The 144179-nt window shown below is 41.2% G+C and overlaps 4 protein-coding genes and 1 pseudogene across 10 annotated transcripts; 3 read left to right on the top strand and 2 right to left on the bottom strand.

Annotated features, from left to right (window-relative positions):
- Window positions 1-540: 540 nt before the first annotated feature.
- LOC109896097 (2-oxoglutarate and iron-dependent oxygenase domain-containing protein 2-like) lies at window positions 541-2523 on the bottom strand (annotated as a pseudogene).
- A 26346-nt stretch (window positions 2524-28869) lies between these two features.
- Window positions 28870-46937, top strand: LOC109896098 (ATP-binding cassette sub-family B member 9). The gene is made up of 11 exons (XM_020490336.2): window positions 28870-29951; window positions 33628-33742; window positions 33932-34062; window positions 35103-35308; window positions 35481-35678; window positions 35956-36084; window positions 36457-36645; window positions 44307-44480; window positions 44623-44782; window positions 45006-45142; window positions 45700-46937. Exons 1-11 carry the CDS (start codon window positions 29270-29272, stop codon window positions 46018-46020), a joined length of 2442 nt encoding a protein of 813 aa, XP_020345925.1. The 5' UTR covers window positions 28870-29269; the 3' UTR covers window positions 46021-46937.
- A 321-nt stretch (window positions 46938-47258) lies between these two features.
- Window positions 47259-67985, top strand: LOC109896099 (vacuolar protein sorting-associated protein 37B-like). Its single transcript, XM_020490337.2, has 4 exons — window positions 47259-47524; window positions 59563-59734; window positions 64523-64605; window positions 64947-67985. The coding sequence occupies exons 1-4, from the start codon at window positions 47420-47422 to the stop codon at window positions 65421-65423; spliced, it is 837 nt and encodes a 278-aa protein (XP_020345926.2). The 5' UTR covers window positions 47259-47419; the 3' UTR covers window positions 65424-67985.
- Window positions 67986-70137: 2152 nt separating this feature from the next.
- On the top strand, window positions 70138-113424 carry LOC109896100 (serine/threonine-protein phosphatase 2B catalytic subunit gamma isoform). 6 transcript variants are annotated; one of them, XM_031829764.1, is made up of 14 exons: window positions 70153-70831; window positions 80490-80687; window positions 83710-83834; window positions 88889-89000; window positions 94982-95127; window positions 95285-95424; window positions 97555-97632; window positions 97737-97831; window positions 98064-98189; window positions 98372-98449; window positions 100466-100553; window positions 101105-101202; window positions 102786-102812; window positions 110570-113424. In XM_031829764.1, the coding sequence occupies exons 1-14, from the start codon at window positions 70762-70764 to the stop codon at window positions 110701-110703; spliced, it is 1515 nt and encodes a 504-aa protein (XP_031685624.1). In that variant the 5' UTR covers window positions 70153-70761; the 3' UTR covers window positions 110704-113424. The 6 variants fall into 6 exon arrangements, with proteins under 6 accessions (XP_020345931.1, XP_031685624.1, XP_020345929.1 ...); XM_020490340.2 differs by having other exon boundaries at window positions 110561-113424; XM_020490341.2 differs by having other exon boundaries at window positions 100463-100553.
- Window positions 113425-113668: 244 nt separating this feature from the next.
- On the bottom strand, window positions 113669-133510 carry LOC109896102 (zinc metalloproteinase-disintegrin-like brevilysin H2a). Of its 2 annotated transcripts, none has more exons than XM_020490344.2 (22): window positions 133386-133510; window positions 131068-131153; window positions 128826-128902; window positions 128459-128537; window positions 128283-128359; window positions 126589-126772; window positions 126222-126284; window positions 124489-124560; window positions 123255-123424; window positions 122272-122353; window positions 120977-121110; window positions 120535-120712; window positions 119485-119574; window positions 118106-118301; window positions 117782-117887; window positions 117508-117664; window positions 117285-117371; window positions 116978-117071; window positions 116624-116732; window positions 116385-116475; window positions 116176-116265; window positions 113669-115832 (listed from the first exon to the last, which is right to left on the bottom strand). In XM_020490344.2, the coding sequence occupies exons 1-22, from the start codon at window positions 133441-133443 to the stop codon at window positions 115803-115805; spliced, it is 2310 nt and encodes a 769-aa protein (XP_020345933.2). In that variant the 5' UTR covers window positions 133444-133510; the 3' UTR covers window positions 113669-115802. The 2 variants fall into 2 exon arrangements, with proteins under 2 accessions (XP_020345933.2, XP_031685623.1); XM_031829763.1 differs by lacking the exon at window positions 133386-133510 and adding an exon at window positions 131285-131342.
- Between the last annotated feature and the right edge of the window lie 10669 nt (window positions 133511-144179).

The raw sequence follows: 144179 nt of genomic DNA, 5'->3' as shown, positions 1-144179 counted from the left end.
AAAGAGCAGGTGTTCCTAATGTTTTATACACACAGTGTATAGTAAGTATAACGTATAAGGTCCAGGATAACTTTAAGTGCAATCCAGAATTTCAATGTACTGTAGGTGATTGTTAACATGGCCTGCCTTTTCATGTGACAAATGAGTTTTTGAATATCCTTATTTAGCTAAATAAAATAAATGTTTTGGTGTGTGTGTGTATGTGTGTTGAGAGGTTATATGGTGCATCTCTTCTGCTAGCAAACTAGCTTTCCTATTCCCTGTTCCCTCTTGTGTTTTCAAGCCATTGGAAAAAAGAAACAACCAAAAAAATGGAATAGCCCACTGGACTGAATATTGTTTTTAGTGCTGAAAAGGATTGATTTGATAATAACATGGTTGAATAGTGTTTTGCAATCACGTTATTATTCCCTACTGTGTGTAAATGACTGTGTGCAATTACTGTGCAGACACTGAACAACAGGGTGTAATGGAGGACAATTAGGGAGGAGGGGTTACCATACTTGACAACAAAAGAGGCATGCACAGAGGGGCAATAAATTGATGATCAATTATGGTTTATTAAATGAAATATGATTTATACTATGTACGAGCTGTATTCTTCAGATATTTGGTGTGTAAATGTGTTGTTGATCCTTTCAATATTATTGATTTTTACCAATACAGAGAAATGCCTGTGCATTATTGTTTTCTAAAAATATATTACTGACATACTAAGATAACTACAGCTATGAATTTATTTATATTACTTACATTATGTATAAAGTTTACAGCATTTCAAATATTTCCCAATTTCTGTGAACAAGAAGCAAGCCCACTAAAAGTAAGGTACAAAGGTGAACGCTCAGGTTTTCTTCACTAGTGTCTATTGACTTTTGGATATATAATATCCCTACCGAGACAAAAGACCATTCAAATCACAGGCTACACATATTTTTTATGGATATGATAATTTAGAAAAGATTGGAATAAATGTGACACTGCGTAATGAAGTATGTAGTGCAGTATTATGTAGAAATAATGTTCCTAATGTCTACCACGTTTCCTCTCTATAACTCTTTTTTGGCACATGCGATAATGTCCACGATAAGCAGACATCCAGACACAAATCATACTAACATACACAAATACATATGGACCAGCAGCATTAAGTTAATGCGGAACGCATGATACATCCTGTAGAAGAGACATCCCTGAGTCACTGGTGAAGCCATCTGTGAAGCCCTGTCCCTCGACCAAGGTAGGCAACTTTTTGCACATGGGGCACAGTTTTTTCCTCTCCTGTGAGGCCCTCAGCCAGACAATGAGGTTCCAGCACTGGCCAGAGGAGATGGGCAGGGCACCGTGCATGTGTTGTCCTCTGTATAGGAGACCCTCTGTCATTCCCTGCTCTACCTCTGCAGACACTCTCACTCAGAGGCACCTGCAGGGTCAGGAAAACACTATCAACCAATGAGCCACACTAGACTAACAATGAGAATGTTTACTCATAGGGCTGTGGCGACTTTTGTTTGTGCAACTAATACTTCTGGGAGATTTCCCAACCCGAAATATAACAGTGTGTAACCTGTATGAACTGGCATGGTTTTAAAACCACAGTGCGTGGAATCAATGAGAGATAGTATGAACCTAAATCAAGATCACAGCTTCATTTGTTCTTTCATTCTACATAAGGTAAATTCAAATATTTCAATATCTATAATAAATTGGATATTGGGTTATTACACTTCCCAAATTGGCTCTGATTAGGCACCTGTTTCATGTCACCAAAGTAGAGGTTCCTTTCAGTGAACTTTTTCCCCAGAGACACATTGAGTGACCTCTGCGTTGTCGTAATGGTAGACGAGGTCCAGGTCTTCATGAATGTCATATTTCACCATGAAGGCCTTGTGGCTGTCTAGGCAGCGTCCGCAACAGTTAGGGTAGAGCAGAGATGTGAGAGGCTACAGATACTGCACACGGAGAGGGGTGGTAAAAGCCATTGTCAAATCCTAGCTCGTTCAGGAGGATCTGTGTGGACGAAAGAACATCGCAAACAAAAGGACCATGAGTTACCACAGGTAACACTTGATACATTGAATATTTTGCCTGAGGTCTCCATATCTAATAGCCTACAGATGTATTTTATATGAAAGAGGAAGCATACCCTGTAGTTCATTCTGTTGGGTCTGTAGACTGTTCAAAGTGTTCCAGCTCATCACAGAAGCTTTACATAAAAATAAAAAAAAACACAGGCAAGCGCAAGATCCTTGGGGCTTCAAAAGATTTAAAACAATGACATGCACCACCTATTTCAAATAGGAACTCTTTATGGAAAACGTATCTGCTTCTGTCTGCATTAAACTCAACGGTCCCTCTTCACTGGTCTCATCACTTCGACAATAATCCATCATCTGCTTAAACTCTGGAGCCAGATAGGATTCATGAAGAGTTAGTGTAAGTCAAATATTACACTTTACAATCTTAGTGTGTATGGAGACTAAAGTATTGTAGGCTTCCTTCCTACCTGTAGATGGTAGACATGGTCATGGAGGGGTTTATAAATCTCCCTTATGGCAGCAGCTCTCAGCTGACTTCACGCCAAGGCTCTGACGCCATTAAACTTATTTGGCAATCTATAAAGGAAACATTTAACCACACATCAAAATGGAAAGATCATTCAGTAGTGTCTAGACATCCGCATTGCCTCCCACAATTTTCAAACGCTCCGGTTTTCAAGACTAATCATTCAGTACAATTTTAATAAATACTCTAAATGCGTGGGCCTACTTGCCTTTGTCAGGATATGCTCGAACTGTGTGTCAGTGGAGCAGCCAAGCTTTCGTTATAACACCTGTTTGGCAAACAATTGCTGTTTTCTAGTTAACTAGCTAACGTTAGCTCGCAAACTAGTACATTTATCCAACAAGATGTTTTAACATGACAATTATTTGTAGATCTACTGTACTGGCTAGCTAGTAGATACCCACCGCTTGATAATAAGTTCTAACTGCTGCTGATCTGACATGACGTTGAAACTGAGGGAAAATATTTAGCGCTAAAACAACTAGTGTAAACATTTGCGTTACGATCCTTACGGTTTTTCATGATTATCCTATGAAGATAATACACATAAACGTATCAAAGTTATAGTAACATCCATAATAAAAAACTATTGTTAGTAGTTAAATGAGAGTGAACGAGGAGCTGTCAAAAGCAGTTATGGTATTGCTTCCGGATTTTGAGTTGTTTGTTGTGATCCAACGTTGTTATGTGTCCGGTGTGAACCGATACTCTTAGCATTTAGTTTCCAAGGTATGTAATCAACAAAACGGCTTTAATGGAGTCACATTGCTACATATAACATTTCAAAATATTAAACATTACTTAATTATTTAAATGTGTGGCAAATTTTCTTGGTGTAAAATGGATTCAAGCGGAACGGTAAAAATACAAATGTTAGAGATGTGTTTCCGCATGCGTCAACATAAATCGTCCGTTCTCTGAATACCAGGGCAACATGCGAATCTTTCCTCCGTTGATTAATTCTTTAGCTACTTCTTCTTTTGTCATATTTGTTTGCACGTAAGTCGGTTTCTCCTTCCATTATATAATTTGGCTTGCATATTTTACGTAGTTTGAGGTTCATTTCGCAGCAGAGATGTTGAGTGTGGACTCGTTGCAAGTGGTGGCTGAAGAGGAGGTGGTGGAGTCGAGCTCAAACCGCTTGGGTGACATCTACACGTTTGTGGCCGATGGCTGCTACCCCCAGACAATGAATCCCATACGAAAGAAGAATCTCAAAAGATATGCTCAGAAATTCATCATTGATGGTAAGAAAGAGAAAATGCTTGAGACGTAGAGCGATCTGAAATGTGTGCCGTTGAATGTAGCCTAGTGTCTCTTTCTAATGGCATGTTTCATTGATTGTTGTCTGTGTGGTTGTGTCGTCCTAGAAGGTCGACTGTACTATGTGGGGCCCAAGAAGGAGGAGAAGCGAGAGGTTGTGATAGAAGCTGAACGTAAGAGGCAGATATTCCTTGAGTGCCACTTTAATGACATTGGTCATCACCTGGGACAGAAGAAGACTGTTCACAGGATCCAGAGCAAGTATTACTGGCTGGGTATTGTAAAAGATGTCGTGGACTGGGTATGTTTGTCTATTTGGAGTTCAGTGTACAGCTTGGAGGCATACATTCATTCTTCTTACAAATTGTGCACTTGTCTGTCTCAGATAAAGGTATGTGAAACCTGTCAACACACAGAGAGGAACAAAAACATGACAAGGACTGTTCGGCCAATCAAAGTGGATGCTCCCTGGGAAATTCTAGGGATTGATATATTTGGTAGATAAACTCATATCTTATCAGAAAATGAAACTACTTGGCTAGTCTCGCAACAATAGATGAACTCAGAGTACAATTGTTTGTCTGACTTTGTTGAATTTGTTCATGTTTTCACCAGGGCCTTTCCAAAAAACACAGCAAGGTAATTCCAGCGTGGTAATCGTCACAGATTACTTCAGCAAGTGGGTGGAGGCGTTTCCCATTCAAAAAAGAGATGCCCTCTCTGTTGCCAGATGTATATCTACATCCATTTTCAGGTAATTCAACACACACACAATTTCATCTTGATTTGACAATTATTTGCAAGATACAACCATCATCACCAACATGAGTGGCAATGAGATGGAGCACCATATTTTTTTTCCTACCAGGTTTGGAGCAGCAAAAACAGTTATCTCCACACAAAGCGTTGACTTTTGTGACGAGGTAAGACATTATTTGCCTGTTTCTATTTACAAGCTCTTAAAGTAACTGTCCAGTGGAAATCTCACTTTTAAAAGTTCATATTCTATTAACTCGTACCTAAATAATGTTGACTCGTCATTCTATACTCGTATCTGAGGCCAAAGCATGAATTTGAGAAAAACAAATCCAGCTCAAACTTGTATCTCAAACAGACTGTTTAAATAATGCTTGCTATTTTCTCATAGAACATGCTGTCATGTTGGCTCATTGACTGAGCTGACCAATCAGTGGTCTACTTGCATGAATATTTTTAATGACCTGTTTACGCCCACACCATTCTGCTGTTGGGGATCACCCACACTATTCAAACACAGAAAAGCTGCTAGAATTGTTTTAATAAAAAATGTATTATAACCACATAGGTGCTAAGTTTGCATTAAAAAATCAAAGTCCAGGCACTCGTGTGGATTAGCAAGTTAAATAGCCTTTAATGTGTAAAAATACATTAATGCCTTCATCAGGGTGTCGGATACAATGTGTGACACACTTGTGTAAAGGTGATCACATGTACAGAAAATATGCTTTTTTTTTAAACATAAAATGAAAAAAGGAGAACCTTTTCACTCAAATTGTAATTAATTATAGGTCTATCAACATTGCCTCTGTATAATGTGTTGCTTCTAGGTGACAAAGCACCTCTGTAACAGATGGAACATAGTGCAGAGAGTGTCTGCTGTAGAGTTGAACCCGCTACACGACCACAGCAGTGGACTACTGAAGGAAGCCATCACACAGGTGGTGGCAGAGAAGCAGGCAGAGTGGGACGATTTCCTGGACCCTGTCTTATGTCTGTTTAGGACGACCATCAACCCCACAACAAAGTTCACTCCCTATTCACTCATGTTTAATAGGAAAACTATTTTACCTAGTGAGGTGAGATATTGTTTATTTTTTTAAAGACATTTAATTGTGCTAATACTATGTCTTAGTTGTTAATATTGAGTTATTAATTTAAAATGTATTTTGTCAAGACCGACCAAGAGACTGATTTGTATCACGCAAAGGAAGAGGCCTCTGCGTGTATGACAGTGATGCAAGAGCAGCAGAACTCTGTGAAGCAACTGGTGAGTTTGAATTGGAAATGGAATATCCTGCCGTTTGGGAGACGCTGTGCTACACTGCCAAAGAGAGCCTGATGAGCTTGTTTCATGGTTGCCACTTTTCATTTCTACTTCAATGCTAACTTACTTGACCTACAACCCTATTAAGCTCTGCGGAGCATAGGTCATCGTATGACATAGGTCATGTGTGTAATTCCCATGTGAGATTTCTCTGGATTCCACTGGAAATAGTCAATAATTGTTTGTGTTTACAGGTGATTGCCAACATGAATGCGGCGTACAAACAGGAGAAGAAGAATGCCAAGAGAAGAGCTCGGAACATGCCCTCCATTACCTTCAAAGTCACAGACCCATTGTTTGGCTCGGGTGAGTCGTCCTCCCAGAAGAAACTGAAACGGAGCATTTACCTGTCTTTCCCGGTGGAAACGGTCCTTGCCACTGAGCAATGCAGCTCTGATGACAAAAAGAGTGACTTGGAATACCCCCTGCCGATTTCTGATGCGCATTGAGGCCTACTATGCTGAGGGTTCTAGTATACAAGGAACATAATTGAGAAGCATACAGTGGCTGTATTAATGGATCAACAATACCTCTTGCTTCAGTGGTATGATGGAGACATGATGTCCTCATAAGATGCTTCATCTCAGAGAGAAGATTGGTGAACATGGAGGCACTGGAATCAAGAAGCCTGACCAAAAATATTGATAAGAAATTATATTGGGTTGGACATATGTCTAAATACATAGATTTTCCCAGTCAGTGCCTGGTGGATTTGTGGTCTAGTCATTGATATTGTGAGGCATGTAGGTGCTAAAGTACTTTTTTTTTGCAAAGATGTGAATGAAATGAGTATGTTCACTATCCTATCATGTAGGATACACCTTTCTCCAACTCTGTTAAAAATGTGATATGAAGTTGTATTGACATCATGGAGCAGGGTATGTGCACTTGGGGTCAGCATCAGTTTTTTTGTGGCCACACTTAGAATACTTTGTCTTCACAATCAGTCATTCATTCATAGTTCTTTGAATTTCGGGTCTGCTACATGCTTTAGGGAAGGACTTTAAATAACTGGTTAGGGTCCATATCAAATGATGGCATTTGGTTTATTGCTGTGCATGGATTCAATATTCCCGATAGCCACAACATTCTATTGACCAGTGCAACCTTGAAGAAATGTGGATGGAAAAGCACAATAGAGTTCTAAAGTAAAAACAATGTATTTTAAAATAAGCTAACACAAAACAAATCAACCTTTTAATCTATAAAGGTGCAATATCCAGAAATCGCTCCACCAATTCCTGGTTCCAAAAATTCTAATAGTTCACCTAATTTTAGTTTTTGACAAAACAAACAATGTGTAGTGTAGAGCAGGGTTCCCCCATTGATGGCCCCGGGGCCAAATCTGGCCCCCCAAATGAATTATGAATATTTTTTCCCCCATAAAAAAATACTTAATCTCAGACCCGAGATTCAAAAACTCTCAAATGTAATGTCCCAATAAGGAAGTTACCTTACCTCAGTAATGTAAAAGTTACATTTTACCTTCATTCATGAGGATAGAAATATACTAATTATGTTCTGGACAGCCGACTATTAGTTCAGAAACAAAATTGGCTTAGGGTCAAACCTAGTTGACGAACTCTGATGTTGAGAAACATTGTACCCTCTAAATCTCTGTGAAATAGATTTTCAATAACCAAAAATAATGTATTTTCAGCTGTTTGTAACTGGTGTACAAAAACCGATAGTAAAAAAAACAAAAATGTCACTAAAGCATAGATATAGTTCACATAGAACAGATCTACCGCTTAGCATAGACTGTAAAAGGTATTGGCAAAGCCATCGATTACATCACGGCATATTTTGTATGGGAATGCTCAGTGGCACATTTTGAAGACCAGAAAGCGTTGTTGATGCGTGTGCTATCTTGTTTCATGGAAGAGTTTTTGGAACATCTCATGTGCTGTTTGAGCTAGTCCAGGAAGTGACATCACAAGCTCCGACAGTCTGAAAGGACAACATTCCATCACGTAGAGTTTAGGCAAACTGCTGGTAGTTCAGATGTATGGTCATAGGCCACTGCATGCAAGAGCTGTCTATGTGCCAGAGGCAGCTTTTGTTTCTTTGTCAGTGAGAGCTACATAACTCTTCGATCTGCTTCGGTCTATGGCTCAAGCCAGCTCTATGTGCATGAGTAAAAAACTTGTAAGTTGGGGAGAGGATATCATGCACCACCACTTCTAGTGGTACAAAAGGCAATTGTTTAAATAAAATGTTATTGGTCACATACCCATGTTATTGCGGATGTAGCGAAATGCTTGTTTCTAGCTCCATCAGTGCAGTAATATCTAACAAGTAATATCGAACAATACACACATCTAAGTAAAGGATAAATATTTGGATGAGCAATGTCAGAGCGGCACAGACTAAGATACAGTAGAATAGGACAGAATACAGTATATGGGTCATTCTTTGGCTTGGGTAATATTTCAGTCCCTCTGACTTTTTATATTATATTTCAAATATTGGGTCACCAAAATGAAATGTTAAGATTTTGTATATACATTTAAATGTCCAGTATAAATGCATTTAAATAAAGAATTAATTTAAACTTTTTATTTAATAAATCTTATTTTTTTTAACTGACACTAATAATTGTGTCATGTCCCCCTGTCACACCCTGATCTGTTTAACCTGTCCTTGTGATTGTCCCCACCCCCTCCAGGTGTCACCCATCTTCCCTATAACCCTTAGTGTATTTATACCTGTATTCTCTGTTTGTCTGTTGCCAGTTTGTCCAGCCTTTTTCCAAGCTCCTGTTTTTTCTAGTCTCTTTTCTAGTTCTGACCTTTTGCCTGCCCTGACACTGAGCCCGCCTGCCTTACCATTCTGCCTGCCCCTGACCTCGAGCCTGCCTGCCGCCCTGTACCGTTTGGACTCTAACCTGGTTATGAACTCTTGCCTGTCCTCGACCTGCCCCTCGTTGCTCAATAAATAAACCATCTGCCTCCTGTGTTTGCATCTGGGTCTCGCCTTGTGTCGCTATACCCCCAGGCATTTCACTTAATTTTTTACTTGGGAAATTAATATCAAAATGTGCACAATGACTTTTGCCATTAATGCAAACATATATTTGTGTTATTTTGTTGAGAAAGTATATTTATCAAATAAATGTATGATTATTGATTAAAATCACACAATTTAGCTCAGTCCCTCAGTCTACAGTCAACCCTGTCACGCCAACCAAATAAAAATGGTCAGCCTTATGTGCCATCATTAACAGGAAGTGACATTAAACATTTTCAACTGCATGGTATAGAAACAGGCAAGCAATCACATTATTTTATAATTGTATTTTGTTGTTTTTTAAAGTCAGGTGGGGATTGTCGAGCTGACCAACTCAACCCTGTCACATGAAATAAAGATGGAAAACTAGTACTTATCAAAATTATACTTCAACTCATGAAAATATACAATCTATTCATTTCATGCACACCATGTGGTCTCCTGTCCTTCACCATTCTAGCAGTGGCCATTTTGAGCCAAAAAACTCAACCCCGTCACTTATTTCATTGTAACAGGGTTGTAAACCTGTGGCAGGGTTGAGTTATTTACTTTATTTATAAATATTGCATCTAAAAAATGAATTATTCAACATAATATACATTATGTATTGTTTATATTCACTTATGAAACATGCTGTGATGTGTTCCATGTGAACAAAAAATATATTTTAAAGCAGGGAGCCTAGTGGGCAAGGCTCTTAACTTCAATTGTTCCTTTAATTTGCTCTAGATCCTAAATTACTCAAGGATTATAGTGTATACATGTATATATACATGTATATATTCTAAGAACCTTTGATTTAACGTTATCCATTGAAAAATCTAGTAGCAGAAAGACAAAGATAGCGTTGAGCATGTCAAAATGCTGACAGAAAAAAGGGAACAATACCTTGAGAGAGAGCGTCAGCTGGAAAAGATAGGTTGAGGCAGGGGAAGAAAAAAAAATGGATTAAAGTGAGCGAGACCAGCGTCAGAAGCGTAAACAGTGGAGAACAGCATACAAAAGCAGCAAGGAGAAGAAAGGAGCACGTGAGATTGAGATGATGCCAAGCTTGATAAAAACGGTCATCACCCTTGCTCCTGGTGAGCTAATGTCTGGTGATGTCAGCTGCCTTTGTTCAACAAAAAAGGCCCTAAACTGTACATGCTTTAACACACAGCACTTCAGTTTCAGGCAGAAGGTCCTGGCTGCTCCAGAACAGCCAGCCAATGAGGAAGATCCACAAACTGGATGAAATCCAGTGGGGAAATCCAGGTCATCTTGGACAGTGGTGTGTAGTGGAATATGATGATGACCTTTATCCAGGCATCATCCTCCATACGGATGAAATGAGTTTACAAGTTAAATGTAAACTCGTGTAGGACCAAACTGACCAAACTGATTTTTCTGGCTTTCTCGAGACGACATCCACTGGTATCAGTTTGATGAAGTCCTTGAGATGATTCCACCCCCACATTGTGTGACATCCTGCCATGTAGAGGTTGAGAGAGATGTTTGGGCCAGACTCTCAGGAAGAAAACCATGAATGAATATGGTGCTCCTGAGAAGGATAGTCATGGTGACACTAGCGCTGTAGTTACAGCTGTTCTAGCATTCTAAATGCCCTCGGAAAATGTTTCTACAGTTTGATGACACATTGAACTTTTCTGATGAAACCTGTTGAATGTTATTAATTACCCAAACGCCTGATGTGTTTTTCTTTGTTTCGATATTTACTGCAGTTTGGTTAATAAAACCCAAGATTATTCTAAATATATCTAATGTCCTTATTACATGGTTACATACAATGAAATGCAATGTTTTCGGCTAAATCTTGGAGGGATTTATGTTAAAATTCTGAATTGAAAGCATTTTTTTTATTTAAATGATGAGCCCACTGACACATTTCAGGGTTTAATATAGCATATTTCTAAGATTTTACATACATTTTAATTGTATAAAATTTAATTGGTTTGGGGGACACATGAGCATTAGGTAAATGTTGATTTTATAACAAGTATATTTTATGATCATATTCAGACAACTGTCTATGTGGGTGGACCATTTCAGTTTTCCTACGCCGAGGAACTTGAAGCTTTCCACCTTCTCCACTGTGGTCCCGTCGATGTGGATAGGGAGTGCTCCCTCTGCTGTTTCCTGTAGTCCACAATCAGCTCCTTTGTTTTGTTGACATTGAGTGAGAGGTTATTGTCCATGCACCACAATCCCAGGGCCCTCACCTCCTCCCTGTAGGCTGTCTCGTCCTTGTTGGTAACCAGGATTACTACTGTTGTGTTGTCCTCAAACTTGATGATTGAGTTGGAGGCGTGCGTGGTCACGCAGTCATGGGTGAACAGGGAGTACAGGAGGGGCTGAGCACGCACCTTTGTGGGGCCCCAGTGTTGAGGATCAGCGAAGTGGAGGTGCGGCCCATCAGGAAGTCCAGGATCCAGTTGCAAAGGGCGGAGTTCAGACCCAGGTCCTCGAGCTTAATGATGAGTTTGAAGGTGTAATATTCATATGTGTAAACATACTGAATTGTAATTGGATGCATTTTTACCGCCATATCATACTGTGGCATATCATACTGTGCTATGACCACCCAAATGGTGGTTTAGAACGGAGACTCCTTGGTCCGTTTTAGAACGGAGAGACATAACTCCAAAACAGAGCGACACAGACTCAAAACGCCCCAAAACATGTGGATATTGTGGATACAAAGTGCATGGCGAACAAGGAAATTGCCCAGCTAAAGGCAAACAGTGTACTAAATATGGAAAATGGAATCACTTTGCAAAAGTATGCAGAGCTTACCGTGTAAAAACAGTAAACACAGTGAGTGAAGATGAAATGTCAATCAAAGAGTCAAACGCTAATGAACTGTTTATTGATTCAGTGACAGTCAAATATCAGAGACAGAGCAAGCCTTTGCTGACATTGAGATAGGAACAGAAGACACAGAGCTAAAGTTCAAACTAGACACTGGTGCACAAGTAAACATTATTCCTCTGAATAAGTACCGCAGCTTGACATCTGATTGCGAGCTACAGCCCACCATGCACAGACTGACTGGTTATGGTGGTGAACAGCTCCCAGTAAAAGGCACATGCACTTTCAAATGCAAATACACTTTCAAATGCAAATACAAGGAAAGTGACATGAAGTTGGACTTTTATTTTGTTGACACTAGAGCACCTGCAGTGCTAGGTCTTAAAGCATGTTTAGACATGGACCTCATCAAGCTAGTTTTATCAGTGACAGCACCAGTAGAGACAGACAATGTACTGGAGGATTTTGCTGATGTTTGTACAGGAATAGGATTATTCCCAGGAGAATGTACCATTCACCTTGACCCAGATGCAACCCCTGTGGTCTACCCACCGAGAAAGATTCCCCTTGCTCTCCGTGCCCGTCTGAAGAAAGAGTTGGAGAGCATGGAGCAATCTGACATTGTCACCAAGGTTACAGAACCGACTGACTGGAGAAACCACGCACAGGCAAGACTTGGAACAAGGCTATCAAACGCCCCCATTATCCTTTACCGACACTAGATGGCATCACACACAAGCTAGCGGGAGCACACTACTTCAGTGTCTTGGACGCTAGATCAGGCTACAGGGCTATCAAGCTCACAGAAGAGTCATCTAAGCTCACAACATTCAACACACCGTTTGGACGCTACAGGTTCCGTTGCCAGGCTTTTGGGATTATCTCAGCCCAAGACGAGTTTCAGCGAAAGATCGACGAAGTGTACGAAGGCCTCGATGGAGTTGTGGCAATTGTGGACGACATCCTTGTCTATGGTCGAACCAAAGAGGAGCACGACCGAAACCTCCGCACGATGCTGCAAAGGTCCCGCGAGAGAGGAGTCCGGCTCGACCCCGAGAAGAGCACAGTCGGTGCTACAGAGGTCAGCTACATTGGACATCTTCTCACAGCGAATGGAATCAAGCCAGATCCACAGAAGATCTCAGCAATAAAAGAAATGGAGCCACCAAAGAACCGTGCAGAGCTGGAAACAGTGCTTGGCATGGTCAACTACTTCGCCAAGTTCGCACCCTGCCTCTCCAATGCTAATGCACCCCTGCGTCAACTGCTAAAGCAGTCCAGTGAGTTTCTCTGGGACAAGCAACACGACATTGCTTTCCAGAATGTGAAAGACTTGATCACGAGAGAACCAGGACCAATCCTTGCCTACTACGACCCTAACAAAGAGCTCAGACTCCAAGAGGACGCGTCGAAGTATGGACTAGGTGCAGTGCTACTGCAAGAAGGAAAGCCCATCGGCTACGCTTCCAAATCTCTCACAGACTGTGAAATCAACTACGCTCAAATTGAAAAGGAGCTCTATGCCATTCTGTTCAGATGTAAACGTTTCCATCAGTACAGATATGGACGACAAGTCTTTGTGGAATCCGACCACAAGCCCCTTGAGTCAATCATGAGGAAACCGCTAGCCGCAGCCCCGCCAAGGCTACAGAGAATGATCCTTCAACTACAAAAATACGACTTCACAATCACTCACCGTCCAGACAAAGACATCCCTGTCGCAGACAAACTCTCCAGGAAGTTTCTTACCTATAAGATCAGCAGCCTCAGTGAATGCATGGACATGCAAGTGCACACTGTGTACAGCAACTTACCAGTTAGTGACACAAAACTGAATGAGATGCAAGCAGAAACAGAAAAGGACTCACAACTCACACAGCTGAGGAAAGTCATACAAGATGGATGGCCTGAGGAGAGGAGAAAATGCCCTCACAGCGTCTCAGAATTCTGGAACCATCGTGATGAACTATCACAGATCAACGGAATCATTTTCAAAGGAGAGAAAATCATTATTCCTACCAGTCTCAGAGAAGAGATTTTGACAAAGATCCATGCTGGTCACATGGGCATGGAAAAGTGCAAACAGAGAGCACGGGACATTTTGTTTTGGCCCGGAATGTGCAAACAAATAGAGGACATTGTTGGTAAATGCGCCATATGTCTTGAACGACGCCCTTCAAACACCGAAGAGCCAATGTTACCTCACTGTATCCCAGACCGACCCTGGCAGGTCGTGGCAACCAATCTGTTTACCTGGAACAATGAGGACTACATCGTAACAGTGGACTACTACAGCAGATACTTCGAACTCGACAAGCTTCACAGCACCACATCTGCAGCTGTGATACACAAGCTGAAAGCAGCCTTTGCCAAGCATGGCATTGTAGAGACTTTAATATCTGACAATGGGCAGTGTTACAAATCAAATGAGTTTGAATCCTTCAAAAAAGCATGGGAGTTCACACGTCACCACAAGCCCACATTACCTTCAAAGTAATGGCCTTACTGAAAAATCAGTGCAGATTGCTAAATCACTCATGGACAAAGCAAAAGCAGAAAAGAGAGACCCCTACCTCAGTCTCCTTGAATACCGCAACACTCCAGTTGACGACTTCAAATCACCAGCCCAGCTGTTGATGAGCCGCAGACTTCGCTCAATCCTTCCCAGCACCAACCAGCAGCTGCAACCTGAGGTCGTCAGCTACAAGGAAATGCATGGAAAACGTGCAGAGACAACAACAACAAAAGCGATACTACGACAGATCAGCTAGACCACTGCCATCACTGATTGACGAAGAGTCAGTTAGAATCCAGGAGTATGGACTCTGGAAGCCAGCAGTCGTCATCCAGCCAGCTGACACTGAATGTTCATATCACATCCACACCGCAGGAGTGGTGTACTGACGCAATCGTCGACACCTACTGAACACAAAAGAGCAACACACTGATGAGATTAACTGTTCCCCTGAAAGAGAACGTGATGGACTAAACACACACACAGCACAACATACACCATACTTACCTGCAACACCACAAGAACTGTTGACTGACACAGAAGCAGGCTCAGCATCATATCGCACAAGGTCAGGAAGAGAGGTCAAGCCCAGAGATGTCCTAGACCTGTGAAATGTCAAAGGGTGTAGGCAGATCGCTGACCTAAAAGAGTTCCAGACTGTAAACTTGTTATTGAAAGTTCACTTGAAATGCTTTGGTATTGTAGTTGTTTGAAATGTTAAGATGTCATTTCTACAGTGAAAGCTGAGTTGCTGAGAATCCCTTGTTTGAAAAGTAACAGTATGTTGGATTATTGTTTCAGAGTCTATGTTGATTCAGTTGGTGTAGTATGTAATATAAATGGTTACTTACCTTGAGTTCAAACTACAGAGCATGTATTCAAAAGAAACGCTTAGAATATGTAAACATTTTTCTTTTGTTGTAAAAGAAGGGGGATGTAATATTCATATGTGTAAACATACGGAATTGTAATTGGATGCATTTTACCGCCATATCATACTGTGCTATGATTGGTTAAGACCACCCAAATGGTTAGGTTTATGGCAGTTTGATCCTGGTTGGCGATATGTGAACATGCCAGTTATAGCTAGCTAATAAAGAGCTACGCTAAGAAATATCCTGTAGTACTGCATTTTAATATTTTGTACAGTGTGCAAAACAAGACAGAAGGGTACTATGGTGTTGAATGCTAAGCTATAGTCAATGAACAGCATTCTTACATAGGTATTCCTCTTGTCCAGATGGGTTGGGGCGATGTGCAGTGCGATGGCGATTGCATCGTTTGTGGATCTATTGGGGCAGGAAGCAAACCGAAGTGGGTCTAGGGTGTCAGGTAAGGTAGAGGTGATATGATCCTTGACTAGTCTCTCAAAGCACTTCATGATGACAGAAGTGAGTGCTATGGAGCGATAGTCATTTAGTTCAGTTACCTTTGCTTTCTTGGGTACAGGATCAATGGTAGCCATCTTGAAGCATGTGGGGACAACAGACTGGGATAAGGAGAGATTGAATATGTCGATTAACACTTTTTTGATTTTGTCTGTCAACGCAATCACAACAATACATATGAAAATTAAAGTTAGTGCATGCAGCCATATATCAAAGTAAGCTATTCATGGCTTGTGTTGGACGTATCTTCTGATACCCAAAACAAATAGAAAATAAGATGTCTATTAATAATTCAAGCCTTGTCCCAATAAATCAGTCAATTGCCTTGTATAACCAGACTGGTTGTTATTGTAATCATCATATACAACTTCAAATCAAAAGGCTATCATCGTGCAGAAATAAGTCAGGGCTATGATTTTTTATGTGAGGATGCATAACCCAGTGCCACATAGTACCAACTTAATGATTTTGTAAGAAGCTCAAAATGTAGCTAGCTATTTATAGAGCCACTGACATTGTGAGCGTTGTCAAACCAATATAGGATGTTAGATATACTGTTTGTTGCTATGGTTTGCTGTGACTGTACGGTGGGGTGCATTTCAACATAAATACAGCATGAGCTACATTATTTCTGTGCTCGTATTTTAAGTGCTGTACATTTTATTTACAAAAGAAACCCCTCCAAATCGCACATCCTGACATATATTTAGCAGATGTTATTGGGAGTGTATCAAAATGCTTGTGTTCCTAGCTCCAACAGTGCAGTAGTATCTAAATAAATGCTTGTGTTCCTAGCTCCAACAGTGCAGTAGTATCTAACTAAATGCTTGTGTTCCTAGCTCCAACAGTGCAGTAGTATCTAAATAAATGCTTGTGTTCCTAGCTCCAACAGTGCAGTAGTATCTAAATAAATGCTTGTGTTCCTAGCTCCAACAGTGCAGTAGTATCTAACTAAATGCTTGTGTTCCTAGCTCCAACAGTGCAGTAGTATCTAACTAAATGCTTGTGTTCCTAGCTCCAAAAGTGCAGTAGTATCTAACAATTAACAACAATACACACAAATCTAAAAGTAAAAGAATGGAATTAAGAAATATATAAATATTAGGACGAGCCATGTCGGAGTGGCAGTAGTACTAAAGTAGAATAGAATAGAATATATACATATGAAATGACTGAAGCAGTATGTCAACATTATCAAAGTATAATAACTGTTTAATGGCATCTAAAAAAATATAATTTCCCTAAGGTGTGTAATGAACTCTTTCATGCAGAAATAGACCAGGGCTATCATGTTTTATGTAAGGATGGCTTACCCAGTACCCACCCAAACCCTGAACAAATGTCTCTATTACATTGTTCACCAATAGCCATGCTTTATTCATCTTGCTCCCATTGGCAGCCCTCCACTGGTGCCTCTAGGTGATGGAAGAGAAGACCAGCTTCATTCTTGGGAACAGCCAGTGGAGGTGCAGCAGGTCCTCCTTCATCTTCCTCACAATGTCCACACTTTACCTGCCCCAGATCAGGATATGGGCCAGGCTGGGAATCCATTTGTTTGTAGAATATGGTGAAAAGACCAGACCACCCCAAACCATGCACCCTTGCCTCTAACCCCAGATCCTACCTAACGTTTCTCTGCCCCCCCCCCCCCCCTTGACTTTTTCCACATTTTATTACGTTACAGCCTTATTCTAAAATCGATTGAAACAAAAACCAAATCAATCTACACACAATACCCCATAATGACAAAGCAAAATCTGGTATAGATTTTTTTGTAACGGTATGTGTTCATTGTACTGTATTTCGTTATTTACACTTTGAGAGAAGGGTGGGATGGGAAAAGGTCAGCTATGTAGCCTGAATCTTTAAGTTTATGTTTTGTCCCAACATACTTGTTTGTGCTGTTGCTTTTACGCACTGAAGGTAGGTAAGGAGTCAAACGCAGGAGAGCAGAGATGTCAGTGTAGCATATATTTTAATAAGGTGAAGTCCAAAAAAACGGTACAGTACAATACCCCAAAACAACGCCCAAGACAACGGGAACTAACAGTACTCCCGTAAGGCGCAAAAACACAACGCACCTTACTATAATAAACACACGCGAAATACACGAGGAAACCCTCCACAAGCAACAAGAAAAATAATCCCGCACATGTAGCGCTAGCGAGAGCACATGTGATTTAGTCCTCAATAACTAATTTGCATGATTTAAAACACCATCTAATTATAGTTCAGAAATCAGCAGCACCAGTTTTAAAATGCATAATCCGTATTTAATTGTGTTTTGTAAGAGGTTGTTACCTGTTAGACACTGACACTAGACGCTGTTTTCTGTCTCCAGCAGTGCCATCAACTTCTGTAGGTAGATGTTACAAGCATTGCAATGAAGGCTTACATGCGTATTTTTATTTAAACTACCATCAATAAATAAGAACTCACAGACCAACAGGAGGCAGAACTATTCCTCAATGATACTTTAAAGTATATCACAAAAGGTCATTTTACAACATTTGTGAATTACAATTCTACTTGGCTTCCAACCAGAAGTTGCAATATGATGATGTAACAGTGTAATTGGTCCTTTGTATGACCTCTATTATTTCCTGTTTTTATTTAATCTAATTTCAGAAATGATGTGAAATGGTACGGTGTCACCCACAGTTGCCCAAAGTGATGCAGGAGAAGGCTGTGGGCCATCCTGACATGTTTCTTCCTGGATAAGATCCGTGAGAAGCTCATTAGCCAGACCCCTAGTCACAGCATGGAGGTAGACTTGGCAGAGCAGGACCAAGCCCAGGACCTCGGCACCATCGTGAATGACTGCTTAAAGTTCAGACCTTGATCACAATTATGCTGGTGAGCCTAAATAACGATGTGAAAGTGAAGGTCCCTGTCGCTCAAGCACTGATAGAGGCAGAGAGTGGTAACCTTCCCAGACCCGGATACAGGCCCTGCTAAATATGAGTGAGATGGTCCAGCCTACTGCAGATCTTTTTTAATTTCACCTTTATTTAACCAGGTAGGCAAGTTGAGAACAAGTTCTCATTTACAATTGCGACCTGGCCAAGATAAAGCAAAGCAGTTTGACACATACAACGACACAGAGTTACACATGGAGTAAAACAAACATACAGTCAATAATACAGTAGAAACAAGTCTATATACGATGTGAGCAAATGAGGTGAGATAAGGGAGGTAAAGGCAAAAAAAAGGCCATGGTGGCAAAGTAAACACAATGTAGCAAGTAAAACACTGGAATGGTGGATTTGCAGTGGAAGAATGTGAAAAGTAGAAATAAAAATAATGCAGCCAAGGCCTCTTGTTGAAAGGCCTTTCAGGTTATGTCGATATAGGAGTCAAACGCAGGAGAGCGTTTGACTCCTCGTTTTACTCTGGATATAGATACTTTTGTACCGGTTTCCTCCAGCATCTTCACAAGGTCATTTGCTGTTGTTCTGGGATTGATTTGCACTTTTCGCACCAAAGTAAGTTAATCTCTAGGAGACAGAACGTGTCTCCTTCCTGAGCGGTATGAAGGCTGCGTGGTCCCATGGTGTTTATACTTGCGTACTATTGTTTGTACAGACGTGGTACCTTCAGGCGTTTGGAAATTGCTCCCAAGGATGAACCAGACTTGTGGAGGTCTACAATTTTTTTTCTGAGGCCTTGGCTGATTTCTTTTGATTTTCCATTGATGTCAAGCAAAGAGGCACTGAGTGTGAAGGTAGGCCTTAAAATACATCCACAGTTACACCTTCAATTATGTCAATTAGCATATCAGAAGCTTCTAAAGCCATGACATAATTTTCCAGACTTTTCCAAGCTGTTTAAAGGCACAGTCAACTTAGTGCATGTAAACTTCTGACCCACTGAAATTGTGATACAGTGAATTATAAGTGAAACAATTGTAAACAATTGTTGGAAAAATGCCAAAACTATAGTTTGTTAACAAGAAATGTGTGGAGTGGTTGAAAAATGAGTTTTAATGACTCCAACCTAAGTGACTTCAACTGTATTTTGCCTCCTGAAAACTCCAGTTGTTTGCGTTTAGCCTTCTCATCCACCATGAGAGCACAGAGTCACCGTGCATTCTTTCCTTATTACAGTGCCTTGCGAAAGTATTCGGCCCCCTTGAACTTTGCGACCTTTTGCCACATTTCAGGCTTCAAACATAAAGATATAAAACTGTATTTTTTTTGTGAAGAATCAACAACAAGTAGGACACAATCATGAAGTGGAACAACATTTATTGGATATTTCAAACTTTTTTAACAAATCAAAAACTGAAAAATTGGGCATGCAAAATTATTCAGCCCCTTTACTTTCAGTGCAGCAAACTCTCTCCAGATGTTCAGTGAGGATCTCTGAATGATCCAATGTTGACCTAAATGACTAATGATGATAAATACAATCCATCTGTGTGTAATCAAGTCTCCGTATAAATGCACCTGCACTGTGATAGTCTCAGAGGTCCGTTAAAAGCGCAGAGAGCATCATGAAGAACAAGGAACACACCAGGCAGGTCCGAGATACTGTTGTGAAGAAGTTTAAAGCCGGATTTGGATACAAAAAGATTTCCCAAGCTTTAAACATCCCAAGGAGCACCGTGCAAGCGATAATATTGAAATGGAAGGAGTATCAGACCACTGCAAATCTACCAAGACCTGGCCGTCCCTCTAAACTTTCAGCTCATACAAGAAGAAGACTGATCAGAGATGCAGCCAAGAGGCCCATGATCACTCTGGATGAACTGCAGAGATCTACAGCTGAGGTGGGAGACTCTGTCCATAGGACAACAATCAGTCGTATGTTGCACAAATCTGGCCTTTATGGAAGAGTGGCAAGAAGAAAGCAATTTCTTAAAGATATCCATAAAAAGTGTCGTTTAAAGTTTGCCACTAGCCACCTGGGAGACACACCAAACATGTGGAAGAAATTGAACTTTTTGGCAACAATGCAAAACGTTATGTTTGGCGTAAAAGCAACACAGCTCATCACCCTGAACACACCATCCCCACTGTCAAACATGGTGGTGGCAGCATCATGGTTTGGGCCTGCTTTTCTTCAGCAGGGACAGGGAAGATGGTTAAAATTGATGGGAAGATGGATGGAGCCAAATACAGGACCATTCTGGAAGAAAACCTGATGGAGTCTGCAAAAGACCTGAGACTGGGACGGAGATTTGTCTTCCAACAAGACAATGATCCAAAACATGAAGCAAAATCTACAATTGCTATGGTTCAAAAATAAACATATCCAGGTGTTAGAATGGCCAAGTCAAAGTCCAGACCTGAATCCAATCGAGAATCTGTGGAAAGAACTGAAAACTGCTGTTCACAAATGCTCTCCATCCAACCTCACTGAGCTCGAGCTGTTTTGCAAGGAGGAATGGGAAAAAATGTCAGTCTCTCGATGTGCAAAACTGATAGAGACATACCCCAAGCGACTTACAGCTGTAATCGCAGCAAAAGGTGACGCTACAAAGTATTAACTTAAGGGGGCTGAATAATTTTGCACGCCCAATTTTTCAGTTTTTTATTTGTTAAAAAAGTTTGAAATATCCAATAAATGTCGTTCCACTTCATGATTGTGTCCCACTTGTTGTTGATTCCTCACAAAAAAATACAGTTTTATATCTTTATGTTTGAAGCCTGAAATGTGGCAAAAGGTCGCAAAGTTCAAGGGGGCCGAATACTTTCGCAAGGCACTGTATCTCCAATAAATGAAGCTTCTGTAAATCCAGGATCAGCTGAGACACTACTGTACCAGGTACGGATCATCTGGAGGTGTGATAATGCAAGATTAAAACCTGCACATACTCATAAGCTTTCGCAGAGTAAACGTGGAATCATTGCAAATTGCCTCAGTTCTTCTGAGAATTTTGCAGACTCTCTCTGTTGTAACCTGGACAGGACTTCCCTTGGTACATTGTTTTGCACAGTCGGTTGAGATCAGTAGTTTTTCTTTCAGTTCCTGTGTGACAGAGGACAGAGGAAATCTTTCTCTTCAATCGGCTGGTCTTCTGCCACTGCATCTTTAACTTTTTATGGCATGCTTTCAGCTGACCCTGTGTTGAATCCATTTTCCGCTTCACTGTTCTTGGAGATGACACATCAGTTGCCACAATTTTGGAGTGATCAGTCTCAAAATAACCTTTAGAAAATGCAGCTGTGTAACTATGGTCAAGTGAAAATAGACTTTTCTCAGGTACATCCTGCTCCTGAGCGGCACAGCGGTCTAAGGCACTGCATCTCAGTGCGAGAGGCATCACTACAGACTCTGGTTCGATCCCGGGCTGTATCACAACCGGCCATGATCGGGAGTCCCATAGGGCGGCGCACAATTGGCCCAGCGTTATCCGGTTTAGGGGAGGGTTTGGCCGGGGTAGGCCGTCATTGTAAAATAAGAATTTGTTCTTAACTGACTTGCCTAGTTAAATAAAGGTTAAATAAAAAATATAAAAATATAAATTCTCATTTCGTTTGACCCCACTAACATTGCTGTTCACTGTCACTTCGATGACAATAAAGGTCTGCTCATTGATGTCCTCAATCATGACATCATGGTTGTGATTGGCAGCAACCCCACATACTCTACCCAAGAGTATCCATGTTCTGTAAGTGTGGTGCCACTTACCACTGCAGTTGCATTTACCCACTTCTCACAGACTTTTACCCCACTTCTCACAGACTGTTACCCCACTTCTCACAGACTGTTACCCCACTTCTCACAGACTGTTACCCCACTTCCCACAGACTGTTACCCCACTTCCCACAGACTGCTACCCCACTTCTCACAGACTTACCCCACTTCTTACAGACTGTTACCCCACTTCTTACAGACTGTTACCCCACTTCCCACAGACTGTTACCCCACTTCCCACAGACTGTTACCCCACTTCCCACAGACTGCTACCCCACTTCTCACAGACTGTTACCCCACTTCCCACAGACTGCTACCCCACTTCTCACAGACTTCTCACAGACTGTTACCCCACTTCCCCACAGACTGTTTCTGCAAACGAAGGAGAACATGGTAGGCTTAGCTGTTTTGTTAAGGCGGCACTTTCTCTTTGGATCTCAAGAGAAACAGTCATCCTCGAAGTGGAGGGAGCACAGACGAGAAGTTGTGTTGGGTTTCCAATTCTGTCTCCAGACATTGACCATCCACTGCTGCAGCCTGGCTTCGTTACCCAAAGGGAAACTGTAAGGTAAAGATAAAGGTTTAGAAATGTAACCTGTGTTCATTACTAAACAAATAACAGAGAGTAATTCCTCAATTTTTACACGTTGACCCTTTATCACTAATACATTGATTGTAGTTTGTGCATTTACCATTTTACTATATTTATTTCCATTGTTTAGAAGCTTATTTTGTTTCCATAGTCTGTAATGTATTTGAGAAAATACACCTTAAAGACGCCAAACCAAATAATATGACATAATGGGTTCAGATACAATAAAAGTTGTTTTGGAGTGTTTGTAAGGTGTTTTAGACATATTTTTAGAATGCATGAAGATCAATACCAATATCGAAATCAAAACTTGGATGACAATTATGTCAATAACGGCAATAATCTATTTTAAAAAATGACCTTGGAGGATCAACTACGATTAAGGTAAGAGTGGTAAAGAGTCCACATTTCAAAACAGAGGATTTACTCTACGTGCCCAGCCACAGAAAGTTGAGGTTACAAAACGTTTAGGTTTGAGAAATGTTACCATTCTCGAAATCACAGAAAGGGCTCTGGATGCTAGGACTGATAGTCTAACATCCAAATAGGAGTTCTAAACATATTTTGAATGCAATTTTACACATTTGTAAACATTAAAAGAAAAACAGTTATATTTTGGGTTATGATGGAGTGAGTTATTCTGAAGTCACGAGGCATATAGCTAGTCAAAATCTACTAGAATCAGTGGCTAATGGCTATATCATAAATGTTGGCCCTACATGTCAACAAAACCTTCCTTACTAGTCTCTTTCCATCAGGGGTGAAAGTAAAAATTCCCGATACAGATGGATCGTGTGCACGCGCTTGGCAAACAATCATTTCAAAGGGCTACTTTACTAGGCACAGACTGTTACCCCACTGTTATGCACATTCATCCACTTGCAACATACTGTATTTCCAGCCTCCAAACATTGGTGAATGGAAAAAGACACCTGTTACACATCAAAAAGTGGAATGACATCTGGTGATTTTCATTAGGCCTGAATTTATGCGTCCAATGCTGCCCACGTGTAAAATGTTCTAGTCCAGTGGTTCCCAAACTTTTTATAGTCCTGTACCCCTTCAAACATTCAACCTCCAGCTGCATACCCCCTCTAGTACTAGGGTCAGCGCACTCTCAACTGTTGTTTTTTGCCATCATTGTAAGCCTGCCACACACACACACTATGACACATTTATTAAACGTAAGAATGAGTGTGAGTTGTTGTCACAACCCAGCTCATGGGAAGTGACAAAGAGCTCTTATAGGACCAGGGTACAAATAATAATAATAATCTATAATTTTGCTCTTAATTTAACCATTTTACATACACTGCTCAAAAAAATAAAGGGAACACTTAAACAACACAATGTAACTCCAAGTCAATCACACTTCTGTGAAATCAAACTGTCCACTTAGGAAGCAACACTGATTGACAATACATTTAACATGCTCTTGTGCAAATGGAATAGACAACAGGTGGAAATTATAGGCAATTAGCAAGACACCCCCAATAAAGGAGTGGTTCTGCAGGTGGTGACCACAGTTCCTATGCTTCCTGGCTGATGTTTTGGTCACTTTTGAATGCTGGCGGTGCTTTCACTCTAGTGGTAGCATGAGACGGAGTCTACAACCCACACAAGTGGCTCAGGTAGTGCAGCTCATCCAGGATGGCACATCAATGCGAGCTGTGGCAAGAAGGTTTGCGGTGTCTGTCAGCGTAGTGTCCAGAGCATGGAGGCGCTACCAGGAGACAGGCCAGTACATCAGGAGACGTGGAGGAGGCCGTAGGATGGCAACAACCCAGCAGCAGGACCGCTACCTCCGCCTTTGTGCAAGGAGGAGCACTGCCAGAGCCCTGCAAAATGACCTCCAACAGGCCACAAATGTGCATGTGTCTGCTCAAACAGGTCAGAAACAGACTCCATGAGGGTGGTATGAGGGCCGACGTCCACAGGTGGGGGTTGGGCTTACAGCCCAACACCGTACAGGAAGTTTGGCATTTGCCAGAGAGCACCAAGATTGGCAAATTCGCCACTGGTGCCCTGTGCTCTTCACAGATGAAAGCAGGTTCACACTGAGCACATGACAGACGTGACAGAGTCTGGAGACGCCGTGGAGAACGTTCTGCTGCCTGCAACATCCTCCAGCATGACCGGTTTGGAGGTGGGTCAGTCATGGTGTGGGGTGGCATTTCTTTGGGGGGCCGCACAGCCCTCCATGTGCTCGCCAGAGGTAGCCTGACTGCCATTAGGTACTGAGATGAGATCCTCAGACCCCTTGTGAGACCATATGCTGGTGCGGTTGGCCCTGGGTTCCTCCTAATGCAAGACAATGCTAGACCTCATGTGGCTGGAGTGTGTCAGCAGTTCCTGCAAGAGGAAGGCATTGATGCTATGGACTGGCCCGCCCATTCCCCAGACCTGAATCCAATTGAGCACATCTGAGACATCATGTCTCGCTCCATCCACCAACGCCACGTTGCACCACAGACTGTCCAGGAGTTGGAGGATGCTTTAGTCCAGGTCTGGGAGGAGATCCCTCAGGAGGCCATCCGCCACCTCATCAGGAGCATGCCCAGGCGTTGTAAGGAGGTCATACAGGCATGTGGAGGCCACACACACTACTGAGCCTCATTTGGACTTGTTTTAAGGACATTACATCAAAGTTGGATCAGCCTGTAGTGTGGTTTTCCACTTTAATTTTGAGTGTGACTCCAAATCCAGACATCCATGGGTTGATAAATTTGATTTCCATTGATAATTTTTGTGTGATTTTGTTGTCAGCACATTGTAAAGAAAAAAGTATTTAATAAGAATATTTCATTCATTCAGATCTAGGATGTGTTATTTTAGTGTTCCCTTTATTTTTTTGAGCCGTGTATAAAACCTTATTTGTTCATCGACAATTGTTAATAACTCACCACAGGTTAATGAGAAGGGTGCGCTTGAAAGGATGCACATAACTCTGCAATGTTGGGTTGTTTTGAAGTGTCTCACTCTTAAATCATTTCCCACACAGTCTGTGCCTGTATTTAGTTGTCATGCTGAGAATCCACTCTCACATAGGTACGTGGTTGCAAAGGGCATCAGTGTCTTAACAGCGCGATTTGCCAAGGCAGTATACTCTGAGCGCAGCCCAAACCAGAAATCTGTCAGTCGCTTCTGATTCAATTTTCACAGAACCGCTTGTTGCAATATCGATTAGGCTCTCTTATTCAGATATCGGTAAGTGGATTGGAGGCAGGGCATGAAAGGGATAACGAATCCAGTTGTTTGTGTCATCTGTTTCGGGAAAGTACCTGCGTAATTGCGCACCCAACTCACTCAGGTGCTTCGCTATATCACATTTGACATTGTCCATAAGCTTGAGTTCATTTGCATATTTAAAAAATCATACAATGATGGAAATACCTGTGTGTTGTCCTTGTTAATGCAGACAGAGAAGAGCTACAACTTGTTAATCATAGCTTCAATTTTGTCAAGCACATTGAATATAGTTGCAGAGTCCCTGTAATTCTAGATTCAGATCATTTAGGCGAGAAAAAACATCATCCAGATAGGCCAGCTGTGTGAGAAACTCGTCATCATGCAAGCGAAAGACAAGTGAAAATGATGGTCAGTAAAGAAAACTTTAAGCTCCTCTCTCAATTAAAAAAATGTGTCAATACTTTGCCCCTTGATAACCAGCGCACTTCTGTATGTTGTAAAACGTTACATGGTTGCTTCCCATATCATTGCATAGTGCAGAAAATACACAAGAGTTCAGGGGTTTTACTTTAACAAAGTTAACAATTTTCACTGTAGTGTCCAAAACGTCTTTCAAGCTGTCAGGCATTCCCTTGGCAGCAAGAGCCTTTCGTGGATGCTGCAGTGTACCCAAGTGGCGTCGGGAGCAACTGCTTGCACGCGCGTTACCACTCCACTATGTCTCCCTCTCATGGCTTTTGTGCTGTCAGTACAGATACCAACATTAGCAGCAGCTATGTTAGGCAACATACGGACCGTTAGTGGAATTCCCGCGAGAGAGTAACGGTTAATGTGATTGGATGTTAATTATTTGACTAGGCTACCTGTATTTGACATTGTGTTGTTATTTCTCTGAACACTAGATGCTCTAATTTTATTATTGGCAGTGAAATGAAACTACTCAGAGGCGAGAAAAAAAACTCACCCAAATGTAGTAATCCCAGTTCAGAATACCTGTTCTAGTCCAACCATCTATCAAGTCCCATTCGCTCATTTTTCATGCCTTTGACATGCTGTAATCACAAATACTGGTGTAATAGCCTAGTTTTCTTGAAATATTGTTTTAATTATTGTGATAGGTTCATGTTTTACCGGTACAGCGTAAGTTACCCCCAACTATTTATTTTGCCTACCCGCCTTACTTTCACCCCTGATTTTGATAATGAGTTTTGTTTCCACATAGCTACATATGAAATTACATCATGCATGACACAGCCTATGTATGACACACTGTACAAAACAATTATTCATGTTGAATAGGCGTAATCATTTTTCAATGCTTAGGCATTCGCATTCACAAGTTATAACTAACATGGCTGATTGTGCTATCTTTATGCAATAGCAACCAGAGCTCTATGAACCCGAATAAATGTTCATAATTAATCAAAATATATTAGCTAGCGTTAGCTAGTTGACGTTTGCTAATTGTCATGATCCTGTTTGTGTCAGATAGAATGCCCAGTTGGTGGAATACTAAATTAGTGCCATGATGAAGTAGTTAGCAGTTTCTGGGGCAAGAGAAGGCTAGTAGCTAAGTGTCATATCTGAGTCTGGCACGTGTCAATCATTAACGTCAGCTAGCTAGCTAACGTTAGCTACAGTTCACAGGAGCCAACATTTATCACATAAATGTAGACTATAAATGAAGTTGGGTCATAAAATGCAGGTGCAAGCGGAGTTGATATTAGCTAGCTAACAGACCTCTGTGACAAACCTGTATTCATGACTCATGAACACACTTGCTACTAGCAAACATACTGTAAGCTCCTTTGCAGGTCGCTCACTATTGAACATAAAATTGGAACATTCATGCTAAGCTAGCATTGGAATTGACTATAATCGAAGGGTCTTGTTTTCTGGAATCAATTACCTGCAGTACCGGGGTCGGCCTTGAACTTCAAATTCTCAATGCGAGGGGGGCACTCGTTCTCCCCAGCTTCTTAGACTTGCTGTCAATTGGAATTAGAGATATATAACTCAGATTTCAATGTGCATTTGGTTGGGTCACCCAATAAGTTAGATATTGCAGCTTTAAGACTATAATGATAAATATGACTTTCACTTAATGCATAATGCTTAATCTCTGAAACTGGAAACACTTATCTCCCTCACTAGCTTTAAGCACCAACTGTCAGAGCAGCTCACAGATTACTGCACCTGTACATAGCCCACCTATAATTTAGCCCAAACAACTACCTCTTTCCCAACTGTATTTAATTTTTATTTATTTATTTATTTTGCTCCTTTGCACCCCATTATTATTATTTTTTTTATTTCTACTTTGCACATTCTTCCATTGCAAAACTACCATTCCAGTATTTTACTTGCTATATTGTATTTACTTTGCCATCATGGCCTTTTTTTGCCTTTACCTCCCTTCTCACCTCATTTGCTCACATTGTATATAGACTTGTTTATACTGCATTATTGACTGTATGTTTGTTTTTACTCCATGTGTAACTCTGTGTCGTTTTATCTGTCGAACTGCTTTGCTTTATCTTGGCCAGGTCGCAATTGTAAATGAGAACTTGTTCTCAACTTGCCTACCTGGTTAAATAAAGGTAAAATAAAATAAAATAAATAAAAAATTTTAATGTTAATATTAAAATAAATATTGACTTGTTAGTTCTGTTTTTCATAATTTCTCTCTCCTCATTTACGCGCGCACACACTCTCTATTTTGAATAAACCTAATATAAATAACAATGTACAGGTCTGGCTGTCCATTTGCCCCGCCAAACATGTCCTTCTATTATCTTGAGGGAGGAGCCTCTCACACCATAACTATTACCGGCTTCCGTAAACACTAAACAATAAGGCATGAAACAAGAACTAGAGACGGGTTTGTCACCTAAAATATAATACATTGCTGAAGCAAGGACAGCTGTTAAGTAGTCGAATACCAGAGAGAAGACAAGCAACGGTAGGGAAATGTGATAAAGTAACGCAAGCCCTTGAAACCTGATGTCACGGGCGCATTAGTGATCACGGTCGGCATACAATTTGAGTTGAATTCAAAACTAGTCTGAAAAAACCCTTTATAATTGTAATACCCTATTCATCTCTTCTAATACCAGCTCTATTAAAACAAATATAAAAAGCTGTAGTTTGAGTTTCACTGAAACTTATTTCTCCCAAAACTTTATGACATTACACCACTGACAGACTGAAACAGAATGGGGGTCATGGTAGTGGTGAGCTGTATCTTGGTATTCATCCTGATGGATGTTATTGTCACCACTGTCATCTACTTACACGGATCCCAGACTGCAATATTCACAGAGGATGGGCAGAACTTTGACATTCTCCACTCTGTCCTGGACCTCTGGGGTACTTTGCTGGTCAGAGTCTGCCTTCTGCTGGGGGCCTCCATAGGCGTGTTATGGAACAGAGTGGACGGTCCACACAGGGTCTCTGCCCTGGGGACCCTGACTCTCCTCATCTGCCTGACCATCAGTACCTATGCCTTAGCCAAGCTGCTGATCCTGTCGGAGCAGGGCGATTTGGCTCACCAACCCTGGTTTCTTAGCCTGTTCTCCTGGACCTGTGTGTCAGCGCTGGGGACCGTGCTCCTCTGGAGGCTCCTGGGAAGGACTCCCAACACTGTTACTGAAGGAGAGGGAGGTGGTGGTGGAGGAGGACATGGGGGCTCTGAGGAGACTGAGAGGCTGAATGGCACTGAAGAGGTGGAGGAGCAAGGACAGGAGCATGGGGGGAAGAAGAGGAGGAGGGCTAGCAGGAAAGGGACACAGGACCAGATGGACTCAGGGGCCACAATGGGACGTCTGCTGTCCTACTGCAGTAAAGACGCTGGGCTGCTCTCGGTTGCCGTCCTCTTCCTCCTCATCTCTGCTGTGTGTGAGTAACTCTAACCCCTTATTTATGGTCATGGCTAGAAGGGATGCAGCTAATGTCGAGGTGATGTCAAAAGCAGTGGTCGTGTATTCATGGATGCCAAGGGAAGCCAGGCTTCCCCCCCAAAATGACAAAGAAAATAACAAAAAAACATACAAAAAGAATTTATCTTATTTGTATAATTGACAGAAAAAAACTTGAATTGTTGCATCTCCATTGTGTCGTTTTCCTCCGGTGACTAACTAGCTAGCTAAAATGGTCCCTTTCCTAAATTAGCCGTGGATGGAGATAGGGATTTGGACTTGGTTATAACAGCCATCGATTACAAACCCAATTCTGATCCAACCATAAATTCATACATTGATGTGCCCCTGATCTGAGAGGATAGGAGTTAGATGTATTATGCTAATGTTAACAAGCTGGCCTGGCATATCGTTGCCCATGAAAGGAAGTAAGGGTAGGAAGCATGTACAGTGCCTTCGGAAAGTATTCACACCCCTTGACTTTTTCCACATTTTGTTACATTACAGCCTTATTCTAAAATGTTTTTTTTTTTTTTAATCCTCAGCAATCTACACACAATACCCCGTAATGACAAAGCAAAGTTTTTTGGGGGCAAATTTAGCAAATGTATTAAAAATAAAAAACAGAAATACCATATTAACATAAGTATTCAGACCCTTAGCTATGAGACTAGAAATTGAGCTCAGGTGCATCCTGTTTCCATTGATCATCCTTGAGATGTTTCTACAACTTGATTGGAGTTCACCTGTGGTAAATTAAATTGATTGGACATGATTTGGAAAGGCACACACCTGTCTATTTATGGTCCCACAGTTGACAGTGCATGTCAGAGCAAAAATCCACGCCATGAGGTTGAAGGAATTGTCCATAGAGCTCTGAGACAGAATTGTGTTGAGGAATAGATCTGGGGAAGGGTATGAAAAAAGGTCCCCAAGAACAACACAGTGGCTTCCATCATTCTTAAATGGAAGAAGTTTGGAACCACCAACACTCTTCCTAAAGCTGACCGGCCAAACTGAGCAATCGGGGGAGAACGGCCTTGGTCAGGGAGGTGACCAAGAACCCAATGGTCACTCTGACACAGCTCTAGAGTTCCTCTGTGGAGATGGGAGAAACTTCCAGAAGAACACCCATCTCTGCAGCACTCCACCAATCAGGCCTTTATGGTAGATTGGCCAGACGGAAGCCCCTCCTCAGTAAAAGGCACATAACAGCCCACTTGGAGTTTGCCAAAAGGCACCTTGAGACTCTGACCATGAGAAACAAGATTATCTTTGACCTGAATACCAAGTGTCACGTCTGGAGGAAACCTGGCACCATCCCTACGATGAGGCATGGTGGTGGCAGCATCAAGCTGTGGGGATGTTTTTCAGTGGCAGGGGCTGGGAGACTAGTGAGGATCGAGGCAAAGATGAATGGGCAAATATAGAGAGATCCTTGATGAAAACCTGCTCCAGAGCGCTCAGGACCTCAGACTGATCGAAGGTTCACCTTCCAACAACGACCTTAAGCACACAGCCAAGACAACGCAGGAGAAGCTTCGCGACAAGTCTCTGAATTAGAGGTCGACCGATTAATCAGGGCCGACTTCAAGTTTTCATAACAATCGGAAATCGTTATTTTTGAACACCGATTTTAATTTAATTTTAATTATAATTTTATTTTTTACACCTTTATTTAACTAGGTGCGTCAGTTAAGAACACATTCTTATTCTCAATGACGGCCTAGGAATGGTGGGTTAACTGCCTTGTTCAGGGGCAGAACGACAGATTTTTACCTTGTCAGCTCAGGGATTCAATCTTGCAACCTTATGGTTAACTAGTCCAACGCTCTAACCACCTGCCTCACGAGGAGCCTGCCTGTTACGTGAATGCAGTAAGAAGCCAAGGTAAGTTGCTAGCTAGCATTAAACTTATCTTATAAAAAACAATCAATCAATCAATCAATCATAATCACTAGTTATAACTACATATGGTTGATGATATTACTAGTTTATGTAGCGTGTCCTGCGTTGCATATAATCGATGCCGTGCGCATTCGCGAAAAAGGACTGTCATTGCTCCAACATGTACCTAACCATAAACATCAATGCCTTTCTTAAAATCGATACACAGAAGTATATATTTTTAAACCTGCATATTTAGCTAAAAGAAATCCAGGTTAGCAGGCAATATTAACCAGGTGAAATTGTGTCACTTCTCTTGCGTTCATTGCACGCAGAGTCAGGGTATATGCAACAGTTTGGGCCGCCTGGCTCATTGCGAACTAATTTGCCAGAATTTTACGTAACTATGACATAACATTGAAGGTTGTGCAATGTAACAGGAATATTTAGACTTATGGATGCCACCCGTTAGATAAAATATGGAACGGTTCCGTATTTCACTGAAAGAATAAACGTTTTGTTTTCGAGATGATAGTTTCCGGATTCGACCATATTAATGACCTAAGGCTCGTATTTCTGTGTGTTACTATGTTATAATTACGTCTATGATTTGATAGAGCAGTCTGACTGAGCGATGGTAGGCACCAGCAGGCTCGTAAGCATTCATTCAAACAGCACTTTTGTGCGTTTTGCCAGCAGCTCTTCGCAATGCTTCAATCATTGTGCTGTTTATGACTTCAAGCCTATCAACTCCCGAGATTAGGCAGGTGTAACCGATGTGAAATCGCTAGCTAGTTAGCGGGGTGCGCGCTAATAGCGCTTTCAAACGTCACTCGCTCTGGGACTTGGAGTAGTTGTTCCCCTTGCTCTGCATGGGTAACGCCTGCTTCGAGGGTGGCTGTTGTCGATGTGTTCCTGGTTCGAGCCCAGGTAAGAGCGAGGAGAGGGATGGAAGCTATACTGTTACACTGGCAATACTAAAGTGCCTATAAGAACATCCAATAGTCAAAGGTATATGAAATACAAATCGTATAGAGAGAAATAGTCCTATAATTCCTATAATAACTACAACCTAAAACATCTTGCCTGGGAATATTGAAGACTCATGTTAAAAGGAACCACCAGCTTTCATATGTTCTCATGTTCTGAGCAAGGAACTTAAACGTTAGCTTTCTTACATGGCACATATTACACTTTTACTTTCTTCTCCAACACTTTGTTTTTGCATTATTTAAACCAAATTGAACATGTTTCATTATTTGAAAATGTCATTACCCATGACACCTCTTGTTGGTCAGTAACATGGTCAGGAAAAACTCTGGGCCCTATAGATGACAAATCAAGTTGCTTAATGATCACCATTGTTAGGCATACACTTTACACAGTAGTGTGTGACATAGTATTCTATCTACAGTAGGTCAAAGGTGAACATGTGTAATAAAGCTGCAATACTATCTTTGAAGTTCTGTTTTGATCCCATGCGTTTGTGTTTTATGACGGTGTTACTCATACCAGCATTGTATTGCATTTACGATTGCAATATGTTTCTCTACTACTTATTAGCCAAACTTACTGTCCAATTACAGTAGATGACTCGTGCAACATGAGTAAATAACCTAAGCATGTTGTATAACTATTGCGCTATTCTTACTAATTTCCCTTCATTAGAGACAACAGTATGTTGCATTACCATATTTCTATTTTCACACCGTTGTGCTTATTTTTAGCATTTCATAACAGTTAATGACACAATGTTATCCCATTCATAGGTGAGGCCTTCATCCCCTACTACATTGGGCAGGCTATAGATGGTGTTGTTATTCACAAAAGTATGGAGTACTTTACCAAGCCCCTGATCACCCTTACGGTGTTGGCCTTAGCCAGGTAAGAGACTATGAATTGTTGAAGTTGTGTGTGTGTTGTGTTAACTTTTTAGACTATGTTGTGTGCTATATCTTCTCTGATGGACTGTATCTGTGCTTGATTCTACATTTGAATAGATTATGACGTACATTCTTGTGTGTTTTTTGCGTATATCCTCAGCAGTGTTTAATTTCTTGCATCTCTTCTCAGCTCTATTGCCGTTGGAGTACGAGGTGGTCTCTTTAGTCTAACATTTGCCAGACTGAATCTTCGCCTGCGGAACCTTCTCTTCAGATCTCTGATGCGTCAGGAGATAGGCTTCTTTGATGCTAACCACACAGGTGACATCTCAGTTGCGTACCGAATTGCATCCTATTCCTTTATAGTGCACTATGGGCCCTGGTCAAAAGACTATATAGGGAATAGGGTATCATTTAGGAGGTATTGTAGACCTCAACACTTATTTCCATTCATTCCCTTTTCCTTTGTTCCTCTGATCAGAAGATACATAAAACACTTGCCTACGCTTTACGTTAAGCCTGCAGGTATAATCTTTTCTTAGATCCCCATCAGCTTACACTATAACAAGAGCTGTTCTACCTGTTATAGCAATTTGTAATGCTTTCTAACTTGTTCATGCTTTCTAACTTGTTGTTCATATTTTCTAACTTGTTGTTCATGCTTTCTAACTTGTTGTTCATGCTTTCTAACTTGTTGTTCATGCTTTATAACTAGTTATTAATGGTTTATAACTAGTTATTAATGCATTATAACTTGTTATAAGGATGTATAATATGTCTAAAGTGATAATTTCTTATAACAATGCTTATATCTCTTTATGCCTACAGGCTTTAAGTAAAGCGTTAAAGTTGTGGAGGAAAAAACCCACCCTGAAGGGAATTGAATCTCAAAATACAGTGAAGCTTTATTTGAGCATGCATAAGAAAACAAATTCAACTCGCTCTTTGTTCTCATAGACATTTTATACAGACCCAGGATGGGTGTGGTGTTTCACATGTCATTCGTATGAGTCTGGTAATTCTGCTTATCATTAGGTAGCAGCCCCACAGGCAGAAGACAAATCATACCAAGGACACTGATTAAGAGCAGTCTTACAGACACTAAGAGGAATCGGATCGGTCCCTTCTTCAGGGCATATAAGATAACAAATAAAATGTTCCTCTTCCACAAAGTGTAAAAGCTTTTCTTTCTCCTGGGCCCAGAGTTTGGTCCTCATGGCGGTGATCCCGGTTCGGTCCATGCATGAGCCCTATACACATGTTTCCCTGCTTCTGTTCCTATCCTGTCATAAAGTAATGAGAATACGAAAGTTTGGAAAGAGTTTAGAAAAAGTACAAGAAAAAAACTGTTTGTCCTCCAGGTGACATCACCTCTCGCCTGTCCTCTGACACTACACAAGTGAGTGACTTGATCTCACTGAACATCAACATGTTCCTAAAGAGTATGGTGAAGGGCATAGGGTTCTTCATCTTCATGTTCGGGATTTCCTGGAAGCTGACTCTCGTCACCATCATGGGATTCCCCTTCATCGCAGTCATCTCCAAAGTCTATGGGGAGTACTACAAGGTACACACACGCACAAGCAAGCACACACTCAAACGGACAAACACATACACACTTCACTTGTCTTTCCGAACAAATGTCCCCAGCCCATTTATTAAGTTGAAATACTTATGTGTATGAACAGATTAATTCACACCGTATTTAGTTTGTACATTTTCTTATGAACCATTCTTAGAGACTGACCAAAGAGGTCCAGACTGCCCTGGCTCAGGCTAACCAGGTGGCCGAGGAGACCATTTCAGCCATGAAGACGGTACGCAGCTTTGCCAATGAGGAACAGGAGGCTGATTCCTACTACGGCAGGCTACAGGTCATGTTTCAGCTGAACAAGAAGCAAGCGTTGGCCTATGCCCTCTACATGTGGTCCAGTTGTGTAGGTATTACCCAGATGTGAGACCGTCACTGTAAATAAGAATCAAGAATTTTGTTCTTAACTGACTCGACAGGTTGAATAAAAGTGAAATAAATAAAGATAGACTGGGACTGAATGTTGCTCTGACATACAACAGATGGAGATTTAAGGAGCTGCCTCATGTTTTATATCTGTTTTGTGTGTTTTTTTTATTGTATGCACTGTCGGGGCTATACCCTTGTCGTTGGTTACATTCACAAATTCACAAGAGTTTCAAATGTGTTTGTTATTGCTTCAGATCTCAGAGCTTGTTCTTGAAGTGGCTATCCTCTTCTATGGCGGTCACCTGGTCATTACTGAGCAGATGAGTGGAGGGGGCCTGATATCATTCATCTTATATGAGCTGGAGCTAGGAGAGTGCCTGGAGGCAAGTCTGACTCATTCAAATCAAATCAAAGTTTAATTGTCACATGACAGAATACAACGGGTGTAAACCATACAGTGAAATGCTTACTTACAAGCTCCTTCTCAACCATGCAGAGCTCAAAATCAGAGGTCCGAAATAGAAAGTAGGATCTTTAAAAAAGCAAGGAAACAACACTAGGTCTGATAAAAATAAAAGCACATATACTGTACATCTGTAACTGTACACATGACAATCACAACCTATCCCTTTAGAAAGCTTACATTACCATAGGCAAGATGAAGAAGACTTTCACTATGAAAATCCAGAGTAACTGAAAAAGACCATGATAATTGTATTATCATTATCTCCTGTCTTGATTGAATTGTGTTACAGAGCATAGCATCGGTCTACACGGGGCTCATGCAGGGAGTGGGAGCAGCTGAGAAGGTATTTGAGTACATGGACAGGGAGTCCAAACACCCACATGATGGGAAAGAGGTCCCTGATACCTGCAAAGGACTGGTCGAGTTTAAAGATGTCACGTTTTCCTACCCAACACGGCCCGAAACAGAAATTCTAAAGGTATGTGTCAGCTGACCATTAAAATTGAGCTCAAAGCTAAACTGCTGAGTGGAGCTATAGACAGAAAAACTTGTCAGGCAATTCTGTATCATTTCATGCCAGTAGAAAGTTTATACACCATTACCATAGAGTAAAGTTAACCGCTACACGTCTCTTGTCTATCGTTACAAAATAAAGCTATTAATCAATGTCAGTACATTTCGTCATGTCTAAACGTATATTTGTGATATACTGTATGTATGCCTATGCCATGATGGCTGGGAGTGAATGAAGGGATGGTTTGTGTCAGAGCCATCTATTTAGAGCACAGGTGTCAAACTCATTCCAGGGAGGGCCGAGTGTCTGCGGGTTTTCGCTCCTCCCTTGTACTTGATTGATGAATTAAGGTCACTAATTAGTAAGGAACTTCCCTCACTTGGTTGTCTAGGTCTTAATTGAAAGGAAAAAACAAAAACCAGCAGACACTGGGCACTCCATGGAATGAGTTTGATACCCCTGATTTAGTCATTTGGCAGTATGACTGTAATGAATACTGTAATGAATATAAACTATGTAGAACTGATAGCTCTGTCCAGTATCACAGGCTTCCATCGAAATATAAATCAAATCCAAATGTATTGGTCACGTACACAGTTTTGTAGATGTTATCACAGGTGCAGCAATATCTAGCAGTACAATAACAATATACAGACCATCTAAAAGTAAAAAGAAAAATGAAGACATGTCAGAACGAGCAATGTCACAGTCCGGAATATAAATAAATATATATGTGAATGGTGTGCATAGAGAGCACATACAGTGCCTTCAGAAAGTATTCATACCCCTTGACTTATTCCACTTTTTGTTGCGTTACAGCCTGAATTCAAAAGTGATTAAATCATTGTTTTCTCATCCATCTACACACAAATACCCCATAATGACAGAGTGAAAACATGTTTTAAGAAATGTTTGCAAATGTATTAAATTAAATACAGAAATATATCATTTTCACAAGTATTCACTCGTCTGAGTCTATACATCTTAGAGTTGCCTTTGGAAACTCATGGGAAAGTCTCTAAGAGCTTTGCACCACTTTTTATTTTCAAAATTCTTCAAGCTCTAATAAATTGGTTGTTGATCATTGCTACACAACCATTTTCAAGTCTTGCCATAGATTTTCTAGCAGATCCAGGTGTGCAAAGCTCTTAGAGACTTACTCAGAAAGACTCACAGCTGTAATTGCTGCTAAAGGTGGTTATTAACTCAGGGGTGTGAATACTTATGTAAATTAGATATTTCTTTATTTAATTTTCAATAACTTTGCACACATACAATGCCTATAGAAAGTCCCCCCCCCCCCCCCCTTGAACTTTATTCACATTTTGTTGTGTTAAAGTGTGATTTAAATAGATTGAATTAAAACATTTTGTCATAGATCCACACAAAATTAACCATAATGTCAAAGTGAAAAATAAATCCTACACATTTTTACAAATGATAACAATAACAATTAAATAAGACAAAAATTGTTGCTGAGTAATTATTCACCCCTTTAGTATTTATTAGGATCCCCAATTAGCTGCTGCCGAGGCAGCGGTTACTCTTCCTGGGGTCTAAACAGGAAACAACACAAATCAAATCCAAATCAAATGTTATTTGTCACATACACATGTTTAGCAGATGTTATTGTGGGTGTAGCAAAATGCTTGTTTCTAGCTCCAACAGTGCAGTAATATCTAACAAGTAATATCTAACAATACACAGTCTAAAGTAAAATAATGGAATTAAGAATATATAAATGTTTGGACGAGCAATGTCAGAGCGGCATAGACTAATATACAGTAAAATAGGGCAGAATACAGTATATACATATGAGATGAGTAATGCAAAATATGTAAACATTATTAAAGTGACTAGTGTTCTAATTATTAAAGTGGCCAGTGATTTCAAGTCTATGTATAGGGCAGCAGCCTCTAATATGGCAACATCACAACCAATTTAAAATATAATATACATACATCGACATACATAGCACTGCATTTACATTACAATTTAGCCATTCAGCAGACGCTGGCATCCACAGCGACCCACAGCTAGTGCATTCATCTTAAGATAGCCAGGCGAGCATAGGCGAGACAACCATATTGTAGTCGTATCCCAACCACACATACAGTACATAATACAAAACAAAATGCATGAAAATGTCTGTTGCTTCACAGTCCCGGTCGTGCTGTAAGGTGTTGTTCTTTTATCAGTTTTTGGGGGGATTTGGTGTTATTGCTAGCTTGAGTTCCCTGGGGTTCAGTGGTGTAGTGCTCTTTTTTTTAGGCGAGGGAGGCAAAAAAAATGTAAATTACATAATCGTTTCCTCTATCAACGTTTGTACGGGCAGATGTAGCCTGTCATTATACAATATGCATAACATGCATCCTCCAGTTGCAACTTCTGTCTATGCCCACATATATTGTCCCAAGAACATGTTCTATTTTTAAAACCCTCAAACACCAAGTTAGGCATATGTGGCCGATGTGAAATGGCTAGCTCGTGAGCGGTGGTGCGCGCTAATAGTGTTTCAGTCGGTGACTTCACTCACTCGATGGGTAACGATGCTTCGTGAGTGACTGTGGTTGATGTGTGCAGAGGGTCCCTGGTTCGAGCCCAGGTTGGGGCGAGGAGAGGGACGGAAGCACATGTTACACATACATAATTTCAATATAGACCGTTATCACTGTCATGTTGAAACTGCATCTGCATGCCATCCATTTCAATGATCTCAATAAGTTTCATGGTAATAGCCAATGCATTTAGATCTTCTTGAGTTAGTTTCGTGAGCGAATTTGAGCAGAGGGTGTTAACAAACTATTAAACGTTCTTATATTTTGTTTAAATCAAAGCATGTATAATGCATAGTGGCGCGCTCTGTTGAGTTTTTGCGCATGACTCTTCATCTTCAGCTAACCATTGTAAAATCTCATTAGAAAGGTGTTGTTTGTGTAACAGTAACATTTTAGGTCTACTATGCTTTTCTATTACAGTATATTCGGTTCTGTTATGTAAAATACTAATGATCTTGCAAGACATTGATTCAGCTTTAATCTAACTTTCCTAAACAAGCACCATTGTTGGAAGTGATAATCTTCTATTTATAATAATAATCATAATAATAAGTGATGAGTATAAGACTATTAGATATTGAAAGCACAGCGCCAGGATCGCGCAATGATATTAAAGAACTTGAACCAATTTGTGGTGCCGAACGATAACTCTGCCATTCGGCCAGTTCAGGAAAAAACTATAATTTCAGTTTAACCTCATAGTCTTACGGTTACGTGGTATAGTTATGTGTAGGTTATAGCCTAATAAATACATATATCGTAATGTCATTGCACTGTTTGCAGGAGAGTTTAAGTTGCGCGTAGGCATTTCTTTGTATTGTGTAGTTTACACTACGCTGTATTGATTGATTGATTTGTTATTTTTATTTAACCTTTATTTAACTAGGCAAATCAGTTAAGAACGCATTCTTATTTACAATGACAGCCTATCCCGGCCAAACCTGGACAACGCAGGGCCAATTGTGATTGTAATACACCCTGGATGTATTTAATTTATTAGACAATTGTTAAAATACATAGTTAAGGGCCAGCCGGTGACTCCTCCATATACAATTTTCAAAAATCATCAAGGATAACACAATAAAGCTTAAAAGCTTATTTCAATTGTGGTCCCTTTGGAAGGGGGATGCAGCAAGGTTAGGCGGCAATAGCAGGGGCAACAGACAATGACAGACAAAATTGTTGTTTATTTCATCAAATGAGCTAATTACTAGTTTCATTTCCTAATAAACAAATATTGACAGGTACTTGTCTCACATACCCTTAATATATAAAACAATCAATCCCTAATATGTACAAGACAATCACAATATGATACACAACAGACACCAAAAGACAAGATCGGGCGTTTCCTTCTCAGCCACGTACTATAATTGTACGACTCACTTTTGGAACATGCTACTATTTAGCTATTTTTTCAGTGAGAACTTCAAACTACCCATTGAAGGTATACGTTTCAAATTCAATGGAAGACAATTTCAAAGAATGGCAACTGAGTACAAAAAAGTGTATTTCCCCATACCACTATTACATCTAAAGGGAATAATGATGGTTATCCCGGACCAAGTTAATGTTGTTACATAGGTGCCTGGGGATCATACGGTAGACAATCATGTGTACAAGACACAATTTAATCTGAGAGACTCTTCTCCACTTTGAGCCATTTAAGGCTTTCAAAGCGGGAATGATTAAGATGAGTACGTGCTGGAAGTTTAAGAATAATCCTGACTAATTTGTTCTGTGATATCTGCTATTTATTTTTAATTATCATGGGGGCACTATTGCACCAGGAAGAGCAAGCATAGTCGAAGTGGCACAGAACAAGAGCCCCTGATTTCATTAGCTTGAACACGTGGTTACAATATATCCTATTACAGAATAAAATAAAACATAGAGTTGAACTACAGATTCATTTAATGTATTTGTCTAGATGTAAACATGATATCAAATCAATTGACCAAGTAGTGAACGTTAATAAATATAATTTCAGGAAAAAAAAATTTAAACTGCGAAAAAAATAAAGCTTTTGGTGTGGTGTATTCATGCATTTCAATAAATTATAACCTAAATAAATGCATTATTACCTCCAATTTGGCCCAATTCACATTTCAAAATTTCCCACACTGACATACCAAGCTAGATTGGGCCACGAGTCTCAGTCAATAGCCAATCAGCTACATATCCCAAGCACGGCTACAGCAACTTCTAGAGAAATTCAGGCTCCTTCGGCATTGCGGTGACTACTTTGGTTTGGGTGTGCTCGGCAGAACGGTGTTGCGGTAACCTAGTGGTCACACATCGTTCTGGGTTCCACTGCGCAAGAGAGGGTCCGTATTTATGGACTTCAAGGGAAACACGTGGTGATTTTGATTGTTTTTTTTCAACGTTCTGATTGGCCACAGTGGTCAAGCCTCCATCTGACCTTCACAGTGCGCATACACAGCATACAGTTCTTCATTATTCTCGCCATCGCCAGAGAGAAGACAGGGAAGAAACCACCATTTACTTACCTCTAGGCTGCTATACATATTTATTTGGTTTGCCATTCTATCGTTTTTCATGGAATTTATGGTAAATAAATATAACATATTTCGAATTTAGGAGAATACATTTTCCAGAAATAGTGTTCCCAACTCTTGTACCAATTCTCAAATTGAAAAAGGTTAGGGAGCACCGCAGCGGTCCCTAACAGCAGCGGAGATCCATGTAGCCATGGCTGTATTTAATACTGTGTGTTTCCCAGGCTCTTTTCTGGACCTGGGAACTGTCAAGAGACCTCTGGTTGTTTAGGCAAGGCTAAATAAGTTCAGAAGGAAAATGTGGCTTAACAAATCACATCATAATTTATATGGACTCACACTGTGTGAAATAATAGGGGTTGGCAGGATTTTTGAATGACAACCCTTTCCTCTGTCACCCATATTTACAACATGAATTTCAAGCACAGATTTAATTACAAAGAAGGCGGGCAATGATTGGTAGATGTGTAACAATAACAAATCAGACATTGAATACACACTACACTGCCAAAAATATGTGGACACCCCTTCAAATTAGTGGATTATGCTATTTCAGCCACACTTGTTGCTGACAGTATATAAAATCAAGCACACCACCAGGCAATCTCCATAGACAAACATTAACAGTAGAATGGCTCAGTGTCTTTCAACTTGGCACCGTGATAGAATCAAATTCAAATTCAAAAGTCAAATTTCTGCCCAGTTAGAGCTACCCTGGTCAACTGTAAGTGCTGTTATTGTGAAGTGGAAACATATAGGAGCAACAACGGCTCAGCCGCAATGTTGTAGGCCTCACAAGCTCACAGAACGGGACCATTGAGGGCTGATGCCTGTAGTGCGTAAGAATTGTCTGTCTTCGGTTGCAACGCTCTCTATTAAGTTTCAAACTGCCTCTGGAAGCAACGTCAGCACAAGAACTGTTCGTCAGGAACTTCATGAAATGGGTTTCCATTGCCGAGCAGCCGCACACAAGCTTAAGATCACCATGCGCAATGCCAAACGTCGGCTGGAGGGGTATAAAGCTCGCCGCCATTGGACTCTGGAGCATTGGAAACACGTTCTCTGGAGTGATGAATCACGCTTCACCATCTGGCAGTCTGAAGGGTGAATCTGGGTTTGGCGGATAGTAGGACAACGCTACCTGCCCCAATGCATAGTGGTTTGGTAGAGGAGGAATAATGGTCTGGGGCTGTTTCCTCTCATTAGCCCCTTAGTTCCAGTGAAGGGAAATCTTAACGCTGCAGCATACAATGACATTGTAGACGATTCAGTGTTTCCAACTTTGTGGCAACAGTTTGGGGAAGGCCCTAACCTGTTTCACCATGACAATGCCCCAGTGCACAAAGCGAGGTCGATACAGAAATGGTTTGTTGAGATCAGTGTGAAAGATCTTGACTGGCCTACCCCAAACCCTGACTTCAACCCCATCGAACACCTTTGGGATGAATTAGAATGCCGACTGCGAGCCAGGCCTAATCACCCAACATCAGTGCCCGACCTCACTAATGCTTTTGTGGCTGAATGGAAGCAAGTCCCTGGAGCGATGTTCCAACATCTAGTGGAAAGCCTTCCCAGAAGAGTGGCGGCTGCTATAGCCGCAAAGGGGAACCATGATTTTGTAATGAGATGTTTGACGAGCTGGTGTCCACATACCTTTGGCCAAGTAGTGTATCTTTAAGCATGTCAAGTTAATAATTATGCGGTGGATGATATGTTTTACCACCCACACATCAAAGAGGCAGTTTTCCTTCTGAACTGAGCTGCAGGACAGGAAGGAAACTGCTTAGGGATGGCACCATGAGGCCATTTGGTAATTTAAAACAGCTACAGAGTTCAATGGCTGTGATGGGAGAAAACTGAGGATGGATCAACAACATTGTAGTGACTCCACAATAATGACCTAAATGACAGAGTGAAAAGAAGAATACAAATATTCCAAAACATGCAACAAGGCACTAAAGTAATACTGCAAAAAACAAGGCAAAGGAATATACTTTTTGACCTAAAAGCAAAGCCTTATGTTTGGGGCAAACACAATACATCATTGTGTAGCTGCCTCTTTATTTTCAATCATGGTGGTGGCTGCATCATGGTATGGGTATGCTTGACATCAGCAAAGACTGGGAGTTTTTAAGGATGAAAAGAAACTGGTTGGAGCTAAGCACATGCAAAATCCTAGAGGAAAACCTGCTTCAGTCTGCTTTACACCAGACACTGGAATTCACAATCTGCTTGATAATCTATGGCAAGACTTGAAAATTGCTGTCTAGCCATGATACCCAACACCTTGAAGAATTTTGAAAAGAATAATGGGCAAATATTGCGCAATTCAGGTCTGCAAAGCTCTTAAGAGACTGCCAAAGGGGTTTTAAACATGTATTGACTCTGAAATTTCTTCCACTTTTACATTACAGTGTTCTGTGTAAATCGTTGACAAAAGAAATACAATTAAATCTATTTTAATCCCACTTTGTAACGCAACAAAATGTGAAAAACGTTCAAGGGGTTGTAGTTCTAAACTGTATATGACTCTGGTTTGTGTCTCCAGAGTGTGTCCTTCACTTTGCGGCCTGGCGAGGTGACAGCCTTGGTGGGACCATCAGGCAGTGGGAAGAGCTCCTGTGTGGGGCTCCTAGAGAACTTCTACCCCCCACAACAAGGCCAGGTGCTGCTGGACGGCCGGCAGGTGCACACCTACCAGCATGACCTCCTCCACTCACAGGTCAGCACTCCACACTTGCTAGATATAGATTATACTTTTTAAACACCAGAGGGAAGCAGTGTTCCTTTTTAGTTGAAGACTGGTAAAGAACCCTATGCAGGATCCCTATCCCTATGCCTCTGTATCTGTGTTGTTTTTGCAGGTAGCACTTGTGGGCCAGGAGCCTGTCCTGTTTGCCCGTTCTGTAGAGCAGAACATAACCTATGGCCTGACTGATATCCCTATGGAGGCTGTGGTGCAGGCAGCCACCAAGGCAAATGCACACGACTTCATCACCGGTCTAACCAATGGCTATGATACAGGTGATATTAATGCTATTGCCTAAGCTGTTGGAGTGAAATATAAAAACTAACATCTTAGGAGGTAACTAAAAACTACTGAATCTTACGATGTTTACAGCAACATATGAAAATTGGCCGATCAGTATGTTGAGAAACACAGCATATCCTCACAATGTTCATAGGATTTTGCATTTCTATTTTAAAATCTCTAATGCAGTGGAACTGTTCCTCATTCCTTTCTTAGGAGTGGGTGAGAAGGGGACCCAGTTGTCAGGGGGACAGAAGCAACGGGTGGCCATCGCAAGGGCACTCATCCGCAACCCACATGTTCTGATCCTGGATGAGGCCACCAGTGCACTGGATGCAGAGAGCGAACATGTTGTAGGTTAAAAGGCAGGCCAAATCAGTGTTCTGTGATCGTGTTCTGTAATCTGTGTTTAATTAGATCATGTTGTGAATTATAGATCAAGATAATGTATGTCCTGAAAAATGAAGACCCCTCCCTGCCTTGATGTCTTTAAAGAGGAAGAGTGTATATTGTGTAATATCCATCTCCTCAAGTTTCATGACAATAACCTACTTCTTGTTTTAGTTCAATAACCTAGTTCTTTAAATGCAGTCTAATGTTATTATAAGGACTCTCAGCTGCTGGTGTCCTCTCCCTGCTCTCTGTCTTCAGGCAAATCAAGTATTGAACTATACTAGATACTATTAACCCTGGAGAATCCTCTTTAGTATAAATAAACTGTCTGCAATGTAACTATGCTGCTTTCAAAATGTCAGTATTATTGCAGAAGAATGTTTGCCAGCATTCAAACATATTCTCTTTATCTGTTGTCTTGAATTTGATGCCACTTTATCTAGTTTTCTGAATACTATGTATTGTGTTATTTAGACTTAGTGTAGCTTAGGATTCTCTCCCTGTTCTCTCTCCTCAGGTCCAGCAGGCCCTGAACAACAAAATGCGTCAGCACACAGTGCTGGTGATCGCCCACCGCCTCAGCACAGTGGAAAAGGCAAACAACATCATAGTTATCAACCACGGCTGTGTGGTGGAGCAGGGGCCACACAACCAACTCATGGCCAAGGGGGGCCTGTACTGCAAGCTGGTGCAGAGGCAGGTCCTGGGCATCGAGACGGGGGCAGAGGTCCTCAACACCCCAGAGAAGCACTCATGGAAGTCCGAGGGGGGTAGTCAGCGGAGTGGACCTGATAGCAGCAGTCCCAGTAAGTCTGAATGTGAAGCACCATGCTACTGAGAGAGCTTGGGTTCCATCGGTAGCTAACACTGACTGACTGACAATCATGGACTAAGGAGTACACCATATCCAAGGAATTACATTACAGTACCCTAGATTCATTAAAGGCCAATAATAATAAAACATATATATTGTGTTTTATATATATTCCCACGCTATGCGGTTGGAATAGTACTGTGAAATTGTGAAAATGATGATAATGTCCTTTTAGTGTAAGAGCTGTTTGGAAAGAGCTGTTTTGGTGGGATGGAGTTTTGGCCTGATTGGTGAAATCACCAGGCGGTAAATTAGTTAAAGGTCAAACTCCACCCCTTTCTCAATTTTCTATCAAAACAGCTGCATTGAACTTTTTAAGGGATTTAACGGTGTCCTAAAACCATGAATAATGCATAATTATTGAATAATCAATAAGAGTATTGGGATTTGGTAGCCATTTGACCAGCTTTGATGGACTTGAATGAGCAACACTTTAATTCGTTTTCAATGTTATTTTTCATAGAGTCGATTATACAGTCTATGGTTATCACAGTGGTCTTCGTGTTGAACATACCTGTATTTTGAGGTGGAGACAGCTCAAGCCAAAGTTAACATTGTTGATTGTATGACGTACAAAAGAGTAATAGTATTGTGATACTTTATTTCTTATGGCAATACTAGGTGGAAATGGTAAAGGCATCTCCGCTTACATGTCAACAACTAAGCCTCTCTCTGTTAATGGATACATGTGTACTGTATACAGGACAGAGAGGTGCCTTCGCTGGAGACTTTATTTTTGAATTATTTGCAAGTCAATGAGAAGTGCATTATCTTCAAACTATGACACTATCATTGCTGATTTTGAATAGATTACATTTTATGTTGATGCTGTCTGATTCTTGATTTTGCACAATTAAACATCAATTTACTGATTGAACTAAGATATGACTGTCATTCTGAACTAGGCTACTGAAAACATATTGGTTGTTGTTGCCTATTGCTTTTACTGTAGCAGAGATGGCTCTGACTGTAGTATATTTAGATCATAGCATTTCTAAACCTAACACTAATACTGTACTTTTTATCTTATTATTTTTACAATTTCAAATTACAACACAATAACAAAACAGGATATCACTACACTTATATTTTCTCTGAAGAAACTTAAAATTACTACTTTTTATTTTAATAAAAAACTATACGTTCTGTAATGTACTGTCTTTGGTATGATGTCAAATCCCCACCAATCCTGTCGTAGAGACCCACAGCTTCCGGTGATACTCTAGCTTCTTTTTTTGTATCTTCAGCCAGTCACCTATCTTGATGCTGTTGTTTATTCTCCGGATCGCGTAAACTTGGTGAAGTGAAGGCCCTTCACCGAAAGGATCCGCGAGGCAAAGAGAGGAACACAGCTGTGACAGAAATGTCTGGTTTTGGGAACAAGTTTAGTTCGTACTCGATGACACAGCTCAACGAATTGCTTGAAGATGATGACAAACTCAACAGCATTGTCCAAGAAATGGAAGAGGTAAGCCACTATAACAATATTACTATATCGCTTGGGTTTTCTGCTGCATTGTTTCAATGTCAATCCCTTTGTTTAGCTTTCGCCAGCTTGTAGGGTAGGCAACGAAGCCTCCAGGGAAAGTTAAGAATTTGCGGAACAATGGCATACCTCCCAATATATATTTATATTTTACCTCTTATGTGCGGGGAGGTAGAGTAGCTTATTTCGATGTCAGGTGTGTTACGCTCTTTTACGACCTTTTTAGAACGTTGCTTTCTTACTCGAAGTAACCTTCCTGGAACTCGAGACGTTTCGTAGAATCGAAGCACTGTTGCAGTTTGCCATTTTACAGCGTAACAAGTGAAAACACTCGCAGTGATTGACAGTACAAGAAATATGACAACACTGTTGTAGTTAAAATGGGCAGAATCCTTCCCATATTTGTCTTGGTAGTAGATTCATATTGATCAAAATAGTAAAAAATACGTACTTCCTCTCTGGGGAGGGAGTCCGGTATTGTGGTTGGTGAGTGACAAAGCAAAATACTGTACGCTATGTTGCCAAGCTGCAGAAATGACATGACATACAGTTCAGCTGGTCAGAAAGGATCTGTTTGGGAAACGTCAATTGCAAGACCCAATAGGGCAGGTATTCACACTTATTTCTGCTTAAATTGGTGCAATGCCTCGAAGTCATGGTCTTGCGCCCGATCTAAAAAATATAACATTTTCACTTGTATAACCAGCATCCTTTTTAGCCCAAGGGAACCCTGCCCTGAACCCAGTTTGTTAGTAAATAAATGCATATGACCACAATTGGCCGTTTGTAAGGACACTGATGACAACAAGCATGGCGTTGTCAGCTGCTGAATGGACTTAGTTGCAAACTGTGCCATGGCATTCTGCTCAACTAAACAGAATAACTTTCAGTACATTGTTAGATTATATTGACTGTAAACCACTCCACGGCTTAATACTGATGATTGCTTAAGTTTTCAGAGTCCTCCTTTGTCAGGACTTCTAGTATCACACAAAAAACAATAACCTAGCTGTCCCACTGTATGTGAGGGTGAACTTACTTGGTTCCTAGACATGAATTCCATAGAATCCTCCTTTCCTACAGATGGATCTAGGCCTTTGTAATCTGTAAGGTCTTTAACTGACATTGTAAAATAAACAATGAAACCAGCAAAAATTGATTTACTTGTCTCAATGTGCTATCATCAGAGATCAGCTTTTTATAGTCCAAGTTCCTTTTCTATTACTCCCTCTATCTGTTTCTAGCTGACCATGGTTTCCTTTTACTCCGTATGATGCAGCAACAGTTTGTGGCAATGGAGTCGAATGCCGATAGGGATATATATCACAGAGCTAATGCTGTAGGTTACCAACCATGGACCTTCAGCTATGTCATTACAGGTTACAGAGGGTTGTGTATTGACCTGTCAGTGGAGGGAATTAGTCATAGTCTGTGTACCAAATGACACCCTATTCCCTGTACCTCTTTTGACCAGGGACCTGGTCAAAAGTAGTGCTGCTCTATGTAGGGAATAGGGTGCCATTTGGTACACAGTGAGATAAGTGAGAAGTGCTCCTAATGACTGGAAAAGGCAGTTCTGACTAACTCAGGACACACCTCATTGAGTAAGTTGGGAAGTTCTGCACCTTTATCATATGATGTGTGTGCGTGTATATTGTAAGGGGACAAAGGTGAAGCTGATGGCTGTCACAGCTCTGAACATGTGAATGTAATCTGAGCAGGTACAGTAAGTAAGTACACTGTGTACTGCTCCAGGAATGATAATTCATTGTATGCATACCCGTAAGTATAGACATGTGTACACTTCCGGGTAGCTAACACATTTGGAAACGCCCTCGCCGGCCCAGTAATTGTGTGCAAATGGGGTTACATTTAAATTTGGTCTGTTCTTGTTATTTGAGTTGAAAAATAATCTCAGTCTGAATCTAAACGAGTCTCCTCTGTTTGGTTTACCTTGGTTTTGTATCATAGGCTACACACTGATTGTTTTATATTTGTCTGGCAGCCAGACATCAATCAACATTTACATTTGAACAATTTAGCAAACACTCTTATCCAGAGAGACTTACAGTAGTGAGTGCATACATTTTCATACACATTGACATAAAATTATATTTGTCACATGCTTTGTAAACAACCGGTGTAGACTAACTTGTGCCCTACCAGTAGATATAAACCTACTGTTCTAAGTTAACTCTGTGGATTATTATTTTACTGCGCTCTCTAATAGTGTGTGTGTGTGTGTGTGTGTGTGTGTGTGTGTGTGTGTGCGCGCGCATGTTAGTCAGGGACAGACGGGGACTATAGCTGCCAGACTGGCCTTGGTTTGATCAGGCAGCAGAAACTGCACACTATTTTCAACCCACAACACATCCAGCTAAGAATAGCATATAAAGCAAGGAAAGTTCCCTTTGAACAAATGTTACAGGGAGGATCTGGATGCCAGGGTGCTGGGTGACCTAGTTGTCTATCACCACATGGTGTATCTTATGATTAACTTAGAATTTGTACATTTCACATGTTAAGTGAATTTGAGTTTAAGCTGATTGTGTACAGTCATTCAGCCTCTCTATGTGAATTCCTTCCATGATCAGTGTCTCAGTAGGCAAAGCCTCTTTCTCAGTAGAGCTGTAGAGAAGGGCCACATTGTCACCATTTTGATGTGATTGTAGTTAAAGAGACCTGCAGAAGTAAAATAACATAATCACAGGTGTAAGCCAGTATCAGTCAGTGAATAAGAGACTGTGATATGTAACTAGACCTATACCAGTGTCGTGTCTTTACGATCATTAAATTGACTTACAGTTTTTTTATCAAAGATTCTCTAATTAGTATTATGCGATCAACTGATTAATCACGTAATGGTAATTAACTAGGAAGTCGGGGCAACAAGGAAATAACTTTTCAGATATTTTATTTGATCAATTAGTCTTCGACTTAATGAATTATTTACTTTACCTCACGTTAGTCTCATTCCAAATGTCGTAAATGGTTGGTTATCTCCACGAAACCAGTCTTCACTATGAGTCATCCATACGTCAATTGTCTTAAATCATTTATTTATTACTAAGTCATTCACAGAAATGCATAAACAAACAGTAAATATGGTTCCAAGAAATGATAGGAGAATGTGCCCTAGTGGGCTAAACCGGCATGGTGGCTTGTTAGACAAAAGGGAAGTGGGGGTCGACTAAAGTCACTAGAGAGTGATAATTCTAACAATTGAAATGCTAATCCTTTGTACATGAACACTCACTCATTCGGGAACAATTGCAATCAATATATATATTTACGCTATATTTACGTGTCGTCTTGATCGCTGGTGAAAAGTTTGTTTCTGTTGGAGAGTTTTGTTGTCTCTGTCTTGTTTAGAGGGGATAGTTCAGAGTCACATTCATTCATTTGTTATAGAATGGATGTTTTTGGCGGTTGTTGTTCTTCGCGTTCAATGATACCGAATTCCTAGCTGCAGACTAGTAATTCATATCAAAGACTTGTTCTTATTCTGTCGGTATCGATAATCGTAAGAGTTTAACCACGTGGTATGGTTAAAAGATTCAGCAATGGTCTACAACCTTTGTCCCCTCCTAATGGAGAAAAACATGGTCTGGTGATAATTTCTCAAAGTTGGGTTTTATTCGGAATTGCAGAAAGGGGCTGTCCCAGGACGCCTGACCCTAAGTGGGCTCAGGGGCGGTCCTCTGATTTAGTTAACTCCAATTCCCTTTTTAAGTTTTCCTTCATTAAACAGTCCAAAATCACATTGTAAAATAGTGTAAACAGTATCATACTAACTCATTCATCTTATACAACAATTAGATGTAAACCTCATATGAGGCTATTATATAAACAGCGTTATGGTAATGTGGCCACACCGTCTCCCATGAGCTTCCCCAAGTTGTAACAAACGGACCAGTTCGTAGCTGGATTCTTCACCGATCTTTTATACTTTCTCCGGAACATGAAATTTGTTCATACCTCAAGTTCTGCGAGGTGGAAGGAATTCCTTGGTTCTCTATGAAAATTTATTTAGTCAGCCACCAATTGTGCAAGTTCTCCCACTTAAAGATGAGAGAGGCCTGTAATTTTCATCATAGGTACACTTCAACTATGACAGACAAAATGAGAAAAAAATTCCTGAAAATCACATTGTATGATTTTTTAAAAATGAATTTATTTGCAAATTATGGTAGAAAATAAGTATTTGGTCACCTACAAACAAGCAAGATTTCTTCCTCTCACAGACCTGTAACTTCTTCTTTAAGAGGCTCCTCTGTCCTCCGCTCGTTACCTGTATTAATGGCACCTGTTTGAACTTGTTATCAGTATAAAAGACACCTGTCCACAACCTCAAACAGTCACACTCCAAACTCCACTATGGCCAAGACCAAAGAGCTGTCAAATAACACCAGAAACAAAATTGTAGAACTGCACCAGGCTTGCCCCACTGTATATAGGCCTAATTCAATTTGGTAATTCACCATATGAGGAAGTGGAAACTCAAAACATATTAGCTAGATCGTAACTGTAATGATAAAATGAATACCCTTGTCAAACCAAAGTCCTTTGAAAATGAATTTCCTGTCAATTTTAATCTCTTTCTAGAAAAATGTAATTTGCTGGTAAAACTTCACAGGTAATTTTCATGGGTCAAAATCACATTTAATTAGGAATTCAAGTCCACCAAGTTTTTTTAAAGACTTTTAGGGATATGATACCACTATGATACCACAGAGGTAGGATTAAACAGACAATTTCAACCATTTAATCCTAAAAGTACCCACTCAAAATCAATAGGAAGTAAACATCCATGATAGTCTTTTTCACAAATTTTGATTTCCAAATATGTGTTTTATTCCTCTAAATAAATCTAACAATTTCCTTTTTTGATGTTGTTAGAAGAAAGAAAAAGGAATTGACTTGTGTAAAGTATTCAGTCTTGCACAAAGAACACAACTCAATTTTGAGTCATCATGTTGCAGCCACTGACTTAAAGAATCTCTCATGGAATGAATTATACTATCAATGTTGAAAGATTCCCTGAAACATTTTTTTTTTGTGATAAAAAATCGTTAATATTTAATTTTGTTTTTAACAGGTAGGGAGGCAATGTTGACTTGTCACAGCAGTGAATTGGCATGATATCACATTTGTTAAGGTTGAGTCAACCCAGAGGCCATAGAACATTTCTTGATTCTGTCAATAGCCAAGGGAGTAAAAGGGCAATATCATCTGCAAATTGACTGATATTTATATCTTTACCAAAAATATGGATCCCTTTTAAATTCTCAGATTTGTTAGATACTGATCCCTTTTCAATTCTCAGTAAATTGTTGGCTACAATAAATAAAAGAGTGGAGATTGGACAACCCTGCCTAATTCCTCTAGCAATAGAGAAACGAGGGGATGTTCCATTATTCATAGCCACAGAACTGCTTGTATCATGTCTATTGACATTTTTGGCCTGATATTAGAAGGTTCTTGCTTTCAGTCTACAAAGAGTGTATTGCTAATCCTATCTTACCTCCTTCTTTGAGACGGGGACTATTCGTTTTTATGCACAAACTAAAGAAGGACTCTCTTTACTTGGACAATTGGAGACCAATCACATTATTGGCAACTGACTGCTAATAGGCTGAAAAAGGGCCTTGATGATATCACTGAAACTCAACCTTCATTAAAGGAAGGAGTATTCATAACCATATACTATTGATATTTTAGATTACAGTGAGTTAATAGATGGCTTTATATTGTGTTTAGATTATGTTTTTTGACACTTTTTAGAGCATAACATTTTTATTTAGAACTAACTCTACTTTTGGGTTCGGGGAGAATTTCTGTAAAGTGATAAGGGCTGTTGATACATCATCCTTATCTGTGGTATTGTGGCCATATACCACACCACCTCTGGCCTTAAAGTTAACACCTACTGCTAGATTAATACATGGCTACTAACAGTAAATGTAAAAAAACTAACAAATTTACAATGGCTTCGTGCACTTGCAATGTGACTAGATGGTCACAGTCTGGAGCCCTGACTGAGCTCCAGAGGAGGCTCCAAATGAAAGCCTCTGTTTGGGTGTGATGCTTCCTCTTGCCTTCTGTGCTCTGTGGCTGTATGTGTGTTTATCAAGCATCAGAGTAGGAGTGTTGATCTAGGATTAGGTGTTCCCTGTCCATAAAATCATATTAATTATGATCTAAAAGGCTGAACTGATCCTAGATCAGCACCCCTACCTACTCTGAGCCACTTGATACAGTTACGGCCACTGTACTCAATCCCCATACAGCGAAACGCCTCTGCCTTCAGCATAATAACGTCATATGGCATCTTAAATAGGAAGAAAATGAATATGGTGAGCAGCACAGTCTGTCTGGTGTGACCGTTTTGGTGTTCTCCTGTTAAATTTGTTCCTCATCTTCTGTCACTGTACAGAGAAAGTGGAGATCCAGTCATTAACTATTTCCTTCCCCTGCAAAACAGTTTTTTGTTTGTTGGTTTGACAGAACAAGCTTGCAGTCATGGATGCTATTTAAGGCTGTTTTCTTTCTCCAGTGCACTGCGTTGGAGTGGCTTATTGAGACACGGTTCTGAGAAGTTAGTTAGTTGGTTGTATGGTTTGGTCAGGTCACGGCAGTACAGTGTGTGAAGCACAGTGGTTATGAATGCACTTAGCCTCTGGCCTTGTCTGAAATGTTGTTTTCTCTCTGTCACCATCCATACCCATCCACTCGCAGCCCAAGTCCACACTGCTGGCTGGCTTCTGTCATTCCATGACAAGATCATTTGTTTTGGAAGAAGTGTTCTACTGCCTATTAGGCTAGTTAATTCATTTTCAAAGCTGGGCCACATGATGCTGTTCACGCCCAAGCTACTTGCTTTTTCTGTCCATGTAGCTTGATGAGACTGACCCGAGTCATGTGGTAAAATGACTCGAGTCATTGCAATTAGTTATGTTCGTTTTCGCTTAGCATTTAGCTAACAGCGTCTGTAATTTCGCTATCAGTTTGTACAAATTTAGTTAGATTTATGGTAATGGAAGCCCCAGAGGGCAATTTTTTTTGCTACATACAGTACCAGTCAAAGTTGGGACATACTTTCTCATTCAAGGGTTTTTCTACATTGTAGAATTATAGTGAAGACTACAAAACTATGAAAAAACAAATATGGAATTGTGTAGTAACTAATAAAGTGTTAAACAAATCAAAATATATTTGAGATTCTTCAAAGTAGCCACGCTTTGCCTTGATGCCAGCTTTGCACACTCTTGGCATTCTCTCAAACAGCTTCATGAGAAATGCTTTTCCAACAGTCTTGAAGGAGGTCCCACATATGCTGAGCACTTGTTGGCTGCGTTTCCTTCACTCTGCGGTCCAACTCATCCCAAACCATCTCAATTTGGTTGAGGTTGGGTGATTGTGGAGGCCAGGTCATCTAATGCCGGACTCCATCACTCTCCTTGGTCAAATAGCTCTTACACAGGCTGGAGGTGTGTTTTGGGTCATTGTCCTGTTGAAAAACAAATGATAGTCCCACTAAGTGCAAACCAGATGGGATGGCGTATCGCTACAGAATGCTGTGATAGCCATGCTGCTTGAGTGTAGCTTGAATTCTAAATACCGATAGTGTCACAAGCAAAGCACCATAACGCATCCTCCTCCATGCTTCACGGTGGGAACCACAGATGCGACGATTATCCGTTCCCCCTACTCTGCGTCTCATAAAGACACGGCGGTTGGAACCAGAAATCTCACATTTGGACTCATCAGACCAAAGGACAGATTTCCACCAGTCTAATGTCCATTGCTCGTGTTTCTTGGCCAAAGTCTCTTCTTCTTATTGGTGTCCTTTAGTAGTAGTTTCTTTGCAACAATTCGACCAAGAATGCCTGATTTACGCATTCTCCTTTGAACAGTTGCTCACCATTCTTGGGATCATGTTGATGTCTGTTACTTGAAATCTGTGAAGCATTTATTTGGACTGCAATCTAAGGTGCAGTTAACTCTAATGAACTTATCCTCTGCAGCAGAGGTAGCTGTGGGTCTTCCTTTCCTGTGGCGGTCCTCATGAGAGCCAGTTTCCTCATAGCGCTTAATGGTTTTTGCGACTGCACTTGGAGAAACTTGAAAAGTTCTTGACATTTTCCGTGTTGACTGACCTTCATGTCTTGAAGTAATGGTGGACTGTTGTTTGTCTTTGCTATTTTGAGCATTTTCTATCAATAATATGAACTTGGTCTTTTACCAAATAGGGCTATCTTCTGTATACCACCCCTACCATGTCACAACACAACTGATTGGCTCAAACATATTAAGAAGGTAAGCAATTCTACAAATTAACTTATAACAAGGCACACCTGTTAATTGAAATGCATTCCATTGTGACTACCTCATGAAGCTGGTTGAGCGAATGCCAGGAGTTTGCAAAGGTCTCATCAATGCAAAGGGTGGCTACTTTGAAGAATCTCAAATATAAAATATATTTAGATTTGTTTAGCACTATTTTGATTACTACATGCTTCCATGTGTTATTTCATAGTTTTGATGTGTTCACTATTATTTTACAATGTAAAAAAAAATAAGTAGGTGTGTCCAAAACTTTTGACTGGTACTGTACATAGACACACTGGCTTTACTCAAACCAGTGGCATGTCTTTAGTAAAAATTGAAAAAGTAAGGGGCCTAAATGGCTGCCCTGGGGAATTCCTTATTCAACCTGGATTAGTTTGGAGAGGCTTCTATTAAAGAACACCCCCTTTGTTCTATTATACAGGTAACTATTTATCCACAGGGCGGCAGGGTAGCCTAATGGTTAGAGCATTGGACTAGTAATCGGAAGGTTTCAAGTTCAAATCCCCGAGCTGACAAGGTACAAATCTGTCGTTCTGCCCCTGAACAGGCAGTTAACCCACTGTTCCTAGGCTGTCATTGAAAATAAGAATTTGTTCTTAACTGACTTGCCTAGTAAAATAAAAATAAAACAGTATAGCAGGGGGTGTAAAGCAATAACACAAGTTTTCCCAGCAGCAAACTATGATCGATAATGTCAAAAGCTGCACTGAAGTCTAACAAAACAGCCCCACAATCTTTTTATCATCAATTTCTCTCAGCCAATTATCAGTCATTTGTGTAAGTGCTGTGCATCTTGAATGTCCTTCCCTATAAGTGTGCTGAAAGACTGTTGTCAGTTTCTTTACTGTAAAATAGCATTGTATTTGGTCAAACACAATTTTTATTACTAAGGGTTGGCAACAAGGTTAATTGGTTGGCTGTTTGAGCCAGTAAATGGGGCTTTATTATTCTTAGGTAGCGGAATTACTTTTGCTTCCCTCCAGGCCTGAGTGCACACACTTTCTATTAGGCTTAATTTGAAGATATGGCAAATAGGTGTGGCAATATCGTCCTCTATTATCTTCAGTAATTTTTCATCCAAGTTTTCAGACCCCGGTTGCTTTTCATTGTTGATAGACAACAACAAAGAATTTTACCCTCACTTTACGGAATTCTAAATTACAATGCTTATCTTTCATCATTTCATCAGTTAGACTTGGATGTGTAGTGTCTGCGTTTGTTGCTTGTATGTCATGCCTATGTTTGCTAATCTTGCCAATGAAAAAAAAAGTAAATTAGTAAAGTAAAGTAATTAGCGATATCAGTGGGTTTTGTGATGAAGGAGCTGAGTTTGCCTTTTTGGCCAAAGTTTTATTTAGGTGCTCCAGAACTTTTTACTCTCATTCTTTTATATAATTTGTCGTTGTTTCATAGTATAGTTTCTTCTTTGTTTTATTCAGTTCAGTCACATGATTTCTCTATTTGCATTACATTTGACAATCTGTTGTGCTGCCAGACTTATTTGCCATTCCACTGTGATTGAACTGTTTTTAGTCATTTTCTTAATGGGTGCATGCTTATTAGTAACTGGTATTAGCCATTTCATAAACATGTCAAGTGCAGCATCTGGTTGCTCCTCATTACACACCACAGACCAACAAATTATTTACATTAACAACATAGGAATCACTGCAAAAATGTCTTGTGTGACTATATTAGGCCCATTCTTTTTGGAACTTTAGTTTTCCTAGATATGGCTACTATATTGTGAAAACAACTTCTGATGGATCTGGATATTGCTTTCAAGCTAATTTCTGCAGCAGTCGTAAAGATGTGATCAATACACGTTAGATGATTTAAATCCTGTGCTGTTTGTTACTATCCTGGTAGCTTGACTGATATCCTGAACCATGTTACAGGCACTGATTACAGTTTTAAGCTTTTTCTTGAGAGGGAAGCTTGATGAAAGCCAGTCGGTATTTAATTCACCCAGAAAATATACCTCTGTTGATATCAAGCATTTCACACACGTTATCCAGATACTGACTAGCACTTGGTGGTCTATAGCAGCTTCCCACAAGAATGGGCTTTAGGTGAGGCAGATGAACCTGTAGCCATATTACTTCAACAGTATTTAAAATTACATCCTCTCTAAGCTTTACAGGAATGTGGTTCTGAATATAAACATCAACACCTCCATTGGCATTTGTCTTTTCTGTAGGTTTTATAACCATGTATTGCTACTATTGTATTGTTGAAGGTATTATTTTAGTTTCAGATAGTCGGAATTGGAATATTATCGGTTACTACCAAGTTAGTAATTTCATGAATCTTGTTTCTTAACCTACATATGTTAATGTGGGTTATTTTTAGCTCTTTACTGGGATGCTTGATTGTTTGCATTGCTTTACTGGGAAGCTTAGCAGAAGTATACATGCTCATGTTATTTTTGTTATTGCATGGTGGGCTGCACACAGTGAACTTCCTACTAGAATACACTGCCTCAGTGCTAACAATATAACTCTGGCACCTGATTACTGCAAACAATAGCTTTAGGATCAGCAGAGGCATTCAGGGCAGTTAGAGGAACATACAATAGGTTACTTATATTGTGTCTACCAACGCCCCTGGTATAATGTACTTTGTAGTAGCATTATTTATTTTATTTGTTTATATATTTTTAAATTTGACCCCTTTTTCTCCCCAATTTTGTGGTATCCAATTGTTTAGTAGCTACTATCTTCTCTCATCGCTACAATTCCCATACGGGCTCGGGAGAGACGAAGGTTGAAAGTCATGCGTCCTCCGATACACAACCCAACCATGCCGCACTGCTTCTTAACACAGCGCCATCCAACCCGGAAGCCAGCGGAGGAAACACCGTGCACCTGGCAACCTTGGTTAGCGCGCACTGCGCGCGGCCCGCCACAGGAGTCGCTGGTGCGCGATGAGACAAGGATTTCCCTACCGGCCAAACCCTCCCTAACCCGGACGACGCTAGGCCAATTGTGCTTCACCCCACGGACCTCCCGGTCGCAGCCGGTTACGACGGAGCCTGGGTGCGAACACAGAGTCTCTGGTGGCGCAGCCCTTAACCACTGCGCCACCCGGGAGGCCCCTGTAGTTATGACAACTCATCGACACAATGGTAGTGACTAACTGAGCTGTGCTTGGGTCACTGATAAGTCATTGTCTCAATGCAGCCTTATAATGCTATGAAAGGATCCAGGATCCCAAATTATGCTGGTGGATCCCATCCTCCTTATAAAATGTGTGTTGTTTCCAAAAGGTATCGAAATTGTCAACAAAAAATACACCCATTGCGCTGCAGTAACATGTAAACATCTTAATCGGCGTTCCAGTGGTGCATTTGATCAGCGCATGTGCTAGCACTCCTTATCTGAGTGTAGTTCAGAAAAACAGAATATGCTTACTTAGAAGTAGTTTTCACATACAAACTTTATACTGTATATCCGAACTCAGAATCAAGTATGCTTCCCAAAAATAACATGGTAGAATGTTTATTTTGATTGCCGATTTTCTAACGTCCATGTAAACAGGATTATTAGGGAAATCTTTCTTCTTGCAAACTGTTTAATCTATTGTATTTATCTGACTATCCACAATAATCGCATTATTGTATTCATATAATCATACTCAATGTCTGTGTGATCCTTTGTATGTTGTAGATGCAGGAGGTGCAACAGACCAAGGAGATGATCCTGGCCAGTAACCGGAGCCTGGCAGAGCAGAACCTTCAACTGCAGCCCAGACTGAATCACCAGAAGAGCCAGCTCACCAAGTGCTACAGCTCCCTACAGGAGAGCTTCGAGGCCTACCAGGTTCACAAATCCAAACTAGGTAATATATGTTAAACTAGGTAATAGACGCTACAGAAACAAGACTAGGGTTCCTGCCCTATTGGCCATTCTGGCTCAGACGAGGCTTTCTTACTGTTTGAATTTATATATTTGAATTTGAAATGCATTACTGTTGACATGAATAGGTTGATATGATAAACAACTTTTATTTTGGTTGACATGGTTTGTGTGATGGCTTGACGGTTTGAAGAAGTTCAATGCTATTACCCGGATTGCCAAATTGTCAACTCACTTTGAGCTTTTGAACATTGTAATTTACTGTCATGGCGGGTAGTTTGTGAGTTTGCATAATATTTTCCTCTTGTTTGTTCTTCCATTGGATTATGACACACAGACCTGACCAGTTTCTCCAGCTTTTCCCATCAGAAGACCCATATAGTGGCCCTAACCCAGTTTAATTTTCCCTCCCGCAGTAGCTCATCTCTGCCAGTATTGAGCAGGATCCAGCATTGAATTGAGGGAGGGGGGGACACAATAGCCTATAATGACAAAGTCAAAACATGTTTTGCAATTGTATAAAAAATGAAATAGAGGAATATCTCATTGACATAAGTATTCACACCTTTGGCGGCGATTACAGCTTTGAGTCGTCTTGTGTATGACTGTATCAGCTTTGCACATCTGGATTTGAGGATTTTCTCCCATTCCTCCTTGTTAGATGAGGAGCAGCGGTGAACAGCAATCTTCAAGTCTTTCCTCAGCGAAGATATACATTCCAAGGTCATTTGCACTCTGAAGCAGGTTCTCTTCAAGGATTTGTCTGTATTTGACTCCATTCAATGTGCCCTCGATCCATACCAGTCCCTGCCACAGAAAAGCATCTGCATAGCATGATGCTGCCACCACCATGCTTCACAGTAGACCGGTGATGAGCTGTGCCTGGTTTTCTCCAGACATAGTGTGTTGCAATTCAGGCCAAATAGTAACATGTTTGTCTCGTTGACTACAGATTATTTTGCCTTATGCTCTGTCTTTCATGTGCATTTTTGCAAACCCCCATCGTGCTGTCATGCTTCCGTCTGGCTATTCCAAAAAGCCCAGATTGGTGACGTGCTTAGAGACTGTTGTCCTTCTGGGGGATGTGAGTACGTAGACCCATGAGCCACTGCGGATTCCATGAGGAGTTCTGTTTTTTGTGGCCCCCACCACCATCAAAGTTGACCATCCCTGATCTAGGAGGTCGATGAACACTTCCCTGGACTTCATGGTATAGTTTCTGCTCTGACATGTAGTTTCAACTGTGGAACCTTTATCTAGACAGGTGTTTCTTTCTAAATCATGTCCAAACAATTGAATTGGCCACAGGTGGACTCAACGTTGTAGGGACATCTCAAGGATGATCAAAGGAAATTGGATGCACCTGATCTCAATTTGAAGTGTCATAGTAAAGGGGTGTGAATACTTATGCAAATTAAATATTTCTGTATTTAATTTTTAAGGTCCAGGCAAGTTTTGTAGGAAAATGGCTAACTTATTGCAATTCTACACATTTTTAAATGGGACAGAGAAAAATGTGCAATTCTAATACCTAATCTCATGCTATTCGACATATTTTGCAATGAGGCTGAGAGAAAATGTTGCAGTTTTAAAGTTGAATTTCCTGTAATTCTTAACATTTTGTGTTACATTTGACGTGTTCATATGCTATCTGGGGGGCCCCCGAGCTTTGGGGGATCCCCCCTGTCTTGCGGGGCCTGTGGAGGTGCATCCTACGCCACTGAATAAATTGACTGCTGATACTTATGACCTGGTATGACGCAAAGGTTGCCAGGCAGCCCCCTCCAAACAGCATGCCAACATTTCACTTCAGTCTTTGTTGTGGTGGATGTAGCACTCACTGATAAAGTTAGTTTGTCTTTGTATTCTCCTCTCGTCACAAGAGCAGTGATTTGGCCCTCCTCAATGCATAGGCTGCCATTTACCCTGCAGCTGAACAGGCTTTCTGTCTCTGCCTCCTTTTGTACACAGTAGATGGTATTGTGCTTTTACATTGACATTTTAGTAATTTAGCAGACACTCATATCCAGAGCAACGTAGTGCATTCATCTTAAGATGGCTAGGTGGGTCAACCAAATATCACAGTCCTAGTACGTACATTTTTCCTCAAAGTAGCTATCAGTAAAGTCAGAGCTAGAAATTAAAGTGTGTGTGTGTTAGTTCACAAAATACACATTCTTTTTTGGTGTGAAGGGGGTGCTGTGGGATTATTTAAGATACTCTTTGAAGAGGTAGGGTTTCAGATGTTTTCGGAAGATGGGCAGGGACTCTGCTGTTCTAGCTTCAAGGGGAAGCTGGTTCCACCATTGAGGTGCCAGGACAGAGAAGAGCATGGATTGGGCTGAGTGGAAGCTGCCCCCCATAAGGGTGGAAGGGCCAAGGGACCAGAGGTGGCAGACCGGAGGTTGGAGTGTAGGGTTTGAGCAGAGCCTGAGAGTAGGGAGGGGCAGTTCCGTAGGCAAGTACCATGGTCTTGTAGTGGATACGAGCTTCGACTGGAAGCCAGTGGAGTGTGCGGAGGTACGGGGTGACATGAGAGAACTTGGGAAGGTTGCAGGGGTTTGATGGCACAAGCAGGGAGCCCAGCCAACAGCAAGTTGCAGTAGTCCAGACGGGAGATGACAATGCCTGGACTTATATTCCCATGCTCTACTTGTGTGGCTGTTCTATCATGGAAGGCCTCGCCACCTGCCATTTGTTTGTTGATGGCGAGAGGGCTTTTGTCAAATGTAGGATACCGGTTTCCCTGTGTGCTAGCTATCCTAGTTGTAGATTTGCTGTAAGCAGCAGCCGTAGTGCATCTGCATGGGCAGGACAGAGCAGGGTTGTGTCCCAAACAGGCACCTTATTTTTGCGCTATATAGTGGATAGGGTGCCATTTGGGAGACAGCCCATAGCGCTGGGAGCAACTGAACTCAGCCATGTGACCCAGATGAAAAGCATGGTCTTACGGCAGAATCAACCCAGTATTGTTTGGCATGTGTGTTTCCTTCGCATACAGTGACTCCCTCCACCATAGCAACTGCAACAGGGGTGCTTCAGAACATTCTCGAGGGTGGCAGTGAGTGGGGACAAGGGTGGCAGGACAGACTGTGCCCCCCTGCCCCTTAGTACAACAGCGGGCAAAAAAAGCATGGGAGGGAGGGAAAGAGCGAGAGGAAGAGAGGCCAAAAACTCCCCCTTCACTGTCAGTTGAGGCTGGTCTGTATCCATTACTAAATGGCAGTCTCATGATCCCTGGTCCAAACTGTGTGTGTGTTCCACTCTGGTCTTTCAGAGGTGGAGAATCATTCCATTGTGTGGAGAAGTGCTGATGCTTGTGTGTGTCTGTCTCATTAGAGTGATGAGAGAGTCATTTGGCTGGGCCAGAGGAAGAGCTTCTATCCTCCTTCACTCTGCAACTCACACCTACAGTATGCTTGGATTTGGTTCTAATAGACTATACTTGGAACATGTCTAGTTCACAAATAAATCAAATGATCTCAGTCATGTCAATTGGACCGATGACCACTTCCCCTCCCTGTCCTCTCTGTTTAAATGTTGTTTTCCTGTGATATTAGACAGACAGTAGTTCTCTCTGTCATTGTGGTAATTCACTGTGAGTGGGTGCACTGTTGGCTGGGGCAGCTGTGAAACGCCTTGCATCACGCCCGGGGAAGCTGGTTAAATTAAGCCAGTTTTATCTGGCACTGCACTGCGCAGGGAGGTGGAGGGGGCCAGGCCTTTGTCTAGGCTTTACCGTGTTTTCTCGATCTTTCCTTTTCGATCTGTCTCTGTCTTTCTTGCTGGAGCTCCCTGATGTATAGCTCAGATCTGTCTTATTCTGACAAGTCAAATGGGTTTACACACGTATTACAATACTTTACAATACTTATTTTGTTATTACACAAACATTGTAATAACAGATATGATTAAAAAAAATAATGCATACAAATTTTTCCAACCACTCATGCTCTCGTCTTCTAGGCTACATGAGTTATGTCTTTCTGTAAGGTGTGATTTGTCCAGTGTTGGTGAAATGTGGGTGAGTTGGCATTGGCACCACACTAGTGGTTAGGGATCATAAACCTAGAGTTTTGCTGTGTGATCTGGTTGCTTTGGTGTCAGGTCGTGCATGTAATTCCAGCAGCTCCAGCTGGTATTGTCTTTCAGTCAGCAGACTGACTCAACACAGGAACCAGGCTGGCCTCTCGTTCAGCTTCCTTGGAGACTCTCTGACTGGCCCAAATAGCACCCCATACTCACAAAGGGCTCTGGGCAAAAGTAGTGCACTGTTTATGGAGTAGGGTGCATTTACAGACGCAGGCCCCAATCAATTTCAGTTCACCACTCATTATGAAAGACAGTCAGTCTCTTTGCTCAGAGTGGTTCTATCCTGACAACTCGTAATGAGGCCTTGGTTTTGGTGTCAGAGGTTGTTGTAGAGAATGAGTGATGGCTGGATATGGAGCGCTGTGTGTGTGTTCCCTGCTCACTGGTTGAATACTCCCTTATACTTCTGTAGCAGTCATCATGTGACTCTGTCTCATGTTATTGAGGCCAACTCATTATTTTCAGCAGTTTTTTCAACAGTCGTGTGACTATGAGGCGACTATTTGAGATTAATTCTAATTGCTGTCGTGAAACAAAATGTCAACTTTTGTCTTGTCCTTTCCGTTCTCCTCTGTTCAGACCACATATTTCCAGTGTTGTCACTGTGACATGATGAATTCTAGCTACATTCGAAAACAAAATTGTAACTGTTTGTTTATTTTTTCTCTTCTGTTCACAGACCACAGCTCTGGGAACAGTTCATTGGACACATTTCTTGCTCTATTGCAGGCAGAGGGAGCCAAGATTGAAGAGGAGACAGAGGTAAGCAGCATTACAGCACCTCTCTCTGTCAAAGGATGGCCTAATGTGTCCTGCGGCATCAGTTTAAACACTGTCCTGCCATTCCTGTTTTTATTTCCGCTGTGGCCCAGAGGCCCTATCCATTTATGGTTTATTAATCTGACTTTATGGTCCTGATAGTTACAAGTTGGGGGAACACCTTGCGTTTGTTCTTTAGTTTTGTTACTTTCGAATCCTCACATCTATTCATCACATTGTTTATACTTTATTATTCCATTTTTTTTTCTTCCATAAAAGGTTTTCATGGAATCTCCAGACTGCTTTCTTGGAATGTTTTTAAACCGTCCCTCTTTTCTAAACAGAACATGGCGGACTCCTTCTTGGACGGGGACGTCACCCTGGATGCCTTCATGGACTCGTACCAGAGCAACAGGAAGCTGGCCCACCTGAGGAGGGTGAAGATTGACAAGCTGCAGGAGATGGTGCTGAAGGGTGGACGGCTGCCTCGGGTCCCAGTCTCCTGCTCCCATCCTCAGGAGGTCTCAGCCAGGCCAGCCCCCCTCTACACAGAGGCCAACAACCACAACCCCTTTCCAGTGCCTCAGCCCAGGAGAGCCCCCCCTCCCCCTCCAGCCCAACAACCCCCAGCTGTAGCCCCCCAGCCTGCTGTCTTTTCCTACCCTGCCACCCCATACCCCCCTATCCCCCCCAGGGCGGGCCACCCTTTGCTCAGTGTCAAGCCTGGGTACCAGCACCCTTTTGTGTCTCAGTACCCCCCTGCCCTGCCTCAGAGGCCTCCCCCTCGCATGGCTCCACAGTCTGGCTTCATGATTCAGTAGTGAAGGGGCCACAGTACAGGTGCATTACAGTACATGCAGTGGACTTGCACTGCAGCCTCGCTGGAACTATGAATACGGGCAACGTATCACAAAGGGGGTTGATTGACTTGCCAAGGCTGGTCTGGGCGTCCAACTGAAGAAGAAAAAAACTATCTATACAACATCGGGATTGAATTTGCACTCTTCTCACCAGAATCAGAACTTCATTGCTACAACACCCCAGAAAGGACTTGACCTACCAGTCTGCCTATGTCTGCAAAGCTAAATCCCTCAGCGACAGGGCTTTAGATGTAGTCTAAAGTGAAATAAATGTCCATGTATGGTTCACTGGCCTCAGTAGCCTGGACTGGCCATCACCCCAGTTAAATGAGCCCTAGGTTTTCACCACTTTATCCCAGTCAGACAGTCCATGCCCCTCAGTAATGTCCTCAGTCCTCCCTTTTCTCCTGACGGTGCCTCGTCTGAGGTATCTAAAGGGAAGGGGGACTATAGCCGTTCATCGCTGTTTCTCATCTGAGCTACTGTGTCATTTGAATTGGTTGTTTTTATGTTGCGTTACGAGAGACTGTTCACGGAAGATATTGGCAAACCATATGCAAAACGAACAGAGACCATACTGTGCTGTTTTTAAAACTTATTTCCCAGGTATATCTGCACAAACCTGTATCCATTATATTCTGACTTACTGACTTATTTCCATAGGGTACTTAGAAATGTTGAGACTTCTTCTTAAATTAATTAATATATATTTAGAGTACTAATATCTTGCTGGATGCTTATTTTTGCCAGGAAGGAGTGGACAGACATTTTTACAGAAATTGTGAGGTGGGTGCATCTCTTTTCCAGCACAGGGATTTGTCAAAGGATTGCATGGATCGCATGCTCAATCCAATAGGGAGGTCAGTTGGTCTCTGTCGCTCAGGGCAGATATGTGCAAACATGCACTGATAAGGGTGGGTGGGGCTCTTGTCACAAACACACTGAAACCTGGGCCTCTTGCTCTGGCCTACTGAAGGATCTGTCCATGGCCATATACATTTTCCCTAACTATATTTTAGTCACTTATCTAATAAGCATATTTTATGCTCGAAAGTTGAGACAATTGTTTGCCTTTTACCTTTTTTTGTCTTATCCTTCATCACTCCTTTCATCATTGAATTAACTTTTTATCTTGATTTTACTTGGGTACATGTTCTAAAGCTTATCATTCTTGATGTTTTAAGTCATTGCTGTTGAAACAAGATTTAGTCTATATATCTTAATCTGTGATATAACCATATAGTTCACGTAAAATCAAGCATATAACTGAGCCAGTCATCCACAGTTGTGTGAGCAGTAGCACCCTCTGTATGTAGACAATGTTTGTGTTGGGCTCTAAAGATTCGATTCGGATCATATTGACTGAACACCAAAGATTCCATGTCATCTCAATGTCTCTGAAGTTGTTTATAGAGTAACCGTTGTGTAAAAGTACTATTTTCATACCTTCCTGCATATCCATTTGTTAGGTTTATACCCATATGGCAGTAGTTTGAAGTGTGCACATTTTAACGTTGGTAGCCTATTGTTTCTTCACACCAGACACCATATTCAGGAAATGGAGTCTGGATCAAACATAATTTAGTACCCATCTAAAATGTCTCTTGCACCATTTTTATTACAAATACTTATCCTGAAGGAGTCACATCCTAAAACAGTGGTTGGTTACCTTGTCCTAAATGCTGCAGTTGTGCATTGTTAAAGAGCCACTGAGTGCCTACACTGGACTGATTATGGAGAATCCTACTGCTCTATACTCGATCTGTGAACACTGACCATGCTTGACTGCTCTGCTGCTCTGGATCCCCCTAGCCTAAGAACGTACATGTATAGTATGTTCCTAGCCCTTTGCTAACCCTACCATCAATGTTTTACTTCCCCTTGGCTGTGCCCCAGTTCAGTTCTCCAACTAATGTGATGGTTATGCATGCCTGGGGGCAAGAAAGGCTTGAGTCTGTCTGCCTGTCAGGATTCAACTCTCCTAACTGGTGCTATGGGGCTGGTGCCACCGCTTCAGTTTGCTTCTGAATTTGTGCTAGAGAGGTATGTCTTCGGGGACTGTACCTAATGCTTGTGTGGTACTTGTACAGCTTCTTTATACCATCAATAGAAGGTGGTTTGCTTGCCCTGAGGTATGTGACCACTATTTCTGTTCTTATGCATATCTATGTTTCACCAATACAATGGGACTGTCTAGTAACAAACAAATGCATATTTTTGATAAATGGTCCACAATCGGAGCAATAAGTTTGCTTGTGATTTATTATATACCCATTTGGTTTGATGAACTTGCATTTCAAACTTAAACTGTTAAACTCTGAAATTAATCATTGATTTCCTCTGCTGTAGTTAGCTGTTTGTCTGTAACTGGCATAATTCAGCTGTTTGGGCTGCTTTAAAATAGACATTTGTAGTACTCATTTTCATACATTGTTTGCTATGTTATGCAATGTAATGTTGTAGGTCTTTTAGATTTTAAGATTGTAGAGGTGGTTGGTAGAATTATAAAACTATTTTTAAGGATGGTGAATCAATCGTGTTTTTATTTTATTTTAAATGTATTTGTTGTCTCTTGAGTGTCATCACACCAAATCACAAAGCTTGATCTGTAAGTTTAATGTAGGTTGTTAGGGAGTAGAGCTGGTACAGTTGGCCATTTCAACTTAATTCAGAATACTTAGAAAGGTTATATTCCAAAATGTGAGGTTAACAATGACATCTGAGCTTGGAATGAACTGTCAATGGAGTTGATCTCCCTCTACGGCCTAGGCCTCAGTCCTATTCCTTTTTATAGGGCTCTAAATTTGACCAGGACCCATAAGGCTCTGTTTACAAGTAGTGCACTATGTAGGAAATAGGGTACCATTAGGAACATATCCACGCTTACCTACTGTCTCACTGTTAATATATTTCGCTGTGAAGATGTATACATTGTCACATCTTGATTATGTTAAATTTTATAATGAACATTGGAGTTAAATTATGTTTTTTTTTTTATGAATCCTAATTACAATACAATAGCTACTCTTGATGGTAAACTCAAGCTGTGGGGTATATTGAAACAAGACTGCCATCTAGTGTTTATTTACTGACATTGCCATGAAGTATAATTACTATATGATGTTCCTTGGACAATTGCATCCTCTCACGTCCTCTCTCGATTCCTTCTCAAAACCCATTGGAGGAGGTCAGAGAGGTGGGACCTCTGGATGAGAAAGCCAATGGGTTTTGAGAATGAGACGGAAGCACAGAGCATGTAATTAAGATTCTCTGTGTGTGTGTCTGTATGATATCTCTGGGAGAATATTTAGCTATGGTCTAAAAATGAACATATTCAGACTTTTCCTAATCTAAACAGAAATCTGAAGTGTATGGATAATGATATGACAGGTTGGCTGCCTGGTAGGTGTGTCCAATAGGTGTGCATTCAATAAAAAAATGTTTTAACAATCAGTGTAAATGAAACCGGACACTCGACTTAGGAACTATCTACACTGCTTTGAATTCATTGTCGACTTCTCATTTATGATGAAACTAATTTAGCTTTGGCAAATTCTCTCCAGTGTTAAACCCTTTCTGATACAGCCAAAACATTGTAGATTTTGAATGCACCCAAGTGACGTGCAGATGTATGCATTACGTTATCATAGCTACATCATGACCGGGTCAGGGTACAGAACAAAAAAACACATTTTTGGAGGAATGGCAACAGCAACGAAAGTCATCTCTAGTGTTCTGGAACAGAACTGTTATTTTAAAATCTTGAGAACCGGTTAATAATGTTATTTTTCGTTCTGAAAATATACTTGTTTACAGTGGTGTAAAGTACTTACGTCAAAATACTTTGAAGTACTACTTAAGTTCTCTTTTTGGGGTATCTGTATTTTACTATTTATATTTTTGACAACTTTTACTAAACTACATTCCTAAAGAAAATGTACTTTTTACTCCATACATTTTCCCTGACACCCAAAAGTCCTCTTTACATTTTGAATGCTTAGCAGGACATGAAAATGGTTCAATTCACACACTTATTAAGAGAACATCCCTGGTCTGCCAGACTCACTAAACACAAATGCTTAATTTGTAAATTATGTCTGAGTGTTGGAGTGTGCCCTTGGCTATCTGTTAATTTTACAAAAACATGAAAATTGTGCCATCTGGTTTGCTTAATATAAGGAATGCGAAATGCTTCATACTTTTACTTTTGAAACTCAAGTATATTTTAGCAATTACATTTACTTTTGATATTTAAGTATATTTAAAGCCAACTACTTTTAGACTTAAGTAGACTTTTACTGTGTGATGTTTACTTGAATCATTTTCTACTAAGGTATCTGTTACTCATGTATGACAATTGGGTACTTTTTACACCACTACTCCCAGGATGCCAGCCTGGTTTAGGATCAGATAGGGCAAAGTAGTGGCGAGGTTTTAATGGGTGTAGGGGTTAGTTGGTAGGGCAATTTTCCTCCCTTTTGTTTGTCCTTTTCCCCTTCCCTTTTTGTGTCACAAAGTGTAATGAATTCATACTCCCGAACAGTAGGTGGAAACACGGCCAGACAAAATCAATTAATTAATAGGGAGGTCGTGACCGGTATCACACGCCAGTACAGTAGGTGTCAGTGTATGCATTTCTCGATTGCGATCAGCCAACACAAATTTAAAGAAGAAGAAGGCGCACCGATTTGACAAAAATGGTCTGCTCGAACGCGCCCTGTCTGTGTGGGCTGTCAGATTAGCTCGAGTTTAATCCGTTGGGTCATGATCAGAACGCTAGTTATACCTGGGACAGGGTTCTATAACCACGAGGAAACGCAGGTTTGAAGGCGATAGATTCTATGAATGAGTAGCTAATCTAAGTAATCCAAGCCATTTGATGAGATGTCTGAATTACGTTAGCATTCAAATGGCTTGATAGCTAGTGATTTGTCAATCTGATAGACATTTAACGTTAGTTAGCCAGCTAACAGTTAGTTAGCTAGTTTGCTCTTAAACTCTTAAAAAAGTGGAAAATCGGATTTTCTACGAAATATTAAATAATTTTGATACGCGGAACAAGCAGTCCCGGTTTTGATGGTCCACTTCAGTTTGTGACATTTTGACACGGACTAGCTAGCTAGCTCGTTAGCAATCGAGCATAGCTAGCTAACTACTGTAGCTAATTAAATCAGTGTTGTCGGAAATAAAGCCAGTCTCAACATAACGTCAAAACCGTGTAAGCAGCTAGCTAGTGCTAGAGGCTAGCTAGCTAGGTCATCGAGCTTGGTCCTGAATCTTGAGGCAAGGCGAAACAATCATGTCTGGGAAAGACAAAGACAAGGAGAAAGCCGGAGAAAAACAATCTACAACTGAGCGGCTCGTAAAAGGTGAGTTGACTTTGCAGGAGCTAGCTAGTTAGACTTCAATTTAACAGTCCATGGGTTAGACGGTTGGCTAGCTAACGTTAGACCACAAGAAACTGCAAGAACAGCATGCTAGTAAACTATATTGAACGAAGAAATTGTATCTGCTTGGCTGCAGAAGTTAGGTAGTTTGGCTAGCTAGTTCTGTCATAATGTTAACGTTACATTTCGTTAGGACACACAGTTTGTAACTAGCTATATATATTTAGCATGGCTCACTCAACAGCTATAGCTAGGTAGTCAACAGGCACGACATATACAGAATGGACAGAGAGACAATTCATGTTATTCGCAATCAAAAAAATGGAGTTTGTTAAAAATGGTTGTCTAGCTAACTAGCTACTCAAATGTGTTTTCTAATGTGTATAACCAGGGGTGTAGACAGCCTAATCTAAAAAACCAAAATGCTTGTTTTTTTTGTGACAGTCACCAATATCTCTGTGATGGGTTTACACTTGTGGTGGTAATTGTTAGGACCGGGTTTATAGCAGCCCTGCCATGAAGCTTGGCTGTGAACTGGACTCAGGGGGCCCCTTTGAAGTTGGCTCTAAATCAGGGTTATTTAAACTTTCTCAGATTGACACCCAAAATGTGAAATTGACCGTGGTCCTGTGACCTAAATTGTTTTCCAACGACCCAAATTAATAATAAATGGTGTGTGATTATAAATGTATTCTCATCACTCATGACCCACCTCTCACATTCACAGGGCCCACTTTGGGTCCTGACCCAAGGTTTAAGAAACTACTTTAAATCACCTGGACATAGCTTTGTGGTTGCAGACAGACACCTTCTCCCATGTCTACTGACTGTCTGTTGTCAAGGAACGTGATGCAGGGTGTCATCATTAGGCAGGTTTCAGTGGGGCGGTCTAGATAGGCCTGTAAGTTCTCATCATGAGGAATTGAGTGACTGTGTGCAGTGTGTCACACAAGCGTGAGTGAGTGTGTGCCGTGAGAGGTTTGCTATTGCTGTGATTAGGCTGGCAATGGGGATTCCTGCACTCTGCTGTTGTGGCTCCCTGGGCAGGCAGAACCTCGTTAGCACAGCCTGGCCTGAACCGGTCTCTTCAGCCGAACCCGAGCCAGCTCCCGGGGAGACCCCCTCTATCAACCCAGTGCTACCGACCCTTTTGGGGGGAGAGTGCTGGGCCTGCAGCAAGGGAATGCCCTGTCAGGGGATTGCAATTTGTACGCATGTCTGCCAGTAGGGAGGGTGAGTTAATTGAGGAAAGAATCTCCCCAGTGACGTGTACAACATGGTCTAGCTACCACAGGGTGTGAGAGAGTAGCGGGAGGAAGAGTGGAAGAAAAGTTGGTTTGTTCATACAGCCAGCCAGAAGCAGTGGGGGTCCCAACCTGGCAGTTTAACTGTACCAAGGCTCAGGAGAGACTTGGTGAGTAGGATGATACTGCTACTCCTCTGCTAGTGGTACTATCCACACGATTGCTCTCACTCACTGCTAGATATGAAACTGACACTTTGGATAGCCTACATTATTGAAGAGATGGGATGCTGTGCAAGTGTTCTACTTGTACCACAATTGTAGCCCAGATGGAAAAGAGGAGATATTCATAATTCCTTCTTTATTGGTGAGTTCATATTTCACACTCCACTTCATTCATGTGATTTATGGGGAGCCTCAAATCAATCATTTGGTATGGTAATTAAAAACTGAGTGTAGCCTTGGCAGGTGTTCCTGTCTGAATGGGAGCGGCCCAGTTGGGTCCTGTGCAGTGCAGAGTATGTGATGTCACTGACTAAGTGCCAGAGATGACCACAACTCTGTGTAATTAATTCATTTGGTAAAGTAAAGGCATTCAGTGATTAGGGAAATTTGAATGGGAGGGACCTTCCCATAGCACCCTGTGCCACATCCACTGCCCTGATTCTGTAGCCTAATCATTCAGTGATTAGGGCAATTTGAATGGGAGGGACCTTCCCACAGCGCCCTGTGCCACATCCACTGCCCTGACTCTGTAGCCTAATCATTCAGTGTGCCATTACCCCCTTTTGTGAGTATTTGATTATATAATAGACAGACTACAATAGACAGACCAAATCTGAAACAAGTTTATCAGAATTCAGTGTTTCCACTATATGCATTTAGCAGCAGTGCACCGCGGCTGCTAAATCATTGCTGCCACAATTATTTTTTTGTTGGTCTTGTAGATGTATTGGTATTCCACAGGAAGATCCCATCCCCCACAACTGCCGCTGCGGCTGGGAAAAAATAATATTAAAAAATCCTAGGGGAAACACTGAGAATGAAATAAATATTGTTTGTTTGGGTAAGATGTAGGCCTACTTCATTAGATTCAAGACTTGTTTGTTATGAAGCAGAGGCTATTGAACATCCATGCAAATTAGTAAATCTGAAGGAAAGATGAATTTACGTGTACTGTTAGAGTTGGGTGGTGTCCAGATTTTCGTACTGTCATACAGTTTCTGTACCATACCAGGGTATATGGTATTACCGGAAGTGCACAGTAGGGGTGCTATACCCCCCTTCCCCCCCCAAATACAAAATATGTATTTAACAATTTGGGCAACAGTGATTTTGATCCAGGAGGGGATTGATTGTCTCTGATCTAACCAAGAAACTTGATCTTGACATCTAACCACTTAGTTAGCAAACCAAATGCATAGCTGGAACCCTGAGCTGGATATAATTGATTTGACATCTTAGAATTCTTATAGTTATAAGCAGTGGCGTACCACTCAGCTCCCGCAATGTGTAATTTAACGCTATTGAAAATGATATCCTGGTATAAACTGTATATTGCCCAAGCCTAGTGTATGTCTATCCTAACCCATCATTTTGTTCCCAAACTTCTGGTCCTCCTGACCAGTATCAGTTTGACTTTCACCACTACTGCAGACAGAGATCATGCGCAGGTGTACTAGAATACATGACTGATCTATGCGACGTGTGATCCAACTGCCTTGCTCCAGTTAGTTTCACTGAGATGGTGGTGTTGATCCCTATACCTGGCCAATAGGCCTAGCCCTTGACATATGGTCGCCGCTGCCTGCCTTTGCCCCTCACTGAGTCTCCATCCATCCATATTTTCTTGGATCCTTGGGGCCAGGATCTTGCCTCCAGTGGGGCTAGCTTGCTAGGCTACCAAATACACAGACTCTGACCCTGTAATAATAGGCTAATAGAGGCTTTTCCCTAATCTCTTCTTAACGCTCGTACCCAGCTTACAGTTCCTTTCGCGGCCTGCCTCATAGGCCCAGGAGCGCTTACGTTTATTTATACCACACTTGTCAGAGCATGACAGCTTGTCCTGATCATAGGGTGAGTTGGAGTTCACTGTGTGTGCTGCTGTAGCAATCCTACTGCAGACTGGCTGTCCGATCCTATGCCAGCCCATCACATATTCAGCCTGTGCCACACCTGTTCTGTGCTGCACACCAAAACAAGGCTGCATAGTATCATAAGGTTCTGGTCAAAAGTAGTGCGTTAATAGGTTGGACTTGCATTTGACTGATGGTTGCTTCAAAGTAAGGATGCACATTTTGGTAAATTTTTCTGCCTGACTAACTGGCTCTCATTAATGGGTTAACAAACTGTAAAATTTGTTCCAAACAGTAAAATGTGACCAACAGAGCATCATACACTGAACACAAGTTTTTCATTAAGAGCTTAATTGAAACATGCAACAATAGCAAGCCTTTCGTTTCACAGCCATGAACATGCAACTCCTGTAATGAAGCAGCCAATGTAAAACATTCTTAAAAGGGCACCTGATGCAAGCGGTTCCTTGTGTGACCAATGAAGATCTCAGGTTGAAACTTATAATGTGGGGGGGGGGGGGGGGTCTAAAGATGGAGCAACTACAATGTGTTGTTATTATGACTATGATTGTGCCTTTGGCTTCTGGACAAATCATGTTGATATGAAAACAGGGTTTGACACAATTTATTTTTTACAAGTAGGACATATATTTATGTTCTAAAAGCCGAAGTCACTTGTACAAAATAAAGTTTAACACAATTTTTACATTTGACGTAGGGTTGCACATTTTGGGGAATATTCAGAGGTGAAAACTTTGTCTGAATATATGAGAATTAACAGAAATATATGCAAATTAATATTAATACCATTTAAATGTAGATGTTTTTTGCATTGGATATATTTACCATATCATATGGAGACAAAAATAAACATTTTACCTTATCATAAGTAGACATGATTGCAAATAATTAAATCCTTCCTATAGAAGAAAACAATTTAGTTACGAATTGAACTTTAATTAAATGAGTTGACTCTTCACATGGAATGATTTACTGAAAAACAAAAGGGAATATTGAATGATCCATCGCATCTCCCAAAAACATTTTCATCATAAGATGATAGTCTAGAAACTAAAGCTTTGGTTGTCTTCCTCTCAGGCTTCCATGCCTTCTCCCTGGACCTCCTCAATGTCCACCTCTTGATCATCAGACTGAGGCCTCATCTTCACTGTCACTTTCCAACATTGTTGAGGATGGCTCGTTGTCAGGCTCAAATAGCCTCAAATTTGCACGGATGGCAACCAATTTTTCAACCCTTGTATTGGTCAGCCTGTTGCGTGCTTTGGTGTGTGTGTTCCCAAACAAGGACCAGTTGCGCAACAGGGGAAAGAGCCTCAGATCCCGAAGTCCCTTCCACCAGGTGGCTGATGAGATATGTTGGCCCGACTGCCATATTGCATCTCCATCCCAAAGCCCTTGCTTGGAAGTGTACTTTGCCAGACTGCCAAGAACCTTGCACTCATCCAGACCAAGGTGGCGAGACACGGTAGTGATGACACCATAGGCCTTGTTGTTCTCTGCACCAGACAGGATGCTCTTGCCAGCATACTTTGGGTCCAACATGTACGCTGCGGCGTGTATGGGCTTCAGGCAGAAGTCTTTACACTTTTTGATGTATTTCAGAACTGCAGTTTCCTCTGCTTGGAGCAACAGTGATGTGGGCAGGGCAGTACAGATTTCTTCTTTTACATCTGCAAGCAGAGTCTGAACATCAGACAGTATGGTATTGTCTCCCTCAATATGTGCAATGGCTGCTGCAATAGGTTTTTAGGAGTTTCAGGCTGCTTACCACTCTCTCCCAAAATACATAATCCAGGAGGACCCTCATGATGGGGCTGTCCATATCGGCAGACTGTGATATGGCCATGTCTTGGAGAGACTCCTTCCCCTCCAGGAGATTGTCAAACGTGATGACAACACCACCCCAACGGGTGTTGCTGGGCAACTTCAATGTGGTGCTCTTATTCTTATCACTTTGCTTGGTGAGGTAGATTGCTGCTAAAACTTGATGACCCTTCACATACCTAACCATTTCCTTGGCTCTCTTGTAGTGTATCTGTTGTTTTTAGTGCCATGATGTCCTTGAGCAGATTCAATGCATGAGCAGCACAGCCAATGGGTGTGATGTGAGGGTAGGACTCCTCCACTTTAGACCAAGCAGCCTTCATGTTCGCAGCATTGTCTGTCACCAGTGCAAATACCTTCTGTGGTCCAAGGTCATTGATGACTGCCTTCAGCTCATCTGCAATGTAGAGACCGGTGTGTCTGTCCCTTGTGTCTGTGCTCTTGTAGAATACTGGTTGAGGGGTGGAGATGATGTAGTTAATTATTCCACGAACATTCAACTACCCATCAGAGATGATGGCACTAGTCTGTTTTCTCTGATTTCCTTGACCTTCACTTGAACTCTGCATCCAGAAAATGAGTAGATAAAGCATGTCTGGTTGGAGGGGTGTATGCTGGGCGAAGAACATTCAGAAATCTCTTCCAATACACATTGCCTGTGAGCATCAGAGGTGAACCAGTTGCATACACAGCTCGAGCAAGACATTCATCAGCATTCCTTTGACTACGTTCCTCCATTGACAAAAAAAAAAACCTTCTGATTTCAGGAGGACCATGAGCTGTTGCTGTCGATAAGGTGTCTGATTCATCATTTTCACCTCGAATAGAAGTAGAGGGACTTTTGTCAGAGGTTGCTTGTTGTGAGCACTGAGGGAACTTTATGCACTTGGCCAGATTCTGCATCTTTGTTGCATTCTTCACATATGATTCGGCACAGTATTTGCAAATGTAAACTGCTTTTCCTTCTACATTAGCTGCAGTAAAATGTCTCCACACATCAGATAGTGCCCATGGCATTTTTCTGTGAAGATTAGAAAAAATTAGTAAAAAAAATCTAAATCCAATTCCATGTACAGATAAATTGTTAAGCAGTTAGATTAAACAACTCCTTTGTAAGATGCATGTTTTAAAATGAAATGTATGGAAACAGGAGAATTAACACTCCTCAGTTAGCAGGCTCAAGCAAGTTTAAACCCATATGGTAGCAAACACTAACTAGCGGAAATGGTTAACAAGTTAGAACTGATTTAAAAACACTTTTCTGTAGGCTACTGTTTACTAGTTAATTACAAAAAATTGTTTGTCATAAAATATATTCATCCCACCCAGTATTGTAATCAACTTACCAGAAAGCATGTAGTCCTTGGCTCAGACTGTAGTAGTGTGGGCTCAATTGCATCTTATTAGTGTGCAAGATCTTGAGAATCATCTGCACATGTGATGGAAGTGCACTGTGCATGCAGAGGGTTGCAATTCTATAGAATTGGGGATATTTTAACTAAAATATGCCACAAGACCTAGAATTGCCTTGTGTATCCGATTAAAAAGGTTCACTTTTGCGGCAGCAAGTAGCCTAGTGGTTAGAGCGTTGGGTCAGTAACCAAAAGCTTGCTAGATCGAATCCCCAGAGCTGACAAGGTAAAAATCTGTCGTTCTGTCCCTGAACAGGGCAGTTAACCCACTGTTCCTAGGCCGTCGTTGTAAATAAGAATTTGTTCTTAACTGACTTGCCTAGTTAAATAAAAAATAAGCTAACCTTTTTGATGATAAAGTCGAATTTCCCAAATTCAGACCTTTTGCAACCCTGATTGTATGATGCAAGGAACATTTGTTTTATTTATTGTATTTTTTTTGTTGCCTAGATTTATTTATTTAACCTTTTTTAACTAGTTTAAGGTAATAAAGAAAGGGGGGAACCACTTTACATTTTTTTTTTACCATAGAGAATCAGAAAAGAATGTAGAATGCACTCTGCCTATTGTCTTTCATATTCAAGCCTGTCCCTAAATACAACACTGCCCCTTTAAGGCTCTCCTGGAGGATGGTTGGCCACCCTTGGTAGCCTATTCAATATTACAATTGCAACCGAATACTTTGTCTTTAATAATTCCCTCCAGGGCTTGATATTAAGGTTGTTTTTTATGGTTGGATTTTGGCTAGGCTACTTTGACGCAAGGTAAGACATGCCTTATAATATGAACTAAAACATGCAGGTTTCAAACAATTAAAGAGACTATATGTTTTCAAAATGCATACTGCCTCCAGTTTAGATTACAAGGTGCTGACACTTATAGTCCTACCATTTTGCCTATGCACTCTAATGGAGGACACCTTTCAATTAGTTGTAGAGAAATAAAAAATGTCATAGAAAGCTGGAATCCTCTTTTTAATCTTGGCCATAAACTCGCGATTGCATTTAGAATTGTTGCACAATGATTTGGCTTATAAGACCACTTCACTACAGGAGCTGCAGCTTTTGCGCTGTCCGATAAGTAATATTCCGCTCCTCAAACACTTTATATGCTGTGCGCATGTTATTTAAATAAGATGCATAGCGGCTACCTAAAAATGCACGTGTCAATTTAATTTCACTAAATTATGCAAATGGTCCTTTAGACGGATAAGCATGACCTGTCAAATGTATTTCCGGCAGCTAACCGATTAACTGTTAACGTTAACATCCCTACTCAATGATGCTAGTGAGGAAAAGAAGCATGAACATTTGTTTCAGCATGACATGTTTGTCTCAGACAGAAAATTGCACAAGTCAACCTCCCCACTCATCTCTCCAGATCAGCGTCAACCTCCTGATAACCTGAGATGAATGATAGTAGGTTATAATGCATTAGGCTACCTCTGTTCCTCTGCAGAGTCAGGTGCCATCGCGCTGATTAAACACACCCACACAAAAGCTAATTCGAGCTCACTCATATTCCAGCCTTTGGTTTATGTCGCTTTCATGATCATCCTTGATGTTCTATACAGTGTTATAAGCAGAGCCATGTGGAGACTGAGTACCCTCTTCTCAGGTATCAAACTCTTTCCAAGGAGGTCCTATTGTCTGGGGCTTTTGGGTTCTTCCATTCAATTAAGATCTAGACAACCAGATGAGGGATGTTCTTTACTAAGTAGTGCCTTTATATTCATCGATCAAGTACAAGGGAGGAGCGAAAACCCGCGGACTCTTGGCCCACTGTGGAATGAGTTTGACACCTGTGATCTGAAGTGACCACGATATGGATGGTTTTTAATGACAGTTTGATTAGTTTGTCATTGCTGGGCTTCTTTAGAAAACAAAGACCAGTGTTCTTGTAGTAGAAGACACTTACTGTGTGACTCTGTGAAAGGTTATAGGTCAATTTACCTAATCTTTCAAACCAGGACAGAGGGAAGGCTAGGCCTTACCTGCCAAACTGGATATGGCCTGCCTCATTATTCAGATGGTAAATGCCTCATCTTATCGGTCTGTCTGCTGATTTGCATTGGAACAGTCCTTTCCTGTTTAACGATTGGAGGTTGTTGCCCCATGTAATCCAACTGCCAACCCATCCATTCCACACCAAGTCTATATTATAACCTACAACTAAAAACAACAATTGACATTTTTCTAATTGCTTGCCTGCATAGCTACTTGCTACACAATTTAGCCTAGTTTCTGAACAAAAAGAGGAACATTTTATTTTTCATTTGACAATTGTCCAGTAGCTAAAACATTATCAAGCTTCTTATGCTATGGAAACCTTTTGCACTCTGGAAGGGATTGTGAGACTGGAACAGATTAGTGACCAGGCTAGGCGGTTCATGTGAGGTGAGCCGGGATGGATTGGTGCTCGGCGTCTGAGACCTTGCATGGCTGCATTATTATAGCGTAGCCTCTACATCAACAAGAGTCCTCTTGTGACCATAACTTCATCTCTCTCTAAATGTCTACCGCTCCTGATAACACCTCAGTGGGAATGACATTTGATACAGTGATTGACTAGCCTACCAGGGATGCTGACGTCCTCTTCACTAGTATGTTAATGACTGGGTGGACACTCTGGAGGCAGATGGGGAAACACTTTGTTCAGTTTGTTTCAAATGATTAATGGATGGCTTAATATTGTTTCATTGCCTAATCTGGGTTCTCATTCTATTTCTCTAGGCTAACTTAAAACCTAGATTGTTCATTTGTGCTGGCAAACCACATACAATCTGTAGTACACTAATGGTGGTCATAATGCATTGTAGATTGCTGCACTCATTTAGATATTGAATCTAAATGCAAGTGGATCTAGGATGCATCCCAAATGGCACACTATTCCCTATAGTGCACTACTTTTGACCAGGGTCCCATCCCAAATGGCATTCTTTAGCCTATGTAGTACACTACTTATAACCAAAGCCCTGGTCAAAAGTAGTGTACTAAATAGTAATAGGCTTCCTTTTGGTACTCATCCATAATACCTGTTTCGCCCTCTGTTCCCCTGTCCAGCTGTGCCATACCCTCCACAGCAGCGTCTGTCTATGAAGGAGCTGTTTGAGGATGGCAAGCCCAACCCAGAGACCCTCCGAACCCACCTGGTGAAGGAGGGTCGGCTGGAGGAGGAAGTGGCCCTCCGGATCATCAACGACGGAGCCAACATTCTGCGACAGGAGAAATGCATGCTGGAGGTAGAGGCACCCATCACAGGTAAGAGAAGTAGAGTACTTTATTGATCCGTTTGAGACAAATGTGTCCACTGCACAACTCCTCCGATATAAACACAGACGCACATTAGGTTGGAGAGAAGGAACTTTGTCACCTTTTTTGTTGCTACTGTACACTGAGTGTACAAAACATTAGGAACACCTTCCTAATATTGAGTGTCACCCCCTTTTTCCCCTCAGAACAGCCTCAATTCATTGGGGCATGGGCTACAAGGTGTCAAGAGTTCAACAAGGATGCTGGCCCGTGTTGACTCCAATGCTTCCCACAGTTGTCAAGTTGGTCAGATGTCTTTTAGGGGGTGGACTGTTCTTGATACACATGGGGAAACTGTTGCGTGTGAAAAACTCAGCAGCTTTGCAGTTCTTGGCACACTCAAACCTTTGCATCTGGCACCTACTACCATACACCGTTCATCCTCTTGCCCATTCATCCTCCGAGGCGTGTCTTGACTTCACTGTTCATGCAGCTTTAGAATTCTGATCATAGAGTTCTGATCATGGAATTCCAAACGTGTAATGCATCGACACCTACATTTAAATGTGTCTAACGTGTCCACATTGTATCTGGATTCCCTTTTCCCGTGCAATATGCATTCTACAAACAGTGGAATAGGCAAAATATGAAACCTCCACAACTGATGGCAGTAGCTAACCTCTATAGCTACCTAGCAATCAACGCTAAAGGGATTGAAAACGGGTTAGCATAACTCTATATTTTTTTTCTAAATTTTAGCTAGCTGGCTAGCATTTGAGGCCAGCAAACACATTCCTCACACTTGGAATGTATTTCCTCCAATGTTATAATGAAAAGGTGCCTCCCGGTCCCAAAATAAAAGTTTTCTGGAGGCCTGTGGGAGGAGTGCTGACGACATCACCCACTGTATGCGCTTTCGGTAGCCTTAGTGTCCAGACTGAGGAGAAATCTGCACACAATGCCTCCTTTTATGTATTTGTACTTTTACCACTTTTTCTCCCCAATTTCATGCTATCCAATTGGTAGTTAGTCTTGTCTCATCGCTGGAGGCGAAGGTTTAGAGCCGTGTGTCCTCAAACACACAACCCAGCCAAGCCGCAATGCTTCTTGACACAATGCCTGCTTAACCCAGATGCCAGCCCCACCAATGTGTCGGCGGGAACACCGTACACCTGGCGACCATGTCAGCGTACATTTGCACCCGCTAGAGTGCAAATGGGACAAGCACATCCCTGCCGGCCAAACCCTCCCCTAACCCGGATGACGCAGGGCCAATTGTGCGCCGCCCCATGGCTCTCTCGGTTGCGGCCGGATGCGACAGAGCCTGGATTTGAACCAGAATCTTTAGTAGCACAGCCAGCTCAGCGATGCAGTGCCTTAGACCACCTCGCCACTCGGGAGGCCCCTACACAATGCCTCCCTGACCACCTCAAATGGTCATGCAGATCTGAACACAATCCGACCACCGAGTGACTTTTGTGCTTCTACACCTGTCTTTTCAATGCAGTCTTCGTAATCTGTCCCTAAATACAACAGAAGTTGGATGCAACTGTCAAGTGTAGACGCGACCTGAATTGCACACATACACAATCCATGTCTCAAGGCTTAAAAATATATTTTTAACCTGTCTCCTCCCCTTCATCTACACTGAGTGAAGTCGATTTAACAGGTGACAATAAGGAATCATGGATTTAATCTGGATTCACCTGGTCAGTCTGTCATGGAAAGAGCATGGGAAGTTCCTAATGTTTTGTACACTGTGTATGTGCCTGGCTATTGACTTGAAGCACATTTTCAATGTTTCACGCAAGAAGATAGTTGAGTACATTCCCTCCCTTTATCTGAGGAGGAACTTACCTGCTGCTCCTATGGCTATCAGTCACCCGGCCTCCACTAACTCTACTTCAAACAGATCTTATGCAAATTGTCACATTTAGCCTGTCATTGGGTCTAGTTGTGTTTAGCTTGTGATGCCTGACCTTTTGGAATTTGTTTAAAACAACATCCGGGTTTAGGAAGTTAGTTTTAAACCCCAGGTCTTATGGATTGAATAGTACACATATTAGTTCCTTCTCGTAGCCTGGTGGAACCAGTCTGATTCCTCCATTCTGTTTTACTGCACGTATCAAGTGAAATAGAATGGTGAGAACACAGGGATCAGGTTAGTTCCACCAGGCTAGACTACTTCCTCTGGCCTAGACATGCTGAGTGAGGATGATGTATGCACCTCTCTGTCTCTCTCTCTGTCTCTCTGTCTGTCTGTCTGTCTCTCTGTCTCTCTGTGTGTGTGTGTGAGAGGGAGTATAGTGCCCAACTAGGCCCAGAGTAAACACAGCACTGGGCTGGGCAGTATGCCATGGTGCCACACCACTGTTTAATGCATCTGTTGAAAGAAGGTGTATTTGAGTGGAGTAGACTCATTTTACTGGCCAGAGTTCTGAACTCTGTTTGACACAGCTGTCCTTACCGTCCTGATCCAGCTTCAGCACCATATCAGAGTCCAAAACGTGTACACACAGCAGTGTTCTAGGTTAGAATATTGGACCGTTAACCTTCATACCTTTCAAATTCTCAGCACGGCTCAGGAAATTTCTCCAAGTGTTAACACATCCAGATGAATAGTGGAAGAGTATGTGGACCAGCGTTGGTTTGGAATTGTGGAGGTGCACGTTTGACCTGTGGTACCCTCTCGGATGGTGGTCTCAGAGCCATGTACCTGTCACACGCCAGACTCTGAATTACACTTTCATCTTTCTATTAGAGGCTTTTTCTTCTGACTCCCTTCAGGGTTATTCAATATGTTTTTGTATTACAGAGAAATAATGGAGGAAAACATTGATTTAATATAGACCTACATTTATTCCCTGTAATTCACATTTTTACATGAGTAGATTACTTCTTCTTCACTGAATGAGGCTACTCTCTCAAATTACTGTCAAACTATTGTCATATAGGACCATGCCTCTCCTGTATTAGAGGATAATAACCTATTATGTTTCCTTCCCTAACAGTGTTGTTTGTTTGTCCTCAGTGTGTGGAGATGTCCACGGACAGTTCTTTGACTTAATGAAGCTGTTTGAAGTTGGTGGCTTGCCCAGCAACACACGCTATCTCTTCCTCGGAGACTACGTAGACCGAGGCTACTTCAGTATCGAAGTGAGTTTACCCTACTGCCCCAATTCCCTCTATCCTTAAGTCTACCAATGAAAAAGGAGAATATACATTTGTTTGGAGGGGGAAGAGTGAATAAATAGCTGGGAGTCATTGGGGGGATCAGGGTTGGCGACTGCCTGGTGAGTATTAGAGACCACTCAACATGAGAGGGCAAAAGCGATTGGCCCCATTTTAAATCCTGCAGCAGGAGGAAATTCCCTGTCTTGAGTTTGAAGGCAAGCAGTGCGGCGGAGGCATTTAACATTGTAATGGTTGTCTGGCCCTGCTGGACTGGTGTGCCATGTTTAATTAAAAGGTTGACTCAGTGAAATGTTGCCAAGAGCAGTATTGCAGATATTGAGATGAGCGTAATGCACGAGATGCTCTCTCTCTCAGGCCCAGGGAGGGACGGACACCCGCTCTGCTCTCACTAAGCATTATGTCATGTCTGAAGTTGCTTAGAGCCAAGAGTGCTAAGTCTTTTGTTACATCACATAGTCAACCTTAATTTTAGCTGCCATCTCAGTTTATGGTCATAAGTCTGTGGCTCCCCACAAGGCAGAGCATGTGAATTGGGTCAGTGTCCCCTACTTCAGCTAGATTAATCTGGGTGAAAGTGTGTAGACCACAGAAACAGCCTGGATTCTATTTCTATGGTGTAGCCTAAGTTGTTTTCATCCAAGTAGGGATGATTATGTGTCTGTTTTTCTGTGCGAGGAGACTGGCTGTCTCATGCTAGCTAAGTCTAAGGCCCTTTGCTGCCTTCATGCCAGCCTCTCACTCAGCCATCTGTCTCTGTATAATGTCTGCTAGACACACAGAGATGGCCCTGCCAAGCCCTCTTCAGACCATATTGCCTTAAACACAGCCGAGAGAGATTTCTTTAACAGTCATTGTCGTCATCATGGACATCTCAAATGGGTTCTCTGTCTGCTGCTTTCCTGTGCTTTCTGAATGGTCATCATGGTTACTGCATGATTTAGTTTGAAATGTGAGTGGGAAGTGAACATTTCAGTCTAGGAGCCAGTGTCATGTAAAGTGGATGGAAGCATTTTCACTTTTGAGTAGATGGAGAGCATTTAAATAATGAATTTCACAGCCAGTAATGAGAAGAGCAGCGTGTGGATGATTTTAGCCCTAAATTGGTACCAGACAGAGTGGAAACCTGGATCCACACAGCAGAGTGGATTGGTCCACAGGCTACAGGGCTGGGCTGGCTGGGTTTTGAACTAGGGCTGTGAGGGGGTTAAATGGAAGAGCCAACAGGGCCTGGTTGGCTAACTGGGCCAAACATTGATCAGCTCCGTCTGTGGCTGTGGAGGTCTTTTGATGGGAGGCGGTGGGTGAAATGTCATAGATGAAAAGGTGTCGGTGAAAGAGAATAGGGAATGACAGGTAGAGTCAAACACTGAGGGAGCTTTCTGGACAGGTGAATCCTGGGGCATTGAACTATTGACTGAAATGTTGTCTTCCCCCTCATAACCCAGGCAGGTGACACCTCTGGAAGCACCATGGAGGGATGTGCTTGTACAAATCAAGGCTCATTCCACTTCCAAAATGTCAGAAACACTTAGCTAGTGTGTAGTCAAGCATGCAGTGTTTATTGTTCACTTGATTCTCACTTTACAACCTGGAAACCAGTGGCAAAGGTTACTCAATCAACTATCCTGGTTAAATAAATACTAATGAAATGACTCCATGTGCTCTCTGTTACACATCATATATAGGTTCGTAATGATAACCAACTGTGCCTTAGTGTAGGGGTAAGGAGGAGGGTACTGTCAGTGCCTTGCTCTCCTAGAAGGACTGGCGCAGAGAAGCTTTATTTGCTGTGCTGCATAGATTAAACCAGTGTGTTAACTAGGCCAGTAATGGCATCTACCATTGGTCGAAGGCCAAAGGTGGACGCAAGGGGACCGACGCACAGCTCAATTAATGTATAGGTGGTACCGTCCAAAATGTCACGTTATTTCCTAATGTAGTGCACTACTTTTGACCAGGGCTCATAGGGCTCTGGTCAATATTTGTGCACTATATGGGGAAAGTGGCGCAGTGGTCTAAGACCATCTCAGTGCTAGAGGCGTCACTACAGACAACCTGGGTCGAATCCAGGCTGTATCACAACCGGCCGTGATTGGGAGTCCCATAGGGCGGCGCACAATTGGCCCAGTGTCGTCTGAGTTTGGCCGGTGTAGGCCGTCATTGTAAATAAGATTTTGTTCTTAATGGACCTGCCTAGTTAAATAAAGGTAAATAAAAAAAAATAGGGTGCCATTTGGACGTACAATGTGAGATCTATCTACCCCACTGAATTAATCTCCATCCACCTCAGTATAATCCTCCCAATGGAACTCTGAATGGAAGCAGCCAGGCACTTTGGCCCTATACCCCACATCCCCCAGCCAATGCCTCTGTACACCCAGATTGATTTTTGATTCAACGGAGCTGGGCTCAGAAACCTGTGTATTCCAGTTCCCTATGATGGCCAAGCACACAGAGCCACTCTGGAATCTCACACAAAGGAGGATAGGCTATACAAGGAAAGGGGATCTCAATGCAGTTACCTTGGTAACGGAAAGATTGACTTTATCCTCTCACAGAAAGTAGGTAGCATTACCATTTCAGGCTGGCGATTTGCTCGGGGGTCTAAATTGAGCATGTGTGAGCAATCCATTTTATTCTTTGCCTCTACGTCTCATTTCTTCCTCTTTGATACAGGAAAGTGCTCTCACCTATGGACCCCCCCCTCCCCCCAGGCAGCACACGTCTAGCTCAGGCTGAGGTGAAGTGTGTGTCGACTGTTGAGGCGAGGGAGGTAGCAGCCACTCATGTCTGACACACAATGTGCTGTTCTGCTGCCTTTGTCTGCCTCCCCCGCTCAGCTCAGCTCAAGGCTCCAACAGGCAGTCTGGCTGAAAGAGGGAGCAAGAGAGAGAGAGAGAACACAGGAGGAGCGCTCTTCTCATTTAAACGCCTGGTCCCTTCAGCCTCCACCATCCACTCACACTAGAGGTCCTTTCACCAACTACTGCTCCCCCCTTCACGCTGGCACCCTCCCTGGCCTGAACCTCTCCCCATGGTCAGCCAGCCCCCTAGCCTGGTCCCAGATTGGTTTGTGCTCTTGCCAACTCTTTGCGTTCATTGTCAAGCCATGTTTGGCATGATGGCACAAAGACTGACACTCAGGTTACCATCTCAGCTCCATAACACTTTGTCTGTCCTAGAAATTAGGATTCAAGGGTAGCGTAATGCTCCCTCCCCACACCTCTCGCTTCCATTGTCTGTTATTGGTGTATCATATGAATGCACACCTGCTGGCCTTGGTTACCTCGGCACGCTGTTCTCAGGACTTAATGTAGGGCTCTGGTTGTGTTCCTGGCTGTATGTTTATTCTGAAGAGGAGGACTGGGGGCTGAGAGAGAGACTGAAAGTGGCAAGCCAAGTGGAGACTGAGTGCTGCTACCTTGTCTGTCTGTTGTCTGGGGGTGGAAGGGGAAGCAGTCTCATTTGGATTGTAAATGCTGCCAGCTTTTCATATTGTTGTCGCACATTAAATGCGTACTAGACTCTTTGGGTCCAGCATCAAAGAGTGTCTGGGGATAAATTAATTTTGATTGAATCTGGTGGGTGTTTTTCTCCCCCAATGAGTGCCCTATAAACGGGGAGAGAGAAAAATGGTCTTGCATTTTGGAGGAGGTCAGTTTCAATGTGCTGTTTTTCTTCTTCTCTGTGTACTGTAGACATAGGCCATCTGGTTAGTTGAAGAGCTGGCTTTGGCTGCATCTTATTTGGCTGGATCATATGTTTTAACTAGGATTGCAAAGGGAAGTTACTTTCAAGGTTTACCAGTAAACTACCAGAGTTTGGTAACTTTCAAGGAATTCATGGAATTTCACGTCATCTAGTGGCCTTTTTGGGTACTTCAGATTATCACAGGTGTCTATCTCTGGCCCTTTGTGTGGCCTTATCACATGTTAAATATATAAAACAAGATTTTACAATATAATAAAAAAAATCAGTAAAATATTATTCTGAATAATAACCCATCAACTTAGTGAATACTATTGGTGTTTAATAGGAGTGTTTCAACATGAAATACCCTTTATATTTTACACCAGGTGTTGTGTTAATGCAGAATTCTGCAGAATTCTGCAGAATTCTGTGTTTATAACACGGGAAAAAAGAACCCATAAGAAATATCTTACTGTGTTTTGAAAATGCGGATCTAAAATGCTCCTTATTGTCATTTCTGTTCGGTATCAGATTCATTTTGAGCTTCCATTACACGTGTAACGTTTGGAAATGTAGCTGGCTACATTCTTTCTATGATCAACTTTAGAAACATCATTTTTGCATTAAAAAAAGACCTTGCTTTTTCATTGTAAGTTCATTTACTTGTGTAGCTGCCAGCCAAATAGCGTTCTGCTTCTGCTGTCATCTGATGAAAATTAATAGATTTTCTGCCGTATATGTTGCACTAATGTATTTCCTGTGAAGGAGAACTATAGTTACACGCCCCTGATCACTCTGTTGACGCAAGTAAACACTTGATTTTCAATGTAAAATGCAGGTGAGGTCTGCTTTTTGAAAATTGAGATTTCTGAAGTGTAACGCGACCCTTTACGCACTTGTGTATTTTACTAGCTATGTCAATATGTCTTGTAATTGTTTTGATGCCAAACTGGTGGCAGTTGTGAAAAAAGTACAAAGTTGGAAGCGTTGCAGAGTTGCAGGGCTCCAGCTATGTATTTGGTTTGCTAACTTCTTGGTTATATCAGAGACATTCAATCCCCTCCTGGATCAAGATCCCTGTTGCCTAAATTGTTTTGCGCTTCAGAGAAATAGTGCCCCGTTTGGTAATACCGTATACCCCCGGTATGGTACAGAAACGGTATGACTGCATGGATACCACCCAACCCCACTGTATAGTGATTTGTAATTAATTTAGGGCATTCAAGATCTATGCGGGCTTTGTGTTATTGAATTACATGCCTTGTCCCCCTCTCTCTCTCGCTCTCTCTCTCTCTCTCTCTCACTGTCTTTCCTTCCCTCCGCAGTGTGTGCTGTACCTCTGGTCACTCAAGATCAATCACCCGACCACACTCTTCCTCCTGCGAGGGAACCACGAGTGCCGGCACCTCACAGAGTACTTCACCTTCAAACAGGAATGTAAGTACTGTCACTGCAGCACGGCAGGTCACACCAATGAGGACAAGCCTAATGTGATGTAACACTGCAGGGAACTACTTAGGGATCAAAGGACCTATCCAACCTAGAGTAGCAGACCTGGCTCTGCTCTGCAAACAGATGGCGCCTAAAGTACATGCTTAAAGGGGACCTTCTTCCCCCTAGCTTTGATGCCTATTGCTGCTCTTAGTGCAGTTGTATTTGTGGCTGATGAGCTTAGCAACCGTTCAGTGATACAGACACCAGGATCAGGAAGCCTGTCAGTCAGTCATCAGATGTAACATCTCATCATTCAGATGTCTTCATGCATAGACCATTTCTCCTATTCAAGGTACAGACAGAAAGTGAGCTGCAGAGGCATGAAGAGCAGCCAGCCATGTTGATATTCAGACAGTTATACACAGAGCTGACACACCCACAATGTGTTTATAGAGGTGGTAGGTAGGTATGTGTGTGTGTGGCATTGCATTCAAGTGGCAGCACAGGTGTGAGGCAATAGTATGCAAGTATCGGCAAAGAAACAAACCCCACTTTGGCAAACAGGACAGGAAAGACTGCCACAACATTGGCAAATAGCATTTAATTGGCAAACACCCATTGGAAAGAAAGATGCTTGTCTAATTTGTTCATAATGAAAGCACTCCGAAGCATGCATTTAAACTAATTGAGCAATGCCAGGCAGGCAGAGGCAGTTTACATGACTGATCCGTGTTGCCCTTCTCTTCAAGATGAAAGTAAAACAAAGGGTCTGAAAATGTCTAGTAATATGCTTCCTGGGTCGTTAAACATTTATCCAGGTGTTGTGAGATCTGATCTGGCATTTTGAGAAGCGATGGGTGACCGGTCTAAGACGTGTGCGTCCCATGTACGTCCCAAATTGCATCATATTAGCTATAGTGGAATAGGGCATGGTTTCCCAAACCCAAACTCAGTCCCATTGTTTTTGTTTCTAAAGCCTGGTCTGGTTGCTATGGCAACACTGTGATCCACCCTGAACCATCCCACTGGGCACACCATATAATTTCAAGTGAATAATAGGGTAATATTTGGTTGACATTGATCAATGAGAGAACCTATATTCACCCACTCAAAAAGACAGCCAAAAGTCTGTTGAATTTCCGATAGTTAAGTCATCAAAACTATGAAATAACACACATGGAATCGTAACACACTACAAAGTGTTAAACAAATCTAAATGTTTTCTATATTTGAGATTCTTCAAATAGCCACCCTTTGCCTTGACAGCTTTGCACACGCTTGGCAGTCTCACAACCAGCTTCACCTGGAATGCTTTTCCAACATTGAAGGAGTTCCCACATATGCTGAGCACTTTTTGTCTGCTTTTCCTTCACTCTGCGCTCCAACTCATCCCAAACCATCTCAATTGGGTTGAGGTTGGGTGATTGTGGAGGCCAGGTCATTGATGCAGCACTCAATCACTCTCTTCCTTGGTCAAATAGTCATTACACAGCCTGGAGGTCCTGTTGAAAAAGAAATGATAGTCCCACTAAGCCCAAACCATATGCTGGTTAAGTGTGCCTTGAATTCTAAATAAATCACACAGTATCACCAGCAAAGCACCATCACACCACATCTTCTCTGCTTCATGGTGGTAACTACACATACAGAGATCATCCATTCACCTACTCTGCATCTCACAAAGACATGGCTGTTGGAACCAAAAATCTCCAATTTGGACTCCAGACCAAAGGACAAATTTCCATCGGTCTAATGACCATTGCTCGTGTTTCTTGGCCCAAGCAAGTCTCTTATTGGTGTCCTTTAGTAGTGGTTTCTTTGCAGTTATTCGACCATGAAGGCCTGATTCACAGTCTCCTCTGAACAGTTTATGTTGAGATGTCTGTTACTTGAACTCTGAAGCATTTATTTGGGCTGCAATTTCTGAGGCTGTCAACTTTAATGAACCTATCCTCTGCAGCAGTGGTAACTCTGGATCTTCCTTTCCTGTGGTGGTGGTCCTCATGACAGCCAGTTTCATCATAGAGCTTGATGGTTTTTGTGACTGCATTTGAAGAAACTTTCAAAGTTCTTGACATTTTCTGCATTGACTGACCATGTCTTAAAGTAATGATGGACTGTCATTTATCTTTGCTTATTTGAGCTGGTCTTGCCATAATATGGACTTGGTCTTTTACCAAATAGCTATTTTCTGTATACCACCCCTACCTTGTCACAACACAACTGATTGGCTCAAATGCATTAAGAAGGAATTAAATTCCACAAATGAACTTAACAAGGTACACCTGTTAATCTAAATGTATTCCAGGTGACTACCTCGTGAAGCTGGTTGAGAGAATGTCAAGAGTGTGCAAAGCTGTCATCAAGGCAAAGGGTGGATACTTTGAAGAATCTCAAATATAAAATATATTTTGATTTACCACTTTTTTTGGTTACTTAATGATTTCATAGTTTTGATATCTTCACTATTTTTCTACAATGTCAAAAAATAAAGAAAAACCCTTGAATGTGTACGTGTCCAAACTTTTGACTGGTAGTGTGTGCGAGAGCCGCCCATGCCTAAACACAACCAAATATAAGCATTTTGAAGGAGATATATCTTCTACTTGAATAGTTCCATCTGTGCCACTGACTTAGTCTGGCTTTAATTAAAGTTTGCCTACAAATTAACAATTGATATGTTGGCTTCATCTTAACCAAACATCTACATTAAAAAAATGGTACTATATCAAACTTTTTAAATGCACTTTAAATAAAGTTTTTAATATGATTTAGTCCTATTATTGAACATAGATTTTTGGTTGAGATGGAGATGTGACTCCAACACATCAATTATACATTTTATAGACCAACTGAAATTAAAGCCAGACTTAAGTCAGTGGCACAGATGGAACTATCCAAGCAGAAGATGCATCTCCTTCAAATGTTATTTGGTTGACAACCAAACACAATTCAATATCATTCCATTTAAAATCATCCAGTGCGTAATAGCCTGGGCCTATTGTATTGTCTATTTTTAGTTGAATTCTGAGTCAATTGAAATAATAGCCGTTGATGACTTTGCAAATGCTATATAGTCTGAAATATGATAATTTATGCTATGTGAGTGAAATTTATTAATTTGCTCTGTTATACTTACCCATTGGAATGACATTTGTAACAACTGTGAATCTGTTGTTTTTTAAGTGGTGATCTCTCAACAATCATTCTCACGATAGCACATTGGTAATAGTCAGTGACAAATACTATAGCTAAGCAGGTAGACCAAAGGGTAGCAATAGATCAATTCTCCAGTAGGAGTTGCTGCCCATCCTATAGTATTTTCTTTTCTGATTGGAGATATAACCTTGAAGATCTTGTTTTTAAAGGTACAAATTCAACTTTTTATACAACGTTTATCAACGTTGAAATTTGGTTACCATGGTATAATCCTGTTGTTGAAATTTCAACAAGTTTGACTTTTTTCAAATGTAATGTTTTTTCAATGTAGATTCCAAGTCACAATACGTGGACAAATTAAACTGAAGCAACGTTGAGTCAACCAGATTTTGAGCAGTTAACCAACTATCCCTCTCAGCACTGCCTGGACTGCGCAAAAATGCAAATGCTTTCCGTTTGAGTTATATTAGGTTTTATTTTCATCGTGGACATTAGCGCTCCTCTCCGGAAGTCAGCCAAAAGCTCATGTGACTGACAACAGTTTAGCTATGGGATCTTTCGGCATAGACCTAGGCAATATGGCCTGAAAATTATATCTAGATTTTGTTTTCAAACTAAGGCTGATTTTTCACAATTTATCTCAATTGTTGTTGTTTTTTAAGTGTTGTACAATTAAAGGTCAATTACACTGCGTTTCAAACAGTCCGCAATCATCAAGTTAATTCAAGGCTTGTGAAGTTTTACCTAAGCTAAATAAGCCTTCCACAACCATATGACCCACTAATAATTTAATTTTATCAAAGTAGTTGAACCATTTAAACTTTTTTTTTTATCTGCAATCACTCATCTGGCTTTCAAGTATCTCTGTGAAAAATGCAAATTTAAGTAGAACCATGCATAATGCACATTCACTAATAATGACTCACTTCTTGAAGCAGGCATTAGGCTGTAGAAAATGAACTCAGGCCTCATCAACAATCTCTCAAGCCGACGTGATAGTGATTAGCCAGCTAATCTTTGTATTTCAAGTTTAGCCAACTTGGATCTATTTGCTAGCTAACAAGGTTGAATTGTTTACGAACACACCCTTCTGTCTCCAACTGGTTGAAAAGCATGTTAGCCTGTCCACTTTGTTCAGATGTTGAAATCAAGTGGCTTAACTTATTTCTCAGAATGAGAACAAGTTGGTAATTCCTTATATACCTGTGTTTTATGCTTATTGCACACTTTATAAAACACAAACTAGACCGGTAGCATGCCAGTCTTTGCCTAAAATACTGCTAGCGGTACGTGGTACCCCAGTAGGGCACACGACAAACTGAGCATACATTTTCCAGAATCAATATGCATTGATACTCTTGTTTTAGTAGTGTCTGCTCTACGCACAATTTGAGTAGTTGAGACAACTTTTCTAATGATAGCCTTTTTAATATCTCTCTTACAGTAAAATAATGTTTAATGTGTTTTGGTGTCCATATGACTGACTCTGTTGGATCAAACCTCCGATGCAAATAGCAAGTTGAAACCGCTTGTCAAAGAGGAAGATGGAATCTCTCAACTTTGTTGCTGTGCGAGGCAGGGGGAGGGGGCTCTTGATGTGTGTGTAAACCGTAGAGTAAGTGGCGAAGCGAGAGGTTTCACTCTTGCTAAAACTGAGACTTGCATCTTGTCATTCTATACAAATCTCTGGTGTAAATGATAAGACTCAGAAGAGCGAAGGAGATGAGACCAAAAATACAGCATGAGAACAAGCGGACAAACGCTCATAAAAATAAAATAACAAACCTCGATTCTTGCGATAGGTGTTTTGAAATATCGCACAAAAACATGCATTCTAATTAATTCAATATTTTGCCCAGCCCTACTTGGGCAGATGAATGGCTTTCACTTGATCGCCAAAATCTTTAACAGTAGATTCAATTAGATGGGCTATAGCCAAGGCCCTAGTATTTAAAAGACTTGTTCTGGTTTGTCATTCAGCCTTTGGGTTAGTGTAAGGCTAGTGCAAGACTGATGAATTCCCTTATGTGCGCCTAGACAGGCCTCTGAACATTTTAACCATGTCAGGAAATATGAGTTCCATATAAACTGATTTCAAACCCTGAAGGTCAAATGGAGTGCAGTGTGGTTCTCTCTCCCTTCGCTACTTTAGAATAGTTTGAATGCTTCTCACTCTCAATCATGGTACTCACTGATTATCTTGCTTTCCTTGGACTCTCAATGATAGTGGCTCCTGTCCAGCACTAAGCATTTTAATTTAAGGTATTTTTTGGACTAGTTAATGAGAGAGGAAGGGAGGTTTGTTGTTAGGCTGAACTAACTGCTCCTAATTTACTGGCCTAATAAGAAACACTGCCGTTCTCTCGCCTTATATGGACTTCACTTCCTCAACAGTCAGTTAATCTGACCTGTGGTAAGTGTTGTGCAAGACAAGTTACACTGAAAGTTCACCAGCATTTGAAGTAAAGAAGCTTAAGCAATTATCCAGGAAGACACAACATCTGCTGCGGTGTAGCCAGTAACTGTTAAGATAGTGGTTGAACATATGTAGGTTACTAGTCCCAAATGGCCAGTGTGAAGTATGTGCCGCCACTACATGTATGCTGTTGCTACTAAAGGCTGACAAACAAAACAATGAAACCCTCTGAAATACTAGGCTGTAGCTAATTGATTCTACTTCCTACTAAGTTATTTTGGCATGTAGACACGGTTAGTTTGACCTCTGTGACAATTGAATGTGGTACTGTCTCATCAAGTGTTTAACTAGCGCTAGTAGTTTCTCTCTGAAAGCAATTGTGAAGTTGTCTCACCTGTTCCATATTTAGGTAAGATTAAGTACTCTGAGCGCGTGTATGATGCCTGCATGGAGGCCTTTGACTGCCTGCCCCTAGCTGCTCTTCTCAACCAACAGTTCCTGTGTGTACACGGCGGTCTCTCCCCAGAAATCAACTGCCTAGACGACATTAGGAAAGTAAGTTCACCTGGCACCTGATGAGAAAGTGATGTTTGAGTCCACGTTTGCCTACAAAACCAAGTGTGGATACATTTGGTTGATTTTAATCAGTGATCGATCACGTGTGTTTGTGTGTGTGTGTGTGTGTGTGTGCGCATATGCACGCGCTCCACAGTTAGACAGGTTTAAGGAGCCTCCAGCTTTCGGCCCTATGTGTGACCTGATCTGGGCTGACCCAGGAGAGGACTACGGCAGTGAAAAGACAGCAGAACACTTCAACCACAACTCAGTGCGAGGCTGCTCCTACTTTTTCAGGTACGGTACTAGTTCAGCACAATATGTGTCCAGTTTCAGATGTTTAAAAAATATATTATATTCAATAATACTGGCCAATGAAATCAAATGATACTCTTTGCCACTTGAATAGTTTCCATATCCTCTGAGTATTCAGGGATAGGTCTACATGATACAACAAATGCTGACACTACACATCCAAGTATAACTGATTTGAAATGGTTAAATTCCAGGCTGTATCACAACTGGCCATGATTGGGAGTCCCATAGGGCAGTGCACAATTGGCCCAGTGTCGTCTGTCATTGTAAATAAGAATTTGTTCTTAACTGACTTGCCTAGTTAAATAAAGGTTTAATTTTAAATTCTGTAAAGTGAGTGTGGAAGAGGTGAGAAAATTGTCTATCAACAATGACAACCCACCGGCGTCTGACAACGTAGATTAAAAATGACTGAGGATAATAGTGGACGGTATTGCCACCCCTATTTGCCATATCTTCAGTTTAAGCATAGTAGAAAGTGTGTTCCCTCAGGCCTGGAGGGAAGCAAAAGTAATTCTACTACCCAAGAATAGTAAAGCCCCCTTGACTGGTTCGAATAGCTGACCAATCAGCCTGTTACCAACCCTTAGTAAACTTTAAGAAAAAATAATTTGACCAGATACAATGCTAATTTATTGTAAAATGAATTGAGACTTTCAGCATGCTTATAGGGAAGGACATTCAACAAGCATGGCACTTGCACAAATGACTGATTGGCTGTCAGAAATTGATAAAAATATTGTGGGAGCTGTTTTGCCTGACTTCAGTACAGATTTTGACATTATCGATCATAATCTCCTCCTCCTGTAAATGCATATGTGTTATGGCTTTACACCCCCTGCTATATTGTGGATAAAGAGTTACCTGTCTAACAGAACACAGAGGGTGTTCTTTAATGGAAGCCTCTCAAACATAATCCAGGTAGAATCAGGAATTCCCCAGGGCAACTGTCTAGGCCCCTTTTTTCAAGCTTTACTAATGACATGCTTGAGTAAAGCCAGTGTCTGTATGCGGCTGACTCAACACTATACACATCAGCTAATACAGTGAATGAAATCACTGCAACACTTAACAAACAGCTGCAATTAGTTTCAGAATGGGTGGCAAGAAAAAGTTAGTCCTAAATATAACAAAAAATATTAAGCATTGTATTTGGGACAAATCATTCACTAATCCCTAAACCTCAACTAAATTTTATATTAAATAATGTGGAAATTGAGCAGATTGAGGTGACTAAACTGCTTGGAGTAACCCTGGATTGTAAAATGTCATGGTCAAAAACATGTTAATACAACAGTAGCTAAGATGGGGAGAAGTCTGTCCACAATAAAGTGCTGCGCTGACTTTTTAACACTATCAACAAGGCAGGTCCTTACAGGCCCTAGTTTTGTCGCACCTGGACTACTGTTCAGTCGTGGTCAGGTGCCATAGAGGGACTTCTGAAAATTAAATTTGGCTCAGAACAGGGCAGCACTGCTGACCCTTAAATGTTCAGAGAGCTAACATTAATAATATGCATGTCAATCTCTCATGGCTCAAAGTGGAGGAGATTGACTTCATCGCTACTTGTTTTTGTAAGAAGTGTTGACAAACTGAATGTACTGAGCTGTCTGTTTAAACTACTAGCACACAGCTCGGACACCATGCATACCCCACAATAATATATTGTGTATAAACCCCAGTAAAAGCCAGCCCAGCAGCCACATTGAGATCTGTCTCTAATGGCACCCTATTCCCTATAGGGCCCTGGTCAACAGTAGTGCACTATATAAGGAATAGGGTGCCATTTAAGACTTACACCACGTCTCCTTGCTGGCTGTAGCTGTGAACTCCTGTTCTTGACTGCTGGATCAGCTATCAGAGCTCATAAATACCACTGCCTTGCCTCTGCTCTACTTTGGCCTCACTAGTTAATTAAACCCTGCCTACCTCCCAGGCCAGAGGGAAATACACAATGTATTTTCAAAAGTAAAGAACTGCTAGAGAACGCTTCTAATGGTTTTACTCAAAGAATCTGTCACGTTGCATGGTTGCCAGACTGACTCTGTGAGGTCCAGATTTAATTCCACTGGCTGTTCTAATAGTTTTTTTTCTCTCTGTCTTGCCTTGCAGTTACCCGGCTGTATGTGACTTTTTGATAAATAATAACTTGTTGTCGGTAATAAGAGCACACGAAGCACAGGATGCAGGGTAAGTTTTTTAACTTTTTTTGATCACTTAACGTTACCAAAAATAGCTATTTATTTTTCTCTTCACTATTGTGCTGTCAAACTAAAATAATTGTCTCATCCCAGGTATCGGATGTACAGAAAAAGCCAGACTACAGGCTTTCCTTCATTAATTACAATCTTCTCAGCACCAAATTACCTAGATGTGTACAACAACAAAGGTTTGTGTACTCCTTATATCAAGACAGTGTGTGAGTGTTTTATGCACAGTCTTATATAGCTGTTATGTTTACTAGCTGGGATTGGCGTTCCCTTCTTCTGTCTGGCCTATTCTGTCTCCAAAATATGACAATTTGCCAATGTGTTACAAGTGCTACTTTTGCCAGTGCTACATTTTCTGTATGTCAGAATGGCTAAGTGTATCATTATTTTTGTTCTTGCTCCTACTTCCAGCTGCTGTATTAAAGTACGAGAACAATGTGATGAACATTCGGCAGTTCAACTGCTCCCCCCACCCCTACTGGCTGCCCAACTTTATGGACGTCTTCACGTGGTCTCTGCCATTTGTTGGAGAGAAAGGTATGCATGTGGTCCCCGTCCAAACTCAGTGTTTCAGAGTTAAGAATGCGGAGTAGAATGCCAGAAAGGAGCATTGGCACATTCTAGTGTAATAGGTCTGCACCCAAAAAGATGCAGCAAAGAGTGTTTTGGTGGTGGTGCTAACCTGAGCTGTGGTGCTGCCGCCTCTCCCTTCCCAACAGTGACAGAGATGCTGGTGAACGTGCTGAACATCTGCTCTGATGATGAACTCATGTCGGAAGGAGACGACCTGTGTGAAGGTAAGAGGAACAGCCAGGATTTCACCCTCGCTGGTCCACAGGTTGCAAAGCGCACACCTTGGATATCACATTTTATTAGTCACGTACTGAATACAACCGGTACAACTTTACAGTGAAATGCTTACTTAAGAGCTCCTAACCAACAATGCAGTTTAAAAAAATACAGATAAGAATAAGAAAGAAAAGTAACAAGTAATTAAGGAGCAGCAGTAAAATAACAATAGCGAGACTAAATACAGATATACAGGGGGGTACTGGTACAATGTGTGGGGGCACCGGTTAGTTGAGGTAATATGTACAGTTGAAGTCGGAAGTTTACATACACTTAGGTTGGAGTCATAAACTAGTTTTTCAACCACTCCACACATTTCTTGTTAAGGACGGTAGCGTCCCACCTCACCAACAGCCAGTGAAAGTGCAGGGCTCCAAATTCAAAACAACAAAAATCTCAGAATTAAAATTCCTCAAGCATACAAGTATTTTGCACCATTTTAAAGATAAAATTCTCTTTAATCCAGCCACAGTATCTGATTTAAAAAATGCTTTACAGCGAAAGCATCACTAACATTGTGTTAGGTCAGCACCAACTCACAGAAAAACACAGCCATTTTTTCCAGCCAAAGAGAGGAGTCACAAAAAGCACAAATAGAGAAAATTAATCACTAACCTTTGATCTTCATCAGATGAGACTCATAGGACTTCATGTTACACAATACATGTATGTTTTGTTCAATAAAGTGCATATTTATATAAAATCAAATTTTACATTTGTGCGTTACATTCAGTAGTTCTAAAACGTGGTGATTGTGCAGAGTGCCACATCTATTTACAGAAATACTCATAAATGTTGATGAAAATACAAGTTATACATGGAATTAAGATACTTCTCCTTAATGCAAACGCTGTGTCAGATTTCAAAAAAACTTTACGTAAAAAGTAAACCATGCAATAATCTGAGTACAGCGTTCAGACAACAAAGCAGCCAAAAAGATAGTCAACAGAAGTCAGAAATAGCATTATAAATATTCACTTACCTTTGATGATCATCAGAATGCACTCCCAGGAATCACAGTTCCACAAATGTTTGTTTTGTTCGATAATGTCCATCATTTATGTCCAAATAGCTTCTTTTGTTAGGGCATTTGGTAAACAATTCCAAAAGCGTGTTCAGGTCCAGCCGCACATCGGACGAAAAGCTCAAAAAGTTCCGTTACAGCCCGTAGAAACTTGTCAAACTTGTCAAAGTATAGAATCAATTTTTAGGGTGTTTTTATCATAAATCTTCAATAATGTTTCAACCGGAGAATTCCTATGTCTGTGGAAAAGTAATGGAACGAGAGCTAACTCTCTCTTGACCGCGCCTCAGAGCCTGTGGCACTCTGCCAGACACCTGGCTCATTCCTCTCTCATTTGGTCCCACTTCACAGTAGAAGCCTCAAACAAAGTTCTAAAGACTGTTGACATCTAGTGGAAGCTGTAGGAAGTCCCTATTGTAGATGTTGGGATATTGGTTGCGTTAAACTACAAGTCTCAGATTTCCCACTTCCTGGTTGGATTTTTCTCAGGTTTTCGCCTGCCATATGAATTCTGTTATACTCACAGACATCATTCATAGTTTTGGAAACGTCAGTGTTTTCTATCCAATACTATAATAATAATATGCATATATTAGCATCTGGGACAGAGTAGCAGGAAATTTACTCTGGGCACCTTATTCATCCAAGCTACTCAATACTGCCCCTCTGTCACCAAGAAGTTAATAAACCATAGTTTTGGCAAGTCGGTTAGGGCATCTACTTTGTGCATGACACAAGTAATTTTTCCAACAATTGAACACCTTCCTAATATTTAGCTGCACCCCCTTTTTTCCTCTGAACAGCCTCAATTCGTTGGGGCATGGACTAATGTGTTGTTTTGTAGACTTGGCGTATGTCAAATGGTAGAAACCATTGCAATGCAATATGAAATCTCCAACATTGCTTAGGATATTTTTTCCCCCTTGTATTTAATGAGAAGACGGTGGAATACCAGCGGTACGCAAAGAGGTCATCCGGAATAAGATCCGAGCCATTGGGAAGATGGCCAGAGTCTTCTCTGTTCTCAGGTGAGAAGGTCTCTCTCTCAGTATCACACCAGACAGCATTATATTGTGTCCCAAATTGCACCCTCCTCCCTGTATAGTGCACTAGTTTTGACCAGGGCCCTAGGGCTTTGGCTATAAGTAGTACACTTTAGGGAATAGGTTGCCGTTTCAGACGCACCCAAAGACTAAAGACCTTGAGGTTGGGAGTAGACTGAAGTCTATTTTTAGTTTAGACTTGAGTCTAGTTCATGACATGACTGAAGTCAGTTAAGTGCATAATGAAGTAATGTTTGAAAACACAGTGCTGGTTCTGAGGTTTAATAAGCAGGCAAAAGTGAGTCACGACACAGCACCGTGGTGAGGCTGTGTAATGACATTAGCCAGCCACTCAAATGCAATGGGGAAAGGGAGATGCAGATCGGTACATAGATCCTAGAATTCACACATGTTCTATAGGTAGGTCTATTAGTGGCCCATATACAGGGATGTCATTGGATGCTACAGAGGAGTGTTTTAACGTAACTACATAAGTTAACTTCTCCTTTCTCTCCTGTTTCTCTCTCGTTCTTCAGGGAGGAGAGTGAGAGTGTGCTGACACTCAAAGGACTGACCCCAACTGGATCGCTGCCTCTAGGAGTGTTATCAGGCGGCAAACAGACCTTGCAGACTGGTAAGTGTTCCTTTCACCCTCCCTCATCCTCCCGTGTCTACCCTCACCCTGCTGTCTCTGTCCTCCTCTCTCTTGTACCCCCAGCTCCACCCGTTTCCCATGCCCTACCCTCAGAGGGCCCTGGGGTGCCATGCATTTTTAACCTGCACTAGAGACACAGCCTTACCTCAGTCACAGTAAACCGAAGGATGTACACTTCACTCAATGTTTTGCATTTTGACATGAATAAGTTCACTTTCAGGGAAAAAAACATAATATACCCAGCTCTTCTGGAAACCATCACTGTCGCTGATGCCTACACCTGGCCTTTGTTAATATACATTAGATGAACATCATGTTAGATTGCTGCCCTCACTCCTGGTCACTATACTGGTCACTATAAAGGGAAGATGTTTTGATTTGGGACACAACCTTCGTCTGTCTTGGGCTCTGTATCAAGCCAGCTGTCCCCGTGGGGTAGAGGGGGGACTGTGGGAGGGTGTCCGGGGGGTCGGCTCAGAGCCGCCTGTCACTGAAGTGGCCGTAGCCCTGATCTAAAGGTCAACCAGCCCAGCCAGCGGGGGAAATACACACACACACACACACACCAGGCCTGTCAGCAGGAAGGAGAGAAGGGCATGTTGGGGGCTGGTCTCCCAGGCGAGGCGGAGGTGTACTGAACGTCGCCACAAAGCTGTGAGCACTCAGAGAGAAACCACACGACGTGACCTTTACCAGAATGCCATTGTCTGTCTCAGGCTGCGTCCCAAATGCCATCCTATTCACAATCGAGTGCACTGTTTATGACCAGACCCCCATTAGTAATTGGGACGCACCCTGTGTCTTTCGCCCCTCCAGTCTGACCAAGGCTTTAACATTGAGGAGGCTAGGCTGACTGGCCAAGTTAAAACCCTGGATAGGTTGTGTGTTCTGGTTCATTACATCCCTGTTTGTCTTCACTGCTACCTGACAGTGCTCCGGTGATGTTTAGGGAAATGCTGAGCCGTTTTGACTGCAGTGCCAGTGCTCTTTGAAAACTAAAGTGGGAAATGCCTTACTTTAGCTATTGTATTCAGAGTTCTGTTATGGTCTCAGAGCTAGATTCACCATGTGTTATTCAGAGTGACACCAGTAACAGAGCACCTCATTAAGAACAAGTTGAATAGAAAGATTAAAGCTGTCATCTCCTTTGAGAACTGAGCCATAACACACTTCATTAAGCAATGGACAATCTCTGTCCATCCACATCTAAGCCCTCATGACCCTTTAACAGCAGCTAGCAACCTAGATCTCCTGCAGGCCGCTCTCACTGGTACTGTCCTAGATGACACTCTGTTCCCTATAGTGGCCTACTGTTGACCAGAGCCTTGTGGGTGCTCCTAATCCTAAAATAATAAATTGTCATTAGGGAGGCGGACTCTCATCACACTAAAAACGTTTTGAGGTGTATTTGAATTGTGCTGTTGCTCAGGGAGTAGCCTTTATAAGCATGTATAACCTGTTTTCCTGGTTGGTTGGCTCTGTCTGTTCTGTTATTGATGTTATTTGGTCTCTGCATTGATGACTCACTTTTCTCCTTCTCACCACTACTCACATTGACATAGCTGCCGCTGAGGCCGCGGAGGCCAAAGGTACGCAAGTGGTCCCCGGATCCCTCCCTCAGTGTCTTGTCCTTGTTTAACTTTTAACGTTTTCAAATGGGGCCTGCTTTAAATGTTCTATGCACTCCTGTTTTTGTCACTTTTGAAATGTTTGTTTTGTTATTCTTGTTGTATGTTCACTGTGTGTGGTTCATGAAATGCTTTGTCATGGATTGATGTACGTCACTTTGCAAAATGGCTGCTCTTGCATTACCCGTGCCTGCAACTACTGTGTGTGTGTGTGTGTACACAGTTGAAGTTGGAAGTTTACATACATCTTAGCCAAATACATTTAAACTCAGTTATACACAATTCCTGACATTTAATCCTAGTATAAATTCCCTGTCTTAGGTCAGTTAGGATAACCACTTTATTTTAAGAATGAAATGTCAGAATAATAGTAGTTATTTTTCAGCTTTTATTTCTTTCACCACATTCCCATTGGGTCAGAAGTTTACATACACTGAATTAGTATTTGGTAACATTGCCTTTAAATTGTTAAACTTGGGTCAAATGTTTCAGGTAGCCTTCCACAAGCATCCCACAATAAGTTGGGTGAATTTGGCCCATTCCTCCTGACAGAGCTGGTGTAACTGAGTCAGGTTTGTAGGCCTCCTTGCTCGCACATACTTTTTCAGTTCTGCCCACACATTTTCTATAGGATTGAGGTCAGGGCTTTGTGATGGCCACTCCAATACCTTGACATTGTTGTCCTTGCCACAACTTTGGAAGTATCCTTGTGGTCATTGTCCATTTGAAGATCCATTTGCGACCAAGCTTTAACTTCCTGACTGATGTCTTGATGTTGCTTCAATATATCCACACAATTTTCCTACCTCATGATGCCATCTATTTTGTGAAGTGCACCAGTCCCTCCTGCAGCAAAGCACCCCCACAACATGATGCTGCCACCCACGTGCTTCACGTTTGGGATGGTGGACTTCGGCTTGCAAGCCTCCTCCTTTTTCCTCCAAACATAATGATGGTCATTATGGCCAAACAGTTATATTTTTGTTTCATCAGACCAGAGGACCTTTCTTCAAAAAGTACGATTTTTGTCCCCATGTGCAGTTGCAAACCATAGTCTGGCTTTTTATGGCGGTTTTGGAGCAGTGGCTTCTTCCTTGCTGAGTGGCCTTTCAGGTTATGTTGATGTAGGACTAGAGGTCGACCGATTATGATTTTTTTTTTTTTTTCGCCGACACCGATTATTGGAGGACCAAAAAAAGCCTATACCGATTTAGAAATAAAAATATATATATATATATATATATATACACGTATGTATTTGTAATAATGACAATTACAACAATACCGAATTAACACTTTTTTCTTTTACCTTAATATAATACATCAATAAAATCAAATTGGCCTCAAATAAATAATGAAACATGTTCATGTAAAAAAGCTAACGTTTAAGTTCCTTGCTCAGAACATATGAAAGCTGGTGGTTCCTTTTAACATGAGTCTTCAATATTCCCAGGTAAGAAGTTTTAGGTTGAAGTTATTACAGGAATTATTGGAATATTTCTATACGATATTCTATGGAATATCTATACGATTTGTATTTCATATACCTTTGACTATTGGATGTTCTTATAGGCACTTTAGTATTGTCAGTGTAACAGTATAGCTTCCGTCCCTCTCCTCTCCCCAACCTGGGCTCGAACCAGGAACACATCGTCAACAGCCACCCTCGAAACATCGTTACCCATCCCTCCACAAAAGCCGCGGCCCTTGCAGAGTAAGGGGAATAACTACTCCAAGTCTCAGAGCGAGTGACGTCACCGATTGAAACGCTATTCGCGCAAACCCCGCTAACTAGCTAGCCATTTCACATCGGTTACACCAGCCTAATCTCGGGAGTTGATAGGCTTGAAGTCCTAAACAGTTCAATGCATGAAACATTGCGAAGAGCTGCTGGCAAATGCACTAAAGTGCTGTTTGAATGAATGCTTACGAGCCTGCTGCTGCCTACCATCGCTCAGTCAAATATCAAATCATAGACTTAATTATAACATAACGCACAGAAATAGGAGCCTTTGGTCATAGTTTCTGGGTTCGACCATATCAATCATTTCGAAAACAAATGTTTATTTTAGTGAAATACGGAACCGTTCCGTATTTTATCTAACGGGTGGCATCCCCAAGTCTAAATATTGCTGTTACATTGTACAACCTTCAATGTTATGTCATAATTATGTACAATTCTGGCAAAATAATTACGGTCTTTGTTAGGAATGAATGGACTTCACATAGTTCGCAATGAGCCAGGTGACCCAAACTGCTGCATATACCCTGACTGCTTGCACGGAACGCAAGAGAAGTGACACAATTTCCCTAATAGGAAATTCATGTTAGCAGGCAATATTAACTAAATATGCAGGTTTAAAAATATATACTTGTGTATTGATTTTAAAGAAAGGCATTGATTTTAATGGTTAAGGTTTGGTGCTAAATCATCACTCGTTTGGCGAAGTAGGCTGGGATTCGATGAGAAATTAATAGGCACTGCATCGATTATATGCAATGCAGGACACGCTAGATAAACTAGTAATGTCAACCTAGTGATTATATTAAGATTGTCTTTTATAAGATAAGTTTAATGCTAGCTAGCAACTTACCTTGGCGTAACAGGTAGTCAGCCTGCCATGCAAGCTCCTCGTGGAGTGCAATTTATGGCAGGTGGTTAGAGCTTTGGACTAGTAACCGGAAGGTTGCAAAAATGAATCCCCAAGCTGACAAGGTAAATAATTTGTCGTTCTGCCCCTGAACAAGGCAGTTAACCCACCGTTCCTAGGCCTTCATTGAAAATAAGAATGTGTTCTTAGCTGACTTGCCTAGTTATATAAAGGTGTAAAAAAAAAAAAATGGATGATTTCGGCCAAATCGGTGTCCAAAAATGCCGATTTCCGATTGTTATGAAAACTTGAAATCGGCCATTCCGATTAATCGGTCGACCTCTCCTCTGGATCTAGATACTTTTGTACCTGTTTCCTCCAGCATCTTCACAAGGTCCTTTGCTGCTGTTCTGGAATTGATTTGCACTCTTCGCACCAAAGTATGTTCATCTCTAGGAGACAGAACACGTCTCCTTCCTGAACAGTATGACGGCTGCGTGGTCCCATGGTGTTTATACATGCGTACTATTATTTGTATAGATGAATGTGGTGCCTTCAGGCGTTTGGAAATTGCTCCCATGGATGAACCAGACTTGTGGAGGTCTACAAAAAAAAAATCTGACGTCTTGGCTAATTTCTTTTGATTTTCCCATGATGTCAAGCAAAGAGACACTGAGTTTGAAGGTAGTCCTTGAAGTACATCCACGGGTGCACCTCCAATTGACTCAAATGATGTCAATTAGCCTATCAGAAGCTTCTAAAGCCAATTTTCCAAGCTGTTTAAAGGCACAGTCAACTTATTGTGTAAACTTCTGACCCACTGGAATTGTGATAAAGTGAATTATAAATTAAATAATCTGTCTGTGAACAATTGTCGTAAAAATGACTTCTCATGCATGAAGTAGATATCCTGACCGACTTGCCAAAACTATAGTTTGTTAACAAGAAAAGTGTGGAGTGGTTGAAAACAAGTTTTAATGACTCCAACCTAAGTGTATGTAAACTTCCGACTTCAATGGTATGTATATTGTTATATTTTAGTGGCAAGAAAAAGTATGTGAACCCTTTGGAAATACCTGGATTGCTGGATAAATTGTATCTGATCTTCATCTAGGTCACAACAATAGACAAACACATTTTGCTTAAACTAATAACAAACAATTATACGTTTTCATGTCTTTATTGAACACACCGTGTAAACATTCAGTGCAGGGTGTAGGAAGTACGTGAATCATTGGATTAAATAACTGGTTGACCCTCCTTTTTTGGCAGCAATAACCTCAAAATTTTCTGTAGTTGCGGATCAGACCTGCACAGCAGTCAGAAGGAATTTTGGACCGTTCCTCTTTACGGAACTGTTTCAGTTCAGCAATATATGGGATGTCTGGTGTGAACTGCTCTCTTGAGGTCATGCCACAGCATCTCAATTGGGTTGAGGTCAGGACTATGACAGGGCCACTCCAGAAGGCGTATTTTCTTCTTTTGAAGCTATTCTGTTAATTTACTTCTGTGATTTGGGTCGTTGTCCTGTTGCATCACCTCTGTTAAGCTTCAATTGGCAGACAGATAGCCTAACATTCTCCTGCAAAATGTCTTGATAAACTTGGGAATTCATTTTTCTGTCAATGATAGCAATCTGGCCATGATGCTCCCTCCAATTTACTTTACAGTTGGAATGAAGTTTTGATGTTGGTGTTCTATGCCTTTTGTTCTCCACACAGTGTTGTGTGTTCCTTCCAAACAACTCAACTGTAGTTTCATCTGTCCACAGAATATTTTGCCAGTAGCGCTGTGGAACATCCAGGGACAGCAGTGGCTTCTTCCGTGGTGTCCTCCCATGAATACCATTCTTGTTTTAGATAAATCTCTGAAACAACCTAACATCTCTGTTGACGAGTCTACAATATGCAAGTCTTTAGCTGACATTCTAGCATTCTTCTTAACCTCATTGAGCATTCTGCGCTGTGCTCTTGCAGTCATCTTTGCAGGATGGCCACTCCCAGGGAAAGTAGCAACAGTGCTGAACTTTCTCAATTTATAGACCATTTGTCTTACTGTAACCCTTTCCAGCTTTATGCAAATCAACAATTCTTAATCTTAGGTCTTCTGAGATATAGACGACAAGAAAAATACAATAATGTCAGTGTTATTAGTTTTAAGCACACTCTATTGTTGTGACTTAGATGAAGATCAGATCAAATTTGATGACCAATTTATTCCGAAATCCAGGTAATTCCAAAGGGTTCACATACTTTGTATGCATGCACCCCTTCGAACTAGTGGATGTGGCTATTTCAGCCACACCCATTGCTGACAGGTGTATAAAATCACGCACACAGCCATGTAATCTCCAAAGACAAACATTGGCAGTAGAATGGTGCGTACTGATGAGCTCAGTGACTTGCAATGTCATTGGATGCCACCTTTCCAACAAGTCAGTTTGTCCAATTTCTGCCCTGCTAGAGCTGCCCGGTGGAAAAGTCTAGGCGCAACAACGGCTCAGCCGTGAAGTGGTTGGCGACACATGCTCACAGAACTAGACCACAGAGTGCTGTAGCGCATAGCATGTAAAAAATCACCTGTCTTCTGTTGCAACACTCACTACAGAGTTCACAACTGCCTCTGGGAGCAACATCAGCACAATAAATGTACGTTGAGAGCTTTATGAAATGGGTTTCCGTAGCTGAGCAGCTGCACACAAGCTTAAGATCACCATGCATAATGCCAAGCTTCGGCTGGAGTGGTGTAAAGCTCGCCACCATTGGACTCTTGAGCAGTGGAAACTCGTTCTCTGGAGTGATGAATCACGCTTCACCATCTGGCAGTCCGACAGAAGAATCCTGTGCCAATGCATAGTGCTAACTGTAAAGTTTGGCGGAGGAGGAATAATGGTCTGGGGCTGTTTTTCATGGTTCGGGCTAGGCCTCTCAGTTCCAGTGAAGGGAAATATTAAAGCTACAGCATATGACTTTCTAGACGATTCTGTGCTTCCAACTTTGTGGCAACACTTTGGGGATGCCTCCTACCTGTTTCAGAAATTTCCATACAGAAATAGTTTGTCACGATAAGTGTGGAAGAACTTGTTCGACGAGCAGGTGTCCACATACTCATGGTAGTGTACATAATAGGACTCACATGCCCAAGCAGTGGGCTCTTCATTTGGCAGGAAAGACTAGCTTGAACCTCAACCTGCACCAGACAGTTACGTTATTCCTAAGGCCGTAGGGGCATTGCAAGATCTGGACCATGGTAATATAAAGGCTACGCCCAAACAGTCGTCACAGATACAGAGAGTCAGACATTAGGCCTAGCAGTGATTTGTAGACAAACTGTAGGCAGAGGCCACATGGGTGAGAGTTGGGGTTGCTGGTTTCCTTTCCACTGGTCCAGGAAGCTGGTCCCTGAGCAAAGCCAGCGAAGACTTCTAGCCCTCCCATCATCACTAATGGAGATGGAACATACCTCCTCCTGGCTATCCAGGGATATTTTCAGTCTAATCCTGTTATGCTACTTGGCTGTTGCTACTCTGTCACTGTCTGCTCCTGTTGACATGTTACCATCTTAGCACTCAGATACTCTCCTTGACCGCATGCACATTTTTGAAGTAGTATAGGTAGTTTGGTTTCTGTCCAATGATATTATGTTTATCCGAGCATGTTTTATGTACGACTCACCTATTAAGTACCACTGTTTGCCTTTCCTTGCAATGATTCATTTCTCACTGATGTTAAGAGGTATTAAGGCGTTTGTGACACTTCAGCTGTTAGTTATAACTCCAGATCTCTGGTTGTGTGCTAAAGTGCCCATTTGAGTGCAGTTTTATAGATCACATCGTCATAAAATCAACTCAAACTACCATTTTAGGGTGTTATTTTCCTGTTATTCTAAATGTTCACATTCTTTGAAACATTATGGGAAAAAATGGAATAGTTACTTACTGTATATGTTTTCTTTGTGGTTTCTCCTTGGAACTTGGAATGTTACAGTAAGTCCCACATTCACTATGAGGTGTTGTAGCTTGTTCAGTGGTTTTGCCAACCGTATAGTTTCTGTCCACACGACTTGCTGTGTTTCTGTGTATTCAATGTATGTCTGCACTGTTTTCAGTCAGTCAGCTATTACCTGCATTTGGTAACAAAATAACTTGGAGTTCACTAAGGGCATACAATTTGACCGAATCAAGGCAAAACTGAGAATCTGCACAAAAAAACTGTAAATTGTTTCATTTTGCAGGTTTTACCTACAATTCCTTATAGCAGATCCTTCAAATACACTGAACAAAAATATAAACGCAACATGTAAAGTGTTGGTCCCATGTTTCATGAGCTGAAACAAAAGATCCCCAAAATGTTCCATACGCACTAAAAGCTTATTTCTCATGTTGTGCACAAATTTGTTTACATCTCTGTTAGTGAGCATTTCTCTTTTACCAAGATAATCCATCCACCTGACAGGTGTGGCATATCAGGAAGCTGATTTAACAGTGATCATTACACAGGTTAACCTTGTGCTGGGGACAATAAAAGGTCACAACACAATGCCAGAGATGTCAAGTTTTGAGGGAGCGTGCAATTGGCATGCAAACTGCAGGAATGTCCACCAGAGCTGTTGCCAGAGAACTGGATGCTAATTTCTCTACCATAAGCCGTTTCCAACGTCGTTTTGGAGAATTTGGCAGTCCAACCGGCCTCACAACCCCAGACCACATGTATGGCGTCGAGTGTGTGAACGGTTGGCTGATGTCAGCATGCTATGTATGTGCTGGGGTTATGGTATGGGCAGGTGTAAGCTATGGACAACGGGCACAATTGCATTTTATCGATGGCAATTTGAATGCACAAAAATACCATGGCAAGATCCCGAGGCCCATTCTTTTTATAATAAAAGGTATCTGTATTTCCAGTCATGTGAAATCCATTGATTAAGACCTAATGCATTTATTTCAATTGACTGGTTTGCTCAAATGGACTAACTCAGTAAATTCAATGAAATTGTTGCGTTTTTTTATATTTTTGTTCAGTATAATGGCTAACTATTTTTCACTAACTAAATGTGTAAGTATTCAAAGCATTGTTTCCTTTGATTTTTAATTGTCCCTCTTTCGTTTCTTCCTTCCAGCCATTCAAGGCTTCTCTCCCAAAAGGAAGATCAAGGACTTTGCAGAGGCACAGAGCCTGGACAAAGTCAATGAGAGAATGCCCCCACGCAAGGATGGCCAGCAGCCAGTCAACCCAAATGCCCCCAAGAATGGCACAGACTAGACCTGGAGAGAGACCCCCTCTCATCCCCACCAGCCCCAGGCCATGGCCCTGTCTCATACACCCAAACTATCTTTGTCTCTTTTAACTCTGTCTTCTATCTCGCTCGCTCCCTCCTCACGTTCTCTCTCATCTTTCTCTCTCTGTCTCATTGAGAATTTGCCCCCAGCTGGCCTATACAGTTGGACAGGCACAGAACGTGGGTAGAGAAGATGGCACAGCATTGGGAGAATGGTTTCAGCCACCATGCCGTAAAACCATATGAATGAAACACATATTTTATTTATTCAATTAAATTATTAGGTATGTCATAGCTACAATTTTATGAAATCATACATTTCTAAGATGTTTAAATGTCTAAGCATACTGACATTCTTATAACAATGGTAAATGTCCGAGTGAAAACCGTGAAAACCATTTTGTAAATTTGAGTTGATGAATGAGGTGGTTATTGAAGGAGACCTTATCTGTTCTTAGTCAAGTTTTTCTATTTGATGTGTTTCACAAGGGAAACGTTGAGTGTGTCTGCTCTTATACATTTATATTTAAATTGTGTATTAACTGGAGAGAATTATTATGGGAACTAGATTTGAGACTCCATTGCAGAAGATTATTTATACCTCTAGTAGAAGTCCAGTAAAAACACCAGCTTTTTTTTTTGTCCAATTTCTTTGATGAAACCACTGAATGCTGTTTAGATATTCTTTGGGTCAATGTGTTCCTCCTGTATTTTAAAGTTAGGGTAAACTGTTTAATCTTTCAACCTTGAGAAACTGCCCTGGGGCAGCAGGTAGCCTAGAGATTTAAGATCATTGGCCCAGTCACTGGAAGGTCGCTGGTTCAAATCCCCAAGCCGACTAGGTGAACAATCTGTCTGTGCCCCTGAGCAAGGCACTTAAACCTAATTGTTCCTGTAAGTTGCTCGGGATAAGAGCATCTGCTAAATGACATGTGAATGTACATTTTCCAAATTATATGGAAAAAATTGTATATGGAAGAATTGATTCTAGTTTGCTACCATTATTGATGTGACGTGTCAAGGGATGGTGGTTAGTTTCTCTGGTTTTATGTGATCTGTATAGTGTTGGTGTTGCTTGCAGGCTGTCACCAACTAACATTTTTACCAGTGTGCTTAACTGCAAACAGCTGGGGGGTGTTATATAATATATTTAGATAATCTTCTGCAAAACCAAAGTCTGATTAAAAGGGGTTATAGACATACAGTATGTATTGGTACATCTCCAAGAAGACTCGGTGGTGGTGGCACTGCTATTTGGTTAGCTTTTCTGGGACATTGAGCTGAGAGTGGCCAACTGTTATGCAGAGTGATTTTCTGGCTGGGTAAAGAAACATACATACCAATCTAATATCAAGGAAGAACAACCAGTGTCCTCTTCTCAAGATGGAGGGGTAATATTTCCCATGGAGCAGATGGGGGGGAAAAAATGCTCATATTGTCCCAAAATGAACTGAAACTCCATGTTAATTTTAGATAAGATTTGTGTTATAATACTACTAATAATGACACTTTGATTTCATATTGCTCTCTACACTACAGAAAGGATGTTCTGGGGGTTTCTTGACTCCATCTGTTGATTTGATGCATATGTGTTAGATGACTCCAGTGTGATGAACGGAAGGGAAAGCTGGGCTCCAATCAAATGCTTTAGTTGCTAGCAGTTTGAGGAATGCTGTAGCCCGAAGAGTAGTAGATTGAGTCATTCTCAGTGATGCTGTGAGGATTGTTTTGGGTATTTCCTTTCTCTTTATCACGTATCCCACAGACTGACACAATTCTCAGTATTGGTGGTAGTGCAAAGTTGGGGGCAAACTACAGACTATACATTGATCATGCAGTAAAAAAAGAGAAGTAATTCCTGATGTTTCTTCTATGTTCATTTGAGTGTCTTGAGTATTATGGTCTTGACACCTTTTTGTCTTTATCACCTCCATGGCAGGAATGAGGACTGGACACTTTTGTAACACCTGCTCCGAACCCTTTAATGATTGACTTCTTTAGGACTTGTGACTCGAACCGGTGCTTAGAGTTTTAGCCCTAGATTTTTTGGGGGGCTAAAACTGCTTCTGACACATGTTATTCTATTGTCTTCAATCATTCAAGAAAAGCATTGATTTGTTATTCTCATGTGAATTTTCCCTTTTATAATATATTATACAGCTTTAAAACAAGTTGCTTTTAATGTGCCATGCCACTTCCTAAACAAACACCAACACCTGTGTGTGACTGGTGGGGGAGAATGGCCTGTTCTTGTGGTGTTCAGTGGTCAAGGAGAGATCCTGGAGCCTGTTTCAACTCAATGTGGGTCAGGTTCATTGAGTTGTCACTGCCTAGATGCTTATTTACAGACCCTTTTTGTTAGTAAAATAAAACATAATCTACTGTATTGTGGGTTCAGAAAATGGTCAAATGATGCTCTTTAAAAAAAAAAATCCCACATTCTCAACCGCTTAAAATGTTGGTTTGGTGTGAAGTTAGCTAGGACTTAGGGGGGGAAGTAGAGGCCCCATAGTAGGGCTGTATTCCTGACCTCTTGTCAATTTTTAAATATTTCTCAGAATGTACAGAAATGTCATTCAAAAGTGTTTAGCTGTTAAAAGGATAAATAATCCTTTCGTCAAGTACAGTACTTGTCATGCGAGGCCATGAAATCTTAATCTATGTAGATGAATCACTTGAAAAATAAAATGTAAATACTAAGCGTTTCCCTGTCCTGGCTGTCTGAGTTTTTAGCTCTGAGGATTTTACAATGGTATGCCAGATGCTTTCTCACGTCAATGCTCTTGTTAAATTCTAGTCTCCCTTGATCTAAGTTATTCTACATGTTGCTAATATTTTCTCTACATGTCAGGTTGAATGGGTGGATGCATGTCATTGGGTTCTTCAGTGTTTAAATGTTGAGCCCTAAATGTTGTTTATAAATATCACAATTCTACATAAGCAGGACTGTCATGTCAACAAAACATTTCATTTATTTTTTTTCATGCTTGAAATGTTAATCAGGTGGTACCTCTTCTACAATCAGAGATTTTAAAAAAAAAAGTGGCAACAATTGTTACAGAAAATGCTGTTCCTCAAGTAATGGTATATGGTCATTTCTCAGTTGGTTATGCAAAATGTAGAATGTTCTACACTGAAAAGATATAAGATAAAGGTCTCGCTCACTGAATGTGTTTACATTAGTCAGCAATGACTGTCTCAGTAATATTTAATATTGATAAAAGCTATTTACTGTTGGCTTACAGTATTCATCAAAGTTAGGCATATACAGTCAGCCAAGAGCAAATGTAGTATTATAAAATAAATTGCATATTATATCACATACTGTGCACTCACTCAAATGGCAATGACAAATCACAGGTAGAAAATGATATGGCTAATAAATAGTAAAAAGTGCAATAAGACATCTGTTCTTCGTAGAGAGGACTCCTCAGTCTATGGCTCATTTGTAGCTACAGTTGAAGTCAGAAGTTAACATACACTTATGGAGTCATTAACTTTTTTCAACCACTCCATACATTTCTTGTTAAAAAACTGTAGTTTTGTGAAGTCGGTTAGGACATCTACTTTGTGCATGACACAAGTAATTTTTAATAACAAGTAAATGATTTCACTGTATCAATTCCAGTGGGTCAAAAGTTTACATGCACGAAGTGCCTTTAAACAGCTTGTAAAAATTCAGGGAAATTAGAAGCTTCAATTGGAGGTGTACCTGTGGATGTATTTCAATGCCTACCTTCAAACTCAGTGCCTCTTTGCTTGACATCATGGGACATCAAAAGAAATCAGCCAAGACCTCAGGAAAAAAAAAATAGTAGTTCTCCACAAGTCTGGTTCATCCTTGGGAGCAATTTCCAAACGTCTGAAGGTACCACGTTCATATGTACAAAAGAGTACACAAGTATAAACACCATGGGACCACACAGCCGTCATAGCACTGAGGAAGGGGACGCGTTCTGTCTCCTAGAGATGAACGTACTTTGGTGTGAAGAGTGCAAATCAATCCCAGAACAGAAAAGGAGCTTGTGAAGATGCTGGAGGAAACGGGTACAAAAGTATCTATATCCAGAGCAAAACAAGTCCAATATCGGCAACTTGACAGGCCGCTCAGCAAGGAAGAAGCCACTGCTCCAAAACCGCCATTAAAAAAACCACTACGGTTTGCACATTGACAAAAATATCTAACTTTTTGGAGAAATGTCCTCTGTTCTGATTAAACAGAAATTGGAAATGTTTGGCCATAATGACCATTGTTATATTTGGAGGTAAAAGGGAGAGGCTTGCAAGTCAAAGAACACCATCCCAACTGTGAAGCATGGGGGTTGCATCATGTTGTGGGGGTGCTTTGCTGCATGAGGGACTGGTACACTTAAACTAGATGGCATCATGAGGTAGGAAAATTGTGGATATATTGAATCAACATTCAAGAAATCAGTCAGGAAGTTAAATCTTGGTCGCAAATGGATCTTCCAAATGGACAATGACCCCAAGGATACTTCCAAAGTTGTGGCAAAATGGTTTAAGGACAAAGTAAAAGGTATTGGAATGGCCATCACAAAGCTCTGACCTCAATCCTATAGAAAATGTGGGCAGAACTGAAAAAGCTTGTGCGAGCAAGGAGGCCTACAAACCTGACCCAGTTTCACCAGCTCAGTCAGGAGGAATGGGCTAAAATTCACCCAACTTATTGTGGAAGGCTACCCGAAACGTTTGACCCAAAGTTAAACAATTTAAAGGCAATGTTACCAAATACTATGTAAACTTCTGACCCACTGGGAATGTGATGAAAAAAATTACATCTGAAATAAATCACTCTATTATTCTGACTTCACATTCTTAAAATAAAGTGGTGATCCTAATTGACCTAAGACAGGGAATTTTTACTAGGATTAAATGTCAGGAATTGTAAAAAACTGAGTTTAAATGTATTTGGGTAAGGTGTATGTAAACTTCAACTATCTGTAAAACTATCCTAAAGACATGAGGTCAATGCACTAACTGCACTCAGCTCTGGCAGCCCTGCATTTGAGATCTTGGTACGGTCTGTGTGATCCTCCTGTTTCCTCTCCTCTCGATGGCGACATCAGACCCGTGGGGGTGGGGGCCTCAAAGCCTGGAAGATAAATTACATTGTTTAACTTAAGCCAGAAATTTTGTCTGAACATTTAATTAACCATCTCTTTAACTATTGTTGTCTATATATTAGCTATTTCTGTTTATTTTTAATACATTTGTCATTATGGGGTATTGTGTATAGATTGCTGAGTAAATGTTTGTATTCAATCCATTTTAGAATAAGTTTAACATAACAAAATGTTGAAAAAGTCAAGTGGTCTGAATACTTTCCGAAGGGACTATATATTGAAATCGAATGGATTTCTTTTTTTTTAAGCCCATTGCATTTGTTTAGGATGTATCCATCATAATAACTAGATACTGATATTCTCAACCATCACCTGTCGTACGGCCCTGAAGTCATGGGCTGGGGCTCGTGATTGGTTAGCAGCAGGAGGGGGTGGGGGCGGAACACCCTTTGGTCGCTTGGGCTGGAAATTGTAAAGAGATGCATTAGCTAATAGGCACAAGTCCAGTTCATGAACACAATAATGATGTCAACCAAACCCTACATTGAGATGATACTCTATAAATCAAAAGGTACTGTTACCTGTTGTGGCATAGTGTTGTTTTGGCTGGGGATTGGCAGTTTGTTATTGTGGTCGTTGTACACCTTATAGGTTTTCTGCTGGGTATGGTAGCTGGTGGATGAGCAGACAGTGACATTTTGTATTAATTTAACCTGTATTTATTCTGGAAGTCCCATAGTCCCAGAGTATATTTAAATTCATCAGAAGGGTCATCTTGTTGCAGTGAAGTCTTTATATACGGTCCACCTAGTGTACTCACCTAGGGAGAGTGGGGGACTGTTGTCTCTTCTTAAGGAACACAGCCACTACCCCAGCAATAGCAGCCAGGAGCAGCAGAGTGACTGTCACTACAATGGCAATCAGTCCTTCTACAATCACACAGAGAGGGAGACCGTTATGGCAAGGTCTATGAGCTGAATACATGAACGCACAGACCAAATCTTTTGGCAACACTTTACATGAAGATGTTCAAACACCTGTGTAGTAAAACACTAACACTCTAGTAACATTGTATTGACGTGGAAAGTATTATCACTTTTAACCACTGAAACCATGTTTATTTTAAATATATATATATTTTCTGGATGTCCTTAGCAAGGTCTAAAGGGCCTACCTCTGGAGAGACCTGTGAAGTGTTCATCCTTTGTATCACAGCTGGGAAGTAACCATCCTGGCTCACACTGGCACTCCATTTTGTGATTACACACCTGTAGTGGCACAACACAGAAACACACACATTATTATAATGGATTTTCTACAATTCTATTTTATTGTTTGTGGTGTGACCTGGAAAGATCTGCCCCAAACCGAGTGAAACGGAGGACATTTGTCAATGGCCTATGTTCCTTATAAGAGCCAAGGAAGTCATCCTCAAGCTCACAAACACCAGAGACAGGGGCCGCTTGAAGCACTGTACTCACAGCATGTCCTTTACATAGTGCTGAGCAGTTGGTGACTCTAGGTCCGTAGGCCGTCTCAAAATCCACACATTCATTCTGGCTGCACACCTTGGAATAGAAGATGGGGAAATGGGAACAAGGGTTAAGAGAAAATAACACTCACCACATTAAATCTGACGTCTCGTTTAATTTCCCCAAAACACAGCTAGAGGTACAGAAGCCTTTTTTTTTTTAATCACTACACCTTTCCATCATTACACTTGGTCCCAGTGTCCACCTGTCCAAAATCACTGGTGTGATCATCGTAGAATGAGGCTTTGCAGTCTGAGAATGTCACCATGCGACCATAGTTGGGGTTGTCATTACCGTTCTTGCAGAAGAGTTTCCCACACTGCACATCTCTACAGAGGAGAACGGGGAAATCATATCAGTGATACACTGCTTCAGTAATGAACACTATAATTTGAGTAGGAAAAACGGTCTATTAAAATAGCATGGTATTGCTTGTCGGGACTCACTGTCTCTGGCAGGGGATGTACTGGTCCTTTGAAGGCCGTTTACAGTAGGCGTAGTACAGTCCTCTGGTGTTCTGCTCATAGCAGTACGTTCTGGCGGTTTCAGCAGCTAAGGAGGGGATAACGCCCAATGTTACACAATGCGTTAGAGTAGTAGTGAAGCTACCATGTGTGTCCTCTGTCCACACTAATACACTACAGATGGAAAATGACAGGCAACAGTAAGGTTGCTATGTGAGAATAGGAACCAGAAGAGCTACCTACATCACCTAAACAAATGAAAGGTGCATCCGTGTTGTTGAGACGGAAGGAAATGCTTTCACTTACATGGTCCATACATTTTCACACACTGGGTGTGGTGCTGTGGACACTGGCCGTTGTTGCAGTACCCACGTCCTCCATCACAGGGAATTCCGTTGACAGTGAAGACGTCCTCGGGACAGTCGGCCGATTTCCCTGTGCAGTATTCTGGCAAGTCACAGTCATCATGCTTCATTCTGCACTCTCTGGACGAGGACAATATCTGAGGAGAGAGTGGTTGTTGCCATGTGTCGTATCACTAGCGTGATCGTCTTCCCGCAGCCGACTGCCATGAGTATGGCAAGATAGTCTATAAGCTTGGTGAAAGACGTGTCATGCTGCAACTGCACTCTGAATCTACTCCGTTTGCTGAAAAAGTTCAAAACTAGCCTGTCTGACACGCAGACCCACTTGGGACACAGCAAGCTGCTTTTGCCAGACAAGTTCTTAACAATACGTATCCAAGACTATGGCATTTTTATTATTGTGATGCTATGAAAAATATTCTCCTTAAATTCCTTTACTTTAAGTTTCATAAAATGAGAGTGAAAGTCAAATGTCTTTAATTTACTTTTACATTTGAGTCAAACAGTCTGACATAGTTATGCGTGTCTGCTGCATGTCCACAAGAGGGCTTTTGTATCAAAGGAACACAGAAGGAAGTAGAGTGGACAGAGGGAAGATTTCAATTGCAAACTCCTTGTCTCTTTCTCAAAACCCATTGGAGGAGAAGGTCAGAGGGGAGGGACTTCTGGCTTATTCATCCAATGGGTTTAAGAAGATGAGGAGAGAGGAGTAATGCAATTGAGATCTTCCCAGAGCAGAGGCATGGTTGAACTGCGGTCTGCTCTCACCCAGTGGTGGAAAAAGTACTCAATTGTCCTATTTGTGTAAAAGTATAGATACCTTAACAGAAAATGACCCAGTAAAATTCTTCTTGAGCAAAAGACTAAACGTATTTAGTTTTAACTATACTTAAGTATCAGAAGTATATGTAATTGCTAAAATATACTTAAGTATCAAACAACAAGTAGAAATCATTTAAAATTCCTTATATTACGCAGTCCAGATAGCCAGGGGCACGTGCTGAAACTTAAACATAATTTACAAACGAAGCATGTGTTTAGTGAGTCCATCAGATCAGAGGAAGTATGGATGACCAGGGATGTTCTCTTGATAAGTGGATTTATACAATCTGTCCTGGTAAGCATACAAAGTGCAACGAGTACTTTTAGGTGTCTGGGAAAATGTATTGAGTAAAAAGTACATCATTTTCTTTAGGAATATAGTGAAGTAAAAGTTGTAAAAAAATTATAATAGAAAATTAAAGTACAGATAGCCCAAAAAACAACTTAAGGACTACTTTTAAGTATTTTTACTTAAATACTTTACACTATTGCTCTCACCTTACAGTTGTCACAGCACGCTCCTGCAGCACACTCTGAGCCCTTAGTCAGTGTGCAGCTGGTGGCATTACAGCATGGGTTTGTACACTCCTATAACAGCAAACCGTACATGTCATTAAGCCATTTTGATAATGATTTAAAGAGACCAGTATGTAAATACTGTATCTCAAAATAGTCAAGCCTCTGTGTATGTGTATACTTCCACTACATATTGTGGTTTTACACTACATATTTACCCCTTAGTGTATGTCTTAGTGTGGTGTAATACACTAACTAAGTAAAACAAACATTGTACTGTAGTAGGCTATCAAGAGAAACTGGAATTACAGGTCTCTGAAGCAAACAAGACTTGGCAAGAGAAGAGTGGTTCAGCAAGACAGGGACATAAGATAGTGTCTTATAAGCCTGACTAACAGGTCTCGACAGATTGACTTGACTAAAACACTCTACTTAACTCCAACTCTGACTTGAACGTAAACTGTGGATAAATATAATCAGAGTTCCTTATGCCTGCTTATCATATAGGTTTGGCTATCATACTGTGCATGGACATGTACAATGCACAAACATGTGAAGCATGTTGAATTTTATCAATTTGAATCACATCATTACATTACTGCCATGTCAGTACACTCATTTGAAAATAAATGTCCCAAACACAGGTTCTGAGGTGGGCGGTGGAGGAGATACCTCAGTTATCGGGAAAGGTCTGCGCATGTCATATACATTCCTTATGTTTACCCCTAGCCAAGGAAAGCAGGCAAGAGCAGACAAAGTGTAAATCTTATTCCCAGAAGTGTTTGTCTTTATCTGGTCTAAAAATAAATGTACTCTAATCTTTGACCTCATCTGATCAAATGTAAAAGTTAACATATTAGTAAAAGATAGCTTTGAATAATTATATATTGTAATCACTTGACATCCTTGTATTAACTTCACGAGAACCAGATTACTTTTGTATGATTTGAATGGTGCATTGCTGATCTAGGATAATGGGAGAAAATATACAAAAAAGGTTGTGTAAGGAATGTAAATGAAAGGTTCATTCACCTCCAGGGAGCCACAATCACACTGCTCTCCTGTCTCCAGGAAGCCATTGCCACACACTGGGGTTGATTCCACATTCCGGTAGTCTGGCTTGTCCAGCAGACACTCAGGGTTACGATTATTCAGAAACTGGTCATAGCTTACACTACTGCAGCTACTGAATGACTTTGGGATATCCCAGCTGAAATAAACACTTTAGTTACCCAAATAGGCTGTGTTTTCATTTAATAAAACACCACTGTGCTATTGCTACACAGTCTCATGAGCTATGTTCCATGTAAATGTTTTTGCAATATGGCTGCTGTGTGTTATGGGCAGAGAACAAGGCCTGTAAGTGTTCTTTCATAGAGGTTTCCTCTTCCTTGTACAACATAATCATTCAGATGGTTTATCATTGACACCATTCCAATCTAGTCACAAGATCATATCTCAAAACAGTCCTTACCTGAGGGCCCCGGCCATTATACAACTATTACCAGAGCAAGTACAGGCACTGGAGTCATCGTGGTTCATGCCCAGGTTGTGGCCCATCTCGTGGGCCAATGTGGCCCCTACAGCAATGGCCCTGGGGTTGTGATCCTGTAGTAAAACACATAGTTAACATTCAGTAAACCTGAATGTGTTGGACCATATTTCTCTTGTAAAATAGATGTTATATCAGTGAAACTGACATGGATGCATTGGTTAGTGATTACATTGCTATAGAGTATGATTTACTGTTTCACTATTAAAGTGCACTACAATTGATCTTCCTTTTTTAGATTATCTACATGTTGGTTCATTGGCTAATTTACCATTTTAAGTTATTACTTCCTCCATTCACACAATTTGTTTTTTGCATTTCACATACGTATTTCTAAAATGAGTAATCTTGCAATTCAACACACAATCTCTTTGGAAACGTCACTTCTTGGAAACTTGGTAAAACCTCTGTTGTCCGCTTATTGCAATACCACATGGAGCAACATTTAGTTGAAATACCTCAAGCAAATACGGTACTATTACCACATTCAAACAATGGCAGCTCATCGTGTAGGAAAATGTAGGGATACGGTCCAAACACTTAAGACACACCCTATACCCTCAGCCCTCAAATTAAATGGACACTTCTGAGGACGTCTGACGAGTATACACTTGCAGGCCAAGGGAGAAAGGAATTATTTTTAAATGGACCACCATTGGCCGGAAATTCATCACTTGTGTTTTCAGCCACCGGTAGCTTGTGGGTGCTTTATATGCAGTACAGTCAATTATGAGTGCACTTATATTAAATATATAATTATCAATATACTCACACTGTATGATAACTAGCAAATTAATTAGCTAACTAATGTTGGCCTGCCTAGCTGGAACTTCAAAAGGAAAATGTTTTATTTCTAAAAGACACATTTGTGCCATCATGTGTATCAGTAGCACAATTTCTAACTTATTTGCATTCGTTTTTACTTGTATGTTGATTTCTCCATTGAAGTTTAAGTTTGTGGACTTTTCTTGGTGGATGTACAATCGTCACAAATTGAATTATGGAGAGTTTCAGGCCCCGGAGTGAGTATAATTGTACACTTGACTAAAAACAAGGGCTGAGGGGCTTACGTTGCAAACATCCCTTGCTTGGCTAATCATTTGGACCGTCCAAGATGGCGACGGGGATTCCCCTAAGGGCATAAGGCGAGGGTAAGTGGACGAGGGTGTGTCTTATGAGTTTGAACCACAGCCTAGATCTAATGAAATGTACTTTACCTGCACAATCCCAACTGAATGATCTGAACATAGAGTCCCAATGAAGGCCAGACCCACCGTCGAGCCCTCAAAGTCAATGCCACTGAAACACAGGGAACAAGAAACATATGAACCATATATATATATATATATATATATATATATATATATATATATATATATATACACATACACACACACACACACACATATATATATATATATCTCTCAAGTACCCATACATGTCACATGCTCATGTTATGAATTCTTAAAATGTGGGTCTATCAATAATAACAATGTTCCAAAGCAAGATGGCCTCCTTATCAGGTGACCCATCAGCTGACTGTCACCTGACCCTATTTAGCTGTCTTACAAGCACACCAATAGAGAATGATAGAGGCCTCTAGTGTCCAAAAGCCTTCCACCATTTTAATGTAGTCAACTGGAGGACTTCCAGTATGCGCTCTTGTGTTATCTGCCTCTTTGATGTGTTATATTTAAGCAATAAGGCACGAGGGGGAGTGGTATATGGCCAATATACCACGGCTAAGGGCCATTCTTAAGCGCGAAGCAACGGAGTGCCTGGATACCGTGGTATATAGGCCTTATACTACAAACCCGAGGTGTGTTACAGCTATTATAAACGGGTTCCCAATGTAATTAGAGCAGTAAAAATACAGGTTGTGTCATACCCGTGGTATACGGTCTAATATACCACAGCTGTCAGCCAATCAGCATTCAGGGCTCAATCCACCCAGTTTAAAATCCTGTTTATCTTGTACTCAAAATCAAACCTTGAGACCCTCACAGATGTGTTTAATCAGAGAGTCAGAGATAGAGGTGAGGCACTTTAGATGAACAATTCAATTTCTTTTAGTTAGCGGATTAAGTGTGTGTTGTATCTGATGAAGTGTGCATTGTAGCCCACGTGAAGGTGTGTCCAGGCCTACCTGATGAAGTGTGCGTTGGGGCCTTCCTAATAACTTGTGTACGTCGTGACCTACCTGATGAGGTGTGCGTTGTCATGACGCTTGGTGTTGACCAGGTCGCTGTTCCTCCACTTGGTAAAGGCATCCAGGGTGGCACCAGCAGGGGCGGTCACTGATATCTTATCATTGTCTGTCCACACCTCCAGACCAACCAAGGCAATGAAGGTGTTGAGGGGCTTGTATACCTGCAGGCAGATTCATTGCATGGTGAGGTGAGACTCCCCATTAAAACAAGCAGGAGTATTTTACAAAGACACAGATTAGGAATAGTCCTGGACTAAAACAAAATTTAGATAAGTAAACCCAACGGAGAACCTTTTTGTCCTTTGTCTAGGCTTAATCTGTGTCCTGGAAACCGGCCTTAACAGTTCATTGAATAACAATTAACTCCTACAGTCCCACCATGATGCCTTCTAACCCTATAAAAACGCTGTGTTTGAGCTACAGACTTCTGGGTTATACAATTGGATTAGCCTATTTCTGCAATCAATGAGTCTGTGCGATTAACAGGGGCTGAGCTAGAGCAGTGTTTGTGAGATAAGGTGGTGTGGCTCAGCACTTTTTACTTTTTTAGCTTGACCTACAAAATATTAAAGTATATCTAGGAAAAATCAGACTCACATGAACATGTTTTGCTCTATGACACTCACAAGCCACAAAGGTGTTGCTCTATATAGAAAATCATACTGTAATATACTCACAGTTGCAGTCACTGACTAGTTGGATATTCATTTCCCACTGAGCAAACAATTTATTTTCAATGACTTACTACATTTTTGCTTTGGCTGACTATTTTTGACATGTCATAAAAACTTGAATGCAATTGTTTGTCAAATTGTTTTGTGTTCTACTTGGTTGTCCTGAAAAGAAAATGGTAAAACACTTAATTGTGCACCACCGAGAGCATCCGGAATGGTTGCATCACCGCCTGGTAAGGCAACTGCTCGGCAATGACCAACCTTCCTGCGCTGTTCCCCCCCATCATAATGACCAACCTTCCTGCGCTGTTCCCCCCCATCATAATGACCAACCTTCCTGCGCTGTTCCCCCCAGCACAGTAAGTTGGAATTGCATTTAACTTCTGACTTCCCATGGACTGTTTTTGTGGTACTCAATACAATTGAAAGCAACTCTAGAGTATGTAAATAGACCTGTTGCTAAAAGCACCTACTGTCGGTCCTGTTGGGGATCTTATACAGGATTTACTGGCAGTTTGCTAATACTGCAAACCTTGCAGTGACTGACTCACCATGTTGACAAAGTTGACCACTTCAAATATCCTCTTACGCAGCTCTCTGGGGTTACTGTTCATGTTCTTGTACTGAAATAGCATCATATTTTAGTACACTCACAAGAGAACAGTCGAGATCCTGTTTCACAATACATTACTCACTACTGACTCATTAGATACTGTATACTAAACAAAAATATAAATGCAATTTGCAACAATTTAAGATTTTACTAAGTTAATTTAAGGAAATCAGTAAATTGAAATGAATCCATTAGGCCCCAATCTATGGATTTAATATGACTGGGAATACAGATATGCATCTGCTGGTCACAGATACCTTAAAAATAGGTAGGGGCTAGGATCAGAAAACCAGTCAGTATCTGGTGTGACCACCATTTGGCTTATGCAGCGCGACACATCTCCTTCACATAGAGTTGACTGTGGCACGTGGAATGTTGTCCCACTCCTCTTCAATGGCTGTGCGAAGTTGCTGGATATTGGCGGGAACTGGAACACATCCCAAACATGATCAATGGGTGAAATGTCTGGTGAATGTGCAGGCCATGGAAGAATCGTGTACAGATCCTTGCAACAGGGGGCCAGGTATTATCATGCTGAAACATGAGGTGATGGCATTGGATGAATGGAATGACAATGGGCCTCAGGATCTCCTCATGGTATCTCTGTGCATTCAAATTGCCATTGATAAAATGCAATTGTGTTCATTGTCCGTAGCTTATACCTGCCCATACCATAACCCCACAATGGGGCACTCTGTTCACAACATTGACATCAGCATACCACTCACACGATGCCATACACACTGTCTGCCATCTGCATGGTACAGTTGAAACCTGGATTCATCTGTGAAGAGCATAATTCTCCAGTGTGCCAGTGGCCATCGAATGTGAGTATTTGCACACTGAAGTTGGTTACAACGGCAGTCAGGTCAAGGCCCTGGTGAGAACGACGAGCACGCAGATGAGCTTCCCTGAGATGGTTTCTGACAGTTTGTGCAGAACTTCTTCGGTTGTGCAAATCTCCAGTTTCATCAGCTGTCTGGGTGGCTCATCCCAGACCATTCTGCAGGTGAAGAAGCCAAATGTGGAGGTCCTGGGCTGGCATGGTTACACATGGTCTGCGGTTGTGAGGCCGGTAGGACATACTGCCACATTTTCTAAAACGACGTTGGAGGTGGCTTAAGGTAGAGAAAGGAACATTCAATTCTCTGGCAACAGCTCTGGTGGCTATTCCTGCAGTCAGCATTCCAATTGCATGCTCTCTCAACTTGAGACATCTCTGGCATTGTGTTGTGTAACGAAACTGCACATTTTAGAGTGCCATTATATTGTCCCCCAGCACAAGGTGCACCTGTGTAATGATCATGCTGTTTAATCAGCTTCTTGACATGCCACACCTGTCAGGTGGATGGATTATCTTGGCAAAGTAGAAATGCTCATGAACAGGGATGTCAACAAATTTGTGCACCACATTTTAGAGAAATAATGTTTTTGTGCATATTGGAACATTTCTGGGATCTTTTACTTCAGCTCATGAAGCATGGGACTAACACAATACATGTTGTGTTTATTATAGATATAGGTTGGTTTGAACTAAATATAATTAGGTCAAGTAATGGCCAATTAAATAATGTTAATGAAATATTGAAGTATGAAATGTCCAAGTGTATTGTGTTGATTCTGGTAAAGGTGGGACTTGTGTTTCTGACATATTTGTCTGCAGGTTCTTACCTCACGGTTGTCTGCAACAAGGACGAGCTCAACATACTTTTGCTGTTGAAGTAGAGATGGACCCTAATAAACAGGAAACCATTGTTGTAATATATATGGTTAATTTACTTTTAGGAAGGAAGTGGAGTGTGCTCATCCAACTTGAGTTGAGGTGCAATCCCAAAAATGTGATCATTATTGAAAAGAAAAAGGCGCAACCCACGCTTACCATTAAAAACTCAATGTTTCAAAGTTAAAAAGGTTGACATTTCAGCTATCAATGGCCTTCATTAGAACACATAATTTCCTGTTCTGCTATTTCTGTTTTGATGTGAGATACCACAGACTATATTTAAATTGGGAAATTTCTAATATATTTATGTCTTACTGAGCCACGAGAGCGACTTTTGCTAGTTATGGGAGGGTAGTCTGCATTCCAGCTAGTGTTGGTGACTCCACACATCACAGGCTTGGAGCTCTGGTCCTCGTATTTCAGCACTGCGTGATCGCCATCATCCCCCCCTGACAGAGGCTCAATCAGGTACCTTTGGGCGGCTGTTCTGAAATATCCCCTAAAATAAAAAAGACATGACAACTGATTTGGGGTATAAAATAATGTTTCACTGTGGACTTACACTACTGGTCAAAAGTTTTAGAACACCTACTTATTCAAGGGTTTCTTTATTTTTACTATTTTCTACATTATAGAAACACATCAAAACTATTAAATAAAACATATGGAATCATGTAGTAACCAAAAAAAGTGTCAAACAAATCAAAATATATTTTAAATTTGAGATTGTTCAAAGTTGCCTCCCTTTGCCAAGATGACAGCTTTGCACACTCTTGGCATTCTCTAAACCAGCTTCATCTGGAATGCTTTTCCAACAGTCTTGAAGGAGTACCCACGTATGCTGAGCACTTGTTGGCTGCTGTTCCTTCACTCTGACTCATCCCAAACCATCTCAATTTGGTTGAGGTCGGGGGATTGTGGAGACCAGGTCATCTGATGCAGCACTCCACTCTTTCTTGGTAAAATAGTCCTTACACAGCCTGGAGGTGTGTTGGGTCATTTTCCTGTTGAAAAACAAATGTGGTGACACTCCCACACCAGAACACCGCCATTCTTTACGGTGGGAAATACACATGCGGAGATCTGTTCACCCACACTACATCTCACAAAGACACGGCGGTTTGAACCAAAAATCTCCCAGTTGGACTCCAGACCAAAGGACAAATTTCCACCGGTCTCATGTCCATTGTTCGTGTTTCTTGGCCCAAGCAAGTCTCTTCCTCTTATTGGTGTCCTTTAGTAGTGGTTTCTTTGCAGCAATTTGGCCATGAAGGCCTGATTCACACAGTCTACTCTGAACAGTTGATGAGATGTGTCTGTTACTTGAACTCTGAAAAATGTATTTGGCCTACAATTTCTGAGGCTGGTAACTAATGAACCTATCCTCTGTAGCAGAGGTAACTCTGGGTCTTCCATTTCTGTGGTGGTTCTCATGAGAGCCAGAGCCAGTTTCATCATAGCGCTTGATGGTTTTTGGAACTGCACTTGAAGAAACTTTTAAAATTCTTGAAATTCTCCGTATTGACTGACCTTCATGTCTTAAAGTAATGATGTCGTTTCTTTGCTTTTTTTGAGCTGTTCTTGCATTATTGTGGATTTGGTCTTTTACCAAATAGGGCTGTCTTCTGTAATCCCCCCCTCCCCTTGTCACAAAACTGATTGGCTCAAACGCATTAAATAGTAAATCAATTCCACAAATGATCTTTTAAGAACGCACATCTGTTAATGAAGCCTCATGAAGCTGTTTGAGAGAATGCCAAGAGTGTGCAAAGCTGTCAAGGCAAAGGGTGGATATTTGAAGAATCGCAAATATATTTAGATTTGTTTAACACTTTTTTGGTTACTACATGATTCCATATGTTATTTCATAGTTATTTCATAGTTTTGATGTCTTCACTATAATTCTACAACATTATAAATAGTAAAAAATAAAGAAAAACCCTTGAAGGAGTAGGTGTTCTAAAACTTTTGACCTGTAGTGTATGCTGTAGAGATGTGGGGCTGCCTACCTGAGTCCATCGCAGGTGCTCATGCTAACCGTTGACACACTGTCATTCACAATGGTGCCGTGGTAGTAGCAGTGGTCCTGGAGAAGATAATTAATTAAAAGGTTTAAGGGCCTTCTAATCAAGACACTTCTACACAGCCTCCTGCTACCTATCAAGGGTTTGTTATAATCACTTACCACATCCCGAGGTGTAGAGGTGACTGGTGTACCATCCTCAGTGTAGTAAGTCTCACTATAGTCGTTGGTGAGTAATTCGCTGAGGGAACCAAAATAAAGTTATTACATTATTTCATCAGGCACCTACATGTTCAAAGGAATTCATGCTGTGGTAAAACAAAATTGTGTCATTCCATTAATGACGCTTGACAATGATGCAGTGTGCGATTATAAAGGAGAACTGAAAATTACACTGGTAAGACAGTTATCTACATACTGACCGTTCTTGTTAAGGGGAATGAAGAAGGATGTGATCATTCTACTGATGTTGTGTGAGAGGTTAACATTTGAGAAAAAGATTGAAGGAGGCTTTTGCTAGAGTACATACCCATTCTTCTCCAGATGCATCACAATGTCTTTCCCACCCACTCTCATTGCATACTTCAGAGTTTCTAGTCTGGATGACTGATGGAGAGAATTAGGTCACACTTTATATGGATAGTTTACTATACTATCAACAAACTCTGTTGATAAGCAACTGCTTGCTACGTTTAGAGATAGGGTTAGTGTCACGTTCACGGTCTTCAAACTCCCTGTCATAGATGAGCCAAGGCACAGCGTGCATGTAATTCCACATCTTTTAATAAAGCAAAACTTTCACACAAAAAAAACAACAGATAACCAGAAACCGACCGTGACGCAATCGTGGCGCGCACAAACACACACAGAGAAAATAAATAATTACCCACAAACACAGGTGGGGAAAAGGCTACCTAAGTATGATACCCAATCAGAGACAACGATAGACAGTTGCCTCTGATTGGGAACCATACCCGGCAAAAAAACAAAGAAATAGAAAACATAGAATGCCCACCCAAATCACACACTGACCTAACCAAATTGATAAATAAAAAGGCTCTCTAAGATCAAGGCGTCACAGTTAGGGTAAGGGTTAAGTTTAAGGTGAGGGTTAATAGATAGTTAGTTGAAATGTTACTGATAGACTGTAGATACTTTGTAGAGCATCTACAGATGGACTATCCAAACAAAGTGTTACAGAGAATTAGGATTAGTTGATACCCTAGATGCAGTATAATATCTCCTCACTACATTAACATGGTTGGTCTTCCACCACTTTATTACAAGCAATAAACACAGTTGTTAACTTCTTTGGGATAGGGGGCAGCATTTTCACTTTTGGATGAATAGCGTGCCCAGAGTAAACTGCCTCCTATTCAGTCCCAGATGCTAATATATTAATATTATTATTAGTATTGGATAGAAAGCTTCTAAAACTGTTTGAATTATGTCTGTGAGTATAACAGAACTCATATGGCAGGCAAATCCAAACAGGAAGTGGGAAATCTGAGGTTTGTAGTTTTTGAACTCAGCCCCTATCGAATTCACAGTGGGATATGGGTTATTTTGCACTTCCTACGGCTTCCACTAGATGTCAAACGTCTTTAGAATGTTGTTTCAGGCTTCTACTATGAAGTGGGAGCGAATGAGAGCTGTTTGACTAAGGGGTCTGGCAGCAGCCTCGTTCTCAGTCACGCGCGTTCACATGAGGTATCTCTCGTTCCATTGCTTTTCTACAGAAAATGGAATTCTCCGGTTGGAACATTATTGAACACTTATGATAAAAACATCCTAAAGATTGATTCTATACTTAGTTTGACAAGTTTCTTCGACCTGTAATATAACTTTTTGAACTTTTCGTCCGACTAGACCTGAATGCGAGTTTGGATTTGTTTACCAAACGCCCTAAGAAAATAAGCTATTTGGACATAAATGATGGACATTATCGAACAAAACAAACATTTATTGTGGAACTGCGATTCCTGGGAGTGCATTCTGATGAAGATCATCAAAGGTAAGTGAATATTTATAATGCTATTTCTGACTAATATTGACTGCGCAACATGGCAGATATTCCTTTTGGCTGGTTTGGGCTCTGAGCGCCGTACTCAGATTATGCTTTTTCCGTATTTTTGAAATCTGACACAGCGGTTGCATTAAGGAGAAGTCTATCTAAAGTTCCCTGCATAACACTTGAATTTTCATCAACATTTATAATGAGTATTTCTGTGAATTCATGTGGCTCTCTGCAAAATCACAGCATGTTTTTGAACCACTGAACATAACACACCAATGTAAAATTAGATTTTTGGATATAAATATGCACTTTATCGAACAAAACATACTGTATTGTGTAACATGAAGTCCTATGAGTGTCATCTGATGAAGATCATCAAAGGTTAATGATTAATTTGATCTCTATTTGTGCTTTTTGTGACTCCTCTCTTTGGCTGGAAAAATGGCTGGGTTTTTCTGTGGCTTGGTGGTGACCTAACATAATCGTTTGAGGAGCTTTCACTGTAAATAAAAAAAATTATCAGACACTGTGGCTGGATTAATGAGAATTGTATCTTTAAATGGTGCCTAATACTTGTATGTTTGAGAAATTTGATTTATGAGATTTCTGTTGATTTGTTTTTGGCGCCCTGCAATTTCATTGGCTGTTGTCTAGGACTGGGGTGGAACAGGTTAACAAATAATATTTTGGTATTGGTGTGTATTTCACATCAAAACAGCTCCTGTGCAGGAAGGAAGAACAGGAGAAGACTTACTTGTGTTTCTCTTTTCTGCAGAGAATGTAGCCTGATGGGTCGGACCACCTCATAGTCGCTCACTCCTTCAAGAGGACCATGACTTACTGTGGGGCGATAGAGAGGGAGATGGAGTGGTAGAGAGATGAGAGAAAATTCAAGAATGGACCCACTTTGTCTATCCCCACACTGATCCTACCTATTCTAAACATAATAACCTGGAGAGGATGATGTTAACCTGCTTGTCTCCAGGCATTGACTGGTCCAATGGTAAGGAACATTCAGGTGGCAGTATAGCAGTGTTTTGCCCTTGAACTGCAGCAGCACAATCCCGGCTTTCCTTATATAAGTTACTCTATTGAAATTCCAGATCTCCTGAACGTTTTGATCGTCTGGTTGTTCATCAACTTCCAGCCACTTTATCCCCTCAGTCCCTTGTGCAGCCAACCCTGTAATTATGGGTATGGGTTATTCCATTTTGTGTGTCTACCAAACCATGACAAATTAATGTGTGGTGCGTACACTAACAACATAGTTGGACCTTTGGTTGAGCTACGGCAACTATCTTGTAATGAAAGCTTCTGCTGACTTGGCCCTATCTTTTAATAAGCGAGGCCTTTGTGCGGAACTTTAATGCATTTCATTATTGTTTACACATTGTTTCGTCTAACTACAGTATGAATACCGCAAATACACAATGAACACAGGCTGTTTAACCCTTGCATACGATAATAGACTGCGATAGACTTGCGTCCTGTCCAGGGGGTGTACTTGTACATCAGTCTGCCTCACTCTACAGAAACAGGACATACTGTAGGCTCCTGCTCCTATGAGCATTCCAGCAATAATTATACTTTGTGTTATGTTTTGTTCGTGTATGACACAAATGGATCCAGATGCTTCGTTATTTTGATGCCCTTTCTTGTTCTCTGTCAGGCCTGTTTTGATTTGTACTTGACCATGGCAATTGAATTGCAGTACATATCCACTGCTTTGTGATTGGGCCACAGAGGAACATTGGGAATTATGTAATTATATTGGTCATTTTGTTTTCCCGTCACTTCCACCTTTGCGCAATAGCTGTGGGATGAGGTTATTCTTTTGGTAAACGTCTGGGTATTTTCAAGTGAATTTGCATGATTTGCTGGCTTTTTAATTGTATGTTTTACAACGAACTGTTCACATTAAAACAAACAATACTGAGCAAATGAGGCAGTCTCATTCCATGTCTCTACTTATTGGAAGAGCTAAGGTTTTGAAATACTGGCCCAAGACAATCATGGGGAATGTACCAGAGAATGCAATTATCTGTGTTTTCATTCTAACCATTCCTCGGATTTATTCATTGTGGAAACTGTTTACCGTTTAAGAACCAAACGGAAGCAAACAGAGCAATATGATAGTTTCTGTTGGACAAATTCAGGAAGGTCCCTCCTCGTTTGATTCGGGTTGCTTACGTTTAAGAAATGTTTTTCAACAAAATCTGCATAACAAATGCACCCTACGTGTGTCAATACTTACTAACACTACTACAATGATGTTTCCCAATAGTTGTTGTGAAAATGAGTCTAAGTTAAGGTTTCATCACTAAGCGTATTTACAGGGGCTTACAGATACTCACCTCACCTGATCAGGTAAGGAGAAAGAGAGAGAGAGAAAGAGAGTGAGAGAACTGAGAAATGTGACATTGTTGTGGTACAAAGTCCAGTTTCAGCCACACAATTTCACAAAAGTACTCTCTGTCTGTTATCTGTCCATATTCATTGACCGTAATTACTACTGTAACTATTATACTATGTAGAACTGATAGCACTGTCTAGTGCTCTGTCGGTGCCACAGGTCTTCATGATGACTTTCTGTATTTCCATAAGCCATGAAAGAAACAAATGGATGAAAAGTAGTTTTGACTGAAATATACACTGATTAAAGTGGATTTAACAAGTGACATCAATAAGGGATCATAGCTTTCAGCTGGATTCACCTGGTCAGTCTATGTCATCCTAATGTTTTGTACACGCATTGTACTTTGGCTGCTATTTCGGATTCTGTTACTTAACAAATCCATGGGGAAATCTGAAAACATTATTTCACTCCCTCAGAAAAACATATACAGTAGAGATATTCTTTGCCCCCCTTCATCTAAATATTTTTGCTTCAGTATTAAACAACTCATATTATATTTATTCCTCACTTTAGAAATCCTTGTTTTACTTTCTCCCATAAAAATATATATACAGTCACTGTAGTAGTCTGAATAAAGTGCACTGAGAAGATGACTGACTGGGGTTTAGTTAACCTGGCATTGTATTGTGTGGAGATGGGTGTATCCAATGACTTACCTGAGAGATTGAGTGAAGCAGTTAGGGTAAAGATCCACAATATATGTTTATGTGCCATTGTCGACGTGCAGACAGCTGCTGAAACAGAAGAGAGTGACTGGGGGCTTTATAGGTTACATGGCTGCATGCTCATGTCATGTTATCTACCGTCCACAGGCCACACCTTATTAGTATCACAGCCACTTCCTGATTGTAATAGCTAGTGTACACACAACTTGCTACAGTGCGTGTGTCCCAAATGGCACCCTGTTCCCTATAAAGTGTCAAATGTAGTACTCTACAGAGGGAATAGAGTGACATTTGGGATGTACACAGTGACTTGTATAAACACACTCCAGGTTAATTGAAAGAATGCAGGGGAAAATACCAGGTACCAATGGTGTTGAAGGTGTTTACACAACATTCTTTTTGCATAACTTCGGCTTTTTTCCTGTAACCTCCCATCCTACCAACATACACACGCATGCAAGCACACACACACACACACACACACACACACACACACACACACACACACACACACACACACACACACACACACACACACACACACACACACACACACACACACACACACACACACACACTCACACACACTCACACACACACACAATGGTAACGGTTAGAAAATATATATTTGTCAATTCACTTTAATTAGTTTAAACCAGTTTCTGTAGAAGCTATGTTCCCACAGTTCCCTTTATCATTGCAATACAGAGATTAGTAACAGTAAGTTAATACATTTTTATTTGTAGCTTTTTATTTAGAAGACTTAGTTCTCCTTTAGCTTGCCTGAAACCCATGAGTCAGCTTGAAACAGCTTGTGGTCTGTATGATGATGATGATGATGATGATGATGATGATGATCACTGTAAATTTCCTATTTAGGAGTTTCATAAAGCAGTTCACTTCTGTTTTCTACGTTGTCACACTCTGTCACAGTCTGTTCATATATAGCCGAGACAATTCATTGTCCATGTCAAATAAAGACTTGAACCCTATCAGTAGCAGTTTTGCTGCCCAGCGGCTCTCTCACCCACTATACGCATGCTTAGATCACACCCAAAATACTGACGTCTTAGAAGACAAGAAGGCTGTCTCTCACACTAGAGATTATTTTTTTTCATGTATTTTATTTCACGGGTAGGCTAGTTGAGAACAAATTCTCATTTGCAACTGCTACCTGGCCAAGATAAAGCATAGCAATTCGACACATACAAAAACACAGAGTTACAGATGGAATAAACAAAACATAGTCAATAATACAGTAGAACAAAAGAAAACAAGAAGTCTATGTACAGTGAGTGCAAAGGCCATTCCAGAACACTGGGGAGAAATGTATGCTGTGTCCCTGGGGATCTAATAATAGCAAAAATACATAAGTCATAATTTCTTCTCAGATGAGACCATCTCTCTACTTTAATTATATAAACTACCCTATTGGTACACTAGATGTAGGCCTACTACCTATTTTAAAGTGTGTGGTTTTTCAATTATCTGGTGGCACTGTGATACATGGTTGACAATGAAAGAATGAGGTGCCCTGAGGCCAGTTGGCTGGGAAGCTGGGAAGGACCCATCTCAAGAATGTCTTGGTTGAGAATAGGGTCACTCTGGGTTATGTCACTGTTCACTGCATTGGCAAAGATGTTGGTTGCTCAATCAGTAAGAAATGCACTGTGATTAGGGCTGTGACGGTGACCATATTACCGTTACTCCGGTGGTCACGAGTCATGAAGGCAGTCAAATTCCACGTGACCGTTTAGTCACGGTAATTAGGCTTCTGCAAGCTCTGATGCTTCTGATGGTCATTAGTAGCCTACCAAACTTTCTAACTGCCTGGTACTCAGCACTCTATTGTCCCTCTAATCACTCTTGATATCAATGCAAATGTGATCTAAAATCTAACCAAACACTTAATGAGACTCATCAGCTCATGTTGTGCAACATTTCTATAGGCTATGCAATTGTGTGAAAAAACAGAGTGATGGCCTTTGTTAAAAAGAGGAGTCTCCCATCAGCTTTATATAGGCTAGGCCAACTATATTTATTTCTCAACCTTCCTAATATTAAGTACATTGCTTCTCTTTACAACAGGAGTATAGCCTTCCTGGCTGGCATTAAAATGAACCACGGGAAAAGCATCCTCCTTACATTTTTAAATGTTGTTTTATTTTTATTATTTTTATTTTACCCCCTTTTCGCCCCAATTTCATGTATTTTTTCCTGTTGCTCCTGTTTTGAGACAGGTGCATGATAATGGTCCATTCAAAATAAAAACAAATTTCACATATATATTATTTAGTATATGTAGAGACAAGATTAAATCAAGAATAGTGTGATGGGTGACATTATTAGCTAGTCAGTTGTGAATGACAGTTTTTCACTTTTGAATGATGTCCAGTTTAAGGCAAGAAACAGCCATGCTTTTTTTGTGCAACTTTTTAAAATCATAGTTGCACACCTTATGTAGCCTAGCCCATAGCCCATAAGGTTTGTATCACACCTAAAGTGGCCAAATAAATTCTCAAAATGAAGCACATTAGTCCGCTTTACAACTGGTGTAGAGCCTAACTGGCATACAAACAAACATGCATGAGTTTCAAGTTTGGGGAAGATAATTTTCACCATAAAAAAAGCACCTTCCTTATAAAAGCATTACATGCATAATGGCATTTATGGTCACTTTTGAGAATGGTGTTTTCCTGCTAATGGCACATTCGCGCTTATAGACTACTGCCGTGTGCGCATTGCTGAGCTTATAATGTGAAGAAATAGCCTAATAGTTTATCAACATTTTAAAATGTTTTATTTTATTTTTATTTTATTTTACCCCCTTTTCGCCCCAATTTCGTGGTATCCAATTGTTAGTAGTTACTATCTTGTCTCATCGCTACAGCTCCTGTACGGGCTCGGGAAAGATGAAGGTCGAAAGCCATGCGTCCTCCGAAACACAACCCAACAAATCCGCACTGCTTCTTAACACAGCGCGCATCCAACCCGGAAGTCAGCCGCACCAATGTGTCGGAGGAAATACCGTGCACCTAGCGACCTGGTTAACGCGCACTGCGCCCGGCCCGCCACGGGAGTCGCTAGTGCGCGATGAGACAAGGATATCCCTACCGGCCAAACCCTCCCTAACCCAGACGACGCTAGGCCAATTGTGCGTCGCCCCAAGGACCTCCCGGTGCGGCCGGCTGCGACAGAGCCTGGGCTCGAACCCAGAGTCTCTGGTGGCACAGCTAGCACTGAGATGCAGTGCCCTAGACCACTGCGAGTTTATCAACATTTTAAGCTAAAGGTTCTCATCTGTTGTGTCAAGCTCATTGCTAAAAATAGGTTATTTGATGATAGTGGTTGTATTCATTTGGGATCTATCGCTTCCCACAACAGTCCCAGACTGTTTGGATTATTTATTTCTCGCCCAGAATAGGTCAACTGTTGTACTTTGAGGGATAGTAGATTGACATAAGCTAGTGCTTTTGTTGTTCGTTAGGCCTACTCCTCTTGTTGGCTGATGAAAAGTAAATGTAGACAGTTCTTACAATATCTTCAAAATTGATGTGTTTGTCTTCACTTGTAGCCTATGAGAAAGACCCATGATCACATGACATAGAGAGAGGTGCTTCGGCAAGCAGCTGGGAGAAGGGAATTATAATTATTATATTCAGCCAGAAGGGCACAACAGCCACTGGCTGCAAAATGCCAGGAAATTCTAAATATTATCAATTGCTAGTCAAATTATGAATGAGAGACTGATGAAGGGTGTACAGCCTGCACAAAAAACAAAGCAGAGCTCATGCCTTTCATGCAACTTTAAAGAAATCATCATTAGATTCGATATCATACAGCCTTGGAATGTATTAAAAATCAAAACATATACCCCGTCATTTGTATCACAACTAAAGTTGCATAAATAACTAAATAAATTATAATATAGGAGTTTCTTTGTTAACCGCTCAACACAGAATAGCTGCATGTGTGCACTCCCTCAAATCGTTTGGAGAAAATATCCTTCCTATTTTATTCAGCTATGTTCAATTGTATTCTTCATACTATAAAACAATATAAAATAATTAAACGGAATTCTAAGCAAATCTTGTCTGCTAAATGAACTAGTGTAGCCGAAAGCTATATGGCATAGCCAGATCAGGGCCTAACACAAGGACAACTCAGAGTATGCTATTCTTGTCTTTTGAAATAGACTACATTTTCTTCATATCATGTTTCTTTAGAACTGTCTAAAATATATAATGGATTCATTGTGATGGTGTAGGCTATATTACATGGATTTTTTCAACTTTTAAAAATGTAGATGTTCCAAAGGTCTGCTTCAGTAGCTTGTAGGCTATGCGTGGAAGCCAGGAGAAACTAAATGCGTTTATGTTAATTAACGGTCAATTACCGTGAGACCGACAGTTATTTGCTTGACATTCATCAGCTTACAAAATGTCATGACTGCCACAGACCTAACTGTGATTTTATTTATTTTGGGGTAAAACAATTTGTACAGTTTAAAAACAATTTAAAAGTACAAAGAAGTCCAACAAGATACCACAATTATTTCCAAGGTAGTCCTCTGTGTAGCTTGGTTAATGTGAGCTATCACGAGATCAGACTGGTTCCACCAGACTATTGGGCTCTGGCTAGGTGAGGTGAAATCATAGGCTTAGATCAGACTGGTTCCACCAGACTATTGGGCTCTGGCTAGGTGAGGTGAAATCATAGACTTAGATCAGGCTGGTTCCACCAGACTATTGGGCTCTGGCAAGGTGAGGTGAAATCATAGACTTAGATCAGACTGGTTCCACCAGACTATTGGGCTCTGGCTAGGTGAGATGAAATCATAGACTTAGATCAGGCTGGTTCCACCAGAATATTGGGCTCTGGCTAGGTGAGTTGAAATCATAGACTTAGATCAGACTGGTTCCACCAGACTATTGGGCTCTGGCTAGGTGAGATGAAATCATAGACTTAGATCAGGCTGGTTCCACCAGAATATTGGGCTCTGGCTAGGTGAGGTGAAATCATAGACTTAGATCAGGGCCGTTCAATGTCGGTCCTGGAGGGCCGAAACACTTCTGTTTTTCATCCTCTCCTTCTAATAAGGGACTAAGTCAGACCTAATAAGGGACACCAGTTGGGTGCAATTAACTACCAGGTAGAAACAAATACCAGTTGTGTTACAGCCCTCCAGGACTGACAGTGAACAGCCCTGACTTACTGTAGATAGACATCGCATCTTTGTATGTCCCATTATGACATCTGTGACAGTACGGGCAGCACCATTGAAGCAATCTCTATTGTGAAGCAGCTACTCTTCCTGGGGTCCGGCAAAATTAAGGTAGTTACACAATTTTAAAAACATAACAGATTTCCCAAAACACTAAGTATGTGCCCTCAGGCCCCTACTCCAATCCACTTATCTACAACACAAAATCCATGTGTACGTGTGTATAGTGCGTATGTTATCATGTGTGTGTATGCATGTCTGTCCCTATGTTTGTGTTGCTTCACGTGTATTTTTATCTGTTTTTTTATCTGATTCAACTGCTTGCATCAGTTACCTATTGTGGAATAGCGTTCCATGTAGTCATGGCTCTATGTAGTACTGCAGTTCCCATAGTCTGTTCTGGACTTGGGGACTGTGAAGAGGCCTCTGGTGGCATGTATTGTGGGGTATGCATGGGTGTCCGAGTTGTGTGCTAGTAGTTTAAACAGACAGCTCAGTACATTCAGTTTGTCAACACTTCTTACAAAAACAAGTAGTAATGAAGTCATTCTCTCCTCCACTCTGAGCCATGAGTATCATTAATGTTATCTCTCTGTGTACATTTAAGGGCCAGCCATGCTGCCCTGTTCTGAGCCAATTGTCATTTTCCTAAGTCCATCCTTGTGGCACCTGACCACACGATTGAATAGTAGCGCTTTATTATGGACAGACTTCCCCCTCAGTTTAGCTACTGTTGTATCAACATGTTTCGACTATGATAGTTTACAATCCAGGCTTACTCCAAGCAGTGTAGTCACCTCAACTTGCTCAATTTCCACATTATTCAATACAATATTTAGTTGAGGTTTAGCGTTTAGTGAATGATTTGTCCCAAATACAATGCTTTTAGTTTTTGAAATATTTAGGACCAACTTATTCCGTGCCACCCATTCTGAAACTAACTGCAGCACTTTCTTAAGTGATGCAGTCATTTAAATCGCTGTAGTAGCTCATTGTGTATAGAGTTGAGTCATCTGCATACATAGACACACTGGCTTTACTCAGAGCACACTGGCTTTGAGTAAAGCCAGTGTGTCTATGTATGCGGCCGACTCAACACTATTCACATCAGTTACTACAGCATGTCGTTAGTAAAGATTGAAAAAAGTAAGGGGCCTACACAGCTGCCCTGGGGAATTCCTGAATCTACCTGGATTAAGTTGGAGCGGCATCCATTAAAGAACACCCTCTGTGTTCTATCAGACAGGTCAGTCTTTATCCACAATATAGCAGGGGGTGTAAAGCCATAACAATCAATAATGTCAAAAGCCACACTGAGGTCTTTCAAAATATCCCCTCATCAATTTCTCTCCGCCAATCATCAGTCATTTGTGTAAGTGCTGCGCTTGTTGAATGTCCTTCCCTATAAGAGTTCTGAAAGTCTGTTGTTCATTTGTATATTATAAAAGTATTTTTTTTTCCCAAAGGTTTACTATGAGTTGGTAACAGGCAGATTGGTTGGCAATTTGAGCCAGTAAAGCAGACTTTACTATTTTTAATTAGCAGAAGGAAATGTGGTTCCCTCCAGGCCTGAAGGCACACACTTACTAGTAGGCTTAAATTAACGATATGGCAAATAGGAGTGGCAATATCGTCCGCTATTATCCTCAGTAATTTTTTCATCCAAGTTGTCAGACCCGGGTTGCTTGTCATTGTTGATAGACAACAATAATCTTTTCACTTCTTCCACACTCACTTTACGGAATTCAAAATGATGCTTGTCTTTTATCATTTGATCAGTTAGACTTGGATGTGTAGTGTCAGCATCTGTTGCTGACATGTCATTCCTAAATGTGCTAATCTTGCCAATTAAAAAATCATTAAAGTAATTGCCAATATAAGTTGGTTTTGTGATGAATGAGCAATGTGATTCAATGAATGATGGAGCTGAGTTTGCCTTTTTGCCCAACATTTTATTTAAGGTGCTGCAGAGATTTTTACTGTCATCATTCATATAATTTATATATATAATATAGTTTCATATTATAGTTTCTTATTTTTATTCAGTTTAGTCACATGATTTGCCAATCTGTTGTGCAGCCAGACTTATTTGCCATTCCTTATACCTCATCCATCTCAACCATACAATTTTCCAATTCCTCATCAATCCATAGGGATTTAACAGTTTTTACAGTCATTTTCTTAATGGGTGCATGCTTATTAGTAACTGGAATAAGCATTTTCATAAATGTGCCAAGTGCAGCGTCTGGTTGCTCCTCATTACACACCACAGACCAATAAATGATTTACATCAACAACATAGGAATCACTACAAAACGTATTGTATGACCTCTTATACACTATATTAGGCCAAGCCTTTGGAACTTTGATTTTCCAAGATATGGCTACCATATTGTGATCACTACATCCGATGGATCTGGATGCTGCTTTCAAGCAAATTTCTGCAGCATCCATAAAGATGTGATCAATACATGTTGATGATTTCATTTTTGTGCTGTTTGTAACTACCCTGGTAGGATGACTGATAACCTGAACCAGGTTACAGGCACGGGTTACAACTTTTTCTTGAGTGGGCAGCTTGATGAAAGCCAGTCAATATTTAAATCACCCAGAAAATATACCTCTCTGTTGATACCACATACATTATCAAGCTTTTCACACACTTTATCCAGATACTGACTGTTAGCACTTTGTGGTCTATAGCGGCTTCCCACAATAATGGGCTTTAGGTGAGGCAGATGAACCTGTAGTCATATTACTTGAACAGTATTTAAAATGAGTTCCTCTCTAAGCTTTACACGAATGTGCTTCTGAATATTAACAGCAACACCTCCACCATTGGTATTTCTGTCTATTCTGTAAATGTTATAACCATGTATTGCTACCACTGTATTATCAAAGGCATTATCTAAGTGAGTCTCAGAGATGCGAGTTGACAAACAAACTGAAAGGGTACACACCTGGAGTGTGTTGTTTGAACAGGTAGGAGGCAAGTTTGGTGATTCCCTGCCGCCTGCAGTTATGGAATGTTTTCTCACAAGTATAATTGATTGGCTGATCCCTCCTGGTGACCTGGATGAAATCATGGGATCCGTTCTTAACCTATAGGAAGTCCCACCCAGTTGACTACTTGAAAATGGTGAGTCCTCAATGGTTCTGCATATGCTAAAACAGGGTTTTGGGCACTAGTGTTGTCTATCTAAGTCTAAGTTTTCAGATGCTTTAGCCTCCCCTAGTGGGTAAGGTATGTATGTGTGTAGGGTTCCTGTAGCCTATCTCCCAATCCGTTAAAGCATTTCCATCTGAAAATATAGTGACTTCAGAGCAACCAAATATATTTTTTTCTTCTTTCATGTACCTTTCACATCTACAGAACATTTGTTATTCCTTGTACCTGAAATTCAGATGATGAAACTATCATTATTCCACATTGACAGAAGAAGCCATGTGACAGACAATGATTTCAGACATAGACAGTGACGAAATGTGTCAAAGGGCAACTGGGATGTTTCATTGATCTCTCTTTATTTGTTTTTCTGCAGGGGACAGCAGAGAGACAGAGCAGGGAGACACACCAGGAGATGTAACGGGACAGGGGAATCACTGAGGAGTGGTGGTCACAGGCTGATGACCCAATAGCTGGTCCAAGGGCACTTTTTTGGAGGTGTGACATGCAGAGATGGCCAGCAGGTTACCATATATCTATCAGTGTAAATACTCACCACTGACCACTGAGCAATCTTCATTTTAGAGCAATGTTATGTCATTATTCATTAGGTAACACAGTGAGTTTACACCAGTGTCTAGGCCAGAATCAAAATCTCATGTGAACACTGGCCTCTGGTGAGCTGTTTTCATCTGTGCTAGGACAGACTAACCTTTGACAGTAAAATTATGTGAGGAAAGAATACCACCACAAGAGGGAGATCTCTCCTCATTAATCCCTCAGTCTCTCAAGCCAAGTGAATCTGCACTCCCCAGTGAATCTCAACTAAGCTGCCTGCCTGCTCTACCTGCCTGATCATCTTCCCTGCCTGATCTTCTTCCCAACCTGATCTTCTTCCCAGCCTGATCTTCTTCCCAGCCTGATCTTCTTCCTAGCCTGATCTCCTCTCATTCCCTGCCTGCCTGCCTGCCCTGCCCGCTCTGCTTCCCAGCCTGCCTGCTCTCCTTCACTGCCTGCCTGTTCTCCTTCCCTGCCTGCCTGCTCTCCTTCTCTGCCTGCCTGCTCTCCTTCCCTGCCTGCCTACCCTGCTAATCTGCCTGCACATCTACCCTGCCTGTCTGCTTCCCTGCCCTGCTTACTCTGCTTCCCTGCCTGCCTGCTCTCCTTCCCTGCCTGCCTGCCTACCCTGCTCATCTACCTGCATGTCTACCCTGCCTGTCTGCTTCCCTGCCCTGCCTACTCTGCTTCCTTGTCTGCCTGCTCTCCTTCCCTGCCTACTCTGCTTCCCTGCCTACTCTGTTTCCCTGCCTGCCTGCTCTCCTTCCCTGTCTGCCTGCTCTCCTTCCCTGCCTGCTCTCCTTCCCTGTCTGCCTGCTCTCCTTCCCTGCCGGCCTGCTCTCTTTCCCTGCCTGCCTGCTTTCCTTCCCTGTCTGCCTGCTCTCTTTCCCTGCCTGCCTGCTCTCCTTCCCTGCCTGCCTGTCTGCTTCCCTGCCTGCCTGTCTGCTTCCCTGCCCTGCCTACTTTGTTTCCCTGCCTGCCTGCTCTCCTTCCCTGTCTGCCTGCCCGGGGCCGATATGAGCACAAGGGCAGGGCAAAGGGAGAACTGCTGGCTGGGGTTGCTTGCTCATCTCTCTGTGGGACAATGTGACTTTATTGATTGCAGACAGACAGACATTCCAGCCTAGCGGCATTGGGATGCTTTAGGGTAGAGCCTTGTTGCCAGGGACACAGTAATCTGTTATATGGCTGGTTTGCCCTTGATGACAGAGGGAAAGCGTGTTGCATGACGGTGCACCACCCTTTTACAATTGGATTTCTATGCACTATTTATAATGCATGTCACCAATGAAGAAAGACAAAGCATACCATCCCTGACAGTAAGAAAAATGCCTGCATGACAATTTGGGGAGACAGAAGGGAGATTAAGCTAGAATTTGGGATTGGATCTTCTTATGCAGAACACTTTCTCTAATAGGCATCATGTTGCATGATTCCTGATTCCCTGGCACTGCAGAAGGAGATGAATCTGCACCTTGAAACTGTAGCTTGTCTGTAGAACTGATAATTATGTTATGATATTATTTAGAATGCAAGGTGATTAGTAGATGTTCTTTAGTTATTTAGAATGCAAGGTGATTAGTAGATGTTCTTTAGTTATTTAGAATGCAAGGTGATTAGTAGATGTTCTTTAGTTATTTAGAATGCAAGGTGATTAGTAGATGTTCTTTAGTTATTTAGAATGCAAGGTGATTAGTAGATGTTCTTTAGTTATTTAGAATGCAAGGTGATTAGTAGATGTTCTTTAGTTATTTAGAATGCAAGGTGATTAGTAGATGTTCTTTAGTTATTTAGAATGAAAGGTGATTAGTAGATGTTCTTTAGTTATTTAGAATGA

The sequence above is a fragment of the Oncorhynchus kisutch genome, linkage group LG8, assembly GCF_002021735.2.
Source record: "Oncorhynchus kisutch isolate 150728-3 linkage group LG8, Okis_V2, whole genome shotgun sequence".
NCBI lineage: Eukaryota > Metazoa > Chordata > Actinopteri > Salmoniformes > Salmonidae > Oncorhynchus > Oncorhynchus kisutch.
This window is presented reverse-complemented; position numbering and strand designations above follow the sequence as displayed.

Coding starts and splice junctions, on each gene's coding strand:
- LOC109896098 (XM_020490336.2), top strand. CDS start 29,270: ATGGGGGTCATGGTAGTGGTGAGCTGTATCTTGGTATTCATCCTGATG. Junction 35,309..35,480: donor TCTATGGGGAGTACTACAAG/GTACACACACGC, acceptor AACCATTCTTAG/AGACTGACCAAAGAGGTCCA. Junction 35,679..35,955: donor TCTACATGTGGTCCAGTTGT/GTAGGTATTACC, acceptor TTATTGCTTCAG/ATCTCAGAGCTTGTTCTTGA.
- LOC109896099 (XM_020490337.2), top strand. CDS start 47,420: ATGTCTGGTTTTGGGAACAAGTTTAGTTCGTACTCGATGACACAGCTC. Junction 47,525..59,562: donor TTGTCCAAGAAATGGAAGAG/GTAAGCCACTAT, acceptor TGTATGTTGTAG/ATGCAGGAGGTGCAACAGAC. Junction 59,735..64,522: donor GGTTCACAAATCCAAACTAG/GTAATATATGTT, acceptor TTCTGTTCACAG/ACCACAGCTCTGGGAACAGT.
- LOC109896100 (XM_020490339.2), top strand. CDS start 70,762: ATGTCTGGGAAAGACAAAGACAAGGAGAAAGCCGGAGAAAAACAATCT. Junction 83,835..88,888: donor GAGGCTACTTCAGTATCGAA/GTGAGTTTACCC, acceptor TTCCCTCCGCAG/TGTGTGCTGTACCTCTGGTC. Junction 95,425..97,554: donor GGCTGCTCCTACTTTTTCAG/GTACGGTACTAG, acceptor CTTGCCTTGCAG/TTACCCGGCTGTATGTGACT.
- LOC109896102 (XM_020490344.2), bottom strand. CDS start 133,443: ATGGCACATAAACATATATTGTGGATCTTTACCCTAACTGCTTCACTC. Junction 128,538..128,825: donor ATGCATCTGGAGAAGAATGG/GTATGTACTCTA, acceptor TGGTTCCCTCAG/CGAATTACTCACCAACGACT. Junction 121,111..122,271: donor ATTCAGTTGGGATTGTGCAG/GTAAAGTACATT, acceptor GTTTTACTACAG/GATCACAACCCCAGGGCCAT.